Genomic DNA, 121896 nt, shown 5'->3' on the forward strand with positions numbered 1-121896 from the left:
AGAACAACTTCTTCCCTGCTGCTGTCAGACTTTTAAATGGTTTTAAGTTGATCTTTCTCTACACCCTAGCTATGACTGTAACACTGAATTCTGCACTCTCTCCTTTCCTTCTGTATGAACGGTATGTTTTGTCAGTACCGCATGCAAGAAACAATACTTTTCACTGTATGTTAATACGTGACAATAATAAATCAAATCAAATCAAATCTCTAACTTCCTGTATCCAAACTACCTTCTGAGATTAGAAACAGAATACTGCCCAGTAGGTCTGGCTGCATCTTTGCAGAGAGAGAAACAGAGTTAACATCCGCAGCTTCCATTGTCACAACATTGAAGGCTGTGCCTCCAGCTGCTTAGGCCTCAGCTCTGTAATTCTCCCTGTGAACCTCTCCGCCTCGCTATCTCTCTCTCCTCATTTCACACACAGAGAAACCTGCTTCCTAAAGCCACTGTATGTCTCTCGGTGTTAGATTTTGTTTGGGAAATACACTGGGATGATTTACTACGCAAAAGGTGCTATATAAATGCAACTTGTTGGGGGTCAGAGAAAGACCGAGAACATATTTCCAGCACACTGCCCCCATCTAGTGGTCATTCCTGGTGCAGTAGGTTTAGATGATGTGATTAGGACCCTGTTGTCCACTAGATGCTGCTGTTTAATCACAGGATAAAGAGTCTATGGTGCCATTGTTGTAGTCATGATGTGGATGTGCCGGCATTGGACTGGGGTAAACACAGTATAAAGTCTGACAACACCAGGTTTTAGTCCAACCGATTTATTTGATAGTAAACGCACAAGCTTTCGAGGTTTCCCTCTTCGTCAGGTGAATGGAGAGTTCTGGCCTCAGACAGAGCATATAAAGCACAGACAGTTTAGAGATTACTGATTAGAATGCGAATCTTTACACCTAACCTGCTGTTCAAGTCCTAAAGTGGCTGACAATGTGAGTGGAAGGAGCACTGATCACAGGTTAAAGAGATGTGTATTGTCTCCAGACAGCACAGTGAGTGAGGTTTTGCAAACCCAGGCAAGTCACGGGGGTTACAGATAGTGCGACATGAACCCAAGTTCCCTGTTGAGACCATCCTCATGTGTGTGGAACTTGGCTATCAGTCTCTGCTCAGTGACTCTGCGCTGTCGTGTGTCGTGAAGGCCGCCTTGGAGAATGCTTACCTGAAGGTCAGAGGCTGAATGCCCGTGACCACTGAAGTGTTCGCCAACAGGAAGGGAACAGTCTTGCCTGGTGATTGTTGGGCGATGTTCACACATCCGTTGTCGTAGCGTCTGCATGGTCTCCCCAGTGTACCATGCTTCGGGACATCCTTTCTTGCAACGGCCTTCACAACACACGACAGCGCAGAGTCGCTGAGCAGAGACTGATAGCCAAGTTCCGCACACATGAGGATGGTCTCAACAGGGATCTTGGGTTCATGTCGCACTATCTGTAACCCCCATGACTTGCCTGGGTTTGCAAAACCTCACTCACTGTGCTGTCTGGAGACAATACACATCTCTTTAACCTGTGATCAGTGCTCCTTCCAATCACATTGTCGGCCACTTTAAGACTTGAACAGCAGGTTAGGTGTAAAGATTTGCATTCTAATCAGTAATCTCTAAACTGTCTGTGCCGTTAGATGCTCTGTCTGAGGCCAGAACTCTCCATTCACCTGACGAAGAGGGAAACCTCGAAAGCTTGTGCGTTTACTATCAAATAGATCGGTTGGACTAAAACCTGGTGTTGTCAGACTTCTTACTGCCATTGTTGTACACAGTAAGAAGTCTCACAACACCAGGTTAGAGTCCAGCCAGTTTATTTGATAGTAATCCCACAAGCTTTCGGAAACGGTGTTCCTTTGTCAGGTGTGTGGAAGGTTCTGATCAGAGAAAGACACACACACAGTTTACAGAATACTGATTAGAATGCAAGTCTCTGCAGCTAACCTGCTATTCAAGTCTTAAAGATGCAGACAATGTGAGTGGAGATAGCATTAGCATAGGTAGCATAGCTATAGCATAGCATACCATACCATAGCATACCTATGCTAATGCTATCTCCACTCACATTGTCTGCATCTTTAAGACTTGAATAGCAGGTTAGCTGCAGAGACTTGCATTCTAATCAGTATTCTGTAAACTGTGTGTGTGTCTTTCTCTGATCAGAACCTTCCACACACCTGACGAAGGGACACCGTTTCTGAAAGCTTGTGGGATTACTATCAAATAAACTGGCTGGACTCGAACCTGGTGTTGTGAGACTTCTTACTGTGTTTACCCCAGTCCAATGCCGGCATCTCTACGCCATTGTTGTAGCCACATGCACTGATTTTTATGGAAAACACCCCACACACAATCCAGGTAAATGTGCTTCACACACGTGCATGTGCGTGAAGGATTATCTGTTGCCAATCCAGGCGGATTCACCAGGGTGCCGCCTGGGATGGGATATTTAAGTGATGAAGCGAGGATTGGTAGGCTTGGGTTGCTTTCATTGGAGCAGAGAAGACTGAGGGGTGACCTGATCGAGGTGTACAGAATTATCAGGGGCACGGACAGAGTGGACAAGGAACAGCCGTTCCCTTGAGTTAAAGGGTCAGTCACGAGGGGACACAGGTTCAAGGTGAGGGGCAGGAGGTTTAGGAGGAACGTGAGGGAAAACTGTTTTACTCAGAGGGTGGTGAGGGCCTGGAACGCGTTGCCTGGGAGGGTGGTGGAGGCGGGATGCCTCACATCCTTTAAAATGTACTTGGATGAGCACTTGACATATTATGACATTCAGGGCTATGAGCCAAGAGCTGGTAAATGGAATTAGGTGGGAGATCAGGTGTTTCTAATGTGTCGGTGCAGACTCAATGGGCCAAAGGGCCTCTCCTGCACTGTATGATTCTAAGATCCTATAGGCTCGATGGGCTGAAGGGTCTCTTCTGCACTCTATGGTTCTATGATTTGCCTCGCTAAATATTTTTAAGAAGCGGGTTGATGGGTTCTTGATAAGAGAGGGGATTAAGGGTTATGGGGAGAGGGCGGGAAAGTGGAACTGAGCCACGACAGATCAGCCATGATCTTATTGAATGGCGGGGCAGGCTCGAAGGGCTAGATGGCCTACTCCTGCTCCTATTTCTTATGTTCTTATGATTTGCTATAACCAGTTCATTCCCAAGCGGCTGGGCCCTGGTCCTTGCACCATTACTGGGGGGAGTCAGACTGTCTGTTGCCTGTGTGTAACTGGGGTTATAGTGGTCCCAATAATACATACAGGCTGCCCAGTGTAGGTGACCAATCGAGCCTTGGTGTCCCATAGGCTTAAAGGCAAGAAGTCCAAACCGAGTGATCTAATGGTTTGTTTCTGAATGACAGATACTGCGGCCCCTGTGTACATCTATATCTAGTGGCTGGCCACTTACATGGAGTTTAATCTGGGCTGGAGCTGTTTTGGGTGTGGTGATGCAATTTAGCTGCGTCGCTTCCCCATTCTCGGGCTGGTTTATTTGTGAAACCCTGTCTTGAGATGGCTTCGCCCTTTGGCCTGAGTCGTATGCATTTTGCCTCTTTCAATGCCTTGCCTGGGGTAGGCCCTATGACCACAACTGCAGCACGGATGCACTGGCTCCTCACTATATTGTGGAGAGATTCCCCATTTAGTTCTGGAATCTCGAGGCCTCTGACTCCAATCATTCTTTTTTGGCAGCAAGTGGGAGACAAGAGCATTACCAGCTGGGGACTTAGTTCTGCGGTTATGGGAGTCACCCAAGACTGCGGACAGTGCCATCTATGGACCCCTGATGCTCCTGGACCCCTTTATCCAGATTTTTGTGACAGAGGGCCAGTTCTAACCCTTTCTTGAGTTGGTTCTATCCTTGGCTTCCTTTGGGTCGCCATATTATTAATTCCACACACTAAACAATTCCTGAACATTCCCAGAAGTGCTGACCCGGGCCAATTTCCACAGCCTCATCAAGAATTCAGGGATTGGTTTCCCAGAGAATCTAATCAATATCTGTTTGGGTACTTGTGAGTCACGCAAAGTTAAGTCAAGGTCTTATATTGGACTTGAACTCTCGTATTTTCAGCAAGATAACTTATTGTTGGTTGGGTGGGTGATGATTGGTTGCATGTCTTAAATAAATATTGGTTGTACTAACAAGATGTCTACTCGCAGTTATTTGTCCACCGTATAAGGATTAAAACAGACTGTGCGGCAGACACAACAATTCCGAGTATATTCCCATTTTGAGCAAGAGGTCAGTGCGAGAGCATGTCCTCCACAGCAGAAGCCCTGGATGAACCTGTAACTGGGGTCACCATTGCAGATGTCAGAGCAGCTTTCTCGAAGGTCAACCCACAGATAGCGACTGGCCCAGATGGGGTACCCTGCAGTGCACTCAGATCCTGCACGGATCAGCTGGCAGGGGTATTTGCAGACATCTTCAACCTCTCTTCACAACAATCTAAGGTCCCCATCTGCTTCAAGAAGACGACCATCATCACAGTACCTAAGAAAAACCAAGCAGCGTGCCTTAATGACTATTGATGGCTCTGACATTCATCATTAAGAAGTCTTCGAAAGGCCAGTCATGGCACGGATCAATGCCAGCCTCCCAAACTACTTTGATCCACTACAGTTCGCCTCCTGCCACACTAGGTCCACAGCAGACACCATTTCCCTGGCCCTGCACTCAATCCTGAAACACCAGATAACGAGAACACCAATGTCAGACTTATTTATTGACTACAGCTCAGCCTTCAACACCATTATTCCCACCACACCCATCTCCAAACTCTGTGGCCTGGGCCTCGGCACCTCCCTCTGTGACTGGATCCTGAGCTTCCGAACACACAGACCACAATCAGTAAGGACAGGCAACAACACCTCCTCCACGATCATCTTCAACACTGGTGCCCCTCATGGCTGTGTTCTCAGCCCTCTACTATACTCCTTATACACCTACGACTGTGTGACCAATTCAATTTTCAGGTTTGCTGACGACACCACCGTAGTGGGTCAGATCTCAAACAATGACAAGACAGAGTACAGGAATAAGATAGAGAATCTGGTGAACTGGTGCGACAACAATAATCTCTCCCTCAATGTCATCGACTTCAGGAAGCATAAAGGAGAACGTGCCCCTGTCTACATCAATAGGGACAAAGTAAAAAGGGTTGAAAGCTTCAAGTTTTTAGGTGTCCAGATCACCAACTTCTCCTGGTTCCCCCCATGCTGAACAACATAAGCCCATCAACGCCCCTACTTTCTCAGAAGACTAAGGAAATTTGGCATGTTACCTACACCTCCCACCAACTTTTACAGATGCTCCATAGAAAGCATTCTTTTAGGTTGTATCACAGCTTGGTATGGGCTCCTGCTCTGACCAAAACCACAAGGAACTACAGAAAGTTGTGAACGTAGCCCAATTCATCATGCAAACCAGCCTCCCATACGTTGACTCTGTCTACACTTCCCACTGCCTCGGCAAAGCAGCCAGTATAATTAAGGACCCCACGCATGCCGGATATTCTCTCTTCCAGCTTCTTACTTCGGGAAAAAGATACAAAAATCTGAGGTCACATACCAACCAACTCAAGAACAGCTTCTTCCCTGCTGCTGTCAGACTTTTGAATGGACCTACCTTTCATTAAGTTGATCTTTCTCTACACCCTAGCTATGACTGTAATACTATATTCTGCACTACCTCGTTTCCTTCTCCATGAATGGTATGCTTTGTCTGTATAGTGCGCAAGAAACAATACTTTTCACTGTATGTTAATACATGTGACAATAATAAATCAAATCAAATCAAGAAATCCACCCCTTCTAAACACTTTACACAATGACTATCCCAATTAACATTGAGGAAGTTGAAATCCCTTAATGTAATTACCCTGTTGTTATATGTATACAGCTCAGTGAGTTGTCTGTAGATCCGCTCCTCTGCAAGCCAAGACTTGACATTCCCATTCAGGATGTGATAATGTTACTCCTTCTCAGGAAAAACCACTAAAAGCACAGCTCAGTGATCCATAGGAAGCAGTCAAAAGCTTTGGTACACTTAATTATTTGATTACAACCCAGGAGCAAGATTTGGTTATGACACATCAATACATTGAGCAATATTACTCTGCGGAGGAGGATAAGTAAGTACAGGTATGTCAGGTACTAAGGAGGAAGAAAGTGGAGGAAGATCAAAGAACAAAGAAAATTACAGCACAGGAACAGGCCCTTCGACCCTCCAAGCCTGCACCGACCATGCTGCCCGACTGAACTAAAACCCCCCCTACCCTTCCAGGGACCATATCCCTCTATTCCCATCCTATTCATGTATTTGTCAAGACGCTCCTTAAAATTCACTACTGTATTTGCTTCTACTAACCACCGCCCCCCCCCACCCCACCTTCTAAAGAAACTTGCCTTGTACATCTCCCCCCATCCCCCCCCACCCCCAAACCTTCTAAAGAAACTTGCCTTGTACATCTCCCCCCATCCCCCCCTACCCCACCTTCTAAAGAAACTTGCCTTGTACATCTCCCCCCATCCTCCCCACCCCCAAACCTTCTAAAGAAACTTGCCTTGTACATCTCCCCCCATCCCCCCCCACCCCACCTTCTAAAGAAACTTGCCTTGTACATCTCCCCCCATCCTCCCCACCCCCAAACCTTCTAAAGAAACTTGCCTTGTACATCTCCCCCCATCCCCCCCCACCCCACCTTCTAAAGAAACTTGCCTTGTACATCTCCCCCCATCCTCCCCACCCCCAAACCTTCTAAAGAAACTTGCCTTGTACATCTCCCCCCATCCCCCCCCACCCCACCTTCTAAAGAAACTTGCCTTGTACATCTCCCCCCATCCCCCCCACCCCCAAACCTTCTAAAGAAACTTGCCTTGTACATCTCCCCCCATCCTCCCCACCCCACCTTCTAAAGAAACTTGCCTTGTACATCTCCCCCCATCCCCCCCACCCCCAAACCTTCTAAAGAAACTTGCCTTGTACATCTCCCCCCATCCCCCCCCACCCCCAAACCTTCTAAAGAAACTTGCCTTGTACATCTCCTTTAAACCTTGCCCCTTAAACCCCGGTAATTGACCCTTCCACCCTAGGTAAAAGCTTCTGACTATCCACTCTGTCTACGCCTCTCATAACCTTGTAGACTTCTGTCAGGTTGCCCCTCAACCTTAGTTGCTCTGGTGAGGACAAACCAAGTTCCTCCAACCTCTCCTCGTAGCTAATGCCCTCCATACCAGACAACATGTTGGTAAATTTTTTCTGTACCGTGAAGGAGTACGGAAGGAGACAGTGAGGATGAGGCAAGAGGGAGGTCTTGACAATTCTCAAATTGAACCTCCTCTCCCGATTAAACCAGTTAGCTTAAAACTGAACTGTTAGAAAGATTGGGCACCTTGCCTTTATATTTAACTATTGAACAAGAACATGATCCACCAAGGCTTCTCACAACATTTAAATGAGTCTGTAAGGACAAACCAGGATGTAGCCATAATAATGCGGATGTAGGAGAATCCTCTCCTATACTTACTATCCTTACTGCTTGGGATGAGAGAAATCAGAGATCCAATACTTGTTGGACAATTGCCCCACTGAACACAGCTGTAATTCCCCAGTTGTGTCATTGCCAATAAACCAGATGTTTCGACCAGATTCTGAGTGGACTACAGGGAGGTCAATGCAGGGACAAATGCAGATTCCTATCCAATTCCTCAGTTGGAAGATTGCATTGACACAATTGGCAGTGCCATGTTTCTGACCAACATAGAATTGTTGGAGGGTTATTGGCAAGTTCCTTTTACACCTGAGCTAAAGAAATATTGGCCCCAACTTGCCTTTTCCAACATTGAGAAATTCCATTCAGGCTAAAAAAAAGTGCCACAGCGACTTTTCTGAGATTAATGAGCCCGTGGTAGCCAGCTTTCCTAACTGTGTGGTTTACCTTGATGATGTAATGATATACACCGACACTGGGAAAGACCACTTTAAAGAATTAGAAGCTCTGTTTGGAAAATTGCAATCAACTAATCTGGTTAAAAAAAACCTTGCCAAAAGTGAGTTTGCGAAAGAGCGGGTAACATAATGTGGGCATTGAGTAGGCAAAGACAAATGTTGCCAGGTACAGCAAAAATATAGGCATTGGGGGAGTTCCCTGCCCTCACTCTAATAAGAACATAAGAAATAGGAGCAGGAGTAGGCCATCTAGCCCTTCGAGCCCGCCCCGCCATTCAATAATATCATGGCTGATCTGAAGTAAATTAGTTCCACTTTCTCGCTTTCTCTCCATAACCCTTAGTTCCCCTGCCTATCAGAATTCTATCTACCCGTGACTTAAATATATTCAACGAGGTAGCCTCCACCACTTCAATGGGCAGAGAATTCCAGAGATTCACCACCCTTTGCGTGAAGAAGTTCCTCCTCAATTCTGTTCTAAACTGCCCGCCCCCCCTTATTTTGAGGCTGTGCCCTCTAGTTCTGCTATCCTTTCTAAGCAGGAAGAATCTCTCTACCTCTACCCTATCTAGCCCCTTCATTATCTTGTAAGTCTCTATAAGATCTCCCCTCAGCCTTCTAAACTCCAACGAGTACACCCAGTCTATTCAGTCTCTCCTCATAAGTTAACCCCCTCATCTCTGGTATCAGCCTGGTGAACCTTCTCTGTACTCCCTCCAAGGCCTTTTCGCAAATACGGGGACCAAAACTGCACACAGTACTCTAGTTGCGGCCTCACCAGTGCCCTGTACAGTTGCAGTAAGACCTCCCTGCTTTTACATTCTATGCCCCTCACTATAAAGGCCAATGTTCCATTCGCCTTTTTGATCACCTGCTGCACCTGCAGACTGGGTTTTTGCGATTCATGCACAAGGACCCCCAGGTCCCTCTGCACTGTAGCATGCTGCAGCTTTTCGCCCCTTAAATAATAATCCCTCCTACTATTATTTCTACCAAAGTGGATAACCTCACATTTGCCAATGTTATACTCCATCTGCCAGGTCCTCGCCCACTCACTCAGCCTATCCAAATCTCTCTACAGACTTTCCGCATCCTCCAGGCAATTCGTTTTTCCACTCATCTTCGAGTCATCAGCAAACTTCCCTCCTCCAGATCACCTGTGTATATGGTAAACAGTTGAGGCCCCAGCACCGATCCCTGCGGCACGCCACTAGTCACCAACTGCCAACCAGAAAAAGCACCCATTTAATCCAACTCTCTGCTTCCTGTTAGATAGCCAATCCTCAATCCACACTAACACTTTACCCCCAACCCTGTGTACCCTAACCTTCTGCAGCAACCTTTTGTGAGGCAACGCCTTCTCCAAATCTAAAAACATCACATCCACCAGTTCCTCTCTGCCTACTGCACTAGTCACATCTTCATAAAAATCCAGTAAATTCGTCAAACACAACTTCCCCTTCATGAATCCATGCTGCGTCTGCTTGATCGAACCGTTCTTTCCTAGGTGTCCTGCTATTTCTTCTTTGATGATGGATTCTAGCATTTTCCCAACTACAGACGATAAGCTAACCGGCCTGTAGTTACCCGCCTTTTGTCTGGTACCTTTTTTAAACAGCGGCGTAACAGTAGCTGTTTTCCAATCCTCCGGCACTTCCCCAGAGTCCAGCGAATTTTGATAAATAACTACTAACGCATCTGCTATTATTTCTGCCATTTCTTTCAGTACCCTGGGATGCATTCTATCTGGTCCCAGGGACTTGTCTACCTTCAGTGCCAGTAGTCTACCAAGCACTACCTCTTTAGTAACAGTAATTGTATTAAGGACCTCATCTCCTACCATCCCTCTATCTTTAATATTCGGTAAGCTATTTGTGTCCTCCACCATGAAGACCGACACAAAAAACTTATTTAAAGTCTCAGCCATTTCCTCATTTCCCACCATTAAATCCCCCCTCTCATCCTCCAAGGGTCCAACATTCACTCTAGCCACTCTCTTCTTCTTTATATATTTGTAAAAACTTTTACTATCTATCATTTTTTATATTTAGAGCTAGTTTAGTTTCATACCATATCTTTTCCTTCTTTATCGCTTTCTTAGTCATTCTTTGTTGTTTTTTAAATCTTTCCTAATCTTCTAATTCCCCCCTATTTTTAGCAGCTCTGTATGCATCGGCTTTTAATTTAATACTCTCCTTTATTTCCTTCGATATCCATGGCTAGTCACCCCTTTTCTTACAGTCCTTCTTTATCACCGGAATATATTTTTGCTGACTACTGAAAAAGATCTTCTTAAAAATTCTCCACTGTTCCTCAGCTGTCCGACCAACCAATCTGTGCCCCCAGTCTACATTAGTCAGTTCCGCCCTCATCTTATCATACTCCCCTCTGTTCAAGCAGAGGACACTGGTTTGGGACCCTACTTTCTCACCCTCCATCTGTATTAGAAATTCAACCATATTGTCATCACTAGTTGTCAACTAGCTATAGTTATCCTTCAGTAGTCCAAGCCTTCAGACCTCCACATGAAACATCAGACCAACAAGAGTAGCTGGAAAAAAAAACAAGAAAGGATCAATTTAAAACTCTCCAACTCACTCCGCACCCCCTTTAAAATCTCACCCAGTTTAATCCCACTCTGCCTCTCCCTCTTTCTCTCTCTCTCTCCACAGAGGCTGCCTGACCTGCTGTGTATTCAGTGTTTAGATTCCAGTGTCAGTGATTCAGGCTGAGTCAATCAGGAACATTCTGACAAACTCCAGGAAGTGGCTGTTGATGTTGTGAATTTCACTGCAGTAAAGGGAGGGCAACTTGTGTCCTACATCGACAGTGAGCTCAAGTAGACAGTGACCAATTCCTCTGATCTGGAACACACTTTATTTCAGCACCTATGAGGGCAACAGAATGTTCAGATCTTTATATCGCTGTACCTTAAAACTCCAAGCCATTTTCCTTATTGTGTTCTGCCAAGTCATCGTGCTTGCTTGGGCAATAGTTTTGATTTCAACTTACTCAATGAAAAAGACAATGGTTCAGGAAGAGAACACGCGTCTGCAAAAGATTCTACAGACATGGGAAGCTAAGGCTAAAACTCTGGACCAGCAGCACCTGGAGAGGTTCAGGGAAATGGTGAGTCACACAGCAGGGCTAGCTGCTCCACAGGGCAGTGAGACAGAGTGCCTGAGGCCACAATAGAGAGTACAGGGTGAGAAAAAAAACTGTTTCTCTCACCTCATCCTGCTTTAATCAGCAGACAAGGTAAAAAAAACCTTTCTGAATTCCCCACAGCAGTACTGAGGGAGTGCCGCGCTGTTGAGGGTCAGTGCTGGGGAGTGTCATACAGTCAGAGGGTCAGTGCTGAGGGAGTGCCACACTGTCAGAGGGTCAGTCTGATGGAGTGCCGCACTGTCAGAGGGTCAGTGCTGAGGGAGTGCCGCACTGTCAGAGGGTCAGTGCTGAGGGAGTGCCGCACTGTCAGAGGGTCAGTCTGATGGAGTGCCGCACTGTCAGAGGGTCAGTGCTGAGGGAGTGCTGCACTGTCAGAGGGTCAGTGCTGAGGGAGTGCCGCACTGTCAGAGGGTCAGTGCTGAGGGAGTGCCGCACTGTCAGAGGGTCAGTACTGAGAGAGTGCTGCACTGTCAGAGGGTCAGTACTGAGGGAGTGCCGCACTGTCAGAGGGTCAGTGCTGAGGGAGTGCTGCACTGTCAAAGGGTCAGTCTGAGGGAGTATCGCACTGTGAGAGGGTCAGTGCTGAGGGAGTGCCGCACTGTCAGAGGGTCAGTACTGAGAGTGTCGCACTGTCAGAGGGTCAATACTGAGGGAGTGCTGCATTATCAGAGGGTCAGTACTGAGGGAGTGCCGCACTGTCAGAGGGTCAGTGCTGAGGGAGTGCCGCACTGTCAAAGGGTCAGTCTGAGGGAGTATCGCACTGTGAGAGGGTCAGTACTGAGGGAGTGCCGCACTGTCAGAGGGTCAGTACTGAGAGTGTCGCACTGTCAGAGGGTCAATACTGAGGGAGTGCTGCATTATCAGAGGGTCAGTACTGAGACAGTGCTGCACTGTCAGAGGGTCAGTACTGAGAGTGTCGCACTGTCAGAGGGTCAGTACTGAGGGAGTGCTGCACTATCAGAGGGTCAGTGCTAAGGGAATGTCGCGCTATCAGAGGGTCAGTGCTGAGGGAATGCCGCACTGTCAGAGGGTCAGTACTGAGGGAGTGCTGCACTGTCAGAGGGTCAGTGCTGAGGGAGTGCCGCACTGTCAGAGGGTCAGTACTGAGGGAGTGCTGCACTTTCAGAGGATCAGTACTGAGGGAGTGCCGCACTGTCAGAGGGTCGGTACTGAGGGAGTGCCGCACTGTCAGAGGGTCAGTACTGAGGGAGCGCCGCACTATTGGAGGGTCAGGATTGAGGGAGTGCTGCAAGGTTGGAGCTCCTGTTTCTGGAGTCTTGTTCAGGCATACAGACAGTGTTCCCACACATCACAGCTGATCGAGTGTGAGAAGTGCCTCAGTTTTGGGGATTTTATCCTGGGGGAGGAACCTCACATTGTTACACCTATCCTGCCAGTGGATGGGCAGGACTTTGTGGAGGCAATGCTGGTGATATCTCCCCGAGGAGTCGCAGTGTCTGCTGTACATTGTCCATGTTTCTGCTGCTTTTCACCATAGTTTATGACTGACTTTCCCAAACTGGGTTCCGCTGAATCCTGAGGTTTCATTGGTTATGCCCAGGAGCTCTGTGATTGGCCAGGTTGATGTATAAAATTTTAAAATATGAAGCTGCTTGTCCAATCAGAGCTTGGTTTCTCATTGGCTGCCAATAAGATCATTAGTGAGAAGCCAGCCTCTAGTTGGACAAACCAGAAAGAGTGGAAAGTAAGTCTGCAAAACTCCAGGCCAGGGAGGGAGTGAGGAAGGAATAGACAGTGTGGCAAATCTAGCAGCAGCCCTGGGGCAGGAGAGGCAACGGCACTGGGGTGGGGGAGAGATAGGGAGAGACAGAGACAGAGAGAGAGACTGCCTGAGAGAGTGGGAGTGTGTGTGGGAGAGTGGGAGTGTGTCTGAGAGAGAGGGAGTGTGTGTGGGAGAGGGAGAGTGTGTCTGAGAGAGAGGGAGTTTGGGACGGATTTTCTGGCTGCGCTGACCCCAAATCGGAAAATCCTGCCCAAGGTCAACGACCCTTTGTATAGTCTGCCCCAATCCCCCCCACTCCTATCCCCGCCATCGCACAACCTGCTATACTGCCCGTAATGGGCAGGATGGAAAATTCCCCCTTGTGTGTATGTGTGAGGGAGATTATGTATGTGAGGGTGCGTGTGATTGAGTTTGTGTTTGTGAGTGAGTGAGAGAGAGCGTGTGTGACAGAGAGAATATATGTGAGAGTGTGTGTGTGTGTGTGTGTGTTTCAGTGTTTGTGGGTGTATGAGTGTGTGTCTTTATGAGTGTGAGACATGAGAGTGTAGAGACATATAAGATAATGAAGGGGATAGATAGGGTAGAGGTAGAGAGATTCTTCCGGCTTAGAAAGGATAGCAGGACTAGAGGGCACAGCCTCAAAATAAGGGGGGGGGGGGGCAGTTTAGATTGGAGTTGAGGAGGAACTTCTTCACTCAAAGGGTGGTGAATCTCTGGAATTCTCTGCCCGTTGAAGTGCTGGAGGCTACCTCGCTGAATATATTCAAGTCACGGGTAGGTAGATTTCTGATAGGCAAGGGAATTAAGAAAGTAAGGGAGAAAGCGGGAAAGTGGAACATTGTTGGAGCACTGGGCCAGAACTCCAAATCAGGAAGCCAAGCTAAACCCCAGCAATGTTTCTATTTTGGCATAAATATTAGGATAAGCTGCTTCACCTCAAGAGTAATTTCACTGACAAATTAGGGATTGTTTATAAGAAAAGCAAACTTCACTTAAAGCATTATTTAAGTATAACTCTAACAAAGTGAAGCTGTTGAAAGCCTAACATTCGAACAATAGTTACAAAATGAAAGGACACATGTTCAATTTCTAACTTATCACTGTTTCAGTTCCAAATAAGCAACATAGTCTTACAACTTAAAATACTACTTTAAGTATAGTTAAAAACCATAAATATACTTGCTACAAGGAATATGGGCAGTCTTCAAACTTTCTGAGAAGTTTTGATTTTCAGAGCAGCTTGCAGATTCCTGTTTTTAAACAAACCCAGAAACTGAAAACTGTTTCCCAGCTAGCTCCTGCTATTAACCACATTTTCACATGATCCTGTCAAACAACTGAATTAAACAGCGCCTGTACTTTTTAATGTTTAAGGGGATTGTTTTAGAATTCAGTTTCTTTCTATAAGCAGTCAGTGTGTTTGGAGGGAATACTGCTCAGATGCTGGGAGGGCAACATAATTACTCAACTTAGCTGTGTTGTGTTTACTTAGGAGAGAGCTCATGGGTTTTTGTTTATAGATGAAGATTTCCCCAGGCGCTGTTTAATTCAGTTGTTTGACAGGATCATGTGGTAATGTAGTTAATAGCAGGAGCTAGCTGGGAAACAGTTTTCAGTTTCTGGGTTTGTTTAAAAACAGAAATCTGCATGCTACTCTGAAAATCAGAATATTTCAGAAAGTTTGAAGACTGCCTATGTTCCTTATAGCAAGTATATTTATGGTTGTTAACTGTACTTAAAGTAGTATTTTAAGTTGTAAGATTATGTTGCTTATTTGGAACTGAAACAGTGATAAGTTAGAAATTGAACTTATGTCCTTTCATTTTGTAACTATTGCTCCGCTGTTAGGCGTTTGACAGCCTCACTTTGTTAGATTATACTTAAATAATGCCTTAAGTAAAGTTTGTTTTTATTATAATTTGTCAGTGAAATTACTCTTGAGCTGAAACATCTTATCCTCATATTTATGCCAAAATGGAATCATTGCTGGGGTTTAGTTTGGCTTCCTGATTTGGATTTCTGGCCCAGCACTCCAATAATATTATAGAGTTAAACCACAAATAAGACCATAAGACATAGGAGCAGGATTAGGCCACTCGGCCCATCGAGTCTGCTCAGCTGTTCTATCATGGTTGATATTTTTCTCATTCACATTCTCCTGCCTTTTCCCCATAACCCCTGATCCCTTTATTAATCAAGAACCTACCTATCTCTGTCTTAAAAAACACTCAATAGCAGCTATAAACATCACAACATAAAAAGGATGTTCTGGAGGGGTTCTGTCAGTATATTGGGAGGTTAAAAATTTCCGTGGCTGGAAAGGTTTGGGAAGTCCTGCGATTCCCTCTTCTTTCGACACCTCTCTTGGCCTTTACGATGCTCCTGAAAGCCTGCCACTCTGGCCAAGTTTCTGATCACCTGTTCTTGCGAAGACCATGAGGCGTGTTTTCCTATCCTGTCTGTCACGGGAAGCGTAGCGGGTAAGGAGTGGTGGGCGGGGGTGCGGGAGCAGACCATGCAAAGGTCCATTGACCTCAGGTGGGATTTTGGGGTGAGCGATGGAAAATCACACTCCATAAGAAATCAGAGACGGATGGTTTACCGAGTTAAAAGTGCTATATAAATGTACCTTGTTTTTGTTGCTGTATGAGTTCCACACAAAATGCATTTTCATGTTGTATGGATTTATACCCTGTCCCTCACAGTAAATGAGTTTTAAAAATCACTTCTTTGAGGAAGCTTCAGAAATGCTAAAGACTCTGAGTGGAGTCTGCACATTCTCCCTGTGTCTGTGTGGGTTTCCTCCGGGAGCTCCATTTTTCTCCCACAGTCCGAAAGATGTGCTGGTTAGATGGGTTGGCCATGCTAAATTGCCCCTTAGTGTCCCAAGGTGTGTATGTTAGGTGAATTAGCCATGGTGAATATGCGGGAATAAGGCCTTGGTTCTTGGCTCTTTCAGAGAGTCAGTGCGGACTGTCTGAGCCTAAAAGCCTCCTTCTGTACTACAAGCATTCTATGGTTCAGGGAGATGCAGAGAGGTTTAAGGAGGGAATTCACCAATGATGGAGTGGTTAAAACCTGGGGAGAGGCTTGAGGCTGGAATCAGTTAGGTGGGGAAGAGGGTTTGGGGGCCCAGAAATTTCAGAGGGTTATAAGGCTGGAGAAGGTTACAGAGAGAGGGAGGGGAAGGGTCTTTGGAGGGTGAAATGACTCAGGAAGTCCGACTGGAAAGGAACATAATTTATTACAGAATGCAAAGTAAAACCACTACTGTGGCGCACACACCCTGCCTGGGACTACAGTTCAGCAGGCCCAGTCCTGGGCCTGCCTTATAAAAGGCTTAGGAAATGAGTTCCAGCTGGGCAGACCACAGCTTGTTGCCAGGGGAACGCAGGCTCAACAAGCCGCACAGGGAAATCAATCAATGATTCCCCATGGCCCTCGTGAAAATGTCAAAATTGCCTGATTGCCAGTGAGGTCATTGGTCCCAGTCAGGGGGCTAATAGGGAAATGGGGCTTGATACAAATTAACACATGGCCAGCAGAGTTTCAAATGACCTCGTGTGGAGGGGGGAAGATGGAAAGTGGGAGAGAAGCAGGAGAGCCTCAGAATAGGTGAGTAATAGAGGCATCAATATGAGCTTCAGAAGCAGCTGATGGGAGCCAGGGGCAAATCCTGGAGATATTACAGAGGGCAATATGACATGAACAATGACATGCCTGGGGTCAGAAACTCATCTTGGGATAAGGTTGTGAACAGACTGGCTTCATCTCAGACTGGTGCCAGGGAGAGGGATGGAGTCGGGAGCTTGGAATAGAGGTCGGAGCTGGAGCCAATACAATGGTCTAAGATTTCCCAATATTTAGCTGGGGCAGCACAGTGGCACAGTGATTAGCATTGTTGCCTCACAACAGCAGGGACCCGGGTTCAATTCTGGCTTGATCACTGTCTGTGCGCAGTCTGCACATCCTCCCCATGTCTGCATGGGTTTCCTCTAGGTGCTCCGGTTTCCTCCCACAGTCCAAAGATGTGCAGGTTAGGCTGATTGGCCATACTAAATTGCCCCTTAGTGACAGGGGGATAGGGAGGGTAAATATGTGGGGTTACAGGGACAGGACCAGGGATTGTTGTCGGTGCAGGCTTGATGGGCCAAATGGCCTCCTTCTGCAAGTAGATTGTAAAGAAACTTCTGTTCAACCAATCCTGGATAAGCAGTTTGTCAATTTAGCAACAGGGGCAGAGAGAGCGGGTAGTGATGCAGAGCTGCGGGGGTCTTTGTGTACTTGTGTGGCAGCCCGTTGATGAGAAACAGGAGGGTCCAAGGGTAGATGCTTGGGGGGATCCCAGAGTTTACAGAGATACAGGGACAGAGACAGAAACTATTGAAATGATTCTCTGACCACGGGTAGACGGATAAGAATGGGAGCAGCTGGATGACAGTGGAGAGGGTCTGGGAGGAGGATGGAGAGGTCAAATCGCCAACAGGTCAAAGAGGGAAAGTTTACCTTTATAACAGTCACAGAGGAGGTCATTTGTGACTTTGATAAGAGCTGTTCTGAGAATGGGGCTGGAGCAGAAACATGGCTGGAGAGATTCTAACATGGAGTTCTGGGCAATCAGGGAACAGGTCCGCCTTGTTGTCCAACAAGGGACATACATGCGGTGGGTCGTGCGAGGGCTGCTCTTGGATGTTGCTTTGAGAGTTGCCTAGTGCTTCACGTCGTTAGTGTACGCTTAAACTGGACCATCTGACGGGCAACGTGACAGCTCAGTGACTGTCACTGGTTACTGTGCAGATACATGAATTTGGGCCAGTGTCTGTGGGAGTTTGCGCATTCTCCCTGTGCTTGCATGGGTTTTCTCCGGGTGCTCCGGTTTCCTCCCACACCCCAAAAACGTGCTATTAGGCTGATTGGTGTTAACAAATTGTCCCTAAATTAGACTTCCCTCAATCTTCCCCAATAGGCGTAGACAAAGGTCATAGGTAGAAGAGGGCACTCATAATGTTAAAATGGCGGCACAGGCTCGTTGGGCCAAAGGGCCTGTTTCCCGTGCTGTGTTGTTCTTTGTTCTTTGTTAGGTCTGGAAGATAACAACATGTCTGAGACTTTGGAGATGAAAGGGAGGATGAAGCTTGGGCGGTAGTTTCTGAGGACAATGGGGCAAGGGTTTTGTTATTTGATGGAGAGAAATGATGATGGCAGGTCTAAAAAAAGAGAGGAACAAAACCTGAATAGAAAGGGCTATCTCTGTTATCAGCTAAACTGAGGACCAAGAGGTATGATTGTTTCAGTTTATTTATTGGTCACAAGTAAGCTTATATTAACACTACAATGAAGTTACTGTGAAAATCACCTAGTCGCCACACTCCAGCGCCTGTTCAGGTACACTGAGGGAGAATTTAGCATGGCCAATGCGCCTAATCAGCACATCTTTCAGACAGTGGGAGGAAACCAGAGCACCCAGAGAAAACCCAAGCAGACACAGGATGAACACACAGACAGTGACCCAAGCCGGGAATCGAACCTGGCGCTGTGAGGAAGCAGTGTGCCTATTGGGTGGTCGATAGTGACAATTTAGAGGGAGTGGAGGGATTGAGAGAGAGATGTTGATGGGGTAAAGCTGTGTGGATGTGTGAAATCCGTGTTCTTACTGGAATTACAAACTTAAATTTAAAACTTGCTCCCTCTGTGTGGAGGAAAGAAATAATTTTGTTGTTATATCCTAAGGGTTAAGCGTTAAGGGTTAAAGATGCGCTGAAACATGCAGAGAAAATCATGAGACTAGCAAGCACCCAAGGTCCCCAGCTCCGATAACGGTGAAGCAAGCCATCTGGCCTTAAGAGAGATATGAAGCCTGACATACAATTCTATCAAGTGTTATGTTCTTAGGTAACCATAATCAGTCATTAAAAGTATAGTTAATAAGATGTCGATAGACCGAGGACACATAGATAAGTCTTGGACACACATAGCTGATTTATTGGACAATGATTAAAGAGTTAGCTGCAATTATGGGAATAATGGAATGTATTGTAGTGATTACGAAAGCTTGTTTGTTTCACTGTATAAATAAAGCGCGGGTTTGCTCGAAAAGGGAGAGTTCGGTCTTGGTGTAGACTGAGGGGGACTCTCTGCAATATCACGCAAAATAAACTCTCCTGAAGCTTGACTCTGAACATCTCTGCCTGAGTTATTTTGAGCTAGCAGTTTTCCTCGACACTCTGTCTCAGGCTGAAGCAGAGAGAAAAGATAAACAAGTCTTCCGGTTTACAATTCGCAATCTAGAATTTTCTAAACAGCTCGAACAACCGAACTGTCGCCTCCAATTATCAGAGACTGAATCACCAACAACAGAAGCTGAAATCTCTCCTGAGCCCCCGGCTTCAGTTTCAGTTTCTATTTCCTGGTGATTTCAGTTAGAATCATAGAAGTGAGTCCAAGCTTCGTTCCCTTATGTTATTTACATAAGAGACAGAGCAGGTCATCACCCCAGCAACAGTAACTGAAAAAAACCAAGAAAGGATCAGTTTAATACTCTCCCACTCACTCCGCACAAACTTTAAACTCTCACCCAGTCTAATCCCACTCTGATGATCAGAGTACCCCTGTACTAACTTACTCACCAATCCACTCCCACTGCCCTGCGGTGTTAGCACTGCTGCCTCACAGTGCCAGGGACCCGGGCTCGATGCTCGGCTCGGGTCACTGTCTGCGTGGAGTTTGCACATTCTCCTCGTGTCTGCATGGGTTTCCTCCAGTTTCTGCACACACTCAAAAGATGTGCAGGTTTGGTAGATTGGCCATGTTAAATTGATCCTTATATTAGGGGGACTAGCTAGGGTAAATCCACGGGATATGGATATTGGGGATAGGGCCTGGGTGGGATTGGTGTCAGAGCAGACTCGATGGGCTGAATGGCCTCCTTCTGCACTGCAGGGATTCTATGATCCCTGTACCCTCTACTATCGCAAATATTCAATTAGTTATCGAAAGCTTTCCTTCATTTCTTTGTCTGAGGGATGGTATTTGCGTCCACATCTACAAAACTTGTCAACAAGTCTCCCACTGGTTTTAATATTTAGATGATGTTCTGAAGGTCTCATGATAATTCCAAGGCTCTCCCTCATTTCCAAGTTCACAGCACGGACGACAAAAACATTCCATTGTCTGTAAAGCACTTTGTGACATCCGGGGAGGGGGGTTTGTGACAGTTATCAATGCAAGTCTGTATTTCTGTTTCTGTGAATGTATATAAAAATCACAGGTTCAGTCAGTTTGGATTTTCAGCGTTTGAAATATTTTAAGCAAGACATCATTCTGATCTCCACTGAAACTACACATCCCACGGCCCACCCTGCCCATCAGCTCACTGCCCATCAGCTCACTGCCCACCCTGCCCATCAGCTCACTGCCCACCCTGCCCATCAGCTCACTGCCCATCAGCTCACTGCCCACCCTGCCCATCAGTTCACTGCCCATCAGCTCACTGCCCACCCTGCCCATCAGCTCACTGCCCATCGGCTCACTGCCCACCCTGCCCATCAGCTCACTGCCCATCAGCTCACTGCCCATCGGCTCACTGCCCATCGGCTCACTGCCCATCAGCTCACTGCCCACCCTGCCCATCAGCTCACTGCCCATCGGCTCACTGCCCACCCTGCCCATCGGCTCACTGCCCACCCTGCCCATCAGTTCACTGCCCATCAGCTCACTGCCCATCGGCTCACTGCCCATCAGCTCACTGCCCATCGGCTCACTGCCCATCAGCTCACTGCCCATCAGCTCACTGCCCATCGGCTCACTGCCCATCAGCTCACTGCCCATCAGCTCACTGCCCACCCTGCCCATCAGCTCTCTGCCCATCAGCTCTCTGCCCATCAGCTCTCTGCCCATCAGCTCTCTGCCCACCCTGCCTATCAGTTCACTGCCCACTGGCTCACTGCCCACCCTGCCCATAAGCTCCTGAAACTGTCTCTGCTTCAGCATCAACTGGATCTTTTTCCCCAATAATTTCCACTTTAAACGTTCTGAAGAAATGTCATTGAGCTGAAATATTAGGTGGGGTTTTAGGGCCTCGCTCGTCCCAAAACCACAAAGTCCCGCCCGAGGTTAACGGACCTTTCCATTATCCGCTCCTCGCCCGCTCCGATTCCCGTGGTGGGCAGGACAGTAAAATTCTGGCCATTAACTCTATCTCTCTCTCCCTCTCTCGCACAGCAGCAACTACCAGAGCTGCTGAGTATTCACTGCTTCGATTCCAGTGTCAGTGATCCAGGCAGAGCCAGTCAGGGCCATTCTGGACAGCTTGTCCTTCCAGGAAACTGATGTCGATGATGTGAAACAGAAACTAGCCATTTCATTGGGGAGAGCAACTTATCTCCGACACACCCATGGGATTAACTGACCAGGGATCATTTCCTTGCTGCTCCCTGATCTGGAAAATACTTTACTTCAATCCCTTTGAGTTCCAGTTCTTGTGAGAACAGCAGAATGTTCAAATCTTTATATCACTTCACCAGAATAGGCACTGTAATAGCCATTATTTTCTGCTGCAATGTTATAATTTGGCTGATGTTTATATCTCCGACTCCGCAGCAAAACAACAGACGTCTCCATGAGCAGAACGTCCAACTACAGGATCGCCTGAAGAAAACTGAGGCAAGAATAAAAACTCTGGGCAATCAGCACCACGATCTCCTGCAGGAAAAAGAGAAAGAAGCAGTGAGTCACAGGGCAGATTGTTACAGGAAACAGTTCACAGTCAGAGGGTCAGTGCTGAGGGAGTGCCGCACTGTCACAGGGTCAGTGCTGAGGGAGTGCCGCACTGTCAGAGGGTCAGTGCTGAGGGAGTGCCGCACTGTCAGAGGGTCAGTGCTGAGGGAGTGCCGCACTGTCAGAGGGTCAGTGCTGAGGGAGTGCCGCACTGTCAGAGGGTCAGTGCTGAGGGAGTGCCGCACTGTCAGAGGGTCAGTGCTGAGGGAGTGCCGCACTGTCAGAGGGTCAGTGCTGAGGGAGTGCCACACTGTCAGAGGGTCAGTGCTGAGAGAGTGCCGCACTGTCAGAGGGTCAGTGCTGAGGGAGTGCCGCACTGTCAGAGGGTCAGTGCTGAGGGAGTGCCGCACTGTCAGAGGGTCAGTGCTGAGGGAGTGTCGCACTGTCAGAGGGTCAGTACTGAGGGAGTGCCGCACTGTCAGAGGGTCAGTACTGAGCGAGTGCTGCACTATCAGAGGGCCAGTGCTGAGGGAGTGCTGCACTGTCAGAGGGTCAGTACTGAGGGAGTGTCGCACTGTCAGAGGGTCAGTGCTGAGGGAGTGCCACACTGTCAGAGGGTCAGTGCTGAGGGAGTGCTGCACCGTCAGAGTGTCAGTGCTGAGGGAGTGCCGCACTGTCAGAGGGTTAGTGCTGAAGGAGTGCCGCACTGTCAGAAGGTCAGTACTGAGGGAGTGCTGCACTGTCAGAGGGTCAGTACTGAGGGAGTGCCACACTGTCAGAGGGTCAGTGCTGAGGGAGTGCTGCACTGTCAGAGGGTCAGTGCTGAGGGAGTGCTGCACTGTCAGAGGGTCAGTGCTGAGGGAGTGCCGCACTGTTAGAGGGTCAGTGCTGAGAGAGTGCCGCACTGTCAGAGGGTCAGTGCTGAGAGAGTGCCGCACTGTCAGAGGGTCAGTGCTGAGGGAGTGCCGCACTGTCAGAGGGTCAGTGCTGAGGGAGTGCCACACTGTCAGAGGGTCAGTGCTGAGGGAGTGCCGCACTGTCAGAGGGTCAGTGCTGACAGAGTACCGCACTGTCAGAGGGTCAGTGCTGAGGGAGTGCCGCACTGTCAGAGGGTCAGTGCTGAGGGTGTGCCGCACTGTCAGAGGGTCAGTGCTGAGGGAGTGCCGCACTGTCAGAGGGTCAGTGCTGAGGGAGTGCCGCACTGTCAGAGGGTCAGTGCTGAGGGAGTGCCGCACCGTCAGAGTGTCAGTGCTGAGGGAGTGCCGCACTGTCAGAGGGTTAGTGCTGAAGGAGTGCCGCACTGTCAGAAGGTCAGTACTGAGGGAGTGCTGCACTGTCAGAGGGTCAGTACTGAGGGAGTGCCACACTGTCAGAGGGTCAGTGCTGAGGGAGTGCCGCACTGTCAGAGGGTCAGTGCTGAGAGAGTACCGCACTGTCAGAGGGTCAGTGCTGAGGGAGTGCCGCACTGTCAGAGGGTCAGTGCTGAGGGAGTGCCGCACTGTCAGAGGGTCAGTGCTGAGGGAGTGCCGCACTGTCAGAGGGTCAGTGCTGAGGGAGTGCCACACTGTCAGAGGGTCAGTGCTGAGGGAGTGCCGCACTGTCAAAGGGTCAGTGCTGAGGGAGTGCCGCACTGTCAGAGGGTCAGTGCTGAGGGAGTGCCGCACTGTCAGAGGGTTAGTGCTGAAGGAGTGCCGCACTGTCAGAGGGTTAGTGCTGAAGGAGTGCCGCACTGTCAGAGGGTCAGTGCTGAGGGAGTGCCGCACTGTCAGAGGGTTAGTGCTGAAGGAGTGCCGCACTGTCAGAGGGTCAGTACTGAGCGCGTGCTGCACTCTCAGAGGGCCAGTGCTGAGGGAGTGCCGCACTGTCAGAGGGTCAGTACAGAGCGCGTGCTGCACTCTCAGAGGGCCAGTGCTGAGGGAGTGCCGCACTGTCAGAGGGTCAGTACTGAGCGAGTGCTGCACTCTCAGAGGGTCAGTGCTGAGGGAGTGCCGCACTGTCAGAGGGTCAGTACTGAGGGAGTGCTGCACTATCAGAGGGTCAGTGCTAAGGGAATGTCGCGCTATCAGAGGGTCAGTGCTGAGGGAATGGCGCACTGTCAGAGGGTCAGTACTGAGGGAGTGCTGCACTGTCAGAGGGTCAGTGCTGAGGGAGTGCCGCACTGTCAGAGGGTCAGTACTGAGGGAGTGCTGCACTTTCAAAGGATCAGTACTGAGGGAGTGCCGCACTGTCAGAGGGTCGGTACTGAGGGAGTGCCGCACTGTCAGAGGGTCAGTACTGAGGAGCGCCGCACTATTGGAGGGTCAGGATTGAGGGAGTGCTGCAAGGTTGGAGCTCCTGTTTCTGGAGTCTTGTTCAGGCGTGCAGACAGTGTTCCCACACATCACAGCTGGTCGAGTGTGAGAAGTGCCTCAGTTTTGGGGATTTTATCCTGGGGGAGGAACCTCACATTGTTACACCTATCCTGCCAGTGGATGGGCAGGACTTTGTGGAGGCAATGCTGGTGATATCTCCCCGAGGAGTCGCAGTGTCTGCTGTACATTGTCCATGTTTCTGCTGCTTTTCACCATAGTTTATGACTGACTTTCCCAAACTGGGTTCCGCTGAATCCTGAGGTTTCATTGGTTATGCCCAGGAGCTCTGTGGTTGGCCAGGTTGATGTATAAAATTTTAAAATATGAAGCTGCTTGCCCAATCAGAGCTTGGTTTCTCATTGGCTGCCAATAAGATCATTATTGAGAAGCCAGCCTCTAGTTGGACAAACCAGAAAGAGTGGAAAGTAAGTCTGCAAAACTCCAGGCCAGGGAGGGAGTGAGGAAGGAATAGACAGTGTGGCAAATCTAGCAGCAGCCCTGGGGCAGGAGAGGCAACGGCACTGGGGTGGGGGAGAGAGAGGGAGAGACAGAGACAGAGAGAGAGAGTGCCTGAGAGAGTGGGAGTGTGTGTGGGAGAGGGAGAGTGTGTCTGAGAGAGAGGGAGTGTGTGTGGGAGAGTGGGAGTGTGTCTGAGAGAGAGGGAGTATGGGACGGATTTTCTGGCTGCGCTGACCCCAAATCGGAAAATCCTGCCCGAGGTCAACAAACATTTGTATGGCCTGCCCCAATCCCCGCCCCCCCAACCCCCAACACCACCATCCCACAACCCGCTACACTGCCCGTGATGCTCCCTTATGTGTGTGAGAAAGATTGTGTATGTGAGTGTGCATTTGTGAGTGTGCGTGTGATTGAGTGTGTGTGTGTGTGAGTGAGAGAGAGAGTGTGTCACAGAGAGAATATGTGTGAGAGTGTGTGTGTCAGTGTGTGTGCGTGTATGAGTGTGTGTCTTTATGAGTGTCTGTGTGTGAGTGTGTATGTGTGTGAGCGAGAGAGAGAGTATGTGAGAGAAAGTGTGAGTGTGTGTGTGTGTGTGTGTGAGTTTGGCTCTGTAACTGGGCGAACGATTTGTGAGCGAAAGAAGCAACATCGCGGTTGCCATTAAAAATGACAAAAGGATAAAATGTGAGCACTGTGTTGAATAAGAGAATGATTAAATTATAATAAATTTATACATTAAAAAATAGAAAATTTATGAATTTCTTATGTGTTTGAAGCTATTGTACAATAACAATCCATTATTTGTGAGCAGTTTTGGGCCCCACATCTAAGGCAGGATGTACTGGCCTTGGAAAGGGTCCAGAGGAGGTTCGTAAGAACATAAGAACATAAGAAATAGGAGCAGGAGTAGGCCATCTAGCCCTTCGAGCCTGCCCCGCCATTCAATAAGATCATGGCTGATCTGTCGCTGCTCAGTTCCACTTTCCCACTTTCTCCCCATAACCCTTAATCCCCTCTCTTATCAAAAACCCATCAACCTGCGTCTTAAAAATATTTAGCGAGGCAGCCTCCACCACTTCAACGGGCAGAGAATTCCAGAGATTCACCACCCTTTGAGTGAAGAAGTTCCTCCTCAACTCCGTTCTAAACCGCCCCCCTTTTATCTTGAGGCTGTGCCCCCTAGTCCTACTGTCTTTTTTGAGCGGGAAGAGTCTCTCCACCTCTATCCTATCCATCCCATTCATCATCTTAAACGTCTCAATGAGATCTCCCCTCATTCTTCTAAACTCTAACGAGTACAAGCCCAGTTTATTCAGCCTCTCCTCATAGCTCAACCCCCTCAACTCCGGTATCAGCCTAGTAAACCTCCTCTGCACTCCCTCCAAGGCCAAAATATCTTTGCGCAGGTGCGGCGCCCAAAACTGCACACAGTACTCCAGCTGCGGCCTCACCAATGCCCTATACAGCTGCAGCAAGACCTCCCTACTTTTATATTCAATCCTCCTCGCTATGAAGGCCAGCATCCCATTCGCCTTCCTGACCACCTGCTGCACCTGCAAGCTGGGTTTTTGCGACTCATGCACAAGGACCCCGAGGTCCCTCTGCACCGTCGCCTGCTGCAGTTTTTCGCCCCGTAAGTAATAGTCCTTCCTACCATTCTTCCTACCAAAGTGGACCACCTCACACTTGCCAACATTAAATTCCATTTGCCATTTCCTGGCCCATTCGCCCAGCCTATCTAGATCCTTCTGCAGGTTCACAAGAATGATCCTTGGAATGAAGAGCTTGTCGTGTGAGGAATGGTTGAGGACCATTGGAGTTTAGAAGAATGAGGGGGGATCTGATTGAAACTTACAGGATACTGCAAGGCCTGGTTAGGGTGGACGTGGAGAGGATGTTTCCACTCGGAGGAAAAACTAGAACCAGAGACACAATCTCAGGCTAAAGGGATGATCCTCTAAAACAGGGATGAGCAGGAATTTCTTCAGGCAGAGAGTGGTGAATCTGCGGATCTCTTTGCTGCAGAAGGCTGGAGAGGCCAGGCCATTGAGTGTTTTTAAGACAGAGATAGACAGATTCTTGATTAATAAGGGGATCGGGGGGTCATGGGGAAAAAGCAGGAAAATGGGGAGAGGAAAATATCAGCCATGATTGAATGGTGGAGCAGACTCGATGGGCCGAATGGCCTTAACCTGCTCCTATGTCTTATGGTCTTATCATCTTATTTGTGGTTTAACTCTATAACTTTGTTGGAGCACTGGGCCAGAAATCCAAATCAGGAAGCCAAACTAAACACACAGAATGCTTATAGAAAGAAACTGAATTCTAAACCAATCCCCTTAAACATAAAAAGGTATATATATACATATAAAAGTATATATATAAGAACATAAGAACATAAGAAATAGGAGCAGGAGTAGGCCATCTAGCCCTTCGAGCCTGCCCCGCCATTCAATAAGATCATGGCTGATCTGAAGTGGCTCAGTTCCACTTTCCCGCTTTCTCCCCATAACCCTTAATCCCCTTGCCTACCAAAAACCTATCTACCCGCGTCTTAAATGTATTTAGCGAGGTAGGCTCCACCACTTCAACGGGCAGAGAATTCCAGAGATTCACCACCCTTTGAGTGAAGAAGTTCCTCCTCAACTCTGTTCTAAACTGCCCCCCCCCCCTTATCTTGAGGCTGTGCCCTCTAGTCCTGCTGTCCTTTCTGAGCGGGAAGAACCTCTCCACCTCTACCCTATCCATCCCTTTCATCATCTTATATGTCTCAATAAGATTCCCCCCTCATCCTTCTAAACTCTAACGAATACAAGCCCAGTCTATTCAGCCTCTCTTCATAGCTCAACCCCCTCAACTCCGGTATCAGCCTAGTGAACCTCCTCTGCACTCCCTCCAAGGCCAAAATATCCTTGCGCAAGTGCGGTGACCAAAACTGCACACAGTACTCCAGCTACGGCCTCACCAGTGCCCTGTACAGTTGCAGCAAGACCTCTCTACTTTTATATTCGATCCCCCTCGCTATGAAGGCCAGCATCCCATTTGCCTTCCTGACCACCTGCTGCACCTGTAGGCTGGGTTTTTGCGACTCATGCACAAGGACCCCCAGGTCCCTCTGCACCGTAGCATGCTGCAGCTTTTTGCCCTGTAAGTAGTAGTCCTTCCTACTATTATTCCTACCAAAGTGGATAACCTCACACTTGCCAACATTGTACTCCATCTGCCAGGTCCTCGCCCACTCGCCCAGCCTGTCTAGATCCCTCTGCAGACTTTCTACACCCTCCGCACAATTTGCTGTTCCACTTATCTTTGTGTCATCAGCAAATTTCGACACCTTACGCTCGCTCCCTCCTCCAGGTCATCTATAGAAATGGTAAACAGCTGAGGCCCCAGCACTGATCCCTGGGGCACTCTACTAGTCACCAACCGCCAATCCGAATAGCACCCATTGACACCCACTCTCTGCCTCCTATCTGACAGCCAATCCCCTATCCACGCTAACACCTTACCCCCAACTCAATGCCCCCTAACCTTCTGTAACAACCATTTGTGTGGCACCTTATCAAACGCCTTCTGAAAATCGAGAAACACCACATCCACCGGTTCCCCTCCATCCACCGCACTAGACGCATCCTCATAGAATTCCAATAACTTTGTCAGACACGACTTCCCCTTAACAAATTTGTGCTGCGTCTGCTCTTTCAAACAATTCTTCTCAAGATGCCGCGCTATTTCCTCTTTGATGACGGATTCAAGCATTTTTCCTACAACAGACGTTAAACTAAATGGCCTATAATTCCCTGCCTTTTGCCTGCTACCCTTTTTAAACAGCAGCGTAACATTAGCCGTTTTCCAATCTTCCGGCACTTCCCTGGAATCCAGCGAGGTTTGGAAAATAATCACTAAGGCATCCACTATCACCTCCGCCATTTCCTTCAGAACCCTGGGATGCATTCCATCCGGTCCTGGGGACTTGTCCACCATCAGTCCCACTAGTCTGTCGAGCACCACCTCACTATATATATATATATTTATATATATAAACAGGCGCTATTTAATTCAGTTGATTGACAGGTTGATTGACGACTTGTCTCCAACACGACCATGGGATTAACTGACCAGGGATCATTTCCTTGCTGCTCCCTGATCTGGAAAATACTTTACTTCAATCCCTTTGAGTTCCAGTTCTTGTGAGAACAGCAGAATGTTCAAATCTTTATATCACTTCACCAGAATAGGCACTGTAATAGCCATTATTTTCTGCTGCGGTGTTACAATTTGGCTGATGTTTATATCTCCGACTCCGCAGCAAAACAACCGACGTCTCCATGAGCAGAATGTCCAACTACAGGATCGCCTGAAGAAAACTGAGGCAAAAATAAAAACTCTGGGCAATCAGCACCACGATCTCCTGCAGGAAAAAGAGAAAGAAGCAGTGAGTTACAGGGCAGATTGTTACAGGAAACAGTTCACAGTCAGAGGGTCAGTACTGAGGGAGTGCCGCACTGTCAGAGGGTCAGTGCTGAGGGAGTGCCACACTGTCAGAGGGTCAGTGCTGAGGGAGTGCCACACTGTCAGAGGGTCAGTGCTGAGGAAGTGCCACACTGTCAGAGGGTCAGTGCTGAGGGAGTGCCACACTGTCAGAGGGTCAGTGCTGAGGGAGTGCCACACTGTCAGAGGGTCAGTGCTGAGGGAGTGCCACACTGTCAGAGGGTCAGTGCTGAGGGAGTGCCACACTGTCAGAGGGTCAGTGCTGAGGGAGTGCCGCACTGTCAGAGGGTCAGTGCTGAGGGAGTGCCGCATTGTCAGAGGGTCAGTGCTGAGGGAGTGCTGCATTCTCAGAGGGTCAGTGCTGAGGGAGTGCTGCACTGTCAGAGGGTCAGTAATGAGGGAGTGCTGCACTGTCAGAGGGTCAGTAATGAGGGAGTGCTGCACTGTCAGAGTGTCAGTACTGAGGGAGTGCTGCACTGTCAGAGGGTCAGTGCTGAGGGAGTGCTGCATTGTCAGAGGGTCAGTGCTGAGGGAGTGCTGCACTGTCAGAGAGTCAGTAATGAGGGAGTGCTGCACTGTCAGAGGGTCAGTAATGAGGGAGTGCTGCACTGTCAGAGGGTCAGTAATGAGGGAGTGCTGCACTGTCAGAGGGTCAGTACTGAGGGAGTGCCGCACTGTCAGAGGGTCAGTACTGAGGAGTGCTGCACTGTCAGAGGGTCTATATGTCCCACCATATCAAAGAGAATCCGTGGTGTTCTCCATAGTGTCCATTGCAGTATTTTGCATCAATCAACATTTCTAAGACAGATTGTTTGATTGTTATTACATTGTTGCACCTGGGAGCTTGCTATGCACACATCCACTGCCCTGCACCCTGCATTACCACAGTGACTACATTGCAAATTGAATTCAGTTGTCTGTGAATGTCCTTTGGATGGCCCAGAGGTAAAAAAAGGCACTAGCTAAATGCAAATCTTTCTTTGCTCAATCCCAGAGTTCCCTCCTCCACGGGACTGCCTGGCAGTGATTTTTACTAAAATAATATTACTGACCCCTCACCCCACCCCCGAGTCTCACATTTCTGTATGGTGCCCAAAAACGCCACTACCTTAATGGAGTTTGCTACTCACATCGCAGAGGGGCTGTTTAAATGGTGCGCGGACGATCTGCAAATTGGGTTGAGATGCAGTCAGCCACGTTTAAGTGAATGGTAGAACAGACTGAATGGCCTCCATCTGTTCCTATATTGCACAGGCTGTGTTCCTGTTAAGGGGATGTAGACAAGAACATTACTGGCCCAGTAATCCAGAGACACGGACTAATGTGACATTAATTCAGACAGTGGCACAGTGGTTAGCACTGCTGCCTCACAATGCCAGGGACCCAGGTTCAATTCCTGGCTTGGGTCACTATCTGTGTGGAGTTTGCACATTCTCACTGTGCCTGTGAGCATTTCCTCTGGGTTTCCACCCACAGTGCGAACAAAGTGCTGGTTAGGTGGATTGGCCATGCTAAAGTCTTCCTCAATGTTGCCAGAGTGTGGCGACTATGGAATTTTCACAGTAACTTCATTGCAGTGCTAATGTAAGCCTACTTGTGCCTAATAAATAAACTTTAAAATCCCCCATGCCAGTTGAAGGAATTTTAGTTCAATTCACAATAAAACAGTGCAGAATGAGGCCATTTGGCCCATCGAGACTGCACCACCCACAATCCCACCCAGGCCTTTTCCCGTAACCCCATATATTTACCCTGCAAATCCCCCTGACACTAGGATCAATAGCTAATCAACCTAACTTGCACATCTTTAGACTGTGAGAGGAAACCGGAGCGCCCGGAGGAAACCCACGCAGACACGGGGAGAATGTGTAGACTCCACACAGACAGTGAGCCAAGGCCGGATTATACCTGGGTCCCTGGTGCTGTGAGGCAGCAGTGCTCACCGCTATGTCACCGTGCCACCCCAAATCTGGAAGCCCCTCTGGACTACATGTGAGGGTGGACCCACAGTAATGCAGTTACCTCTGAAACGACCCCACAAGTTACCCAGTTCTGCCAAACCACTATGGAAAGCTCAGAACTGTGGATGTCTCTACACAGCAGTTTAAGAATGTGGCTTACCTCCCAAATGGCGGTCCTGCCAGCAATCTCCCCATCCCGAGTAAAATGAAATAAATTAACTACAACCAGAGGTTGGTCTTGGCTGAGTTGGTACTCGGTGAAGGTGTGAATTAATTGTGTTTCTTTGTCACGCTTCTCCTAACGAGCTGTGACATACTCTTGAACTTGATCTCAGCCTTACCAGCCCACGTCCACCTCACTGATGCCTGGTGACCTGACACCTGTCGGTGAACCATAACACAGAACAAAATGAAATGTCAAAGGGAAAATTGACCCATGGAGACTGGGGGACATCATCCTCTGGACTTGAACCCCAATTCCTGGAATGGGTGGCCAATAGGGAAGTGAAATGATTTATGGTGTTTAAGTCTGTTATTTGCTGGATAGTACGACACAATGGGCCAAATGGACTCTTTCTGTGCCGTGATCTATTTATGATTCCATGTATTTTCTGACCCAGGAAGTGATCTGAGTCCTTGCTCCTGTGAGTTATCCCAATGTGTAACCCAGCATTCTGAAAGGAATCATACAGCGTAGAGGGGGCCCTTCGGCCCATCGGATCCACCTGACACATTGGACACACCTGAACTCCTACCTAATCCCACTTGCCAGCACTTGGCCCAAAGCCCTGAGTGTTATGGTGTGCCAGGTGCTCACCCGGGTTTTTTTTTAAAGGATGTGAGGCATCCCGCCTCCTCCACCCTCCCAGGCAGTGCCTTCCAGACCCTCACCACCCTCTGGGTAAAACATCCCCCCGAAACCTCCTGCCCCTGGCCTTGAACCTGAGTCCCCTCAACACTGACCCTTCAACTAAGGGCAACAGCGGCTCTTTATCCACTCTGTCCATGCCCCTCATCATCATCAACGGAACACTTTCCCAATATCTCACTCTCTTTGTCCTGTTTCTTACTGTTTCAAACAGACATCTCTGCGGAAAGAGGTCGCAGGTCGCGATCAGACCATCACGGAGCTGCAGAAGAAAATCAATGACCTCACCGAGGAAAACACTAACCGGCAGGGTCAGTACAACAACAAACTGCATTCACATAGCAGCTTTACAATGCTTCACAAGACTGTACTTGGACAAAATTTAATACCAAGCCACTTCAGGAGATGGTTGTTCCAAGAGGTAGGCTTTAGGAAGAGTCTTAAAGAAAGGAGACAGGCAGACGGTCAGAGAGTTTAGGGCCCAGACAGCCCAGCTAAATTCAGAGATTCTCAAGAGGTCAGAATTAGTCACAGACAAAGATCTCAAAGGGTCTGGGACTGACGCAGGTTACAGGGAGTGAAGGGGAAGGAGGATGGGACTTGTGGAGGTTACAGGGAGTGAAGGGGGAGGAGTATGGGAGTGGTGGAGGTTACAGAGCGAAGAGGAGGAGTGTGGCACTAGCGGAGGTTACAGGGAGTGAGGGGGGGAGGGTGGGATAGGTGGAGGTTACAGAGAGTGAGGGGGGATAGAGTTTGGAGTAGGCGGAGATTACAGGGAGTGAGGGGGGAAGGAGTGTGGGGTAGGCGGAGGTTACAGGGAGTGAGGGGGAAGACGTGGGGTAGGCGGAGGTTACAGAGAGTGAGGGGGGATAGAGTTTGGAGTAGGCGGAGATTACAGGGAGTGAGGGGGGATGGAGTATGAGGCTGGCGGAGGTCACAGGGAGAGGAGTATGGGAGTGGTGGAGATTACAGGGAGGGAGGGGAGGGTGGAGTCGGCAGAGGTTACAGAGAGTGTGGGATAGGTGGAAATTAGATGGAATGAGGGGGGAAGGAGTATGAGGCTGGCAGAGGTTACAGGGAGTGAGGTGGGGGAGGGCGAGTGTGATAAAATGATGGGGAGCCATATTTGGACACTGCCCCACTGTTGTGGGAGTTTCCCAGGGATTGGGTGTGGAGGGGACCCTCTCCATCAGGCAGGAAGCTGATTTTGAGAAATAAAGGCCATTTCATGGGGCTAGCATTACTTCCTGTTGTATAACATTCGTGCCACACAAATGCCAGGCAATGACCATCACCAATAAGATACACTCTAACCACCATCCATTGACATTCAATGGTGTAACCATCACTGAATCCCCCACTGTCAACACCCTTGGGGTTACCATTGACAGAAACTTGCCACATAAGGAGGCTGCTTGCAATAAGGTTAGTGAGCTGACCCTACCAACTAGTGAGTACAAACTCAGGACCTATTTTTCACCCAGACACCGGAGTCCCATTACAATTCAGTAGAGAGGAGAAAAACTATATAGGATCCCTACATTGCAGAAGGAGGCCATTCGGCCCATCAAGCCCGCACTGACAGCACTCGTAGCCAGGCCCTATTCCCATTACCCCAAGTATTTACCTGTAATCCCCCAGACACTAGGGGTCAATTTAGCATGGACAATCCACCTAACCTGCACATCTTAGGACTGTGTGAGGAAACCCACACAGACATGAGGAGAATGTGCAAACTCCACACAGACTGTCACCCAATGTTGAAATCAAACCCGGGTCCCTGGTGCTGTGAGGCAGCAGTGCTAATCACTGTGCCACCGCAGGGCAATGGGATTGGATGGGTGAGTGGGTTATTACAGAGGTGCGGAGTGACGGGCAGAGAAGGATTAGACTGGGTGAGAGTTTAAAGTTTGTGAGGAGTGAGTGGGAGAGTCTTAAACTGATCCTTTCTTGGATTTTTTTCAGTTACTGATGATCTGCTCTGTCTCTTATGTAAATAATATAAAAAAAACAAAGCTTGGACTTGATTCTTTGATTCTAACTGAAATCACCACGAAATAGAAACTGAAACTGAAGCCAGGGGCTCAGGAGAGATTTCAGCTTCTGTTGTTGGTGATTCAGTCTCTGATAATTGGAGGCGACAGTCTCGTTGTTCGAGCTGTTCAGAAAATTCTAGATTGCAAATTGTAAACCGGAAAACTTGTTTTTCTCTTCTCTGTGAGGCAGAGGGAGCGAGTTTGAAATTTAAATCTGTAATAGAACATAGAACATAGAACATTACAGCGCAGAACAGGCCCTTCGGCCCACGATGTTGCGCCGACCAGTTACAAAAACAATGACCCACTAGCCTATACCAATCCCTTTTCGTCCATAAACCTATCCAGAGATCTCTTAAACGCCCCCAAACTAGACGCATTTACAACTGCAGCAGGCAGGGCATTCCAATCCCTCACCACCCGCTGGGTAAAGAACCTACCCCTGACATCCGTCCTGTAGCTACCCCCCCTTAATTTAAAGCCATGCCCCCTCGTGCTAGCTTTCTCCATCCGAGGAAAAAGGCTATCACTATCCACCCTATCTAAACCTCTAATCATCTTATATGTTTCAATAAGATCCCCTCTTAGCCGCCTTCTTTCCAACGAAAACAACCCTAGATCCCTCAGTCTCTCCTCATAGGACCTCCCCACCATACCAGGCAACATCCTAGTAAACCTCCTCTGCACCCTCTCCAACGCCTCCACATCCTTCTTGTAATGCGGGGACCAGAACTGCACACAGTACTCCAAGTGCGGCCGCACTAGAGTAGTGTACAGTTGCAACATTACACTGCGACTCCTAAATTCAATCCCCCTACCAATAAACGCCAAGACACCGTACGCCTTCTTGACAACCTTATCTACTTGATTCCCAACTTTCAGGGATCTATGTACACACACACCTAGATCCCTCTGTTCATCCACACTATTCAAAGTCCTCCCGTTAGCCCTATACTCGACACATCTGTTGCTCCTACCAAAGTGAATTACCTCACACTTCTCCGCATTAAATTCCATCCGCCACCTCTCGGCCCAGCTCTGCAACCTATCTAAGTCTCCCTGCAGACTATGACACCCTTCCTCACAATCTACCACACCTCCAACTTTGGTGTCATCAGCAAATTTACTAATCCACCCAACTATACCCTCATCCAGATCATTAATAAAAATTACAAACAACAGTGGCCCCAAAACAGATCCCTGAGGCACACCACTCGTAACTGCACTCCATGATGAATATTTACCATCCACCACCACCCTCTGTCTCCTATCTGATAGCCAATTCCTGATCCAACTTCCTAGATTACCCACAATCCCATACATCTGCATTTTCTGCAGAAGCCTACCATGGTGAACCTTATCGAACGCCTTACTAAAATCCATGTATACCACGTCAACTGCCTTACCCCCATCCACCTCTTTGGTCACCTTCTCAAAAAACTCAATAAGGTTAGTAAGGCACGACCTACCCGCTACAAAACCATGCTGACTATTTCTAATCAATTCATTACACTCCAAATAACTATAAATCCTATCCCTAATAATTTTTTCTAAAACCTTGCCCACAACAGAAGTAAGACTCACCGGTCTATAATTCCCGGCAAAGTCTCTGTTCCCCTTCTTAAACAATGGGACAACATTCGCTATCCTCCAATCCTCCGGGACTACACCAGAGACCAATGACGACCTGAAGATCTGAGCCAGAGGCTCTGCAATCACCTCTCTAGCCTCCCAGAGAATCCTAGGGTAGATCCCATCCGGACCAGGGGACTTATCTATTTTCAGCCCCTCAAGAATTTCCAGCACATCCTCTTTATCAACCGTAATACTGTCTATTTTACACCCCTGCAACCCAATGTCCTCCTCAGCTATATTCATGTCCCCCTGCGTGAACACCGAAGAGAAATATTGGTTCAATACTTCTCCAATCTCCTCCGGTTCCACACACAACTTCCCCCTGCTGTCTGTAACTGGCCCTAATCTTGCCCTGACCAACCTTCTGTTCTTGACATACCTATAGAACGCCTTAGGATTCTCCTTAATCCTATCAGCCAAAGTCTTCTCATGTCCTCTTTTAGCCCTTCTCAACTCACTCTTCAACTCCCTCCTAGCCAATCTAAAGCTTTCTAGTGCACTATCTGAGCCCTCCAATCTCATCCGAACATAAGCCTCCTTTTTCTTTTTAACCATCGACTCAACTCTTTTAGTGCACCACGGTTCCCTAGATCTACCAAATCCACCATGCCTGACAGGGACATACCTATCAAGGACTCGCAGTAGCTGCTCCTTGAAAAAACTCCACATTTCAGACGTTCCCAGTCCCTGTAATCCCCTAATCCAATCCATGCTTCCTAATTCACTCCTGATAGCCTCATAATCGCCCTTACCCCAGCTAAAATTGCTGACCCGAGGTTCATGCCTATCTCTTCCCATCACTAAGGTGAACGTAACCGAATTGTGGTCACTATCACCAAAATGCACACCAACTTCCAAGTCTAGCACCTGGTCTGGCTCATTTCCCAGCACCAAATCCAATATAGCCTCACCTCTAGTTGGCCTGTCTACATACTGAGACAAAAAACCTTCCTGCACGCTTTGTACAAACACTGACCCCTCTAGCGAGCTAGAACTATAGCAACTCCAATCAATATTCGTAAAGTTAAAGTCCCCCATAACAATTACCCTATTACTTTCACTCCTAACCAGGATTGTCTCCGCAATCCTTTCCTCAACCTCTCTAGAACTTTTAGGAGGTCTATAAAAGACTCCCAACAGGGTGACCTCTCCTCTCCTATTTCTAATCTCCGCCCATACTACCTCAACTGACAAGTCCTCATCAAACTTTCTCTCCGACACTGTGATACAGTCCTTGACTAGCAATGCTACCCCACCCCCCCTTCTACCTTCTTCTCTACTCCGACTAAAGCATTTGTACCCCGGAACCTGCAACATCCATTCCTGACCCTGCTCTATCCATGTCTCAGAAATGGCCACAACATCAAAGTCCCAGGTACTGATCCACGCTGCAAGTTCATCCACTTTATTGCGAATACTCCTCGCATTAAAGTACACGCATTTCAAACCCTGCTCCGCCCCACCCCCACTATGCCGTGCCTTGCATTCCCCAACTATGCCCCCCTCACTTTCACCCCCTTTCCTCACTATCCCTCCCCCCCTCCGAATCAGTTTAAACCTTCCTGCATCGCTTTTGCAAATTTACCCCCCAGGATATTGATTCCCCTCTGGTTCAGGTGTAGACCATCCCTCTTATCGAGGTCCCACCTTCCCCAGAATGAGCCCCAATTGCTCAAGTACCTGAACCCCTCCCTCCTGCACCATCCCCTCAGCCACGAGTTCAAACTTTCCCTCTCCCTATTCCTCTCTAAACTATCCCATGGCACAGGCAAGAGTCCAGATATAACTACTCTTTCTGACTTCGCCTTTAGTTTCCACCCCAACTCCATAAATCTTTGCTTAATATCCCCTTCCCTTAATCTCCCTATGTCATGTGTCCCCACATGAACTATAACTTGGGGTTGATCTCCCTCTCCCCTAAGAGTCCTGAATACTCTGTCCGATACATCCTGGACCCCAGCCCCTGGTAGGCAACACACCAGCCCAGAGTCCCTACCCTTACCTCCAACTCTCCTATCCGTCCCCATAACTGTGGAGTCCCCAATCACGAGGCCCAATCTCTTACCCCTAACCACCTGAGGCTTGCCAATAGGCTCACCCCCAGAGACCTGCTCCCTTTGGCTATCCCCAGTTGATTTCTCCTCAACTGTAGCCTCCAGGACCGAGAACCTATTTTGGAGGGGAACAGCCCCAGGGGATTGTCCCCCCAACTGCTTTTTGCCCCTCTTCCTGGCAGTGACCCAAGACTTATTCCTAGGAGTGACTATCTCCTTATAACTCCTTTCTATGTCCGCCTCCACTTCCCGAATTCCAGAAAGAACACAGATTTCACACATCCACACAGCTTCACCCCATCAACATCTCTCTCTCAATCCCTCCACTCCCTCGAAATTATCACTGTCGACCACCCAATCGGCACGCTGCTTCCTCACAGCGCCGGGGACCTGGGTTCGATTCCCGGCTTGGGTCACTGTCTGTGTGGAGTCTACACATGTGTGCCCTTAGGCAATTATGTTTTTAGTTCAGTGTGAAGCGTGCAATGAAAAGGGAAAGGACACCAGGAGCAAGTGAAGGGCTTGTGAGCAACAGGTAAAGATGCTGTTAACACATATATCTGTACACCATAGAAAAATAGCCTAAAGTCAGGTAGACTGGATATAGTCAGGCACATTGATAACCCACATTATGGGAACAACTGTGATTTTAGTCACAAACACAGGACATAAAATTCGCTGATGCTGAACAGAGCAATAGTCAGGGACAATAAAGAGACTGCCTGTGGTGTAAGAATAACACCAGATATGCTGTGTGCAGTGAGGCACATACACCACACTCTGTAGGAATGTATAAGGTCCAGGGTGTAACAACAAATGGTACGCAAGATGTGTTGTTTCTACAACTGAGCATACTCCCTAAAGGGGAAAAAGGTCGCTGAGATAGTCAGGACAGCAGTGATTAAGTTGGCAAAAGGTTGATTACCATCGATCTGAACTGGACATGTAACAGTGTTAGATAAGATGGATGAGTTTACTAATGCACTCTTGGGATAACAGGAGACATTGTTAGATGGGGAGTAGAGGGGATGGGAACTTGGCGCACCTTGAGCCAATAGGGGAATGACAACACATAGATGGGACAGGGACCACCAATTAGGGGAGAACAACACATTGCAAAGCCATTACATTGCTTGTAAAAAAAGTATAAAAGTGTGCTGCAAATCGATGTAAGGTGTGCCTATTTTTTTGGACACCTGGTCTTGCAAGAACGTTAAATAAAATATCTTGCTCCTTCAGAACTTGACTTGACCTAATTGTTTGTCTGTGAGCTGCGTTTCTCACAGGCTTTAATTCAATGGGATGGACACTCTGGCCGGAATTTTACCGGCACGCCTGCCCTGGTTCCAGGGACGGGCGAGACTCGGAGAGTGGCGTTCTCCGCTGGCCTCGGACGAGACGGTTCGAAGCACAGGCGGACGTGCTGGTAAAATTTGCCCTTTACGTCCTATTTCAGCCATTTTCCCTTTTTCTAGGTGATCATGAACTTTGCAAAAATAAACTCTCCGGGGTGGAAAATCAGCTCAGCCAGAAAACCATTGATCTGCAGCGGACGGAGAGAGAAGCTCAAGAGTTGAAGCTTCATTCGTCCTGGCTGAATTCACGAATGTAAGAGTCCTTTTCGAAATAATTCACTAAAAACTAAAGGCATGGAGACCTGCAGGTTTGGAAAAAGAAAATTTGAGAAATAAAAATTTACAGGTTGCTGGGGATAAAGCGAGAGGACTGGAGGGGGGCAGGGGTCAGGTTCCCCTTCAGGGAACCAGCACAAGCACAATGGGTCAAATGGCCACCTTCTGCGCTGTATCTCTCTGAGAGAAAGAAATTCTTGTATTGATATCATTCCTCAGGACTTCCCAAAGTGCTTTTCGACCAATGACGTGCTTTTTGAAGTGCGTTTGCTGTTGTCATGTGTGCACAGCAAGATCCCACAGGCAGAAATGTGATAATGACCCATATAATCTGCTTTCCTGATGTCACGGTAAGAAGCCTCACAACACCAGCTTAAAGTCCAACAGGTTTATTTAGTAGCACAAGTGCTAGCTTTCGGAGCGCTGCCCCGTCATCAGATGAGAGACTTTTACTATGTTTACCCCAGTCCAATGCCAGCATCTGCACATCATTCCTGATGTCAGCCCAAAGGATAAACATTGGTCATAGGGATGGGTAACCCCTCTACTTTCCTCCATCATTGTGCCACCGGATCTTGCCGAAAGATGGCAACACTCCAACAGTCCAGCGCTCCCTCAGTCCTGCACCTGGAGTGTTAGCCTGGACTGCGTGATCAAGTTGTGATATGGAACTGAACCCTCACCTTTCCGACCCGGGAGTGAGATTGTTACCCACAGGTAGCGGCGTGATGGTTAGCACTGCTGCTTCCCAGTCCCAAGGACCTGGCTTCAATTCCCAGCTTGGGTCACTGTCTGTGTGGAGTTTGTACATTCTCCCCATGTCTGCGTGGGTTTCCTTCAGGTGCTCCGGTTTCCTCCCACAGTCTAAAAGATGTGTTGGTTAAGGGCATTGGCCATGATAAATTCTCCCTCCCGAACAGACGCCAGAGAATGGCAACTAGGGGATTCTCAGAGTAAATTCACTGCAGTGTTAATGTAAGCCTTACTTGTGACAAATAAATAAACTTTAAAACTTCAAAAACTTTAGGTACCTGAAGAAATTATTGGGGAACATCAGGTCTGAGGATCAATTAATAGTCTGGAGATTCTCTCTATTACCATTAGCCAAGGGGGAGTGTTTGAACAGAGCTCTCCTAAAGTTAAAGTTTATTTATTAATCACAAGTAAGGCTTACATTAACTCTGCAATGAAGTTACTGTGAAATTCCTCTAGTCTCCACACTCTGGCACCTGTTCGGGTCAATGCATCTAACCAGCACATCTTTCAGAGGAAACCGGAGCACTGGAGGAAACCCATGCAGACACGGGGAGAATGTGCAAACTCCAAACTGACAGTGACCCAAGCTGGGAATTGAACCAGGGTCCCTGGCGCCGTGAGGCAGCAGCGCTAACCACTGTGGGTTAAAGTATGGATAAAGTCAATGATCGGGTGGGCAGTACATGGAGTATCGGGGGATTGGGTCAATGGATTAACACACTGTCTGCATTCTACACTTCACATTTCTACCATTCTTAACATTGGTATTAACTCTGACTTTACCTGAATTCATTTACAGACACGAGTGTGAGAATAAAGGCCACACCAAACGGAAAAATTACAGCTGGTTGACCATTCTGCTCTGTATTTCTGACTATTGTTTAGGGTTTGGCTCCTGCTATGAATGCAGTTAATGGAAGCTGAGTCAAGCAGCGGTATCTGTGCACTGATACTCGGTGCTGTAGTGGTATTGTGTGGTGATGGTGGTGGCTTTGAGTTCACCCCAGCGAGGGTGTGAACCAGATCAGTACAGTTTAATCTAGTTTAGATGCTGTGTGAATGGAGGCTGGGCTGAGCGCCAAGATCTCCCTTCTCACTGGCAGTGCTAGCGGGATGTGTAGCACACCAGGCAGCACGTAGGTCATTCCATTGAAGCCCCCGAGTGGCCAGGGAAATGGCTGGGTAGTGCCCTGGCGCTGCCCCTGGTACTCTGGTACCATACCATAGAACCATAGAGCCCTACAGTGCAGAAAGAGGCCCTTCGGCCCATTGAGTCTGCACCGAACACAATCCCACCCAGGCCCTACCCCCATATCCCTACATATTATGCCCACTAATCCCTCTAACCTATGCAGCCCTGGACACTAAGGGGCAATTTCTTAGCCCTTTAGTGTCCAGTAGTGCCAACTTCTGGGAGAATTCAGAATCCAAAAAAATTTCTAAGTGTGGTTGATTTGCAAGCTGAATCGTGACGACCCTCCCAGCGGGAAGCTCAGCGGTTTTCCGCTGAGGACAACACTTGGAAATGTTTTGGGCAGAATTCTGCCCGGAATGTCAAAAGGTCACCCAGTACGTCAAGCTTACCCCAAATCTGTCATAAACTCTATCCACCCATTTAATCTCCGTCTGCAACCTATGTGGTTAGCACTGCTGCCTCACAGCGCCAGGGACCCACAAATGGAAAGATGTGAGGATTAGGTTGATTGGCCATGCTAAATTAACCCTAGTGTCAGGGGCATTAGCAGGATAAATACATGGGGTTATGTGGATAGGGCCTGGGGGGGTTTGTGGTCAATGCAGACCCAATGGGCTGAATGGCCTCCTTCTCCACTGTAGATTATATCTACCTATAATTGACAAAAGGACCATACGGGAAGAGGAGAAAAATACTTGTTGCACAGCCGGTTGTGATCTGGGAGGCGCTGCCTGAATGGGTGGTGTGTGGAAGCAAATTTCAAAAGAGAATGGAATAAATATTTGAAAAAGAAAACATTGAGGAGGTAGGGAGAAAGAGGGAGGGGGATAGCATTAATTACACAGGGCTGAACGGCCTCCTTTTGGCTTGTATAATTCCATTATCGTTTATATGTTTTTTCACAGACTTTCTAATATAATATTTCCATTGTTTCTTTTGTTTTGCTTTTTCTTATGTCTGTATTTTTACTGAATCAGTTCTGTCTCGTTTTACAATAAAAACAATTTTTAAAAATTGTCTCGCGTAAACCAATGTTTCTTGCGTTCACTGAAAGTCCAAATTAATCTGCAGTCATTCTGAAAGCCAGAGGGATTGGAGCAGGGGCTATGATGCAGACACTCAGGCTGGAATTTTACTGGCACACCCATCCCCAGGCTCGTAACATCGTGCCCGAGGTCAATGGAAAATGCCGTTCTGCAAAATCCGAGGGGGTGGGTGGCGGCGGGCGGGTGGGGGGGTATGCGGGGGTGTGGTGCTGGTAAAACCAGGGCCTCAGATCTGGCTCCACACCAGAGAATATCCCAGCTTGACCCCACTGCCAGCAAGTAATGGAAACTTGCCATTTGCAATGCGTAACTCTCAGATCAATCCTTTTCCATGCCCGAGTTTCTGATTCACACCAGCTGTATTTATGAGACATAATGGACCCTCTTACATTGATCGTTGGGAACCCTTGATTCGCTTCAGAAATTAGGATTTAGGAGCTCCCGGAGAGACTTCCCGAAGAGGGGAATTTTCCCATTCTATCCGCCACGGGAATTGGAGCAGGCGAGGGCTGGACCATGGATAGGTTGATGAACTCACGTGGAAAGTTTCGGTTTTGAGGTCAGCGTGACCAGAAAATCCCTCCCAACATTTATAATTGACTAAATTCATGTACTAAATGTTTAATTATCTGGGACTGTGTAAGACTCTGTGCTCTATGGACTGTTTCCAGGGACACACACCGAGACAAGCATCAACTGCTGCTGGAGGGTCATCAACTCGGTGAAGGACGCACTTTGGTCCTCCCGAAAATTGCTGAACTTCCAGTTGAAAGAACTGTCCTCGACCGAGTGTTGCAGACTGGCACATTCCAAGGTCCAGGACTACGTGCTGAGGGGCGCGCTGAAGCTTGGGGCAGCCGCCGCAAAGGCACAATGGGGAAAGGACACATTTTAAGGCCTTTTAACAGACCGAGGGCCCGGGAACTGCAGAATACCCTCGGCCTGCGTAACTGTGTGCCAATCTGACAAATAACGGCACACAGTAAAATTTGAGGCATGTGTATAGTTTTAAGTTTTGAAATGTAATGACTGTAATTTGTATAGGGCTGTAAAAATGCTTTTATCCTGCACTGTTCGCAATTTTTAGACATGTAGGTTTGCAATAGTTTAATTGAGATTTTTATGAATAAAGTATATTTTTGAAATAAAAAAAATTTGTATCAAGGACTTTACAGGAGCGGGAGGTATAGGGTGATTGTCCCTTTAAGAGTCAAAGGGCGACACGGTAGCACTGCTGTTTCACAGCTCCAGGGACCTGGGTTCGATTCCCGGCTCGGGTCACTGTTTGTGTGGGGTTTGCACATTCTCCTCATGTCTGTCTGGGTTTCCTCCGGGTGCTCCGGTTTCCTCCCACAGTCCAAAGATATGCGGATTAGATTGATTGACCATGCTAAAAATTGCCCTTAATGTCTTGAGATGTGTAGGTTAGAGGGATTAGTGGGTAAATATGTAGGGATGTGGGGGTAGGGGCTGGGTGGGGTTGCACTCAGTGCAGACTCGATGGGCCGAATGGCCTCTTTCTGTACTGTAGGGTTTCTATGATTCAATCAGCACTGCTCCTTCATCAGATGAGTGGATAATACTCACCAGATGAAGGAGCAGCATTCCAAAAGTTCGTGATTCCAAATAAACCTGTTGGACTTTAACCTTCTGTTAGATTTCTTATGAAGGAAGATGGAACATGAGTGGGACAGTCGGCAACGGAGATTGAGGGAGATAAAGAGGAGTGGTTAATTGAACTAGGCTTGAGAGCGTCTGTTCCCCAGCATAAATTAATAACGTTTGACAAAAAAGTGGAAACTTTTACTTCTGTGGTGTCCTTCAAGCTCAAAACGATGCCAACAGTCTCTGGCCAAGTTCATCCATAAGCTATCGTGGCTGAACCAATTGGTGCAGGGCTGAGAACCATGTGATTTCCAGGAATTTGCTGGTGATGCAATGAAATTCAGTTGGTGATGTTCAGAAACAGAAACTTGTCTTTTACATTTCACTACAGGAAGAGTAGGGAAACATTCATCAGCCAGTTAGATTAGACACAACCCAGTTGTGGCTGTTTTCAAAGCGCTGTCTGATACATTAACACGTTCAGCTCCTGGGACAACAGAGCAATGCTGATGGATTTATGTGCCTGGGGCACAAGACACCCTTGCTTAATCTTCATCCTGTTCTGCCTGGTGTATGTGGCATTCTTCAGCGGGGTGACACTCTTAGGTGACTCTGGAAGGTTGACTGAGCTGGACACTGGCAGAAGTCGGCTTTGGGAACAAAACGCAGCTCTGCGTAAAGCTCTGAAGGTTTCAGAGGGAAAGTTGGTGCTCCTGGAGTCTCAGCTCTCCAAGATTCGCATGCAGGACGAGCAGAGCCATGTGGAGCTGGTAAGTCAGTCAGAGAAGGCAGTCAGTCAGAGGGGAAGCCCTGAAATGATGGAGACACACAGCAGGAGGGAGAGGTGTGCTTAACTGGAGGCGTTTGTTGGATGCAGAACGTGGAATGGGGAAGGAGAAAGAAACATTTGTAATTCTGTGCCACTATTCGCAGACCCTGGATGTTCCAAATCAGGTCACAGCCAATGAGATGCTTTTGAACTCGCTCATTGTTGTAGTGTTGGTAACATGGCAGCAGATTCCCACACACAGCAATGTGGCAACGGCAAGGTGCCCGTTTATGGTGATGTTGATTGAACAGTTTACCAGATTTCATTTAAAATGATGGAATCTGTACCTGGGAGAACAGACTGTTTAACATCATGCCCCTCTGACAGTGCGGCACTCCCTCAGCACTGACCCCTGACAGTGCAGCACTCCCTCAGTACTGACCTCTGACAGTGCAGCACTCCCTCAGTACTGACCCTCTGACAGTGCAGCACTCCCTCAGTACTGACCCTCTGTCAGGGCTATACTCCCACACAGACTCACATTCACACACACATACACACATTCTCACACAAACACATACACACACTCACACAAAGACACACACACATACTCACACTCAGCACACACTCCCACTCGTGCGCATGCACACACTCACACACACACATACACACTCACGCACTAACACACACATACATTCACTCACACATACACAAACACAAAGACACACTCACACACACACTCACAAACTTATACATTCACTCACACACTCACTCACTCAATCACACACACATACACAGTCACTCACACACACACACACTCACTCACGCACACACTCACACACACACACACACCTATATACACACACACACACACACACACACTCATACACAGACATACACTCACACACACTCATGCTGTCACACTTCAATGTCACTGGGTCAAAATCCTGAAACTCCCTCCCTAACAGCACTGTGAGTGTACCTACACCACATGGGCTGTAGCGGTTCAAGAAGACAGCTCATCGCCAACTTCTCAAGGGAAACTCGGAATGGGCAATAAATGCTAACCTCGCCAGCGATGCCCATGTCCCATGAGAGAATAAATAAAAACAATCCCATTCTTACAAACACTCAATTTGCAGGGGAAAAGGCTGAGAATGGGAATTTTTGGGTAAGTTTTGGTGAATATATCTCAAACGCAAAAGGATAATTGGTTATGGGCCAAAGTCAAGTGTATTGAGGTATGGCACAGATCAGCCATGATCTCATTGCATAGCAGGACAGGTTCAAGGGGCTGAATGTCCTCCTCCCTATCCTAAAAATTATCCTTGCCCTCACATACAAACATCCATTGCACTCACACTCTCACACAAACTTTGCTCTGTAAATTTCCTGTCCATTTTTTTAAACTGTTTCATAGATCATAGAATCCCTACAGTGCAGAAGGAGGCCATTTGGCCCATCAAGTCTGCACTGACAGCAATCCTATCCGGGTCCTATCCCCATAACCCCATGTATTTACTCTGCTAATCCCCTTGACACTAAGGGGCAATTTAGCACAGCCAATCAACATAACCCACACTTCTTTGGGCTGTGGGGGGAAAACAGGAGCACCCGGAGGAAACCCACGCAGACACGGGGAGAATGTGCACACACTCCACACAGACAGTGACCCAAGCTGGGAATCGAACCTGGGTCCCTGGCACTGTGAGATAGCAGTGCTAGCCAGTGTGCCACCCATGCCATTTCCCAACAATGTGGGGTGGAGTCAATGAGATCGCATTGGCAGCAGTTGGACCGGTAGATCCTGCCACTGCCCAATGGGGGCCAATTGTGCCACTGGGCTGGGGAGGGGTGGGAGTGGGGGTGGCAGAGAATTCCACCCCGTTTATGAATCCTCTCTGCATCAACAGATACTGTTTTCATTAATGTTGTGGAGTTGAGGGATGTGGGCAGAAGGTGGGTAGGTGCTTATTGGAATTCTGGGTAACAGAGTCAATTAACCCTTTCACCCCCTTGCTCTCAAGTTTTGAATTGATTTGACATAATGTTGCATCTTTGTGAAGGTTCTTATGTTTTATTCAGGATAAGGGAGGAGTTCTCAGTTGCACTATAGCGCAGCATCATTAGGCCCTTGTTCGATGTAACTATACCCTGGTCATGCCTCAGGGGCCCTGAGCTAGGCAATGCAACATTGAAATGTTCCATGTCACCAGTGCTCAGGTATCTCCTCTCAAACTTTCTCAGCACAGAAAAGCCAATGGAGACCGATTTAACCCTATCATTACCTCCCTATAATTTGAATGGCCTAATCACAAAAGTTGTCATTTATCCAACTGTCCACCCTAGTCTGATCAGATTCCCCTAACTTCCCGCATTCAGACTCCAATCAGATTGTAAACATCTCATTGGCCAAATTACAGAATTTTGGAATGAATACAGCACAGAGGGAGGCCATTTGGCCCATCATGTCTGTGCCACCTCTCCGAATGAGCAGTTCACCTAGTTTCATTTCCCAACTTCTCCTCATAACTCTACGCATTTTTCCTTTTATCCAATTTCCTGGTGAACGCCTCATTTGAACCTGCTTCCACCACGCTGTCAGAGAGCGCAACCCAGATCCTACCCACTCGCTGAATGAATAAGGTTCTCGTCATGTCTCCATTCTTTCTTTTGCCAATTACCTTAAATCTGTGTCCTCTCGTTCTTGATCCTTCCACCAGTGGGAACAGTTTCTCCCCATCTACTCTGCCTGGATCGCTCGCAATTTTGAATAGCTAACAATGGAATTCTTGGTGGCCTCGGCACCCAGTTATTTTAGTTCATCGGACCCTGAGGGATTGGGCTGAGGTGGTTATCGTTTGACTCTCAGACAGCAACCAGCCTGGTTTCTGCTGGATCTGTTGACGTTTATACTTTTACTATCAAGTTACCTTTGAACCATCTTTAGCCAGGATATATCATAAACAGGATTAAAAATATGGCCCAGTCATAGCACAACTAATGAAACCTGTGATTCACAACTGGTCAGGCATGCTGTTTAAGTTAGTTTTCATTAATTAGTAAAAAGAACCCATTGTACCAATTTCCAGCATCTATACATAAACCTGAGGGATATGGAGAAAAGGCGGGATTGTCATATTTGGGATGTGTTGTAGGGTGTTGGATGAAGACTTTGACATTTTAAGTAGGCTAATTGTACATTTATTAACCACATGAACTGTGCACATTGATACGATAAAGGGTTCAGGCTAGGAACTGTCTCATAGAATCCTGACAATACAGAAGGAGATCATTCGGCCCATCGAGTCTGCACTGACTCTCCGACAGAGCATCTTATCTAGGTCCTATCCATGTAACCCCGCATATTTACCCCACAAATCCACACATCTTGGGACACTAAAGGGCAATTTAGCATAGCCAATGCACCTAACCTGCATATCTTTGGAATGTGAGAGGAAACCAGAGCACCGGGAGGAAACCCACGCAGACACAGGGAGAACTTGCAAACTCCATTCAGTCACCCAAGCCAGGAGTCAAACCTGGGTCCCTGGCGTTGTGAGGCAGCTGTGCTAACCACTGTGCTACTGTGCCACACATACTTGCCTGCACACACTGCTCTGTCCAACATTAAAATGAGCCCTGGATACAGATCATGTGTTCTCTTACATCACTGTGAGGGCAATATGGTACTCATTCCCATGTTAACATTCTACGTACAGTAAGAAATTTTACAACACCAAGTTAAAGTCCAACAGGTTTATTTGGTAGCACAAGCCACAAGCTTTCACAGCACTGCCCATTCATCAGGTGAGTGGGAGTTGTGTTCACAAACAGGGCAAATAAAGACACAAACTCAATTTACAAAATAATGGTTGGAATGCAAGTCTTTACAGGTAATCAAGTCAAAGGTACAGACAATGTGAGCGGAGAGAGGGTTAAGCACAGGTTAAAGAGATGTGTATTGTCTCCAGCCAGGACAGTTAGTGAGATTTTGCAAGCCCAGGCAAGTTATGGGGGTTACAGATAGTGTGACATGAACCCAAGATCCTGGTTGAGGCCATGCTCATGTGTGCGGAACTTGGCTATCAGTCTCTGCTCAGTGATTCTGCGCTGTTGTGTGTCGTGAACATTCGCATTCCAACCGTTACCTTGTAAGTTTAGTTATATGACCTGTTTGTGTATAGAAGTCCCACTCACTTGATAAAGGGGCAGCGCTCTGAAGGCTTGTGGCTTGTGCTAACAAATAAACCTGTTGAACTTTAACCTGGTGTTGTGAGAATTCTTTCTGTGCCCACCCCAGTCCAACGCCGGCACCGCCACATCATGGCAACACCTTTATGTAATCATATTTCAAGCTTCGTTAGAATCAAATGAAAGACAAACTATGTACAGGAGGTTACAGCGCTAACTTGCCTTGGAGCAGCCTCTCCAGCTTATTGCATGGCTGTTGCAAGCTTCCAGGTATATTCCTTCCGAGAGAGGACTCCACTCACTGGGGTAATCATCCACTCTCAGCCCCTGTTGGTGCCTCAAGCCAGTGACCCTTTTCTGCTGTGCTGTTTTAAAGAGATACCACAATCATTGCTCCGAATGCTCCAGGAAAGTGGGAAGATGGCTGAGGGATAAAGGAAGGGATGATGCTCATGATTTTCAGTAGATGGGGAGGTGTAATTGGTCTATCAAAAAGGCTATTTTGTTGTTCTGGAAACTCTTAAACCCTTGAGTATGAACCTGCCAACACCTGCAGCAGAACAAGCAAAACTTCAAACTGAGCCAGAGGCTAAATCACAATGTGATGGCCTCAGGTCAAAATCAGAGTTATTTTCAAACATGTAACTTCCAGGAAATGTGTGTTGTGAAAGTGTAAGAGAGAGAGTGTGTGTGAGAGAGAGTGTGTGTGTCTGTGTGTATGAAAGTGTAAGAGAGAGAGTGTGTGTGAGAGAGAGTGTGTGTGTCTGTGTGTATGAAAGTGTAAGAGAGAGAGTGTGTGTGAGAGAGAGTGTGTGTGTCTGTGTGTATGAAAGTGTAAGAGAGAGAGTATGTGTGAGAGAGAGAGTGTGTGTGTGTGAAAGTGTAAGAGAGAGTGTGTGTGAGAGAGAGAGTGTGTGTGTGTGAAAGTGTAAGAGAGAGTGTGTGTGAGAGAGAGAGTGTGTGTGTGTGTGTGGATGTGTGCGTGGAAGTGTAAGAGAGAGAGAGTGTGTCAGAGAGAGAGAATGTATGAGTGTGTGTGTGAATGTGTGTGTGCAAAAGTGTAAGAGAGAGTGTGTGTGGGAGAGAGTGTGTGTGTGTGTGTGTGTGAAAGTGTAAGAGAGAGTGCGTGTGAGAGAGAGAGAGTGTGTGGATGTGTGTGTGTGAAAGTGTAAGAGAGAGAGTGTGTGAGGGAGAGAGAGTGTGTGAGTGTGTGTGTGTGAGAAAGTGTAAGAGAGAGAGTGTGTGTGTGTGTGTGAAAGTGTAAGAAAGAGTGTGTGTGTGAGAGAGAGTGTGTGTGTGTGAAAGTGTGAGAGAGTGTGTGTGTGTGTGTGTGTGAAAGTGTGAGAGAGAGTGTGTGTGAGAGTGTGTGTGTGTGTGTGAAAGTGTAAGAGAGAGTGTGTGTGTGAAAGTGTAAGAGAGAGTGTGTGTGAGAGAGAGTGTGTGTGTGTGTGGATGTGTGCGTGGAAGTGTAAGAGACAGAGAGTGAGTGTGTGTGTGAAAGTCTAAGAGAGTGTGTGTGAGACAAAGAGTGTGTGACTGTATGTGTGAATGTGTGTGTGTGAAAGTATAAGAGAGTGTGTGTGAGAGTGTGTGTGTGTGTGTGTGTGTGGAAGTGTAAGAGAGAGTGTGTGTGTGAGAGAGAGAGTGTGTGTGTGTGAGAGAGAGTGTGTGTGTGTGTGAAAGTGTAAGAGAGAGAGTGTGTGTGAGAGAGAGTGTGTGTGTGTGTGTGAAAGTGTAAGAGAGAGAGTGTGTGAGTGTGTGTGTGTGTGTGAAAGTGTAAGAGAGAGAGTGTGTGTGAGAGAGAGTGTGTGTGTGTGTGAAAGTGTAAGAGAGAGAGTGTGTGAGTGTGTGTGTGTGTGAAAGTGTAAGAGAGAGAGTGTGTGAGAGAGAGTGTGTGTGTGTGTGAAAGTGTAAGAGAGAGAGTGTGTGAGTGTGTGTGTGTGTGTGTGAAAGTGTAAGAGAGAGAGTGTGTGTGAGTGTGTATGTGTCTGAAAGTGTAAGAGAGAGAGTGTGTGTGAGAGAGAGAGTGTGTGTGAGTGTGTGTGTGTGTGTGAAAGTGTGAGAGAGAGGGTGTGTGTGTGAATGTGTGTGTGTGTAAGTGTAAGGGAGAGTGTGTGTGTGAGAGAGAGAGAGTGTGTGTGTGGATGTGTGTGTGTGGAAGTGTAAGAGAGAGAGTGTGTGAGAGAGAGAGTGTGTGTGAGTGCGTGTGTGTGTGAAAGTGTAAGAGAGAGAGCGTGTGTGAGAGAGAGAGTGTGTGTGTGAATGTGTGTGTGGAAGTGTAAGAGAGAGTGTATGTGAGAGAGAGAGAAAGTGTGTGTGTGGATGTGTGTGTGTGTAAGTGTAAGAGAGAGAGTGTGTGAGAGAGTGTGTGTGTGTGTGAAAGTGTAAGAGAGAGAGTGTGTCAGAGAGACAGAATGTATGAGTGTGTGTGTGAATGTGTGTGTGCAAAAGTGTAAGAGAGAGTGTGTGTGGGAGAGAGTGTGTGTGTGTGTGTGAAAGTGTAAGAGAGAGTGCGTGTGAGAGAGAGAGAGTGTGTGGATGTGTGTGTGTGAAAGTATAAGAGAGAGAGTGTTTGTGTGTGTGGATGTGTGTGTGTGGAAGTGTAAGAGAGAGTGTGTGTGTGTGTGGATGTGTGTGTGTGAAAGTGTAAGAGAGAGTGTTTGTGTGTGAGAGAGAGAGAGTGTGTGAGTGTGTGTGTGTGAAAGTGTAAGAGAGAGTGTGTGTGTGTGAGAGAGAGAGAGTGTGTGAGTGTGTGTGTGTGAAAGTGTAAGAGAGAGAGTGTTTGTGAGAGAGAGTGTGTGAGTGTGTGTGTGAATGTGTGTGTGTGAAAGTGTAAGAGAGAGTGTGTGTGTGTGTGAGAGAGAGAGTGTGTGAGTGTGTGTGTGTGTGTGAAAGTGTAAGAGAGAGTGTGTGTGTTTGTGGATGTGTGTGTGTGGAAATGTAAGGGAGAGTGTGTGTGTGTGGGAGAGAGAGTGTGTGAGTGTGTGAATGTGTGTGTGTGAAAGTATAAGAGAGAGTGTGTGTGAGAGAGAGTGTGTGTGTGAATGTGTGTGTGTCGAAGTGTAAGAGAGAGTGTTTGTGAGAGAGAGAGTGTGTGAGTGTATGTGTGTGAAAGTGTAAGAGAGAGTGTGTGTGTGTGAAAGTGTAAGAGAGAGAGTGTGTGTGAGAGTGTGTGTGTGTGTGCGTGTGAAAGTGTAAGAGTGTGTGTGTGAGAGAAGTGTGTGTATGTGTGTATGTGTGTGTGTGAAAGTGTAAGAGAGTGTGTGTGAGTGTGTGTGTGAAAGTGTAAGAGAGAGTGTGTGTGAGTGTGTGTGTGAAAGTGTAAGACAGAGTGTGTGTGAGAGTGTGTGTGAGTGTAAGAGAGAGTGTGTGTGCGAGTGTGTGTGCGAAAGTGTAAGAGAGTGTGTGTGTGTGTGTGTGTGAAAGTGTAAGAGAGAGTGTGTGTGTGAGTGTGTGTGTGAAAGTGTAAGAGAGAGTGTGTGTGTGAGTGTGTGTGTGAAAGTGTAAGAGAGAGTGTGTGTGAGAGAGTGTGTGTGTATGTGTATGAGTGGAGGAGCATAGAAGGAAGGAGGAGGGAACATTAAAATATCTGATGATGCAAATGATGCAATCAAATGCTGAGTAGAAATAGTGGAACACAAGGACAGAGGCTGAGTTGCCGGGAAGAGTTCTCACCAGTGATTTAATTCATTGTACGACAAACAGATAGAAGATGAATTCGGACAGCTTGAAGGACAGCTTGAAGGATTTCTCAGGGCGCTGCCCCTCTATTTTGAAATGGCTCCTGTTGCTGGTTTTGCTTACGGTGATATTTGTGTGTTTGGCAATCGTTGTGATGAACTCCGAACCGATGAAGCAGCTGAAAGGGTGCCAGAACCAACTGGCAAATAACACTTTACTGCTGGAAGAGTACATGGCAAAGCTAACAGAGGCAGAGTCCTCATTAAGAAACTGTCAGACTCAGTCGGTGAGTAGTAAAGTCACCAAGAGTTAGAGCATTATTAGTTACAGTAAACATAGCCAATGAAATCTTTGACATGTTTGAGAATTTGCAAGCGTTTAGCATAATGTTTTGTCACTATTTACGAAACCCAGAACCTTTGTAAAATGTCAGATCTTTTTATCATTCCGTTTAGAGTTGCGCGGTACAGCGCTGTATTAATTAATGGCTATGTTACGTGCAACCTGTAATTCAGAGACCGTGAGTTCATATCCCAATCTGGCAGTTTGGCACTTTCAGTTCTGTTTAGAAAAACGCTTCTGAAAATTAAAAAAAATCTGTTTATCAGCTAAAAGTGACCAATCAACGGCCAGGCTATCATTACCAGTTCATTAATGTCCCTGTGGGAAGGGAGACTTGTCATAGTGATCTGGATTAATCCAGAATTCCAGTCCCATTCCGAAGTTGCCTAGCACTGCTGCCTCACGGCACCCAGGTCACTGTCTGTGTTTGCACGTTCTCACTGTGTCTGTGTGGCTTCCTTTGGGTGCTCCCGGGTTCCTCCCACAGTACAAAGATGTGCAGGTTAGGTCGACTGGTCATGCTAAATTTCCTCTTAGTGTCAGGGGAATTAGGAGGGTAAGTATGTGAGTTTACAGGGTAGGGTCTGGGTGGGATTTTTGTCAGTGCAGCCTCGATGCGCCAAATGGTCTCCTTCTGCGCTGTAGATTCTATGACAAGATGATGTACAAATCAACAGTCTAGGGAATTACCGCTAACCAGTGACTTAACCAGACTGTAAACCACACTATTATTGTGGTTAAGAAAGCAGGTGAGAACTTGGAGACTCCGTGACAAGAGGCTCACTTTCGAATCTCTATGGCTGAGTCTGAATTCTGGAGCTCACTCTCTAACAGCACTGTGGCTGTACCTACATCACAGGAGTCGGCAGGAGCAGCTCCCCCTTCACACTCACAATTGAAAATACTGCCATTCTGAACAACAAATGGAAAGTCCCAAATTCATTCCCTGGTTAGTGCTTACAATACACATCTCCCTCACAACGAAGGCAACACAGTCATTCAATATCATTAGCCAGAATCTGGGAAAAGCATATTGAAAGAAAACTTTCCTACGGGTTGGAGAGTCCACGTTAGTTACTGAGTGTGCTGTGCAATCTCTAAACTCTGACTAGTATAATTAACCAGTTGGAAATCAGTTAAAACATGGGTTTTGTAAGTTGTGCAGGAATTTCTGCTATTAAATTGAAGTGTTGACCATCTAAAAGTGATCATTTGGACCTCGTTTTGCCATTGGGGTTAATTTTAGACAAGGTAACTGAGATGACAAAGTGATTGGAGAGGAGTCTGAAAGATCAGATACATTTATCTGTGTCCGTGCTTTGCTGATTCTGCAGACTCTTTCCTTCTCCACAGTTTATTGATAATATGCGTAAAACATCAAAGGTAAAAATGTGAGTGGCTGTGAGCAATTCCCTGCGTTGCAAAGCACTCACACTCCAACTGTCAGTACAGTGCGTGGAATCTGACCAAAAAATGGCACAGTTTCACTCTGGAATTTTGCCATCCCGCTCACCACGGGAATCGTAGCAGGCGGAACACAAGCCATGCATTGGGGTGTGACCTCGGACGGGACTTTCCAGTTTCAGGGCGAGCTGGTCTAATTGTAAACCGGCTTGTTTCTCTCCCCACCTTAGGGCTCTTTGTCATTAACAGACCGGCTGGGCGTGATTGACGCTGCCATATCGAGGAGCAGGGCTTAAACACATCAGTACAAGTAGCTGCACTGAGAAAAAGGGTACCCGATCAGAGGGAAAAAATAACCTCACCCCATGATCAGAGCTGGACTCTTCTCCTATCACAGGTCACCCTACTCTGCAGGTAGCTTTGGTGATTAAAAATTAAACGGCCATACTAGGCTAATATTTATAGTAGCAGTGCAGAAGGAGGCCATTCAGCCCATCAAGCCTGCGCTGACAACAATCCCACCCAGGCCCTATCCCATAATCCCCACGCATTTACCCTGTTAATTCCCCTGACAGTAAGGGACAATTTAGCACGGCCAATCCACCACGACTTTTGGACTGTGGGAGGAAACCGGAGCGCCTGGAGGAAACCCACGCAGACATGGAGAGAATGTGCAGACTCCACACAGACAGTGATCCAAGCCGGGAATCGAATCCAGGCCCCTGGGGCTGTGAGACAGCGGTGCTAACCACTGTGCCACCTACCGCCCTTATTGAAGGAGGCCAACTAGGATTTTGCAGTCAGGTTCCCGGAAGCAGCGGGAGCCACAGAGCTGCCTGGGGGCAGCCTCCTACAAGCAGACATTCCCTAGTTGCCCTTGAACTGTATGGCTTGCTAGGCCACTTCAGAGAGCAGTTAAGAGTCAATCACAACTACCCTTGTGTTGTTTACCTTCCCCAAAGGACAGTAGTGAACCAGAAGGGTTTTTCCGACAATGGACAATGGTTTCATGTTCATTTTTAATACCAGTTTTTTTTATTGAATTCAGATTCCACCATCTGCCATGGTGGGATTCGAACTCGGGTTCCCAGAACATTAGCTGTGTTTTTGGATTAATAGTCTACCACTGGGCCATCGCCTAATGGGCAGTGAGCCTACCCTCAGGCCATCCTTTGAGGGAAATCACATTGAGTTTCCCAGGCAGTGTGGCTGGGATCCCGGTTTGTCTGGGACTGTGGCATTGAGAATCCCGCAGGGAAAATCCTGTCTTGCGTTGTGACAATCTGTGTACTTTCTAATTGCTTGCTGTAGCTGCATGTAGCTGCTAATGATTCATATATAGGGGCACAGAGAGAGTTCCCTCTGAACAAAAACATTTCCTTAGGGGCCCCCTAATTTAAGCCTTGGTGATCTGAAGCGGGGGGTGGATTCAGATGGGAGCGCATCCCATTCTTCCAGAAACCACTGCCCTCCCCCTGCACCGTCTCAGCTGTCCCCACAGTGGCACAGTGGTTAGCACTGCTGCCTCACAATGCCAGGGACTGAGGTTCAATTCCTGGCTTGGGTCACTGTCTGTGTAGAGTCTGCACATTCTCCCCATGTCTGCATGGGTTTCCTCTGGGTGCTCCGATTTCTTCTCACAGTCTGAAAGACATGCTCATTAAGTGCATTGACCCGAACAGGCGCTGGAGTGTGGCGGAATTTCACAGGAACTTCATTGCAGTGTTAATATAAGCCTCCTTACGATAAAGAAATAAACTTTATTTTAAAGCTCCCTCCACACACACACGGCCAGTTCTGGCCTCAGTTGTTTACTGGATGCTGGCTGGGAGAGAAAACACTTGCTGAACTTTGAAGATATTTATTCAGAAATGTAGCAAATTGGAAAGGGCAAGATGTTTGAAGGTTACCCTGCTGGAAAATCCCAACAACTCAGACACACATTTTCAGAAAATTCCCCAAATTGAATAAGGAACTTAAACAATCCCAATCAAAAAATAAACAGGGACACGTTTTTCGAAAATGATTTTCACCGTCCCAGGTCAGCAAGCAAGTGAAATATATTGTGAAATGGAGTCGCTGTTGTGATGCAGGAAACACAGCAGCCTCGGTCTGCAAAACAAGATCCCAATGTGACATTTATGAGCAGATCAACAATTCTAGCGATTTGAGTTGAAGACGAGTTATTGTTTAACTTCAAATTTATTTATTAGTGTTACAAGTAGGCTTACATTAACACTGCATTGAAGTGACTGTGAAAATCCCTGAGTTGCCACATTAGTTATGACAATGGAGTTAAAGGCCCTTTTTATTCCTCAAAATAGTGCCAGAGAATATTTTATATTCATCTGAAGCCGACAGCTTCAGTTTAACATCCCTCTGACAGTGAACCACTCCCTCAGCACTGACCTTCTGACAGTGCACCACTCCCTCAGCACTGACCCTCTGACAGTGCACCACTCCCTCAGTACTGACCCTCTGACAGTGCACCACTCCCTCAGCACTGACCTTCTGACAGTGCACCACTCCCTCAGTACTGACCCTCTGACAGTGCAGCACTCCCTCAGCACTGACCCTCTGACAGTGCACCACTCCCTCAGCACTGACCCTGTGACAGTGCACCATTCCCTCAGTACTGACCTTCTGACAGTGCAGCACTCCCTCAGTACTGACCCTCTGACAGTGCAGCACACCCTCAGTACTGACCCTCTGACAGTGCAGCACTCTCTCAGTACTGACCCTCTGACAGAGCAACACTCCCTCAGTACTGACCCTCTGACAGTGCAGCACGCCCTCAGTACTGACCCTCTGACAGTGCAGCACTCCCTCAGTACTGACCCTCTGACAGAGCAACACTCCCTCAGTACTGACCCTCTGACAGAGCAACACTCCATCAAACACTGGGAACAGGTGGAGGTTATTTTGTATCGAGTCTGCTCTGCCGTTCATTTAGATCTCAAATTGCAAGCTCTGACAATTCTGGCTGCTCTGTCTGTTAAACGCCCTGTACAGCTTCCATTTCTATTGTAAAAAAAATTCAGCCACAGTCACGATGCTGTGGTTTCACAACAACGTAAACAGGTTTCCTGGGTAAGTCTGGATCAGACTGGTTACTATCTCGGGAACATGGATTCTTTGCAAAGCCAGTCCAGCTCATTTTTTCATCAGGGTGTAGTGAGCATTTCCAGAGTGCAGTAAGAATCAGCTTGCGTGCATTGTACAACTCTCTCCCCTCTGAGTCAGGAGGTTTACAGGTTTAAGATCCATTTCAGAGACTTGAACACAAAGTTTAGGTTGGCAACACCACTCCCCACCGCAGCACTGAGGGAGTGCCACACTGTTCGAGAATTAGTGCTAAGGGAGTGCCGACTGTCAGAGGTTCAGTGCTGAGAGAGTGCTGCACTGTCAGAGGGTCAGTACTGAGGGAGTGCTGCACTGTCAGAGGGTCAGTAATGAGGGAGTGCTGCACTGTCAGAGGGTCAGTGCTGAGGGAGTGCTGCACTGTCAAAGGGTCAGTGCTGAGAGAGTGCTGCACTATCAGAGGGTCAGTAATGAGGGAGTGCTGCACTGTCAGAGGGTCAGTAATGAGGGAGTGCTGCACTGTCAGAGGGTCAGTGCTGAGAGAGTGCTGCACTGACAGAGGGTCAGTACTGAAGGAGTGCTGCACTGTCAGAGGGTCAGTACTGAGAGAGTGCTGCACTGTCAGAGGGTCAGTACTGAGACAGTGAGGGTCAGTACTGAGAGAGTGCTGCACTGTCAGAGGGTCAGTACTGTGGGAGTGCCGCACTGTCAGAGGGTCAGTACTGAGAGAGTGCTGCACTGTCAGAGGGTCAGTACTGAGAGAGTGCTGCACTGTCAGAGGGTCAGTACTGAGGGAGTGCTGCACTGTCAGAGGGTCAGTGCTGAGGGAGTGCCGCACTGTCTGAGGGTCAGTGCTGAGGGAGTGCTGCACTGTCAGAGGTTCAGTACTGAGGGAGTGCCGCACTGTCAGAGGGTCAGTGCTGAAGGAGTGGCACATTGTCAGAGGGTCAGTACTGAGGGAGTGCCACACTGTCAGAGGGTCGGTATGGAGGGAGTGCTGCGCTGTCAGATGGTCAGTAGTGAGGGAGTGCCTCACTGTCAGAGGGTCAGTATTGAGGGAGTGCTGCACTGTCAGAGGATCAGTACTGAGGGAGTGCTGCACTGTCAGAGGGTCAGTACTGAGGGAGTGTTGCACTGTCAGAGGGTCAGTACTGAGGAAGTGCTGCACTGTCAGAGGGTCAGTACTGAGGGAGTGCTGCACTGTCAGAGGGTCATTACTGAGGGAGTGCTGCACTGTCAGAGGGTCAGTATTGAGGGAGTGCTGCACTGTCAGAGGATCAGTACTGAGGGAGTGCCGCACTGTCAGAGGATCAGTACTGAGGGCGTGCCGCACTGTCAGAGGATCAGTACTGAGGGAGTGCCGCACTGTCAGAGGATCAGTACTGAGGGAGTGCCGCACTGTCAGAGGATCAGTACTGAGGGAGTGCCGCACTGTCAGAGGGTCAGTATTGAGGGAGTGCTGCACTGTCTGAAGTGCTGTCTTCCTGAATGGAATGTTAAGCCAAGGCCTGTCTGCTGTTTCTGGTGGCGATGAATCTGATGCTACCTGTCTGAAGCAGAGCAGGGTAGAAGGAGATATATTTCGTACCCAATCCATGATGTATCTAACATGACATTTGTGTGTTTTATTCCAGGCCCGTCAGACTGAGAATATTCTGGAACTGAAGAACAAAGTGAAGGAGCTCGAACAGATGAACAGGAATTTCAGCATCCAACAAGAAGTTCTGGAGGGTGAGACGCCTTCAATATTTCAGAATTGTGTTGTTGACGGGAGTGGGGTGGGTGAGATTCTGCCTGAGGTCATTTGCTGGAAAATGATTAGGAAAGACAATCTCTGTGACGCAGAAATAACGAAGCCTCCTGTTGGAGAATTAGCTCCTCACTGCCTCCCCATATCTCATTCACACTCCTCATTGCTAGTCATCGACTCCACTGCAGCTACAGCCGGCACAGTGGTTAGCACTGCTGCCTTGCAGTGCCAGGGACCTGGGTTCAATTCCAACTTCAGGTCACTGTCTGTGTGGAGTTTGCATGCTCTCCCTGTGTCTGCGTGGGTTTGCTCTGGGTGCTCCTGTTTCCTCCCACCCTCCAAAGATGTACAGGTTAGTTTCATTGGCCATGCCAGATTGACTGTAGTGTCAAGGGGATTAGCAGGTTAAGTGTGTGGAGTTATGGGAATAGGGCTTGGGTGGGAATGTGGTCAGTACAGATGCAATGGGCCAAATGGCCTCCTTTTGCATGTAGGGATTCTAGGACATGTACATACTCAGTGATGTCGCTCAGTGGATAGAATCTGCATCTTTGAGGAAGAAAGTCATAGGGTTGAAGTTCCAGTTCAATGGTGTAAGGAGACAATGAAAGCTGACAGTCCCAGTGCGGTGCTGTTGGAGGTGCTGCAGTGTTGGAGGTGCAGTATTTTGAACGAGACATTAGCACAATGTCCTGTCTACTCTTTGGTCAACACAAAGGATGTCATGACACTACCTTGGACAAGAGGCAGGAGCTGTTTCAGGTAAACGGCCAATGTTTATCAACTATGCAGATTATCCAACCCTTACCTCATTGCTGTTTGTGCGCAGTTAAACTTTAAATAGTATTTATTGCAAAGCGATTTGGAAGATGCTGAGGTCAATGAAGCTTCTGAAACATAAGTCCTTTCAATCCTCTGAAAGTTTCTTCTTTAATTTGGAAACTTTGGAACTCAGGAAATGCCCGTGTCCCGGGATCGCCACACAATAAACCCACCCAGTTAGAACTTGCTGAATTTCTCGAGCTCCCAGATTCACCAATGGCCATGCTCTTGTCTGCTTTCCTTTGCTGGCATTCTCTCCAACAACACATTGTTGCCTTGACCACCATTACCCCTCAGCACCAAGCTCCCATCTAGCTAGCTTCCATTTCAGTCTTGTCGTTTGCACAAGAATTGGAATTTGAATCGATGGAGGTTTTTTTCCATTTTTATAGCTGTCAACAACATTTGGCCATTTCTCTAACTTCTTAAGTGTAGGAAAAAAAGACTTCATAAAATAAAACACTCCCAGGACAGCTACGGCACAGGGTTAGATACAGAGTAAAGCTCCCTCTACACTGTCCCCATCAAACACTCCCAGGACAGGTACGGCACAAGGTTAGATGCAGAGCAAAGCTCCATCTACAGTGTCCTGTAAAAATGCTTCAATCCCCTCAATGTTAAGTGTGCTCATCGTTGCACCAGTCTAGAATTGTAATTTGTGTAAGTGCTAGCCTGATCAGCAGCCTGAGAGAATGTGTCACTTTAAGAGCTGTTACATCTGATGTGATCAAAGCTACCAAGAGCCGAAATGGGCCAGACAAACTGGTTTCATATAATTTCCTTCAGAGTCCATTCATTGCCTGCTTTGGATCCGATTCCCTGTCTAAGTGAAATGGACAGCAGTTTCTTTCTTCTCATCTTTCTGAATGGGAATGTTTTTCGTTGATTAGGTGAGGCACAGAAGTGGAAGACGCAATCCGACCAATGTGAAACAAGTATGGCCAAAACCAATGATCAGCTGAAAAGGACAAAGGAAGAGTTAAAATCGTGTCAACAGGACAGGTGAGTAACAGCGACAGAAAGTTACATTTCGCGCCGTTAATGCAGGGAATCATCCCCAGGACCTTCACTGGGACATTATCAAATAACATTTCACACCGAGCCTCAAATTAGCTGGTGGGACAGCTGATTAAAGCTTAGTGAAAGTGGACCGTTTTTATAAAGGAGAGGAAAGAGTTTTGAGAGGCCAAGTGGCTGAGGGAGGGAATTCCAGAGCTTAGGGCTGGTAAATATTCCTTTTGTGAGCCCTGCTGGCCGGTTAATTGATGTTGTCTTTTACAATCGACAAACTGTATTCAGCACAAGCGCAGGGATATGTCACAGTGTCTGAGCATTTGTTTTCAATGTGTAAATGTTATGTTACTCCCTGGCCTTGGGTGAAAGTACAGTAAGAAGTCTCACAACACCAGGTTAAAGTCCAACAGGTTTATTTGGTAGCAAAAGCCACTAGCTTTTGGAGCACTACTCATTCATCAGGTGAGTGGGAGTCGTGTTCACAACCAGGGCATATAAAGACATAAGCTCAATTTACAAGATAATAGTTGGAATGTGAGTCTTTACGGATAATCAAGTGTTAAAGGTACAGACAATGTGAGTGGAGAGAGGGTTAAGCACAGGTTAAAGAGTCTCCAGCCAGGACAGTTAGTGAGATTTTGCAAGCCCAGGCAAGTCGTGGGGATTACAGATAGTGTGACATGAACCCAAGATCCCGGTTGAGGCCGTCCCCTTGTGTGCGGAACTTGGCTATCAGTCTCTGCTCAGCGACTGTGCGTTGTCGTGTGTCATGAAGGCCGCCTTGGAGGCTGAATGCCCGTGACTGCTGAAGTGTTCCCCAATAGGAAGAGGACACTCTTGCCTGGTGATTGTCGAGCAGTGTTCATTCATCCATTGTTGTAACGTCTGCATGGTCTCCCCAATGCCTCGGGATATCCTTTCCTGCAGCGTATCTGGTAGACACACCGTGTTGCAAGAATGTGTGCCATGTACCTGGTGGATGGTGTTCTCATGTGAGATGATGGCATCTGTATCATTGATTCAGCACATCTTGCAAAGGTTGCTGTGGCAGGGTTGTGTGTTGTTGTGGTCACTGTTCTCCTGAAGGCTGGGTAGTTTGCTGTGGATAATGGTCTGTTTGAGGTTATGCGATTATTTGAAGGCAAGAAGTAGGGGTGTGGGGACGGCCTTGGCGAGACATTCGTCTTCATCGATGACATGTTGAAGACTCCGGAGAATACATCATAGTTTCTTTGCTTCGAGGAAGTTCTGTCCGCCATGTCCCATGTTTGTCTTCTGAGGAGGTCAGTGCAGTTTTTCGCTGTGGCGCATCGATCGATAAGTCGATCACCATATCATGTTCTTATGAGGGCATCTTTCAGCGTCAGGAGGTGTCTGTTGCGATCCTCCTCATCTGAGCAGATCCTGTGTATACGGAGGGCTTGTCCATAGGGGATGGCTTCTTTAACATGTTTAGGGTGGAAGCTGGAGAAGTGGAGCATCGTGAGGTTATCTGTGGGCTTGCAGTACGGTGAAGTGCTGAGGTGACCGTCCTTGATGGGGATGCGTGTGTCCAAGAACGCAACCAACTCCAGAGAGTAGTCCATGGTGAGTCTGATGGTGGGATGGAACTTGTTGATGTTTCAGTGATTGTTCACCATGAGTCCAAAGAGAAAATGTCATTGATGTATCTAGTGTTTAGCATCCTGTGTTTAGAATGTCCTGTGTGGTAAAGAGATCTTGTTCAAACCTGTGCATCAAGATGTTGGCATATTGAGGTGCAAATTTGGTTCCTATGGCTGTTCCATGTATCTGGATGAAGAACTGGTTGTTGAAGGTGAACACAGTAAGAAGACTCACAACACCAGGTTAAAGTCCAACCAGTTTATTTGATAGTAAACCCACAAGCTTTCGGAAATAAGCGATAAACGCTTATTTATCAAATAAACTGATTGGAGTTTAACCTGGTGTTGTGAGACTTCTTATTATGTTTACCCCAGTCCAACGCTGGCATCTCCACTTCATGTTGAAGTTGAAGACATTGTAGACCAGGATGAAGTTGGTGAGTTATGAAATTGCATCTGGAGACTGGCAGTTGTTGGCATTGAGTACTGAGGCAGTTACAGCAATGCCATCGTCATGGGGGATGCTGGTGTAGAGAGCTGAGGCATCCTTTTGTGACAAGGAGTGCTTCTGGTTCAACTGCTCCATGTGTGCTGCGTTTCAGCAGGAAGTCTGTAGTGTTGTGACAAAAGCTGGGAGTTCTTCGTACAGTGGGTTTCAGGATGCCCTCGACGTAGCTGGAGAGATTCTCACACAGGGTCCCATTGCCCGATACGATGGGACAGCTGGGTGTGTTGGCCTTTTGTATCTTTGGGAGTAACTTGGCTGAAAGTCACAGTGAGAAATGTCTTAACCACACGTCCTCTCCCCTTTCCCCCCACACCCTGTGGCTTTTCCTCTGATTGGCTCTTGAAGTCTTTTCCCCCAAATGTCCATTTAGAACCACCCACATCCCCATTCATTAACTTGCAACCATCGCCCTATCATCCAATTTTCAAGATGGTACCTCCATGGGGGCCTGTCTTTGCTCAGTTTTCAATGTAATAATCTGCAACGTCTCTTGTTTTCCTCTTGCTGAAGTTCCAATCAGTGCAGGGAATGCAAAGAGACACCTTTCACACTGGAAATATGCATTGTATCCTTGATGGTTCAGCAGCTTAGGCCAGAGACACTCCCCATTCTGTCTCGAATGGGGACATCAATCTTCCCTTATCCCTTATCACATTCCACTTCAGGCTTCTTCATTCCTGTGGGAACAAAGCTGGCTCTGCTTGCAACACTGTTATTTCTGTTTAATTTATCAGGCAAATTACCCACTCCCTCTTTTTTAAGGGTCCTATTTCTCATGCTCGAATTCCTTCTTAATGTTAACTATCCTAGTGAGTTTTAACTCCCCCAGGTTAATAAAAAGGTAAAATTAAACATACATAAGAACATAAGAAATAGGAGCAGGAGTAGGCCAACTAGCCCTTCAAGCCTGCCCTGCCATTCAATAAGATCATGGCTGATCTGTCTTGGCTCAGTTCCACATTCCCGCCCTCTCCCCATAACCCTTAATCCCCTCTCTTATCAAAAACCCATCAACCCGCTTCTTAAAAATATATAGCGAGGTAGCCTCCACCACTTCAACGGGCAGAGAATTCCAGAGATTCACCACCCTTTGAGTGAAGAAGTTCCTCCTCAACTCCGTTCTAAACCGCCCCCCCTTTATCTTGAGGCTGTGCCCCCTAGTCCTACTATCCTTTCTGAGCGGGAAGAGTCTCTCCACCTCTATCCTATCCATCCCATTCATCATCTTATACGTCTCAATGAGATCTCCCCTCATTCTTCTAAACTCTAACGAGTACAAGCCTAATTTATTCAGCCTCTCCTCATAGCTCAACCCCCTCAACTCCGGCATCAGCCTAGTAAACCTCCTCTGCACTCCCTCCAAGGCCAAAATATCCTTGTGTAAGTACGGCGACCAAAACTGCACACAGTACTCCAGCTGCGGCCTCACCAATGCCTTATACAGCCACAGCAAGACCTCCCTACTTTTATATTCAATCCCCCTCGCTATGAAGGCCAGCATCCCATTCGCCTTCCTGACCACCTGCTGCACCTGCAAGCTGGGTTTTTGCGACTCATGCACAAGGACCCCGAGGTCCCTCTGCACCGTCGCCTGCTGCAATTTTTCTCCACGTAAGTAATAATCCTTCCTACCATTATTCCTACCAAAGTGGACCACCTCGCACTTGCCAACATTAAATTCCATCTGCCATTTCCTGGCCCATTCGCCCAGCCTATCTAGATCCTTCTGTAGACTCTCACCACCCTCCGCACAATTTGCCTTTCCACCAATTTTGGTGTCATCAGCAAATTTCGACACCCTACACTCGGTTCCCTCCTCCAGATCATCTATATAAATGGTAAATAGCTGAGGCCCCAGCACCGACCCCTGGGGCACTCCACTAGTCACTATCCGCCAATCCGAATAGCACCCATTGACCCCCACTCTCTGCCTCCTATTTGACAACCAGTCCTCTATCCATGCTAACACCCTACCCCCAACTCCATGCCCCCTTACCTTCTGCAATAACCTCTTGTGAGGTACCTTGTCAAACGCCTTCTGAAAATCAAGAAAGACCACATCCACCGGCTCTCCTCTATCCACCGCCCTAGACACATCCGCATAGAACTCCAGTAAATTTGTCAGATACGACTTCCCTTTAACGAAACCGTGCTGCGTCTGCTCTATCAAGCAGTTTCCCTCAAGATGCCTCGCTATTTCCTCCTTGATGACGGATTCTAACATTTTACCTAGAACAGACGTTAAACTAACAGGCCTATAATTCCCCGCCTTTTGCCTGGCACCCTTCTTAAACAACGGCGTAACATTAGCCGTTTTCCAATCTTCCGGCACTTCCCCGGAATCCAGCGACGTCTGGAAAATAACCACCAAGGCATCCACTATCACCTCCGCCATTTCTTTCAGGATCCTCGGATGCATTCCATCCGGTCCTGGGGACTTGTCCACAATCAGCCCCTCCAGTCTGTCGAGCACCACCTCTCTAGTAACAGTAATGTCATCGAGACATCATCGATACGCATGTGGTAGTCTTGGGATTACATGTTAGCAGTATAATAACAGAAACTTTTGCTAATTACACACTTGTCCTGATAAACAGTGAACGATTATTCTGGGAGATACTCAAATGTCTCAACAAAATCCAGGAAGCTGAAAGCACAGTTGCCATTGGCACAGCCAGAAAAAGTGAAGGAGTGTGGAGAACTTGGAGGCTGGAGGAGATTACAAAGTCGGAATGATTGGAAAACAAGGATGAGAATTTTAAAAAGCAAGGCACTGGTGGGATGGGCACTGGGGTCTATACTCGAAGGAGTTTAGAAAGGTGAGGGGGGATCTAATTGAAACTTATACAATTCTGAGAGGCCTGGATAGAGTGGACATGGAGAGGATGTTTCCACTAGTAGGAGAGACTAGAACTCAGGAGCACAACCTCAGAGTGAAGGGACGCTCCTTTAAAATTGAGATGAGGAGGAAGTTCTTCAGAAGGTGGTGAATCTGTGGGAGTCTTTGCCACAGAAGGCTGTGGTGGTCAGATTATTGAGTGTCTTTAAGACAGAGATAGGTTCTTGATTAGTAAGGGGATCGGAATTATGGGATGAAGGCAGGAGAATGGGGATGAGAATCATATCAGCCATGATTGAATGGCGGAGCAGACTCAATGGGCCAAATGGCCCAATCCTGCTCCTATGTCTTATGGTCTTGTGGTGTAGGTCAGCGAGCACAGGGGTAACGGCTGAACCAGAGTCAGAGTAAGTTAGGACAGGGACAGCAGAATTCTGAATAGGTTTAATGTGTGTGGAAGGGGGTAGAATACTGAAACAGTCGATTGATCATATAAGACTGAATAGTTTAAATGTCAAAGAGGGAAGATAAAAGAGAATTTTGATTGAACTCCTTTACTGAAAGAGTTGTGTTTGTGCAGAATGGACAAATCATCTGAATGGAATAGCAACACTTTGAGAAAGACAGAGACAGACAGACAGAGCGGCCTTCCTGAAAGATTCAACAGTAACTTTAAAAAGGGAGTTGGATAAATATTTGAAGGGGAAATATTTGCAGAGCTATGTGGAAGAGCAGGGGTGTCAGGCTGACTGAGCTAGCATAGGCACAGTGGGCTGAATGGCCTCCTGTGTGCTGAGATTTTATCCTGGTGTACAATTAGACCGGACTGTTATGAGGTACTTCGTTGTGCTGCCACTGGTTGGATAAATCCCTAGTCCTGTCAGATATCTAGCCAATTCCTTTGGATCAAATCAATGGACATCCAAGGGAAAGGGTGTCCCCTAATCTCGCTCCAGATTCTTTATATTTAGAATTTCATTTTCTTCCAACAGTCGCAAACAGAGTTAAATTATCTGCTCACACCTTGCCAAACGTGTTGAAAATAATTTTGTTTCCTGCAGAGATGCATGTCGAACCCAGCAGCCAAGTGGCCAAGCGAACACTGCACATGTGTCCTACATTGTCCTGGTTGCTCTCTCTGCCATGTCTCTTCAAATACTGTATGGTTAGAGGTAAGTCCTACTATCAGTTGTCCATTCAGATAATAACAGTGGGAGAATGTTGAGTGTCCATCTCAACCAGACTTTGGGTACCATATTGATGTTTGTTTTTGTTTTAGTTTTCCCATTTTATTTTGCAACTACTGTACATAAAGGCACAGTACCACAACAGATCAATGTACAAGATCTTCTCATGACCAGCATCCGAGGTGCCTCTAAACCAATGGTCTTAGAAAAAGATGTATAAACAGAAGTGTCAGAGTCCATTTGCCATGTAAGATTTGACAAAGCCTGGTCAGTGCTGTATCTTGAAGTGTAAACATTCCTACAGATCTGCAAACTTTCCCTAATTATGCAGCAGTTAAACTCTGATTGACCTCAGAGTTTACTGCAATTAGACTCTGAATGAACAGCTGATTTTCCTCAACAGGGATTTACGTCAGGGATTTTCTGTAATTATTTTAGATTAATCTCAGTATCATTGCATTAATCTCTGCTTCTCAGATAGTGTGAGATTTTATGATCTTAAAGGATCTGTGCACTCTGAATATAGATCACCCGAGCAGTCAGAAGCTGGGAATTCTGCAGTGAGCAATTCACCTCCTGAATCCCAAAGCTTGTCCACAAAGCTCAATTCAGGAATGTGATGGAATACTCTCCACTTACTTGGATAAGTGCCTGGATTTTGACCAGCGACAGTGAAGGAACGGCGATATATTTCCAAGTTAGGCTGATCGATGATGTAGAGAGGAAACTGCCATGGTGTTTCCATGTGTTTTCTGCCCCTTTCTTTGTGGATGGTGGAAGTCATGGGTTTAGATGATGCTGTTGAAGAAGCCATCTGAGTTACTGCTGTGCAACACACACAAATTGCACATTCTGCCCTTGTCTGCGCAGGTTCCCTGTGGGTGCTCCGGTTTCTTCCCACAGTCCAAAGATGTGTAAGTTAGGTGGATTGGCCATGCTAGATTTCCCCTTAGTGTCCAAAGATGCGTAGGTTAGGTGGATTGGCCATGCTAAATTGCCCCTTAGTGTCCAAGGATGCATAGGTTAGGTGGATTGGCCATGCTAAATTGCCCCTTAGTGTCCAAGGATGCGTAGGTTAGGTGGATTGGCCATGCTAAATTGCCCCTTAGTGTCCAAGGATGCATAGGTTAAGTGGATTGGCCATGCTAAATTGCCCCTTAGTGTCCAAGGATGCGTAGGTTAGGTGGATTGGCCATGCTAAATTGCCCCTTAGTGTCCAAGGATGCGTAGGTTAGGTAGATTGGCCATGCTAAATTGCCCCTTAGTGTCCAAGGATGCATAGGTTAAGTGGATTGGCCATGCTAAATTGCCCCTTAGTGTCCAAGGATGCGTAGGTTAGGTGGATTGGCCATGCTAAATTGCCCCTTAGTGTCCAAGGATGCATAGGCTAGGTGGATTGGCCATGCTAAATTGCCCCTTAGTGTTCAAGGATGCGTAGGTTAGGTGGATTGGCCATGCTAAATTGCCCCTTAGTGTCCAAGGATGCGTAGGTTAGGTGGATTGGCCATGCTAAATTGCCCCTTAGTGTCCAAAGATGCGCAAGTTAGGTGGATTGGTAGTGCTAAATACATAGGGTTGAGGGGATTGAGCAGGGGTGGGCCTGGTTAGGATGCTCTTTCAGAGAGTCAGTGCAGACTCGTTGGGCCAAATGACCTTTTTCTGCACTGTCGGGATGCTATGGATTTTTAAAAGCAAAGTGGGTTAGGCATTAACCTGAACAGGAGTGTAGGAGGTTTCACAGTAACTTCACTAATGTAAGCCTTACTTGTGAAACTAATAAACTGTTTTTTAAAAAATACTGCAGATGCTAGAGATCTGAAATGAAACAGAAAATGCTGGATAAACTCAGCAGGTCTGGGAGCATCTGTGGAGAGAGAGAAACAGTTAATGTTTCTCGTGTGTATGACCTTTTCAGAGCTTTCTTAAAGCCTATGCAACCTGTCCTTTAACTCTTTCCGAGCAGATTAGTTTTGTAGGGTTAATATCATTCTGACCACGCTGGCTAACACACAAACCCATGAAGAGTGAGCCCCTCGTGTGGTCTGCTTTGGTCATGGGTAGATTAGATGGGTTTACTGGATAAAGAAACCTTGAGTCATCAAATGCAGGCCAGCCCCTGTTCCGAATGCTAGACCCCAATCATATTTGGAGGTTGTTCTACTTGTTCAGTCTGTGCTATGATGGTACAGTGGTAGTGGCCCTGACTCCAAACTAGAAGGTCCAGGTTCATGTTGGCCATGAAAGGGGCCTACATGTCCTCATTCACCAGGCTGGTAATCAGCACGTGAATCCTTCCACCACTCCCCTGAAAGGGAAAAAGCGTGAGAAGTTTGCTTTCATTCGTCCTGCTTATTCTACCATTATGGGATGCTCTGATTGGAAAGACGGTGGAAATAGATTCAATTACAATGCTCGACAGGAAACTTGGCAAAGAGGTGAAAAGGAAAAGAAAAATCAGGACAATGGGGGAAGAGCGGGGGTCAGTGGGATGAATTGGATAGCTCTTACAAAGGGCCAGAACAGATATTAAGGGCTGAATGGCCTCTTTCTGTATGATCCTATGACTTAAATGTACTCTGATTTTCTTTTAGGATCGATACAAGGATCGGATTACAAGACCCAAAAACCAGCTGCACTGTCACCAGCTTTCTATGAGATAAAGAATCTATTTTGTAATTCTGCCTGAGTTGAATGTGGAATAAACTCCGAACATAATAATCAGTATTTTCCTTTTAATTTCTGAACAAACGCTGCAAAAAAAGCAAGGGGCAGTTGACCATGGGAAGGTGCAGAGTGACACATGTCAAACCAATAACAATACAATTGGCAAATCCATATGCATCAGGTTCTTGCAATCTTATACAAAAATCAGTGTCTCTCACCGTAACCCAGTGTCTCTCACTGTAATCCAGTGTCTCTTACTGTATCCCAGTGTCTCTCACCGTAACCCAGTGTCTCTCACTGTAATCCAGTGTCTCTCACTGTATCCCAGTGTCTCTCACCGTAACCCAGTGTCTCTCACTGTAATCCAGTGTCTCTCACTGTCTCCCAGTGACTGTCATTGTATCCCAGTGACTCTCACTGTCTCCCAGTGACTCTCACTGTAATCCAGTGTCTCTCACTGTATCCCAGTGTCTCTCACTGTCTCCCAGTGACTCTCACTGTCTCCCAGTGACTCTCACTGTATCCCAGCGTCTCTCACTGTATCCCAGCGTCTCTCACTGTATCCCAGTGTCTCTCACTGTATCCCAGTGTCTCCCATTGTCTCCCAGTGATTCTCACTGTATCCCAGTGACTCTCACTGTCTCCCAGCGACTCTCACTGTATCCCAGCGTCTCTCACTGTATCCCAGCGTCTCTCACTGTATCCCAGTGTCTCCCAGTGATTCTCACTGTATCCCAGTGTCTCTCACTGTCTCCCAGTGTCTCTCACTGTCTCAGTGTCTCTCACTGTATGCCAGTGTCTCTCACTGTCTACCAGTGTCTCTCACTGTAATCCAGTGTCTCTCACTGTCTCCTAGTGTCTCTCACTGTATCCCAGTGTCTCTCACTGTCTCCCAGTGTCTCTCACTGTCTCAGTGTCTCTCACTGTATGCCAGTGTCTCTCACTGTCTACCAGTGTCTCTCACTGTAATCCAGTGTCTCTCACTGTCTCCTAGTGTCTCTCACTGTATCCCAGTGTCTCTCACTTTATCCCAGTGTCTCTCACTGTCTCCCAGTGACTCACTGTATCCCAGTGACTCTCACTGTCTCCCAGTGTCTCTCACTGTAACCCGGTGTTTCTCACTGTAATCCAGTGTCTCTACTGTAACCCAGTGTCTCTCACTGTATCCCAGTGACTCACTGTAACCCGGTGTCTCTCACTGTAACCCGGTGTCTCTCAGATACCATGGTTAATTTTGCCCTTTCATTGCAGAGTGACGTACACCAGAGATAAAACCTCTGCTTTGAATGTCAGTGTTTTAATTACCGTTCACAGCTGCTATGACCAGGTTATTTTGAATTTAGTATTGGCAATTCTGGAATTTGAACTTTCACAGCCTTCCCCTTAACAATCCCTGGAAATTCCAATGAAAGCCTTGTGTGTTGAGACAGCAAACTGTTCAGATGCTGTGCCTGAGCCCCCGGAGCTGGAGCCCAATCGGCACCTGCTCCTTGTCAGAAACACTCACGGAACTCTTCGATTGCTCTATCCCAATCCCTGGGTTTGAGGGAATCCTGGGGTTTAATGGAATCCCGGATTTGAGGAAATCCCGGGGTTTCAGGGATGGAGTTGGGATTGATATCAAAGATTCTCCAAAGCATGCCCATGTTTTGCAAATTTAGCCATTTAATCTTTCAGCGACATTGCCAATATTTGTTTACACGGACTCCAACGTAATTAAAGAATAACATCCAATACCAGGGAGCCAGGGCTGCCCACCCTCCGGGATTATCCTGGAGTCTCCAGGAATGAAATCCTTGCACATTGTAGCAAGTTAAACATTGGGTGGGAAAATCATACAGGCATTAAAAAGAGCTAACATGCTCTTATTGAACACTTCAGTTTGTCAGTTAGTTACAAAAATATTGGAGTTGTGGGGAGAAGCTAAAAGGGAGGCGTGACCACTTGGAGGCCACTGAATGAAATCTCCAGGAATAGCTGCATCCAAAGTTAGCAACTCACAGGAAGCTTTGGTTCTCTGCTGGCAGAATGGTTTCAATGTCACACTGCCATCAGAGGCCTCACCATGCAAGAAAAATGCATTGTTTGTAGAAATAGTTTGTCTCACATATTCAAAAAGTGAACTGGAGAACCACAATGTAGTCAAGTATTTTGTATGTATTACATTTTGGAATAAAAAGTCTCTTTCTTATTGGTAACCGTCTTTCTCCATGTTGTATTTGTTCTTGTTATCTGAAACCACGGACAGAATATTATCTACTGATCATCACTTGTTGAGATTTCCAGCTCCCTTCACTTTCCCTGAGTTTGGTTGAGGTTCTGGAGGCTCAGAGATGGGTATTCAGTCAGAAAGTTCTAGATTTAAGTTCCCTTCGAGAGAACTGATCAAGTAAATTAAACTATGACTCCTAGTGTCACTGCATTGGAGTGCCGCGCTGTCGGAGGGTCGGTGCTGAGGGAGTGCCGCGCTGTCGGAGGGTCGGTGCTGAGGGAGTGCCGCGCTGTCGGAGGGTCGGTGCTGAGGGAGTGCCGCGCTGTCGGAGGGTCGGTGCTGAGGGAGTGCCGCGCTGTCGGAGGGTCGGTGCTGAGGGAGTGCCGCGCTGTCGGAGGGTCGGTGCTGAGGGAGTGCCGCGCTGTCGGAGGGTCGGTGCTGAGGGAGTGCCGCGCTGTCGGAGGGTCGGTGCTGAGGGAGTGCCGCACCGTCGGAGGGTCGGTGCTGAGGGTGTGCTGCACTGTCAGAGGGTCAGGTCTGAGTGAGTGCTCCTTCCATGAGTATTAAGCAGAGGCTGTCTCCTATGGATGTGGGAGTTCCCATGACCAGTATATGTGAGCAGGACAGGCAAACTTTCCCCAGAGTTGTGCTAATATTTATCCCTCAACCAATATCACAAACTATTGTTCAGGTTCACAGTTAGCACACTGGCTCGAAACCTTTCTTTATCTCCCTTTCCTTCCTCTTTCATTTGCTTCTAACATTCTGATGAAATCTGCAGGTAGGTGGTTCTGGCAAATCTCAGCCTGAACATCAGTGACCAAGAAAGAATGAACTTGCATTGATATAGCACCTGTGATGAGTTCAGCCTGTCCCAATGTATTTTACAGACAATTAGATATTTGACATGTAGTCAGTGTTGTTATTGGGGTCGATGTCAGTGTTGTAGCTACACCAGCACTGCCTTGCTCAAAGGGCAAAGGTTCTAATGAAATGTCTTCCATCGCTACTTTGGTTGCCAACCCTCCAGGATTGCCAGGAAGTCACCAGGAATTAAAGATTAGCCTTTGGGGCACTGATCAGAGTCCTGCTCACAGTCAAAGTTATACTTCATTCTCTTTCTTTGAACACTAATTCATCTGGTTGCAGAAATATTAGACATGGGAATAAATGGTCACTTGCTTAAAGGTCAAGAATTACCCAATTGGATAAAACAGTCACTCTCTCCGATGGTGGGAAGTGGGACATTGAGGATGGACAATTTTGGGCGGGGGGGGGGTGAATTGCACGTGTGGGGGTGGGACACTGCCAGGGTAAACATACTAAATGACCAATAAGGTAGGACAGCAAATGCTGAAATCTCTTGGAAAATACGTGGTCAGTGTTGGCAACCTTATTCAGGGTGGCTGGGGTGTTTTTAGGAGGTGGCAGTAATCAGCTTGTGAAGTGAATGCTGCATCGATGATGAGTCTTCAGAAACAGAGACATCCCATTGACCACTTTACTGCATCTATCACCACTTGCTTTGCCTGCTGTACGTTGATCTCTTGTGTTATTGAACTCTCTGCCCTCCTTTCCCCCATCCCTACTTCTCCTGCCAGCTTATAAACTCTTTCACTCCAACCTTTTTCCACAACTAATGAAGGATCGCCTGACCCAAAGTGTTAACATTCATTTCTCTCTCCCACAGTGCTGCTGACTTGCTGCTATTTTCATTTCACTCAGATTTTTTTTTACCTAAAAACATCTCAAGAATTTGCTTTAGAAAGAAAAACTGGCAGATTTCACACCCCACACACCCCCCCCAACCCCAGATCTCTCAATTCACAACAAATACACACAGGTGAAGAAAAACAGCTGCAACACCTCAGGTCAAATGTTTAAAGTTTTTAATTTATTAATCACAAGTAGGCTTACATTAACAATGCAATGAAGTGACTCTGAAATTCCCCTTGTTGCCACACTCTGGTGCCTGTTCGGGTACACCGAGTGAGAACTTAGCATGGCCAATGTACCTAACCAGCACATCTTTCAGACTGCAGGAGGAAACCCACGCAAACACAGGGAGAATGTTCAGACTTCACACAGACAGCGACCCAAGCCGAGAATCGAACCCAGGTCCCTGGTGCTTCAAGACAGCAATGCTAACCACTGTGCCACCATCCTGCCCATTGGAACACAGTTAACATTAGGTGACAACTGTTGTTGACAGCTCTTTATTTGTTCCAAACCCACTGCTTCCTCTCAGTCCTCCCAAGCTGTTGTTCAGGTTCGCACAGTTAGTACACTGGCTCGAAAACCTTCTGCTCTAGATTCCTTCCACTGACATTCACTTCTACTAATCTCCCTGATGAAATCTGCAGGTAGGTGGTTCTGGCAAACCCCAGCCTGAACACCAGTGAACAAGAAAGAATGAACTTGCATTGATATAGTACCTGTGATGAGTTCAGCGTGCCCCAAAGCATTTTACAAAAAATTAGATATTTACGTGTAGTCAGTGGGTTCGACATCAGTGTTGTAGATACACCAGCACTACTGTGCTCAGGGGGCAAAGGTTCTGACGAAATGTCTTCATTCACTACTTTGGTCTCCAGAATGTTACAGAAAAGGACAGTCTGTTGTAAGGATCCTTGGTGTGTTTTCAGACGCAGGAACTTTTCAAATTTTTCACAGGCATTTAGAGATACAAGGACTGATTAGGGACAGTCAGCATGGCTTTGAGAGTGGAAAATTATGTCTCTCAAATTTGATTTGAGTTTTTTGAAGGGGTAAGAAGGTGGTAGATGAGGGCAGTGCAGTTGATGTTGTCTACGCAGACTTTAGCAAGGCCTTTGACAAGGTACTGCGTGGAAGGTTGTTGCACAAGGTTAAATCTCACGGGATCTAAGGTGAGGTATCTAAATGGATACAAAATTGGCTTCTTGACAGATGCCAGAGAGTGGTTGCAGAGGTTTGTTTTTCAAGCTGGAGGCCTGTGACCAGTGGTGTGCCTCAGGGATCAGTGCTGGGTCCACTGTTAGTTGTCATTTATATTAATGATTTGGATGAGAATATAGGAGGCATGGTTAGTAAGTTTGAGGATGACACCAAGCTTGGTGGTGAAGTGAACAGTGAAGAAAGTTATCTCTAATTGCAATAGGGTCAATTGGGCCAGTGGGCTGACAAATGGCAGATGGAGTTTAATTTAGATAAATGCGAGGTGATGCATTTTGATAGATTGAACCAGGGCAAAACTACTCAGTTAATGGTAGGACGTTGGGGAGAGTTATAGAACAAAGAGATTGCGGGGTATAGGTTCGTAACTCCTTGAAAGTGAAGTCACAGGTGAAGAGTGGTGAAGAAGGCATTCAGTATGCTTGGTTTCATTGGTCAGAATATTGAATACAGGAGTTGGGAAATCTTTTGAAGTTGTACAAGACATTGGTAAGGCCACACTTGGAATACTGTGTACAGTTCTGGTCACACTATTATAGAAAGGATATTGTTAAACTAGAAAGAGTGCAGAAAAGATTTATTTGGATGCTACCAGGACCTGATGGCTTGAGTTATAAGGAGAGGCTGGAAAGGCTGGGACTTTTTCCTCTGGAGCGTAGGAGGCTGAGGAGTGATCTTATAGAGGTCTATAAAATAATGAGGGGCATAGATCATCTAGATAGTCAATATCTTTTTCCAAAGGTAGGAGAGTCTAAAACTAGAGGGTATAGGTTTAAGGTGAGAGATACAAAAGTGTGCAGAGGAGCAATTTTTATACACAGCGGGTGGAGAGTGCCTGGAACAAGCTGCTGGAGGTAGTGTTTGGCGGAGGGGGGCGGGGGGGGGGGGGGGGGGTAGTACAATTTTGTCTTTTAAAAAGCATTTAGGTAGTTGCATGAGTAAGATGGGTGTAGAGGGATATGGGTCAAATGCGGGCAATTGGGATTAGTTTAAGAGTTAAAAATAACGTCATGGACAAGTTTGGCCAAAGGGCCTATTTATATGCTGTAAACCTCTACAATTCTAAATGTCTTTGCGGCTTCCCCCCCCTCCCCGCTCTCTGTAATCTTCACCAGACAATTCCCCCCCTCACCACCACCCCACCTGCTCTCTGTAATCTCCTCCAGATCAAACCCTTCCTAATCTCTGCTCCAACCAAATTTGGGCCTGTTGCACATCCCCAATTTTCATTAGCAGCTATCTCTTTATTTATTGGGATCCTCAATTCTGGAATTTCCTCCCTAAACCCCTCTCTCTTCTCCCAATCTTTCAGACACTCTTAAAACCCACCTCTGATTTAAGATTTTGGACACCCAATCAAATACCTTTTCACGTAAAAACACAAAAGTGCTGGATAATCTCAGCACATCTGGCAGCATCTGTGGAGAGAAAAATAGAGTTAATGCTTTGAGTCCAAGAACATGCACACATGTGTGTGTGTGTGTGGTGTCAAATGTTTTGTCACTGAAGCATTGGAATGTTTCTCTACATTAAAAGTACTAAATAAATGCAGGTCACTATTTGGCTATGTCATGTGTGTGCTGGAGATCAGAGGTAATGATAGAAATGCTGGACTCTAATCAGAATATCTGGCGAAGACAAGTCAATGTTTCCAGTGAAGGCTCTAGCACCATCTAGTGTCTGCTGGCTGAACAGCTTCCCTTCCAAACATTGCCTTTTCTTCAAAGATAGTGCAACATCTTTCTCACCAACACCCCACAGTGGCAGCAGTGTGTACCATCCATACGATTCACTGCAGTAACTCACCAAGGCCCACTTGACAGCACCTTTCAAGTGGTGGGGGATGGCAGGCAAGGCTTTGAATCAAATTCTCATCCAAAGGATGCAGCTGATAGGAAAGCCCTCCTTCACCATTGACACCCTGGAGTGACCAGAATTGGGCTTCAACCCTCAACACTGACTCTGTTGAGCGCTGCCTAATGGCTGCAGCTAAATCATATTTAGATTTTAATCTCGCTTAGAAAGGATAGCAGAACTAGAGGGCACAGCCTCAAAATAAGCGGGGGGGAGCAGTTTAGATCAAAGTTGAGGAGGAACTTCTTCACTCAAAGGGTGGTGAGTCTCTGGAATTCACTGCCCATTGAAGTGGTGGAGGCTACCTCGCTGAATATATTTAAGACACGGGTAGATAGATTTCTGATAGACAAGGGAATTAAGGGTTATGGGGAGAAAGCGGGAAAGTGGAACTGATCCACTTCAGATCAGCCATGATCTTGTTGAATGGCAGGGCAGGCTCGAAGGGCTGGATGGCCTACTCCTGCTCCTATTTCTTGTTATGTTCTTATCTCTCAAAAGGGCGGGCAAAGCTCACTCCAGCTGCACCTTAACAGCAGAATAATGTTGTGCAGAGTGATGCAAACCATTATGAAACAGTGTGCAATCCAACGCAACATGAACATCAGCACCAGGAAGATTCACAAGCTAATGAAAATAAAAGACTTACAAATGTTTGATTAGTTGTATTCAAAAATTGATTTTTATTTTCTGAACAGTCTTCACATTTCTCTCTCAAACTAACACATTAGTATTTTTATCAGTGTTTTCCTCAAAACTACTTCCTCTTCTCCTTCCTCCACCCCCCCCACAACCCTCGGGTAAAAGAAGATAGTCCCCAACATTTTCAGAATACACATTTTATTAGGAATCACAGAAGTCCCAAGTTGGAGAATTGGATTACAGAGTGACAGACAGACCATTTCCAGATCCTCTTGGGATCAGTTTGTTTTCTAGACTAATGGTGATGTTGCAATTTAGACTTTGCACAGGGAATTCCTGTCAACGCTACACACGGCAACACTCAAGCTTATAACTTATGCAGTTCACTATTCCCGAAAATACATTTTATTTCTGAGAAAATGTTTTGAAACACAATCACAGCAGCTATTCTGTGTCCAGCAAGGTCCCAGGAACTGCTTCACATTGCGCCACGGGATCAGAGCTGATGGTGGGACCTTTACCAATGCAGCATGCCCCTGGCATCGCATTAAAAGCGCCAGCTTGGACTGCGAGCCCCTGGATCAGGACATACACACACACACAAAGCCTGCCTCAGGAGGCAAGACTGCCAATATGCCAAACTAATCCACAAAAGTCTCCACACCTTTGAATGGAATGCTCTCACAATTTTGCCAGAATTGTCAGAGGAAGTCTTCACAAATGCTCACTAGATGTTGCTACACATAGCACAGCAGTTTACAGTCCATTCAGCCCATTGCAATAATGCTAGAACAGTCCAAAACTAAAATCTGAAGATCTGCTCTTGCACCATTCTGCCTCCACCCCCATTTCAATCATTTATCTGGGTTTTATCTCACCTGTCCCAATGATTCCCTGCGGTAAAACATTCTGTCCCTCTCTGTAGAGGAAGTGTTCCATTCCCGTCCACTCATTCTCCATCACAATTTTAAGTTGACTATCCCTCATCACTGATTCCTGCAGAAAACAGCTGCTCCCAACAAAACTTTCATCAATAATTTTAAAAGTGCTTCAACTCTCCTGCACTTCCTGTGCTCTGAGTTTCTCAGTGCCCATCTCTGAAGCAGCCAAAGGGTTAGTCTTCAATCTAAACACACCCCATATTCATTACCTAGTAATCTGGTGATAAATATCTGAAAACCATCACATCACAATGACTTAGTCTGGGTAACAATTTCACTCATTAACTATAGGTGAACCTATTACTAAACCAGACAGTAGCACAAAACAAGACTGAAGCATACATTACCAAAATATATAAAATTGATTTCTGATCCCAGCAAGTCAGACATCAACAATCAAATGTTAAAGTTCTGCTGCTGCAGGTTCTCCAGGCAGGATTTCTACCTCTTTCCCAAATGAAGAAAAACCTTTTGAACAGGCTCAAGCAGATGCTGTCAGATCTGCTGAGATTTTCCAGCATTCTCTGTGTGCCTCCTGGATAGCTTAGATAATATTACCTTTATTCACTCTCCACATTCACCCAAGTGAACTCAAAACAGGGGGTGGGGGGGGGGGGGGGATATTGCCAGACAACACATTGCCAATTTGGAAATTCAGCAAGGGGTTAGATACGGAGCAAAGCTCCCTCTACACTCCCATCAAACATTCCCAGGACAGGTACAACACGGGGTTTGATACAGAGGAAAGATCCCTCTACACTGTCCCCATCAAACACTCCCAGAACAGAGGCAGAGGGTTAGACGGCCCAGAACTTTATTTTCCAGGAACATGTACTCTGGAGGTTCCCCAAATGATGTATTGGAGGCTTCCCAGAAATGCCCAGACAAGGACTGCACAGCAATTGACCAGGAAGTTTAAACTTCAGACAGGCAATTATCCCGTAACTCGAAACATCTGATACTCCAATCTGTATTAGAGGCATTGGATGGTTCTGACTCTCTTAGCAGAACATTTACCCAGGAAAAGTTAAAAGGATTAAAACCACTTCTAACATCTGGGTAACTATGGTGCTATACCTGCCCCCTCCTCACCCCACCCGCCCTGTCCCCTCTCCCGCTTAGCTTCTTCCCGACTTCTCAAAGAGGTTAGGGCTTTCAGACTTTCTTGGTTTCCAGTAGCTGGAAAAAGATGTTCCTCTCAGCAAGCAATGTGGGGCTGCTGTCCTGCATATTTCTCACCAGACCCAGGTCGGTACATCGAACGAGAAATGTGTAGTTCCCCTACCTGAAGCAGAGTGGCAACCGAGGTGAGATCACCACTCCACAGAAACACTGGCCCAGAGTAAACATCCCATTGCCCTGTACCAGTGTGACATTCTTACTTCCTGCACCAATGTACGACTAGAGATTGCCACATTACAGTCAAGCTATGACAGTTTCATCTCTCCAAGAACCACAGGTACTGGACTAAGACTGCCATAGATACCCAATCCTTACATGCAGAGAATGAGTTTCTTTTTTTTAAAATTGGATTTGTCCAGTGTGGAAAGTACAATGTCAAGCCCACTGCACTGCCCAATCCTCTAATCATTTGTATAGATAGAGGGATGTTACTTATTTAAGGCAGCTGATTTGTCATCAAACTGAAAGGTAATGTTGCCGAGGTTAGTGACAGTTTCTATACAGGATCAGCGCAAGCTTCGCCCATCTCAACAAACACGTTCAGATCAAGATTCAACATTTGCAAAGACTCATTCATCTGTTTGGATCAGTTTGGTTCGTCCAAAAGGAAATACTAGCCAAACACTAAAAACCAATTTAATCAAGGTCAATTCTACCTGCTCTACCCTTCCATCAACTTACTTCTTTCTCTCCTATAGGCCAGACTTTCACATGACAAGCTTCACCCTGACTGAGTGCTAACAGGTGGGAGGTAAGCAACACTTCTAGGCCTCATCCAACAGATGGACTCACCTTTTCTCACAATGTCCATGCCTCTATAATGTTCAAGTCACCCCTCAAGACTTGAATGTCCCTGCAATATCTAGACCCTGGCATCAAGACCAGGACACCTTTCCTCACCCACTGGTTGATCTCTGTCTCAATTCTGACATAACCTACAAAGCTCACTCACTCTTACCACTTTTTGCCTATTTTATCAATGTCACTGTGGGCAGTGCATCCATGGACCTTCATTTAGTCCGTAGCTCCAAATACCTCCTCTGTCCTGTGCATGCTCATGCCTCCATTATTGTGTTGCAACCAACTCCTCATTACTCCAGTGCTAATCACTGTGCCACCACTTCAAGGTCAGAAGGGGCAGCTCACAAGAGTGCTGCAGTTCCTTGGGGAATGGGCCTGCAGCGCAAGCCCCCTTATGAGGAGATCCCATTCTCAATCAAACAGATGGCCAATTGTCAAATTTCCCCTGGAATCGTCAGAGAGCTGTTCCCACCGAGGAGGCTACCAAAATAGGGCACAGCGGGAGTGAAGCCCCATAATCACGCACCATTGACATGGACACCTGCGGAGACCCAGGAGAGGGGACGCAGGACTGTATTAGGGAGGGAGGGAGCGAGGGTTTAGGAGTTTGACATCAGGCTTAAAACTCACAGCCATCAAAACAACAAAGGTCTCAAAACAGCTAAAAACATTTCTATTAACTAATATTTCCTGTATTCTTTTAACCTAGTTAAAACCATCTAAGCTCTGGTTAGTTTAACCCAAACTTTATTAAAGGGATACAAAATCTAGTCAAAACTGACTGAAGTACAAAGCAAACATTGCATACGTATGCTGTGAGCATGTGTTCTCTTTGAGTAATGAAAATATCTAAGTGCCTAAGTGCAACCAGCCTCAGGGGCTGCGGCTCTTTAGCCTCTGGGGTGAAGTTTAGCAGAGTGATCAAAGTTCAGTTTCTGTGACCATCTGTCTTTTTCCTCCACGCATACCTAAACATCGTCTTTCTGAAACAGAACTTTAAAAGAGAAAACAGAACAGACACAAGAGAGAAGACAGCAAAGAAACGAGAGACAATCAAGAGTATACAAGAAAAATTGAGGAACAGTGAGATGTAACAGGGCCAGCATCAATGAGATTAAAAAGCACAGGTGAAATATAGTGTGTGCAAGTGACAGAACTGCACAGTCCATGAACAGAGTGAATGAGACAGACTTCAAGAAAACAAAAGTGACAGGTTTAGCAAAGAATCTAAAAAGATCAAAATACAGTCACAATACCAGGCTCAGATTAAAACAATTTAACCAGAAAAGCCTCAATCAGAAAACATATTATAAAAGTTGGACGGACACAGAATTAAATGTATCACAGTGTGTACGTGCACGCATTATACCAGCCCAGGGGGTGGAGCTCTGGAATTTGCACTCTCTCAGCATCTTGGGGATCCAATATGGTGCACGCACTTGCTCCAAGGAAATTCAATTCAGTTACCAAGATACAGGTTCCGGTCCCACTCAATTGCCCCTCCCACACCGGAACAGGTGAATTTTACAATGGCAGCTACGATCAGGGTTGCACCCCACAACAGTTTAGAAAGAAGAAAATCACTGATGTCAGATCTTCTCACCCTAGTGCCCAATCCAGAGAGCTCAATGCCTCATCTGGCAGTTCATCTTGGCATTGCTATGTTCCAACATGCCCAGCATTGCTCCAATAATGGTTTGGAGAGCCCGTCCTAGCTGTTCGGCAGTGTACGGCTTCCCCAGAGGAGGAACGTGAATGAAGGCTGATCTTCCATGGCTCAGGTGGAGAGAGGTATAGTACGTAAAATCACAGAGGTATCTGGATGGAGAGAGAGAGGGCAAAATTTATCCACAAATTATTCAGTGTAGGAGGCCCTTTGGCCCACTGTGTCAACACTGGCTCTTTTGTCAAGCTATCTCATCAATCCCATTTCCCTTCCTGATTCAAAACGTTGGTTTTATTCTTTCTCCACAGATACTGTCAGGACTGTCCTAACACTTCCTGTAGAAATCCCAAGGCTCAAGCTAATGCTCTGGGGTCCACATCCAACAACAGTAGTTGGCGGAATCTAAATTCAATTAATAAAATGTGGAATTAAGAGCTAGTCTCAGTAATAGTGACCGTGAAACCACTACCAATTGTCATGAAAAATCCATTTGGTTCAGGAATGTATTTTAAGAAAAGGAAATCTGCCACTCTTATCTGGTCTGGGGAGAGAAATTTGAACTTTAAGAACTGGCCTGCTCCGGTCTACATGCTACTCCAAAGCTACAGCAATGTGGGTGACTCTTAACTGCCATCTGAAGTGGTGCAGCAAGCCACTCCAATCAAGGACAGTCAGGGATGGTCAACAGGTGGTGACCTTGCCAGCGACACCCACGTCCCATGAAATAATAAAACAAACTTTACCCGAAACCTTCATGATCTTGAGTCCCGCTATTGGGATACTATTAAAATGTGATTTCTTTCGGCTCTTTTCAAAGGGATAAGTGCCTCTTGACAAGATTGCTGTAAAGCTCCACTGCCCATTAAAAGACAGCAACGTTGAACTCTTACATTGCAAGACAATTACAGCTGATGAAGGCAAGTTCTCAAGATTCCCTCTCCACATCCCAGTGTCTAAGTGATTCGTAAAGGATTACACAAATGGCAATAGGATTATTACCTTCGCTAAAGACAGGGAGACCCTTTCGCATGTTGAGTACTTGACAGCATTGTGAAGGAAAACCATCTTAAACCTGCATTTAACCAGGGAGAACCCTCTTGGCTCCACATGTAATTTAACATGAAGCAATTCTGTGCATTAATCTTCTCCAATTATATACATCAGAACAATGATGTACAATCACTCAGGCAATCTTATATGGCCGAAATGTAGGGGAGGTGATGCCCAAGCGGCATCAGGAGACTATGAATCCAGAAATTCAGCCAACGTTCTGGGGATCTGAGTTCAAATCCTGCCACAGCAGATGAATTTGAAATCAGTAAAAAAAAAATCTGGAATTAAAAGTCACGAAGCCATGAAACCATTGTCGATTGTCGGAAAAACTCATCTGGTTTACTAATGTCCTTTAGGGAAGGAACTCTGCCATCCTTACCTGATCTGGCCTACATGTGACTCCAGAGACACAGCATGTGGTTGCTGCAACTGTCCTCGGGCATCTAGGGATGGGCAACAAATGCTGGCCAGCCAGCAATGTCCATGTCCCATGAATGAATAATAAATCCCAATTTAATCTCCAGGTCATAACTCCAATCTCCAGCATCAGAGAATGGGTTTTGCACCGACTCCTCTCATTTCTTAAACCACTTCATTGTTGAGACCAGAGTGAGTAACAGAGCTCAAAGTGCAGCCAGAGTATTTTGTGCCATCATGACTCCCTTCGATTTGTATTTTTTTTTGACTATTGCAGTTCAACTTTATGTTGGTTTTGATTGCCATTCCATATTGGTTAGAAACTTAGGACAAAAAGGAGGCCATTCAGCTGTTGTTCCTACTGCCATTGAATTGGATCATGGTTGGTCTGTCTCTCAACAATAAGCGTCAGGTCAACCAAAACTCACAGGTGTTTCCTAACGCTTTCCAATCCTCCCAAATGCACCCTCAAGTCCCTGAAACAAAAACAGAATATGCTGGAAAATCTCAGCAGGTCTGACAACATCTGTGGTGAGAATAGAGCCAATGCTTCCTGTCTGGATGACCCTTTGTCAAAGCCAAGCAGATTCCGGCATCCGCAGTGTTTTGCCTTTACATCAGACTTTGAATACGGACTCTAAATTCTGGTTCGCTGTTTTGTCATCACATTCAGACATCATGGGCCCAATTTTACCTAAGTGGATGGTTTTCCAGTCAATTAAAATTTGGCCTCACTGCCCTGCACTCAAACTCTCTCCACAAATTCTAACCATCCCCCCAGCACCCTGCGTTACGCTTTCAAAATGCTCAAAAACCACCTTCAAACTCAACTCTTCAAAAGCCTGTGATCATTTCCTATAATTTAAGCACAGGAGGCAAAAGGTCACTTCAATCCATCCACCCGTTCCATAAACTCTTCTGCGTAACTGCAGGGGCAGCATGGTGGCACAGTGGTTAGCACTGCTGCCTCACAGTGCCAGGGACTTGGGTTCAATTCCCAGCCTTGGGTCAGTGTGTGTGGAGTTTGCACATTCTCCTGCGCAGGTTTCCTCCCAGTCTGAAAGATGTGCTGGTTAAGTATAGTGACCCAACAGGCATGGGAGCCTGGCGATTAAGGAAATTTCATAATAACTTCATTGCAGTGTCAATGTAAGCCTTATTTGTGACTAATAACGAATAAATAAACTTTGTATCCTGCTTTTCAATACTGTGTTCCTTAGTTCCCTCTCTATTTTGCTTCCTGAACCCAATTCCTAATTCACCCTATTTCTGTTTCTTATTTCTGTGTTTCTATCCGGGAAACCAGGTAGGACAAGTTGCTAACAACCATCTTCAGGAAATCCCCCACTATTGCCATGCTGTGGCTTCCTCACCTTCCTGCGTCCTTTGAGACAGAGATGACCACGTCCAGTTGTGGGTCAGTGATTTTATTACACACAACATCCATGTCAATAATGGACTCAAGGCAGTCGGGTCCTCCCTGGACGCAGCAGTGATTGTTCGGGCAGTAGCATCGATTATCCAGTCCTTTGTAACCCTGGTTGTGCCCATATTTTTCCAGTGTCACAGTGGTGGCCATTCCTGAAACTCCAACATGGATGAACAACTGAAAAAAAATTACAAACATTGATAAGAAGCCAACAGGCATGAAAGGGCCACAAGATCAATTTATCCTGGCCCATATATCAACTGAAACCACCACCTCCCTATCCTCCCTCACCTTTTCACCCCATTCTATCCCAACTCTTTCCCAACACTCATCCCCATCACACTCCTCCCTATCAGGGTAGCGCAAAGGGAGCTTCCCACTGTACATCAAGCTCTATCGTACCTGCCCTGAGCATATCTGATGGGACAGCGTCACGGTATTTTTACCCCCCTCTTACATAACTCCACTCTTCCATATGTCTCATTCTCACCTTTGCTCCTTGCTTGTGGTGAAAGGGAATTGGGGCCCACATCACTGTTACCTTTGTACAAGGGCAGTATGAGGGTCAAGGCCTCAGGGAGGTACTGGGAGTCTGGGCTACACAGAAATTCAGGGGTTTAATTCCTGGGATTCAGATTCTGAATCAGAGGTTTGATCGGAAAGTACAGACTTGGAAACAGTAACAAAACAATGGACGGGATCTTGATCAATTGGGCCAATGGGCTGACGAACGGCAGATGGAGTTTAATTTAGATAAATGTGAGCTGATGCATTTTGATAGATTGAACCAAGGCAGGACTTACTCAGTTAATGTTGGGAGAGTTACAGGACAAAGAGATCATGTTTAGTTTCATTGGTCAGAACATTGAATACAGGAGTTGGGATGTCTTGTTGAAGTTGTACAAGACATTGGTAAGGCCACGCTTGGAATACTGTGTACAATTCTGGTCACCCTATTATACAAAGGATATTACTAAAGTAGAAAGAGTGCAGAAGAGATTTACTAGGATGCTACCGAGGCTTAATGGTTTGAGTTATAAGGAGAGGCTGGATAGACTGGGGCTTTTTTCTCTGGAGCATAGAAGGCTGAGGGTGACCTTTTAGAGGTCTATAAAGTAACGAGGGGCATAGATCAGCTAGATAGTCAATATCTGTCCCCAAAGGTGGGGGACTCTAGAACTAGTGGGCATAGGTTTAAGGTGAGAGGGGAGAGATACAAAAGTGTGCAGAGGGGCAATTTTTTCCACACAGAGGGTGGTGAGTGTCTGGAATAAGCTGCCAGAGGTAGTAGTAGAGGCAGGTACAATTTTGTTTTTTAAAAAGCATTTAAATAGTTATATGGGTAAGATGGGTATAGTGGGATATGGGCCAAATGCAGGCAATTGGGACTAGCTTAGGGGTTTAAAAAAAGGGTGACACTAGTTGGGCCGAAGGGCCTGTTTCCATGCTGTAAACCTCTATGGCTCTATGATGGAAAAGTGATCCTGATTAAAAGCTGCACGGACCAATTAGATCTGTGCACCTGATGAGTAACTGTTGAAAATGAGGTTAGCTTCATCATTATGAATTATAAATTAATTATTTCACTGTACTTACTGAAACATACAAAAATCAGAGAAGGCTAGTTGTCTAGGATAGAGAAAATAAGAGCAGGAAAGAACTAATGATAGCCAATCACATTGTCATAAGTTTCTAAACTTCCAATCAGATGATACCAGGGACCAATCAGATGCAGACATTTGTCCATCCTCATGTTGAAACTGCACAGGCCAATCAGAATGGTGGAGTTCAGAAGTCCTAAAACCAAACAAAACTTCAAAGCCAAACTGGAGGTGGAGAATCAGGACAATATAACGAGAAAGAATGATTTTAAGGTGGGGCAGGATTTTTGGTGGGACTTACAGCAGAGTCTATTTTAATTACAGCAAACTGAAATCACGATCCAAACTGCAGGAAAGTCTCCCAATAAAAGCAGGGTGAATCCTCTAGCAAACTGCAGTGCGAGGAGGAGAGGAACAGAATGCAAGTTATGCATCTATAATCAATCCAGTCATCTGTAGCGCAATCTCAAAGTGTAATCGATAGGAAAATTACACAATCACTTCCATTCTGGCCTCAGCTTGTTTGGTTACTACAGGCCAGTGGGTCAAATGATGAGAAGGTGATTATTAATGTACCTAACCTGAGGATTATGACGTTTCCAGAGAGAAGGAATCATATCCAGGACCTTCTGGTACTCTACTGGAATCTCGTACACATACAGATCCACTCCATCTCCTAGCCCCAGCTTCTGCAACTCCTGAAATACAAGGTAAATGATTGGGTCGGAAGAACGTTATAGAAACCACTGGCTTTGAAATCTGAGGTGATAAAAGCATCCTGTGCATTGATCAGCAGAAAACCAGCTGATCTCACAAGCCACCCTTGTTTCAAAATGATGTCAGAGCATGGAAACTTCTTGCAAGCTGTGCCCAGCATAGCTTCTAATTCTATCTTTTACTCTTGTTCTATGCTTCTAAAACTCTATTCTCTATGACTGTAACACTATATTCTGCACTCTCCCCTTTCCTTCCCGATGCTTTGTCTGTATAATGTGCAAGAAACGATGCTTTTCACTGTATATGAAAACATGTGGCAATAAATCTCAAGTCTAGACAACTGGGTCCCATTTCCCATTCACTGGTTTGCTCTGATCAAATTGTGGTCCTGGAAGTTGTAAAGGAATGTTCATGCTGCTATCATCCTCGTTCTCCAATTCCTCTATGGTGTCACCCCTCCCAATGTCTGTAGCCTCCTCCGGCCCAACAACATCCTGAGATCTACGTGCTCCTCCAATTCTGGCCCACCCGATTTTCACTGTTTTCCCTCACTGGTCACGTATCTGACTTTGTACCTGAGACATTCGGCAGAACATGATTTGATGCCCAGAATGTTCAAACACTTATGGATGTTAGGGAACTGGGGGAAATAAATAGTGATGTCTTGAAGAGTGTACATGTTACAGAGAAAGAGGTGCTGAAAGCCTTAAAGCCCATCAAGGTAGATAAATCCCCAGTACCTGATGAAGTGTACCCCAGGACATTGCGGAAGGCTAGGAAGGAAATTGCAAGTTCCCAACAGAAATATTTGAATCATCAATAGCCATGGATGAGGTGTCTGAAGATTGGAGGGTGGCAAATATTGTGCCTTCATTTAAAAAGGGCTGCAGGGAAAAGCTTGGGAACTACAGGCCAGTTAGTCTCACGTCAGTGGTGGGTAATTTGTTGGAAGGTATTTTGAGAGATAGGATCTACAGGCATTTAGAGATGCAAGGACTGATTAAGGACAGTCAGCATGGCTTTGAGAGTGGAAAATCATGTCTTACAAATTTGACTGAGCTTTTTGAAGGGGTGCCAAGAAGGTAGATGAGGACAGTGGAGTTGAAGGTGTCTACACGGACATTAGCAAGGCCTTTGACAAGATACCGCATGGTGGGTTGTTGCATAAGGTTAAAACTCATAGGATCCAAGATAAGATATCTAAATGGATACAAAATTGGCTCCTTGACAGAAACCAGAGGGTAGTTGGGGAGGGTTGTTTTTCAAATTGGAGGCCTGTGCCGAGTGGTGTGCCTCAGGGATCAATGCTGGGTCCACTGTTATTTATCACTTATACTAATGATTTAGATGAGAATATAGGAGACATGGTTAGCAAGTTTGCAGATGACACTAAGATTGATTGCATAGCGGACAGTGAAAAAAGTTATCTCCGATTGCAATGGGATCTTGATCAATTGGACCAGTGGGCTGACAAATGGCAGATGGAGTTTAATTTAGACAAATGCAAGGTGATTTACTCAGTTAATGGTAGGGCATTGGGGAGAGTTACAGAACAAAGAGATCTAGGGGGTACACATTCATAGCTCCTTGAAAATGGAGTCACAGGTGGACAGAGTGGTGAAGAAGGTATTCAGCAAGCTTGGTTTCATTAGTCAGAACATTGAATACAGGAGTTTGGACATCTTGTTGAAGTTGTACAAGACATTGGTAAGACCACACTTGGAATAACATAAGAACATAACATAAGAACAAAAGAAATAGGAGCAGGAGTAGGCCATCCAGCCCCTCGAGCCTGCCCCGCCATTCAATAAGATCATGGCTGATCTGTCGCTGCTCAGTTCCACTTTCCCGCTTTCTCCCCATAACCCTTAATCCCCTCTCTTATCAAAAACCCATCAACCCGCGTCTTAAAAATATTTAGCGAGGCAGCCTCCACCACTTCAACGGGCAGAGAATTCCAGAGATTCACCACCCTTTGAGTGAAGAAGTTCCTCCTCAACTCCGTTCTAAACCGCCCCCCTTTTATCTTGAGGCTGTGCCCCCTAGTCCTACTGTCTTTTTTGAGCGGGAAGAGTCTCTCCACCTCTATCCTGTCCATCCCATTCATCATCTTATACGTCTCAATGAGATCTCCCCTCATTCTTCTAAATTCTAACGAGTACAAGCCCAGTTTATTCAGCCTCTCCTCATAGCTCAACCCCCTCAACTCCGGTATCAGCCTAGTAAACCTCCTCTGCACTCCCTCCAAGGCCAAAATATCTTTGCGCAGGTGCGGCGCCCAAAACTGCACACAGCACTCCAGCTGCGGCCTCACCAATGCCCTATACAGCTGCAGCAAGACCTCCCTACTTTTATATTCAATCCCCCTCGCTATGAAGGCCAGCATCCCATTTGCCTTCCTGACCACCTGCTGCACCTGCAAGCTGGGTTTTTGCGACTCATGCACAAGGACCCCGAGGTCCCTCTGCACCGTCGCCTGCTGCAGTTTTTCGCCCCGTAAGTAATAGTCCTTCCTACCATTCTTCCTACCAAAGTGGAATACTGTGTACAGTTCTGGCCACCCTATTATAGAAAATATTATTAAACTAGAAAGAGTGCAGAAAAGATTTACTAGAATGCTGCCGGGAATTAATGATTTGAGTTATAAGGAGAAGCTGGAACCCTTTTTCTCTACAGCGTAAAAGGCTTAGAGATATCTTAAAGAGGTCTATAAAATAATGAGGGGCACAGATCAGCTCAATAGTCAATATCTTTTCCCAAAGGTAGGAGAGTCTAAAACTAGAGGGCATAGGTTTAAGGTGAGAGATACAGAAGTGTCCAGAGAGGCGATTTTTTCACAGAGGGTGGTGATGTCTGGAACAAGCTGCCAGAGGTAGTAATAGAAGCAGGTACAATTTTTGTCTTTTAAAAAGCAGTTAGACAGTTACATGGGTAAGTTGGGTCTAGTTCCCCCATGGTCGGCTCATGAAGAAAGTAAGGAGCGTGGGATAGAGGGAAATTTGGCCAATTGGATAAGTAACTGGCTATCACATAGAAGGCAGATGGTGGTGGTGGATGGAAAATTTTCAGACTGAGGCCAGTTACCAGCGGTATACCGCAGGGATCAGTGCTGGGTCCTCTGCTATTTGTGAATTTATCAATGACTTGGAGGAGGAGGCTGAAGGGTGGGTCAGTAAATTTGCTGATGACAGCAAGATTGGTGGAGTAGTGGATGAGGTAGAGAGAGGGCTGTTGTAGGCTGCAAAGAGACATTGATAGGATGCAGAGCTGGGCCAAATAAGGGAAGATGGAGTTTAACCCTGATAAGTACCAGGTGATTCATTTTGATAGGACAAATTTGAATGTGGATTACAGGGTCAACGGAAGTGTTCTGAGGAATGTGGAGAAACAGAGATTTTGGGTTCATATCCAAAGATCTCTGAAGGTTGCCACTCAAGTGGCTAGAGCGGTGAAGAAGGCTTATAGTGTGTTAGCGTTTATTAACAGGGGTCTGAGTTTAAGAGCTGTGGAGTTGTGCTGCAACTGTACAGGACCTTGGTGAAACCGCATTGGAATATTGTGTGCAGTTCTGCTCACCTCACTATAAGGAGGATGTGGAAGCACTGGAGAGGGTGCAGAAGAGATTTACAAAGAAGCTGCCTGTTTTGAAGGGTAGGTCTTATGAGGAAGGGCTTTTCTATTTAGAGCGGAGGAGGATGAGAGGCGACTCAATAGAGGTTTATAAGATGATGAGGGGGATAGATTGTTTCTGAACATCCATTCTATTTCCTCAGGTGCATGTGGCTGTTACTAGGAGGCATAACTATAAGGTTCATGGTGGGAGATATAGGAGGGATGTCCAAAGTAGGTCCTTTACTCAGAGTGGTTGGGGGTGGAATGGACTGCCTGCTGTGACAGTGGAGTCGGACACTTTAGGAACTTTCAAGCGGTTATTGGGTAGGCACACGGAGCACACCAGAATGATAGGGAGTGGGATAGCTTGATCTTGGTTTCAGACAAAGCTCGGCACAACATCGAGGGCCGAAGGGCCTGTACTGTGCTGTACTGTTCTATGTTCTAGAGGGGTATGGGCCAAACGCAGGCAATTGGGATTAGTTAGGGGTTTTAAAAAAGGCAGCATGGACAAGTTGGGTTGAAAGGTCTGTTTCCATGCTGTAAATTTCTATGACTTGTCTGCTAAACTCCACCTTCACTGCTGATTGGAAACCATGTTGTACATAAACAAAATGTTGTCATTATTTGTAAATTGTATGCTAGAGTTTGTGCAAAGATTAAGTGGCACATCAAAAAAGAAATCAGCAGATTAACAAAATTACAAAGGAATGAAGTGGCAAGATTCTATACTTTTGTAAGCCTTCTGAATCAAAGATTTGTATAGTTTCACCCCAACTGTGCTTCATGTAAACTAGTGGAGATTGATGCGCTGAGGGCTTGCTGAGTAAAAATCTAAAGGATAGCTATCACGTGTAACCCCAGGCCAACTTAAAACAGTTCATGTGTACATCAACATCTCACTTCAAAGACGTACAGAAAAGGGCAGTCTCCATGACAGCCCTTAGACAGAACAGTCTGTGTGTCTTGCCCACTTGAAATCAGCCTGCATAAAAAGTCCTTAAGTGCAAATAAGGGAATGACTCGCATTTCGGGACAACGAAAGCCTTTGTAGTTTCTCAAAAAGCAGCAATTAGTCTGACCATGATGGACTTGATTTGTGCCATTTTCTGTCAAAACAATCAGAATATTTTCCCATCTCCTTCTCCCAAGCCATGCTGAGCATGGGCCCAGTCAGGTGGGGAATTCTCTATGTGGACTGGTCTCTGTCCACAAGTTATTCAACAAGAGCAGTGCAACAGGTCATTATTAAAGGCAATAGAAAGTACAAGCACAAAACATAGTACAGTAATACACCCTAGCCCTTTGAAAAGAAATGACCATGTAAAAGGATGGAATCTCAAAGTAAACATAGTTACAAAAAACAGAAAATGCTGGAAAATCTCAGGTCTGACAGCATCTGTGGGAAAGAAGAGAGCCAATATTGAGACTAGACAACCTTCGTCATTGTTACATTGAGCAAGTATAATTTTTGATTTGTTATTGTCACATGTATTAATACAGTGAAAAGTATTGTTTCTTGCACACCATACAGACAAAACACACTGTTCATAGAGAAGGAAAGGACAGAGTGCAGAATTACAGTCATAGCTAGGGTGTAGAGAAAGATCAACTTAATGCAAGTTAAGTCCATTCAAAAGTCTGACAGCAGCAGGGAAGAAGCCGTTCTCGAGTCAGTTGGCCTCAGACTTTTGTAGCTTTTCCCGAAGTAAGAAGGTGGAAGAGAGGATGTCCAGGGGCCTTAATTATGCCGGCTGCTTTGCTGAGGCAACAGGAAGTGTAGACAGAGTCAATGGTTGGCAGGCTGGTTTGCGTGATGGCTTGGAATAAAAAGTTTTGAATTTCTATAATGCCTAAGTACAGTAAAAATGTCCTGATATGCTTTATAGGAGCCTTAAAACAATCAAAATTTGACACCAAGCCTCAGAAGGAAATATTAGGATATAGGGGCACCTTAAAGGAGGAGAGGTAGGGATGCTTAGCAAGGGAATCCCAGAGTTTGAGAACTTGGCAGGTAAAGGCATGGTTGCCAATGGTGGAGTGAAATCAAGGATGAACAAAAGGCCGGAGCTAGGAGAATCTCGGAACATTGTAAGGCCAGAAGAGGTCAGAGACACAAAGGGCTGTTTCATTTTAAATCTGTTCTTGAGGTGCTGCAGTTGCTAGCAGGGCTGCTAATTTTATCGACTATCCCCAGTTGCCTTGAATTTGAAACAGCTGAGTGGCTGATTGATTGGCAAGGGTCACAGAGTCTCTAAAAAGGACATTAGTAAACAAGCTGGGTTTTGCCCAAGCATCAACAGTCTCATGGTCGTTTTTACTGATTACAGTTTCTGCGGAGGAATGAACCAGATATGCAGAGTGAGCTTGCTCCTTGGTACTTTGTAACGGGAGTTCAGGATTCTTTATGCTGAGTCACTTCATAGTGTGCAATAGCTTTGGGCATTTTGCAACTCCATTATAAAGCATAAGGTCAGATCGAGCAGCTGTGCAGGGACATAGTATTGACGCTTTTCAGCCGCCCCTGTGATTTCTCCACCGACAAACTGAACTAACTGTGGAGCAGGCAGTCAGTCATCGGGATGGCTCCACACCTGGGAACAGAGGGGAGGAGCTGTTTACAATATACTGTCTCCGACTCAATAATCACCCGATAAACATGACTGACAGCTTAGAAATGGTTCAGCCATGTCTCTGTTTCAGCATGCAGTACTGAAAGCTCTGTGGGATTTGGGGAAAGAATTTTATAGGCTGACGATGACAAAATAAATTAAGCTGTACAAGTGAATGCCTAATGGAGGTGCTGTCTTTCTGGTGAAATGTTAAGCCAAAGTCCCATCTGGTCTCTTAAGGGAGTGGAAAAGATCCCAAGGGACTATTACAAAGAAAAACAAAAGGAACTCTAGCCATTTCCTTCACCATTATAAATCCATCAACCAAAATGACAACATTAGACCATCTAATGATCATCACTGCGCTGTTTGTGGGAGCTTGCTGTGCACAAATTGACTAATGGTGCTTCCTACATTCCAAAAGTCACAGAAGGCATTGTATAAAATTCAAGTTCTTCCTGTCTCACTGAACGTAGCCAATGTGCTTTTCTGTCAATGTGATTGGTATCAATCTATATGTAACAGTTTATCCAATTGCAAGACCAGAGTCTGAATTCTGAACCGAGTAGCTGTGATGATGGCAAATGAAGTTTGCAGCACTGTTGGTTCATTTGTGACCTAATTATGAAAAATATTGAACAGAAACATACAAACATGAATCATCCACACTGATTGAAGGACGAAGAGTGGTGCTGGTCATTTTTTGTTCAATCAATTTTTTTCCCCCCATGATACAGGCTGCTCCATCTAGCCAGGCTGGAAGTCTTATTACCCTCGAGTTTGATACAATCAAGTGGTTTACTGTAACTCAGCCACAATGGTGTAGGACTGGAGTCACAGAGACCAGACTGGGTGATGGCAACAGGACTTCTTTCAGCACAGTGGCACAACGGTTAGCACTGCTACCTCTCAGCGCCAGGGACCCAGGTTCAATTCTGGCCTTGGGTTACTGTCTGTGTGGAGTTTGCATGTTCTTCCTGTGTCTGCATGGGTTTCTTCTGGGTGCTCCGGTTTCCTCCCACAGTCTAAAGATGTGCAGGTTAGGTTGATTGTCCGTTCTAAATTGTCTCTTACTGTCAAGGAGATTAGCAGGGTAAATGTGGGATTACGGGGATAGAGCCTGGGTGGGATTGTTGTTGGTGCAGGTTGAGGAGCTGAATGGCCTCTTTCTGCACTGCAGGGATTCTATGGAGCAGTTTAACAGTTTATAAAACTGGACAAGAACTTTACAGAGCAAAGTATGTATGTGTGTGTGTGCATGTGTGCGCGTGCGAGAGAGAGTGAGTATTTACGTCTGTGTGCATATATATGTGCATGTGTGTGAATACACTGTAGGGATTCTATGATTCTTCCCCAAAAGTGAACTTATTGGGTTTTTGAAACAATTGTGGGCATTTTTAACAGTCAAATTTTATTTATTAACATCTGAGATTTGAACCAGTGTTCTCCAGATCACATGTCCAGGATTCTGGATTACAAATCCAGCAAATTAAGTGCTGCACTGATATACTTAGATGTTAAACAGAAGCTCTCCTTGTGTTGAATGTTAGACATATTGTGTCATTATCCAGTACAACGGCCAACATTAATTCCTCAACTAATACTGCCCCGCCCCACCAAAATTCAAATTAAGAGGTTGTTCATCTTGTAGAAGTTATTTGTATTTCAATCGGAAGTGTTACATTTCACCCAACAATTCACTTCAAATGTAATTACTGTTATCAGCCAGAGAAACAAACCACTGGTCCATGTCAATGTTCATGTTCCCCATGACTTCTGCACATATTTCACCTACACATTAGTATTTCCTTCTACTTTTTTTCTCCAGCTTCCCCTGAAATGCACCAATTCTATTCTCCTCAATCACTCCCTGTGCTCGCAAGTTCCACTTTCTCATAACTCTCTGGGTAAAGAACATAAGAACATAAGAAATAGGAGCAGGAGTAGGCCATCTAGCCCTTCGAACCTGCCCCGCCATTCAATAAGATCATGGCTGATCTGTCGTGGCTCAGTTCCACATTCCCGCCCTCTCCCCATAACCCTTAATCCCCTCTCTCATCAAAAACCCATCAACCCGCGTCTTAAAAATGTTTAGCGAGGCAGTCTCCACCACGTCAAAGGGCAGAGAATTCCAGAGATTCACCACCCCTTGAGTGAAGAAGTTCTTCCTCAACTCCGTTCTAAACCGCCCCCCCCTTTATCCTGAGGCTGTGCCCTCTAGTCCTACTGTCCTTTCTGAGCAGGAAGAGCCTCTCCACCCCTATCCTATCCATCCCATTCATCATCTTATACGTCTCAATGAGATCTCCCCTCATTCTTCTAAACTCTAACGAGTACAAGCCTAGTTTATTCAGCCTCTCCTCATAGCTCAACCCCCTCAACTCTGGTATCAGCCTAGTAAACCTCCTCTGCACTCCCTCCAAGGCCAAAATATCCTTGCGTAAGTACGGCGCCCAAAACTGCACACAGTACTCCAGCTGCGGCCTCACCAATGCCCTATACAGCCGCAGCAAGACCTCCCTACTTTTATATTCAATCCCCCTCGCTATGAAGGCCAAGCTGCTCTTGAATTCCCTGAGTTTGAGTGACTCCTTCATACTTACGGCCATCAGTGCAGGTGTGCCTCCCAAGTCGAAAGTTTCACATGGAATCTACAACACTGAAACAGGCCGTTTGGCCCAACTAATCTGGGCAGGAGCTTATGTTCCATATGAACTTTGCCCTAGTCCTCTTCATCTCTCCCCGTCAGCATATTCTTGTTTCCTTCACTCCCTCACGTTTATCCAGCTTCCCTTAAATGCATCTGCACTATTCATCTCAATCACATCCATCAGCAGCAAGTTTCACTTTCTCACTGCTGAGTAATCAATAGTTAGCTATTTAATATTCTGTACTTGTCTCTCAGTTTCATTTCATTTGACAAGTAATTTCACTTACAAACTATGATCAAACAACGCAAATGTTTACATTGCCTTATCAGGCATGAAAAATGTTTGACATTTCCTATATTTCAACTGTGAATACATTTGTAAATAATATACTATTAGACTGCAAAGTGCTTTGGGACATCCTGATTCAGTGGAAGCTGTTACAGAAATACAAACTCTTTCTCTTCATAGAATCTTACAAGATGGTTTTTTTTTTGTGAATCGGCTCCCTCTGCCCTTTCAACCCTTAGGCGTTCTTTTTTTCTGAAGAATAGAAACCAATATCTTCAGTTTTACCCTGGTAGTTACAATCTCTTAGTTTAGCAGCACGATAGCACAGTGGTTAGCACTACTGCCTCACAGCGCCAGGGACCTGGGTTCGATTCCTAGCTTGGATCACTGTGTGGAGTTTGTGTGTTCTCCCCGTGTCTGCTTCGGTATCCTCTGGGTGCTCTGGTTTCCTCCCACCATCTGAAAGATGTGCTGGTTAGGTTCATTGGCCATGCTAAACTCTCCTTCAGTATATAGAACAGGCTCCAGACTGTGGCAATTAGGGAATTTTCACAGTATCTTCATTGCAGTGTTAATGTAAGCCTACTTGTGATGAATGAATAAACTTTATAGTTGTGGTATTATCCTAGTCACTTTGTTTTTTCACCTTGTCTGGTGCCTCTGCATCCTACAGTATATGGAGACCAGAACTATGCATATTATACTATGTATGGTCCATCCAAGTGTCTATATGACACTTTTCAGATCTAACCTTTGAGAAATTAATTGAACGCTTGGCTTATTTCATCTTTAAATTGCCTTATGACCTGCATCCCTACTTTTAGTGATTATGGTACAGATAGACATTAATGCCTCTGCTCCTTCATTCTATTTGAACATTTTACCTCCAAACAGACTCCTTATTCTTCTGGCTCAAGGTGTACCACCGTACATTTATCTATATTGAAACTTACTTGTCACTGTACAGGATGAAAAACTTTGAAACGTTTGAGTTGTGATAAAAGCATTACATGACTGAGAATCTGCTTTTTAACAACTCTCCTGTAACCTTGATCAGTTAATCACCAAAAACAGAAAACACACTTTCAAAGGAATGCCTTTGAAACTACTCAGATTTGAAGATGGAATACATGCCAGAATTTTTCCATTTCAATCAAATGGGACTTTGGGAGTTTGACGAGTTGAACAGAAGAAACTATATCCAGTGGTAGGTGAGACAGTAAGCAGGTGGTTTAGGGTAATCAACAAAAGAATCACAGGAGAAGAGATTTACTTCCTTTTTAAATAATAAAATACAGCTAATTATGATTTGGAGTGCGCTGCCTGAAAAGATACGGAAAGCAAATTGAATAGTAATTTGAGAGCGATGAATATTTGAGATGGGAAAATTGCAGGGCTATGGGGAAAACAGGAGCAGGGCAAACTGGATAGCTCTTTCACAGAGCTGGCATAGGCATGACGGGCTGAATGACCTCTTTGCGCTATGAGATTTTTTGGACCAATGAAAAGGTTTGTATTCATTCAACATATCGACACAACAAAAACATCCCAAAAGATGTTCAGAAGCAAGTGAATTCCTCCAAAGTGAAATTCTAAAGTGCTAAAGTGCTAAATTCTAAAGTGGGTGTTCCATGCACAAATTCAGCAATTGTTTAGGAGCTTAGAGACAGATGAATAGCAGAGTAACCTTTTTTAAATAGTTACTTGGTCAAGGGAGGCATGTGGATCAGGGCATTGGGAACTTCAACATCTATCTGAATCACACAGCTGAATGCTCTCACCCATAAAGAATACTGGCCCTAGTCTTTGGGCGTGTGTTACCTACAGTACATGATGTGGAGATGCCTAGTTGGACTAGGGTGGGCACTGTAAAAAGTCTCACAACACCAGCTTAAAGTCCAACAGGTTTATTTGGAATCACGAGCTTTCAGAGCGCTGCTCCTTCATCAAGTGAGTGGAAAGATGGGTTCATAAACACGGCATATATAAAAAATACTCAATTGCAAGATATTGGTTGGAATGCAAGTCTTTACAAGTAATCAAGTCTTTATAAGTACAGACAATGTGAGTGAAGAAAGGGATAACAGGTTAAAGAGGTGTGAATTGTCACAAACCAGGACCAAGCTGAAACTGATAGACAAGTTCCACATGCATGAGGATGGCCTCAACTGGGATCTTGGATTCATGTTACACTACCTGTAACCCCCACTGTTTGGCCTGGGCTTGCAAAATCTTAACTGTCCTGGCTTCAGTCAATTCACACTCGTTTAACCTATTATCCCTCTCTCCACTCACACTGTCTGTACTTATAAAGACTTGATTACCTGTAAAGACTCTCATTCCAACCATTATCTTGCAACTGGGTCTGTGTCTACGTGTGCCATGCATGTGAACCCAACTTTTCATTTACCTGATGAAGGAGCAGCGCTTCACTACTGTACCCCAGTTATACAGTGAACGATATGTCCCCATCAGTACTGTATCCCAGTGTTATAGTGTCACACCTGTCCCCACCAGTACTGTACCCCAGTATTGTACAATGACAGACCCGTCCCCACGAGTAATGTACCCCAGTATTGTACAATGACAGACCCATCCCTACCAGTACTGTACCCCAGTGTTATACAGTGACAGACTCATCCGCACCAGTACGGTACGCTATTGTCAAGCTCAGTGTTTTCTCCAAAGACAGTTCAGGTTTGGAAGAATGGGCTAGTTTTTAATGGTTGAGTATTTTCCAACAGTTCTCTTGAATTCAGCATCAAAGTTCCACAATCCTATTTTCATACAATACAGGACTGTAAGTTTGGAATTATTTCTCAGTTATAACATCGTTCCGATGAAGGATCACTACCAGAAATGTTTACCCGCCTGTTCTCTGTTCAAAGGCTGATGGCCCTGTTTTATCATTTACTCTTTATATCTGACCAAAGTTCACGATCGTGCACATTACTGAAATCCTTTTTTGAGAGTCTACCCACACTTCTTCCACATGTAGGTGCCAAAGATCCCCTCGCATACAGGACCAATCGGGTACACCCACTCACACAGAAACAGTCACAAATACAACTGCTTCAGCTTTTCGGTTTTGTGAAGGGAAGACCAGTTCTCTTGGGTCAAGAAAGAAAGTTGCGAAACAAACTCAATGGCACAGAGACAGCACTCTCCAGCCTTCCATTGTCAAGGTCAAAGACCATGGCTTTTATTGCATTCTCGGAGCTTCTATTTCCTCACTGTCCCACACATGATGTCACTGCTCACAGGGTTACCATTAACCCTTTCCATACTTGGAACCCTACAGGTTAAATCTTTGGGGTCAGGATTAGCAGCATTTTGCTGTATAGGCAAAAGCATATGATTAATGTTACTGGAATGCAGTCAATCCCTTCTCATGAATGGTATTGATTCACGAGAGAAGGAAGGAAAAAAATGAGGTTGAGAAATTCTTTAACAAATCCAAGCCACATCCACCATTGTTTATATACAAGTGGCTTTAACTGAGTGTTAATTGTGTTGACGTACAAGCATATACACCAAGTGTACAGAAAATTCCATATTTATGTCCTGCAAGTCCATTACTAATGATGCCAATGCTCATGGCATTAAATCACCTCCAAGTCAGAAGGGCATTTAGAGATAAGCCACTTGTCGGTGTAGTGGAAAATTGGTCGCCACTTGACACACAATCTCAAACCGCAACAAGGTAAAAGATCAGTGAGTCAATTAATTAGTCCAGTCCTCAGCTGCTACTCAAGTGCCCATAGCAAATCTGATGCCTTGACAATGTTTGACTCATGAAAAGCCAAAAGAACCTTTACGTTTACATAGCAACTTTTTAAACATCAAGATGTCCAAAAGTGCTTTACAGCCAATTCAATACGTTGAGAATGCAGTCACTGTTATAATACAGGAAACAAACTTCTGCATAGTGAGGTCCAACAAACAATGATCAAATAATTTGTTCTTTTGGCATGCTGCGAGTAACTGCCCTTCTCTTTTGAAGTGAATCCTGGGATCTTTTATAATTATCCAAGTGGACAGACAGCCTCAGTTTAATGAGTCACCCGAAGACTGCATCTCCAACAGCTCAGCACTGCACTGGGACAGCTATCTTGGATTACTCTGAGGTGTCTAGAGGCGTGGCATTCGAGCCAAAGTATGCCGAGGTGATGATAACCAGGTGCTCTTAAACCTAAATCCGTGCAAGTGCAGAGTTCGAGTTGTCATAAAGTGCAATGACATTCACATTTTCCCCCAACATTAAGACACACTTTGACATGTTTCAGTTCAGTAATGAGAACATTAGAAACATTTCAATATTTTCATTACCGGGAGAGCAATTCTGTTCAAATTATCTACATCAGTCATGTTGCACTTGGAGGTGCTCAATACAGTTTCAAACAGTTAAAACTAAATGCAGTCTGAAGAGTTTTACTTGGTTACCAACCCCTCGATCTACATCGGCTGAAAGTGGCCTTTTCTGATTGCACCCTGGAAGAGTCGCACACCTTGTGGAAGGTACTCTCGAATTGTGATTTACTCTCCAAGGAATGCAGCGAAGGTTTACCAGGCTGATTCTGGGGATGTTGGGACTGATGTATGAGAAGAGATTGACTAGGTTAGGATTGTTTTTGCTGGAGTTCAGATGAATGAGGGAAGGATCTCAGAGACTTATAAAATTCTTACAGGACTAGACAAGGTAGATGCAGGAAAGATGTTCTTGATGTCAGGGGAGTCCAGAACCAGGGGTCACAGTCTGAAGATTTGGGTCTGAAGCAAGGACATATTTCTTCACCAAGAGTGGTGAGCCTGTGAAATTCGTTATCACAGGAAGTAGTTGATGCCAAAACTTTGAATGTATTGAAGAGGCGGCTGGATATAGCACCTGAGGCAATCAGGATCAAACGTTATAAGGAGAATGTAGGAATAGGCTATCGAGTTGGATGATTAACCATGATTGTGATGAATGGGGAGCAGCTCAAAGGGCCAAATGGCCTCCTCCTGCTCCTATCTTCTTCATTTCTACGTGCCTTTACAAAGAGGTTCTGGACAGAGATGCAGTGCTATCTGCGGCCTGCAGCGGGGGGGGGAAGGGTGGGGGGCACTGCCCACTCCCCTGGGGGACCTGCAGCCTGCTCCCAGGATAAACATTAGCAACTGCTGCAACTCAGTGAAAAATGTACTTTGGTCCATTCGAAAAACTTGATCTTCCAGTGCAAAGAATTGTTCTCAACCGAGTGTTGCAGACTGGCGCACAGTAAAGCCCAGGACTATGTGCTGAGGGAGGCACTCAAGCTTGGGGCAGCTGCTGGCACTGCGCAATGGGAAAGGCCACTGTGAAAGGCCTCTCAGCCAATATAGACTGAGGGATTGGTAACCGTGTTTAATCGAACTGTATCGAGCACCTCCGAATGCAACACGACTGATGTGGATAACTTGAATAGAATTGCACTCCCTGTAATGAAAATATTGAAATGCTTGTGGTGTTCTCATTATTGAACTGAAGCACCTCAAAGTGCATCTTAATATTGGGGGAAAATGTGAATATTTTGCACCTTATGACAATTCAAAATCTTTTGTCACATCACTTTCAGATATTTTATCAATAATGTATATTTTTGCAAAACAAAATTTGTAGAGCAGGCTAAAACTTACAACCACCAGACTCAAAGATAAACTGCTACTGACTAATCCAGGGCTGACATGGTGCAGTGCCACTATGCAAGAGACCCAGGCTGCCAGTGGTCAGTTCCAATCCTCTAGTGTAAAACCACCACACAAAGCAGTAAAGAGACACAATTAGCACAAAAGAGAGCTGATTGGGTTGCTAACTCTGGTTGGACATATTGCTGGAGGTTGCCATTTCCCAGTCCAACTCCCTTCACCTGGTCAAGCAGCCCCTACCCCACACTTTCCATAATTAAACAAAACGTTTGGAAAAAACATTTAAAATATCTAACACCTCTATCATTTTTCTCTGATTGCCCATAACCATGTCCAGGAGATGAATTTCACAATTTCTGGAGACTGCAGGACAAATTTGGAGGGTTGGCAAACTTAACAAATGACAATATGATTTAAGTATTTTTGTGATGAAATGTTTTAGGAGCTTTCTATCCTTCAAATAAGGAGCTAATTTTTTTTGAAAAATGATCTAGTTCAGCTCGGACACAAGTGATTCAGAACAAGTTAAAGTTTGACTGGTGCAATCTGGGAGTCAGTCGAGAAACACAAAATTGCAGTCTGCAGTCATCCTGGAACCAACTGCCCAACGTTAAACATTGCAACTTTCTGATTGATGCTCCTCTGATTAAAATGCAGATCTCGTTGCCCTGGGAACAGACGTCTGGTCGCTTGCCTTTGTGTCGGCTCATTCCCACTGCCTGCTGTCTGGATCAGTGCTAATAGTACAAAGCCCCCAAGTGTGTGTTTAGGGTTGACGTTGGGGGCGCAGGGTGGGGGCAGGGTAGTAGGCGAGGAAAGGAACACAACTCAAAGTCGATATCAAGCTCACATATGAAGCAAAATTATAGCCAGGAAGTGACCAAAGCATCGCCCTCCACCTGGTCTGTAAATCAGGTTTATCACTTAATTGCTGCAGTGTCTCAGAAAGACTGGCTTTCCTCACCCTGTGATCTCCATCATGGCCCCAGTGTCGGTGTTAAAAATACTCTGTACACCTTGCTAATGGAGAGATCCCAAACACCGAGTGTTCCAGTTTCCAAATGACACGACACTAATTTTAATAAGTTAGAGAGCATTTCTTCACACAAAAGATTGTGAAAGTAGGAATGGTTTCTCCTTCAAAACCTCGAGGCTGGAGTTCAACTGAAAATTTCAAAACTCAGATTGGCATATTTTGTTTGGCACAGATGCTAAGGGTTGTGGAATCAGGATGGGTAGATAGTGATACAATGCAGATCAGTTAAATTCTAATTGAATATTAGAGCTACAGGGATGAATGGTCAATTCCTGTTCCTAGATATTCGCTGCCTAAAATGTCCACTAACTGGACATTAATTTGTCAGCTTGGTAATGCTCACAAGATGTGAAGCTGTGGGTTCAAATCTCAACTCCAGGAGCTCAGCATCATCCAAGGTACCACCCTTTCCACGGGAACTTAAAGCAATTTCCTGCGTGTCAAAGATCCCTTGACATAAAGAAACAAAATATATATTTTTTAAACTCATTCATGGGTCATAGGCATCACTGGCTGGCCACCATTCATTACGCATCCCTCATTGCCCTTGGAGGGCAGTCAAGAGTCAACCACATTGCTGTGGCTCTGGAGTCACATGTGGGCCAGACCAGGTAAAGACAGCAGATTTCCTTCCCTAAAGAGACATTAGTGAACCAGATGGGCTTTTCTGACATTTGACAATGGTTTCATGGTCATTGGTAGATTCTTAATTCCAGACATATTTTATCTAATTCAAATTCCACCATCTGCTGTGGTGGGATTCGACCCAGGTCCCCAGAACATGAGCTGAGATTCTGAATTAATAGTCTACCGATATTACTACTGAGCCATCATCTCCCCAGGTCTTCCTCCAAGTCCTTGTCTTTCTACCAATACGGCTCAGATCCTCCTGGTGAGGAGGTAATGATGAGCTGCCTTCTTGAATCACTGCAACTTTTATTCTTTGTGGAGGGCAAGCAGTTGTTTTTGTTCTATTTTCTTGATAATCCAACAGGTCATTTAAATACTGATAGCAGTATTCTATTGCCAGGTTTTATAAACAAAGTTCAAATTCTCAAACTATCTGTGGTGGGATTTGAACACCATCTCTGTATTTTTATTCTGGATTCCAGTCAACAATTTGAATTTATATAGTGCTTGTAATGTAATTAAGTGCCTCACAGCACTTTAAAAAAGTATTATACAACAAAATTGGACACTGAACCACCACATTAGGGAATACTGAACCAATGACCATAAGGTTAGTCAAATATGTGGGTTATCAGGAATGGCATGGAAAAAAAGTGACGTGATAAGATAGGAAAGAAGATTGGAGAAATAGGGAATGGCAAGGACAGTAACCTAATCACTGCACTAACATTTCTATTTATAATGGCTAAAAATCAAAAAAGTCGTCTTACCTGCACAGCAACCCAGCTTGCATTGGTAGTGTGTTCTCCAAAGGGACCAAACCCTAAAAATCAAAGCATTTCAATATTACGAAATTTAGTGCAAAAACCTGATGCTCTTCAAGTGTTAGTAACAAACAGGCATGTAGGAAAACCCTTTGCTTGTTATTTTGAGTGAAGTGTTAACCCACTTCAGGTGTTAGCTTTAGTTCAAAGACTTTGACTTCCAGTTCCATCCCCAGGTTCTGAACACGCAATTCAGGCCAACCATCACAATGCAGTACTGAGGGAGTGGAGTGCTGCACTGCACCATCAGGGCAGTACTGAGGGAGTGGAGTGCTGCACTATCAGATCACTTGGATGTGGCATTAAGCTGAGGCTGTGCACTGTCAGACCTGAAAGATCCCATGACACTATTTCAAGAAGAGCACAAGAGTTCTTGAATCTTGGACCATTATTTCTCCCTCAGCCCCATCACTAAAATACATTGAATGGAGTTTTCCAACTGTGGTCTTTGTAAGGTTTGTGTTGATTCACCACTACATTTCCATTTTTATGTTCTAGCCCAAGAATAATGAAGAACCGGGAGGATTTGCACACAAGAAAGGGTGAATAAGTTGGGGCTCTTGTCTCTAGAAAGGAAAAGGTTGACGGGTAGCCTCATAAAGGTCTTTAAAATTATGAAAAGGCTTAATAGGGTAGACGTGGTGAAGATGCTTAATAAGTAGTAACTTCAGGAGAAACTTGTGTAACCAGAGACTGGGGAGAATGTAGACTTTGCTACCACTGGGAATGGTTTGAATTGAATAGTATAGATATTTTTAAAGGGGCAACTGGATAACCAAGAGGGAGAAAAAAAAATAAAGAAGCGTTGATGAAGGGGAGTGGGAGGAAGTCATGAGGAGCATAAACACCAGCACAGACCACCTGGGCCTGTTGCTCTGTTCAAAATTCTCATGTATTTAACTCCTGTTACAAGGTTGAGTGTTACATTGCTTGTATCATAGAGAAGTCTTGGTCATAAAGGAATTTTGATTTGAGAACAGAGTCAAGCACCTTCAGGACAGGCAAGCACAGTGCAAAGCCAATGTCTCTGTCCATCCCACCAAGAATGACTTCATGTGTGTTTTGATTATGCAAATTGAGACTTGTCCTAATATCACGAGACACCAATCTAGACAAGAAATCGTTTTTCTTTGGCTGAACACTAACCTATCCAAATGACAGGAGAATCCATCTTAAAACCCAATATTTCATCTTTTAATTTGAAACATGTTTTTATCTTGAGGTGTTGATTTTAAACAATGAAATTGACATCTTGCTGCTCTTTTACACCCTTCAACTCTGCCCATTTTGGGGTTGCCCATCTGGAAAATCTAAAACAGTGCAGGAAGACCGTTGCAACCTCCCCTACAGCGCCATGCAACATCAACTTCAATAAACTTACAGGAATTAAATGTATACCTAAAATTTGGGCTGACTATGTACAACAGGTATGGGGGAACAGGGAAGGTGAAAATAGATCAATGACCCTAAGATGTCTGACCTTGTGTTCAAACAAATTTCAGTTTGAGAGTGTTCTTAATTTCCTTCTCCACCCATGTTGCTCCACTCCCCCCACCCCATAGGAAAGAAACTTTGTGTTGCCCATTTAACTTTCTGCCAACAACAAACTTCCACTGGCATCACAGAACTATGATCCAAATGTTTAGATAACTAAGTGATGGAAGTTACATTGTAGTTTATAAAGTTCTGCTTAGACCACATATACAATGTTCTACTCAGTTCTGAGCACTGCACCCCAGAGAAAATGTGCGCTCGTTAGGTGCATTGGCCATGCTAAATTCTCCCTTGGTGTACCTGAACAGGTACCAGAGTGTGGTAACTCAGGGATTTTCACAGTAACTTCATTGCAATGTTAATGTAAGCCTACTTGTGAGACTAATAAATAAACTTTAAATATGAGACACTAAGAGAGGATCCAGGTTAGATTCACCAGAATAATATCCAGGGTTGAAAGGGTTAAAAATCACAAGAACAAGTTGCCAGCAGACAGCTTGCAATTCCTTGAGTTTGGAAGTTAAGAGATGATCTAAAATCATAGAATCCCTACAGTGCAGGAGGAGGCCATTTTGCCCATTGAGTCCGCACTGACAACATTCCACCCAAGCCCTACTGCCATAATCCTATATATTTACCCTGCTAATCCCTCTGGCATTAAGGGCCAACCCACCTAACCCACACATCTTTGGACTATGGGAGGAACCCCATGCAGGTGTGGAGAGAACTTGCAAACTGCACACAGTCACCCGAGGTTGGAATTGAACCCGCGTCTAATTGAGGGGTATTAAGATGATTAAAGGATTTTAATAGGGTAGAAAGAAACTTTTTTCCCTAGTGAAGTCTCTCAGGAATTATTTCTTCACAGGAAAGAGTAAGATAATTTTGCAACTTTTCTCCTCACAAACCTGAGAGCCTGGGATCAATTGAAAATTCCAAGAGAGAGACTGACTGGTTTTTATTGGACAAGGGTATCAAGTGCTACAGAATCAAGGAAGATAGATAGCACCATGATCTAACTGAATTGTTGAACAAGGTCAAGGGGCTGAACGGCCTCTTGTCTCAAAAAACTGTGCTTGATTAGAACACTGGAGAATTTTTTTTACCTGAAGTCATGCTATCTTTCTCAGTGCAAGGGCTATGCTGACATAAAGCATCTTTGCCACCCACCTCCAGTTCCCTCAAGGTGGGGTTGGTTCACTTTTCAGGAGCAGTTGGTTTTGTGACTGTGTGCCCTGCTCGGTCAAAGGACGGATTTTACGTCAATCGGGTTCCATCCTCACTTTTCGGGTTCCCAGAACTGACTGACTTATTGAACTCATCCAAGTTTACCAGGGTGGGATTTAAACCCACAACAGTACTAAAGACACTGTATAAATACAAGCTTAGTCAAACATCCCAACTCATTTTGTAGCAGCATTACAAAACAAAATTTGACACCAGGCAGCATAGAGTGATCCTGGGACTAAAGTTTGGTTTAAAATACTCTTAGCAAGAAGATTTTAGAAACTGCAGAGGTTAGAGCTCAGGGAGTCTAACATGCAAGAGGAAGTGTTCAGAGACCTCGGAGGGTTTTTAAGACCAGACAAGGTTGCATTGATGCTAAATATATTTAAGTCACGGGTAGATAGGTTTTTGGTAGGCAAGGGAATTAAGGGTTATGGGGAGAAAGTGGGAAAGTGGAACTGAGCCACTTCAGATCAGCCATGATCTTACTGAATGGCAGGGCAGGCTCGAAGGGCTAGATGGCCTACTCCTGCTCCTACTTCTTATGCTCTTATGGGAGGGGCAGGGCAACGGAAGGATTTGACCACAAGGATCAGAATTTTTAATGCAAGAGGTACAGGATAATGTTGTACGGGTGGGTGGATGGGTCATGGTGAAATGGAGGATAGAAGCAGTGGACTTTTGAAAGAGCTTAAGTTTGGAGATGACTGGGGTCAAAAAGATGATTGAAATTATCACAGGTTTCAGCAGCAGATGGGGTAAGGGACAGGTGATGTCACGGAGGTGGAAATAGATGACCTCTGGGAACTAATCTAATGTCAGAACCAATAAGTTCAATGCCAAGAATTTCACTTGACAGCTGACATCTCAACAACAAAAGGAACGATCAGGTTGCACATAGTTTGGGACATGGGCTACACAGTAGCTGAAATGACAGGTTAGCATGTCCCAGAGCTAGCAAAAATCTGAATCCAAAATGTTAACTTGTTCTGTTGACTCGCATGATGTGGTCAGTCTCACAATAAAATTCCAGCATGCATTTCAGATTCTCATTGCCTGATGTGTTTTTTCAACTCTGCTTTAGTACCTATCCAAGAAAGCCTGCAATTGAAGGCAGGGCAGAGTTTTGCTAAAAATGTCACTTTCAGGATGTAGGCATTACTGGCAAGGCTGACATTGGGTACTCGAAGTGACATGGTGGGGCATCTGTGGACTGCTTCAGTCTGTGTGGTGAAGGTGTTCCCACAGTGTTCTAGGAAAGCAGCACCAGGATTTTGACCCAGTGACAATGAACCACTGTGCATGTCTTAGAGGGGAACTTGCCGTTCTCATGCGTTAGCTGTCTTTGTCCTTCTCAGCATGGAGACCATAGGAGTTACTGCAAAGGTAGCAATAGTGAGTTGCAGCAGTTTGCCCACTGGCATGCACAGATGGCGGAGGGGTCAGATTTTTAGGCCAGTGACATTCAGACGCTAGAGTTTAGCAGTGTTTACATAGGCTTGCCTCCTTTAAGGACAATGATCTGGTTTAAAATGGGTAAGATGAGGTTCTCCAGAGAACATTCACTATATTGGCAGTTGTTTGAGAGAATCAGTCTCCTGCCCTTGGTGAGGCGACATTTATCAAGGTCAGAATAAAAAATAGTATTTATTTATTTTTAAAAAGAAAAAACTTTTTGATATGAATGGCTGGCAGATGTAAACGCTGGCATACCCACATCAGATGTAAAGTAGACAAGATTTTCATTCACAAAAATTATAGGAGCTGGCAGATCTAAGTACTGAGGATACGGCAGAGTGCAAAAATGAAATTTGCTGGAAAAACTCAATGGCTAAGTTCTGATGAAAACCTGCAACATTAATTTGGATTCTCTCTCCAAAGATGCTGCCTGACCCACTGTTTCCAGCATTCTCTGCTTTTATTTCAGCTTTCCAACTTCTGCAATATTTTATTTTTAAGACAAAGAATAAGCAGGAATGTTACACCATGCAGTAGACAACGTATTATTCAGCTGCAAAAGTGGAAGCTGGTCCCTTCATGGCCACAATCAGAACCCAAGGTTTTCTCTGCAAGAGTGTCACAGATCAGGAGATACTTGGCAATTTCAGACTCAAGGTCAATGATTGGCCTTTCTTTTTTTAAAAAAAAAGACAAACTTTTTTTAAGTTTGTTTTGGGCTGAAAGATAAACGGCAGGCTTAATTCTATCTACTTACATGGGTTAATATCTCTGTGGAAATAACACTCAACGCAACACATTAGCACTTCACTGCTAATACCTCCCTCCACTAGTCTGAGGCACACGATCCCTCATTTTATGTACGCTTCAGGAAGACATTAGGATAGGTGAACAAAAGCTTGGTCAAAGAGACAGCTTTAAGAAATGAATTACAGGAGAAGGACTTAGGGAGAGGTACAGAATTCCTGGGTTTAGGGGCTTGGCAGCTGAAGTCACATCCACCAATGTCAAGAGCGATGAAAATCGGATATGTACAAGAAGCCAAAATCAGAGGAGTGCAGACACCTCAGGGAGTTTGCAGGGATGGAGAAAGTTCCAAAGATAGGGAACTAACAGAAAATTCACTCAAGCTTCACAGGAAAGAACAGCAGATACCAACAACGGATAAACAGGAAAACTGGAGAATGTTAGACAGCAATCAATATTTCCGAAAGTTTTTTTAAAATGACGGAAAGAATTTGCCTCTCACAACCTCAGGATCTCCCAAAACACTTCACGGTCATCCAGGCTTTTACTGTGCATCAGCACTGCTTTCATGCAAGAAGTTTGGCAGTCAGTTTGTGCACATTCAGCTCCCACAAACAATAATGGGGTAAATGACTCGATAATCTGTTCTAGTGAGTTTGATCTAAAAAAAGGACTAAGAATCACATAAACAATGTTGGATTTACTGCAGCATCGCATGCAATGAATTAGAGGACAGAGTGTTGGTGTTTGAGCTGTGGTTATCCATGGCTAAGCAATGAATAAAACACTTAACCAGATTTGCTCCTGGTACAAATCAGTCAATCATAAAACACTTTAGCACTGTCCTGGATTTTTGGACCGAGTTGTAAATCTGTGATATCTTAACTTTTATATGTTGTGACACACCTCAATACAACTTAAAAAATCCTGAGGCACATTTCCGATTTTCTCTGTTCTCTTCACTTGCTTTCAAAAGTAGATCCAGAGTAAAGATCAGGTTCAGAAAGATATTACCCCCACTTCAGGGGGATATGACCCCTTTTCAGAACAGCCAGTCCAGGTATTAGCAGTGAAGTGCTAATGTGTTGCGTTGAGTGTAATTTCCACAGAGATATTAACCCATGTAAGTAGATAGAATTAAGCCTGCCGTTTATCTTTCAGCCCAAAACAAACTTAAAAAAAGTTTGTCTTTTCTTTTAAAAAAAAGGCCAATCATTGACCTTGAAACAATTAATCACCACTGTCGTACAGATTATAATACTTCACACAAACGTGGGGAAGGGGCAGAGCCATCAAAACAGAATGTAGAGCGTAGAAACGGTCATTCAGACTGACATTTATTATCCATATGAGCTTTCTCCAACTTTCATCTCAAGTTAGCACCTCCAAAATGGTACAGTAATATCAGATATACTCATTCTGCAGTTTAAAGTCCAACAAATGATCAACCCACTCAACTTCAATGATACAGAACTCACTCAGCCAGTATGCATGTGGGCAATGCTAAAATTAACATTAGTGCCTCTTAGACTATTGAAAGATTGGAAATAAAATCAGGGGTTCTGTTCTAATATTCTCCCCATTGAATAGGCAGCTAAAAAAATGCACTGGCATTCTGATCACACATTTGACACTGAGGGTCCTGTACTCTGAGTACTGATCTGGTACATGAAGTAAAAGTGATTTAAAAAGAGAACTAATGAACATGAGAACAGGAGTGGGGTAATTAGATCCTCAAGTCTGTTCCACTGACTTCAGTAAAAAGTCTGACAACACCAGGTTTTAGTCCAACCAATTTATTTGATAGTAAACTCACAAGTTCTCCATTCACCTGACAAAGAGGGAATCCCCTCGAAAGCTCGTGAGTTTACTATCAAATAAATCGGTTGGACTAAAACCTGGTGTTGTCAGACTCTTTACTGTGTTTACCCCAGTCCAACACCGGCACATCCACATCATGACCACTGACTTCAACCACGTCATTATTATTCCTCCTCCTTACAGCCCCTCACTGTGGTGCAGTGGCTAGCACACAACATAGCACTTCAGACTCAAAGCACGGGTTCAAGTCCAATCCAGAAATTTGAGCACATAATCCAAGCTGGCACTCCCAGTGCAGTACTGTGGGAATGCCGAACTCTCCTGAGGGACAGGCAAAAACTGAAGATTTGGCTGTCCTCTTGGGTGGACATAAAGAAAGAAATCATATAGTACTATCTGGAAGAAGAGCAAGGGGCTTCTCCCTGGTATCCCATCAATATCTAACTCTTGTGATTAGCAGACGCTGTTTGTGGGATCATGCTATGTAGAAATAGTCTGCTGCTTTTCCAAAATTACATCTCACACACACACACACACACACACACACGAGTAAAGGACACAGAGTGTGTCAAAAAGGAATGTCAGAATCAAAAAGCACAGAAAGAGATCCTTCGGCCCATCATGTCTGCACCAGCCATCAAGTACCAATCTATGCTAATCTCATTTTCCAGCGCTTGGTCCATAGCTTTGTGTGAAGTAGTTTTACAAACGTTCATCTAAATGCTTTTTAAATGTTGAGAGGTTCCTTCTCTACCATCCTTTCAGGCAACGAGTTCCAGATTCCTACCATCCTCTGGGCGAGAACATTTCCCACTCCTCAAGTCCCATCGTTCTCCTGCCCCTTACCTTAAGTCTATGCCCAAAAGGTATCTACGTCCTTCATAATTTTGTACAGATGGATCATGTTCCTGTCAGCCTCTCTTTAAGGAAAGCAACCTCAGTCTAACCAGCCTCTCCACATCGATGAAAGCTCCAGCCCAGGCAACATCCTGGTGAATCTCTTCTGCATCCTCTCGAGCGCAATCACATTCTTCCTATAATGTGGCAACCAGAACTGCACACAGTACTGTACTTGTACTGAGTGATTTATACAGCTCCATCACAACCTCCCTGCTTTTATAGTCTATGCCTTTTTTTTGGGCCCTGGTACCATTCCAAGCTTTTAAATTAAAATACCATGCACGTGGCCACAGGTACATCAAACATACATGCTAACATGTGAAGTGGAAAAAGAGAATGGGGGGAGGGGGAGGAGGGAGAGAGGCAATTGCTCTATAAACAGAAAGGATGGATATGACATTTAGCTTATGGTGCAGCTTCTACCCCCAATCCAGATAGGTCATATTCCTTTCAGTGACATCCACAAATGCACTGTACCATTCTGTGGTCACAAAGAGCTCAGTGACATCAGGGAACAATTACTCCATACTTTGCACAAAGTGACCCAGCTCCATGTGTGGATAGTTTGAACCTGGTGGCATAGACAGTTTACAGAAGGGAAAAAGCTCCTGCTGGAACACCAGGCTACATCAAATCCACAGAATCAATTAGAAACAGAACTTTGTAACTAAGTTACTCATTAAGTATTTATTTGGAGCACGTGAATAAGATTTGGTTACACTCACTAGTTACAGTTTTAGTTTCTCACACTCTTATCTTCCTCATCACCAACTATATGTTTATTTTGTCTTAAATTGTTATTAAGTAAGATTAGATACAAATCAGATGAATAGCTACACACATCCCTGAAGCCCAATAATAACTGATATTAAGCCACTTTGTTTCATTAAGTTTGTGGTTTTTCTTTGCTGAAAGTGATGGGGAACAGAACACTTCATTTCAAGCACCCAAATTCATCCTCAGGCACTGTCAGGTCAGACGCAGCACAGGGTGGTAAATTTCCCCTCCTGTCATATCCTAACTTGCACCAAGTTCCTCTCACCTATCACCTCTTTGCCCTCTGACCTACATTGGCTCCTGAGTAGTGCTTGGATTTTATGATGATCAGTCTTTTTTCAAAAAGCTTCTTAGCCTCACTCTCACCCATCTCCAATTCTGCATCCCACTGACCAAGATCTCTGTATCCCTCCAACTCTGGCCTCCTGCCCGTCTCCCATTTAAATTGCTCCAACATTGGTGCCCATACCTCCAATTCCCAAGCCCTGGTACTCCCTTCATAAACTTCTGCCCCTCTACCTCACCCTCAGATACTCTTTTAAACCTACCTCTTTGAGCAGGTTTTGATCATCAGTCCCAATATCTCATTACATGGCTGTATCAAATTTTGCTTGCTCATACTCCTGTCAAGTACTCTGGGACATTTTACTCTATTAAAGATGCTATATAAATGGAAGTTGTTGTTGACAATTTTCAGCTAAAGAATGTACCAATTGAAATTTGGTGAGGGGGTGGGGATTATAAATATCATTTTCAACACTCATGTTTCATGACATTGTCAACCAGGGTCATATCAAGGACAGTTGGGAGTTATTTTTTCCCTTGCAATCTCCTAAAAGTGTCTGCACAACTGGAGTCCATCTGTGCAAGCGTTCTGCTCACAAGGAACAAGGATATTGAGTGTTACAGCCAAGGTGGGTCCATAGGAGTATTGAAAGAAATCAGTTGTGAAACTGAGAAGCAGAACAAAGCCAAGGTGTTGAATGACACCCCCCCCCTCCCCACAACCTTGCTGCTAAAGGCTGAAGCTCCTCAAGTGGAAACATCAGTAAGTTCAGCAGTTCCCTGGTACCCACTGGCACATGCTCTTGCAGATGGATAGCAATTAAGTGCAGCAAGCTTGACTGATTCCCTTCTACCTACTTCATGGGTTCTTAACCTAATTATAACACTGAACAACTATCATATCAAGTCCAACTTACTCAACAGAAACAATGGAGTATAACACAGGGCAGTGCACGGAGGTTGCTTTATTGGTCTTTCAATTGATCTTGTGCTCTCAGTCTGTTCACTTGCTCTGTTTACACCAGGCTGGGGAGAGATGGGCATCAGCAAGGCTTCAGTCGGCAGCTAAATCAGAGGATCATGAGTTCAAACCCCAAACCTGAGATTTGACCAGAACGTCCAGGCTGACACTCCCAATGCTGTACTGAGGGAATGCGACGCTCATTTTGGATGAGATGTTAAAACCAAAGCCCCACCTATCCTCTCAGGTGATGTGAATGATCACTTGTCAGGGGAGCAGGGGAATTCTTCTAAGATGTCCTGTGCCAATATTTATCTCTCAACTGCTGAAGCTGAGAAATTGATCTGATTGGTATCATATTGCTGTGTGTGGGAGCTTGCCGTGCAAACTGATTGTCATATTTTCTACATTGGAACAGGTGACTCACTTCAAAAGAAACTTCATTGGCTGTAAAATATTTTGAGTCATTCAGAGGTCACGAAAGGCACTGTGTGAATCTAGAGTCTTTATTACTGTTAACTGGCAGTGCAAAGACAATGCTACCAAACTACTATTATTTCCACAAAAAAAATAGAAGTCACGTTACAAATATAGTGATCACCTCTCCTTTTCACTTTTCAGCACTTTCCACCAACTCCCATTGCTCTCTTTTCCTTATAATACAGAACTGTACAAAACCAAGAAACTGTGATACCAGTATTCTTCAAACACCACCCAGCCTCATAGACTTTCAGTTTTGGCAGAAATACTGAACTTGAAAAATGCCTGCCAATATGCAGATGTGTGCTATTTAAATAATTTTTGAAGCTACTTGTGATCACCCATTTTAAACTTAATAGATATTAATCTCTGCTTTGTTTCTGATTCTTATCTTCCCTGATACCTCATTCTACTTTAACTAGTTAAAGACTTCAAGTATTTGCTGTCAAGCAAGTCATCACAACACTCCAAGTCATGTCACTCCTTCTGCAGACAGACACTCAACAATCCCAAGCCTTTCATGCTTGGTCTCCTTTGCCTAATTTTACTGTCTGGCCCAGTCTCTGCCCCTGTCTGATCAACTCCCTTGTCCCTTTCTTTGTCTAGTGCAGCTCTGTATCACATGCAGCACAGCAGAGTTAACATAATGGCTCCCCTACTGTGCCCAACACAAGCAAAAAAAACTAAACAGTCTCCTCTTTAGCTTGCCTCAGTCTTTTTTTTATCTGGGTCCCTTTCAGACTAGTCCAATTCTGCCTTATACAGGAATCCATAATAACAGGAACGTCCATTGGAACAATGTCTCACTTTCAAACTTTGCTATTATTGGCAAAATCTACTACATGTTTATTTTGTAATCGAACACCATTTTCTGCAACTTGCTTAATTATCAACAGGTGTTTACACTATCATAAAGTGCTAGAATTTAAAAGTTATACTTCATGAAAACTTTGCACAGATAACAACATTTAAGAAACGTTCTGAAGTTTACAGAAAAAAATACAGAGAAACATAAAGACAATCCAAACATTCTTGGAACACAACAACAAGTACACAAAGGAGTGTGCAGGGAGGGGAGGGGAGCTTGGGGAATCTCCCCTACTCAGTAAAGTTAGTACGTTGTGAGCACAGCAGTTGGGAGTTCCCTCAGGCTGCTTTATAAAGGATGTCGGAGCCTCTGAGTGTATCCAGTGGCGAGTTACTGTAACAAAGTGCAGTGGATACAATCTAGCCACCCGCCCCATCGCACTTTACCTGTGACCACCACAGTCCTGTTGCTGTTTCTCTCCATCTCCCTCAGCTGACTGCAGCCTCTTGTCTTTCCTCTCCTCCGGCTGCCTGTTCCCCTCTCTCTCTCTCTCTCTCTCTCCTCTCCCCTCCCCTCTCACTTTCTCTCCCTCCTCCAGACTCTCTGCTCAACTACACCGACCCACCTTGGCGTCACCTCGTCGCGCACGCACGCACGCCGGTGTCTGACGTCAGCGCGCCACCGTCTGACGCCAGACGCTTTGCCCCGCCCCCTGGCCTGTATCCTTTCCCAGTGGCGGCAAAGCTAGCGGTCGCATGTGCTGGCAGCTGATTCACACCTAGACACCCATTGGCCACTTCTTCCTCTTGGTATAAGTTAGCATGATTTGCGGCATTAATGGGCCACTAAATTAATTTCATAGCGTCTTTACAGTGCAGAAGGAGGCCATTCGGCCCATTAAGACTAAACTGATTACAGTTGCACCCAGGCCCTATTCCCGTAACCCTACATACTTTGCTAATCCCCCTGACACTAGGATCAACTTAGCATGGCCAGTTGTTCAGAGTGTGCCTGGGTAATAGCTAGGATGATTTGCAGCATTAATTAGCCAGTAAATTAATTTAATAGAATTCTTACAGTCCAGAAGGAGGCCATTCGGCCCATTGAGACTACACCGACCACAATCCCACCCAGACCCTATTCCCATAACTCCACATACTTACACTGCTAATCCCCCTAATACTAGGATCAACTTAGCATGGCCAGTTGTTTAGAGCATGTCTGGGTAATAGCTAGGATGATTTGTGGCATTAATTAGCCACTAAATTAATTTCATAGAATTCTTACAGTGCAGAAGGAGGCCATTCAACCCATCGAGACTACACCGACGACAATCCCACCCAGGCCCTTTTCCCATAACCCCACGTACTTACACTGCTAATCCCCCTGATACTAGGGTCAATTTACCATGCTCAATCAACCTAACCCGCATATCTTTGGACTGTGGGAAAAAACCGGAGCACCCAGAAGAAACCCATGCAGACACGGGGAGAATATCCACACAGACAGTCACCTGAGGCTGGAATTGAACCTGGGTTTCCAGCATGTGAGGCAGCAATGCCAACAACTGTGCCACCGTGCCATTTTTAAAATACCAACTTCACAGTTTTAAATCAGGATGATAAACTGGTGATAGGAAAGTTATAAAAGTTTAAACCCTTTGTTTCTGTCTGGGCAACTCACTGCAGTAACTTTGGTGCCCATTTGTTGGGGAATGTTTCCAGTGCACCTGCGGATGTCTCCTGTTGTGTGGTTGGCATCTAGATGGGGGATTTGGGGACTGTCTATTCACTGAATACTGCTTGAGTCTACAGTTTCTTAACACCTTTACTTTTTATTTAAAGCAAGTATTTACACATCTGGACCTGTACACTACATTGGGACATCCCCTTCTATCAACCTCTCTTACTTCTGTCATGTGATCTGACATCATTATTATATTAGCATCGTGTATGCTTCTGACATTAACTCTTTATTCTATATCAGTGGCTCCCAATCAGTGGAGCTGTGAAGACTTGCCCCCCCCTCCCCGTCCACCATGTGTGCCACAAAAACAATTTAGCTCGGTGGCTGGCATCTCCAGGACGCGATGAATCTTGGGCCTCTCGCGCATGTGCTGGCTGGAAAAGAGCCACACATGAATGGTTTAGAATTTATATGTTGCTCAGGCCCCACGCATGTGGATGACCAACAAGATTTGGAGCTGAAGACACAGGCCTCATGCACCTGCACAAAAAGTGAAAACTCAAAAAGAGCGCAACAACCCTGGAGAAGCAAGAGACAGGGAGACATTAAAACAAAACAGACGAGGAGAAGTTAACAATGAAGTCTCCAGTTAAGGACAAAGACACAGAAAATAGGAGGCATGCCTCAGTTTTTTTATAGGATAAAGTTGTGCAGTGACATATAAAAAGTTGGGAACCACTGCTCAATATCTCCCTCCAAGTCACTAATCTTGTCATATATTACATTCTCCTACATCTCCCCCCCCACCGCCCCCCACACACACAAAGTCTTCACAGGATCTTCACTATAGAAAGCATTCTTTTGGGTTGTATCTCAGCTTGGCATGGCTCCTGCTCTGCCCATGACCACACGGAACTACAAAAGGCCCTGAGTGAAGCCCAATCCATCATGCAAACGGGCCTCCCATCCATTAACTCTGTTTACACCTCCCAATACCTCGGAAAAGCAGCCAGCATAATTAAGAACCTCATGCACACTGGACATTGTCTCTTCCACTTTCTTCCTTCGGAAAAAGATACAAAGTCTGTGGTCACGTACCAACTTCCCTGCTGCTGTCAGACTATTGAATGCACTTACCTTGCATTAAGTTATTCTTTCTCTACATCCTAGCTATAACTGTAACACTACATTCTGCACTCTCTCATTTCCTTCTCTGTGAATGGTATTCTTTGTCTTTATAACGTGCAAGAAACAATACTTTTCACTGTATGTTAACACATGTGACAATAATAAATCAAATCAAATCAAATCAAAGGGGTTAGTTCCTAAAGTGCCCTGACCAATATCCCCGATTTCATTCTGGTCTCCTTTTGAGGGCATGGATATTCCATACTCTCCCTGTCAGTGTGAGTGATCATTTCCTATACAGCTGTAGAGCTTGTAGTAAGTTTTTTAAGTAAGTAAGCACAAGTTTCCCTCCAAGGATATTAAAGCACTACAATTTCTGCTTATGATACTCTGGTCTGTCCCAATCCTGCGCAATTTTGGTTCTGGAGTTTTTTCAATGATCATGCCTTCCATCTGTTGGTCTTGAACTCATGCTCACTCCCCTGCTTCAGCGCTAATAACTCACAAGGTCTATGCCTGTGCATTAAGTTCCAAGTCTGATTTCTTCTCTGTTCTTCCTCACACTGTTTTACCCTCCCATGGTCATTCACAGTGATAGTGGATTTCAGTTTTTGTTCTCAAGCTGGAAGCTGTGTTCTTAATCTTCTACCCATTAGTAACTCTAATGGTGAGAAACTATTTTGTAGGGGTAAGGTTTGATAACTCAGAAGAGTTGGATTAAGCTGTTAATTTTTCTTCAATAAATCATAGAATCCCCGCGGTGCAGAAGGGGGCCATTCAGCCCATTGAGTCTGTACCAACAACAATCGACCCAGACCCTATCCGCATAAACCCCATGTATTAACCCTGCTAATCCATTGACACCAGGATCAATTTAGCATGGCCAATCAACCTAAAATACACATTTTTAGACTGTGGGAGGAAACTGAAGCACCCAGAGGAAACCCATGCAGACACAGGGGGAATGTGCAAACCCGACACAGACAATGACCTAATGATAGAATCATAGAAACTCAACAGTACAGAAAGAGGCCATACAGGCCATTGAGTCTGTACCGACCACAATCCCACCCAGGCCCTATTCTCGTAACCCCACACATTGTCCTGCTAATCTTCCTGACACTAGGGTCAATTTAGCATGTCCAATGAACCTAACTTGCACATCTTTGGACTGTGGGAGGAAACTGGAGCATCCGGAGGAAACCCAAGCAGACACAGGGAGAATGTGCAAACTCTACACAGTGACCTTTTGATAGTTCATACCCCTCTCTCATCTTCACATGAGGATAGTGAGCTGAACTGGTTACATGAGCAAAGTGTGGAAGTTTTACCAGAAAGTAAAATTAAAGTTTATTTATTTAAAGGAAAGTTTATTTGTTCGTCACAAGTAAGGCTTACATTAACACTGCAATGAAGTTTCTGTGAAAATCCCCTCGTTGCCACACTTGATGCCTGTTTGGCGACACTGAGGGAGAATTTAGCACGGCCAATGCACCTAACCAGCATGTCTTTGGACTGTGGGAGGAAACCGGAGCATCCAGAGGAAACCTAGGAAGATACCGGGAGAAAGTGCAAGCTCTGCACAGACAGTGACCCGAGGCCAGGAATCGAACCCGGGTCCCTGGCGCTGTACAGAGCTCACCACTGTGCCACCATGCTGCCCTGTGCCGAACAAGAGAGTTGTGGCACGAATTATTAGTTTGAAAGCTGAAGAGGAATTCTGAATTAATAGTTTGTCGAGAATATAGCTGTCTTCGACATGGAAGTACACAAAATTTATGGCACAGAAACAGACCATTCACTGGTTTCTGCTCCATATCAACCTCCTCCAGGGATATGTAGATTAGTGGGTATAATATGTGGCGATATTGGGGTAGGGCCTGGTTGGGATTGTGTTTGGTGCAGTCTCGATGGGCCGAAGGGCCTCTTTCTGCACTGTAGGGTTCTATGATTCCTCCCACCCGAATCTACCTGTACATTGAACAACATTTCAATTCGAAACAAGAGCTCTGTTTTTGGGAGAAACAAAATTACTTTTGGCTTGTAACTGCTACATGGGATACACATACTGAGCAATTCTTATTGACATAACAACACTCAGTACAATGTAACAGCAATAGTTATCTGTATTTCTCTCTGAAGTTGAGAATGTTAATGCATTTTCTTTCTCTCATGTAATGAGGTGTCCAGTCAGAAACTAACCCTTATCTGAAATATGGAAGAAACTCAGGCCAATTCAATTTGATTGTTATGTAATTCACATGTAAATGTATTGGCAAAAGTTTTAAACATATCCCAGCTATCAGACTTGCCTGAAGAGTTAAAGCAGTTGCAGGCATCGATGCATTCACTTAGCCAGCCACCAGGAGACCCCATTCCCCATTTATCACGACAGGGTGAGGGATTACCAGCTTGGATGTCCTGCAGCAATACGTTTGTGCCTCAAATTGAATATAGCTTGCTACTTATTTAATATTGGTGAAAGCAATGTGCAAAGTGGAATCTAAATCAAGCCAGGAATCAGACAAGTGCTGGGAAGTGCAATCATAGATTCTTGTCAGTATTTACAGGAGATCAGACCCTCCAGAATATGTTAGTGCTTACAGAGGATCCCCGGGGAGTGTGTCAGTATTTCCAGGAGGTCCCCAGTGTGTGTGTCATTATTTGCAGGGTTCCCTGTGAGTATTGCCCGATATACAGGGGAGCTCCAGGAGTGTGTCAGCATTTATGGGGGGGTCCCCAGGGAGTTTGTCAATATTTAAAGGGAGTACAAGTGGGTCAGCATTTACAGGGAGCCTCTGGTAATGTGTCAGTATTTATTGAGATTCCCAGGAGTGTGGCATCATTTACAGGGGGTCTCTAGGAGTCTGTCAGCATTGTGTTAGGGAGCTTTTGTGCACAACTGTAAATATGTATGTTAGTGTGTGTGTGTGTGTTTGTAATTTGTGTGTGAGTATATGTATGTTTGTATGATTATATGGTGTGTGACAGTGAGCGAATGCATGTGTGTATGTATGTGTGGATGAGTGTACGTGTGTGTGGGTGAGTGAATGTGTGTGTGTGTATATGTGGGTGAGTTCATATATATGTGTATGTGACTGTAAAAGTATATGTGTGTGTGTGTGTGTGATTAGCTGTGTGCATGTGGGGTGCATATGTGTGTGTGAGTGTATTTGTCAGAGAGTTGATGGGCGGCACAGTAGCACAGTGGCTAGCACTGCTGCTTCACAGCTCCAGGGTCCTGGGTTCGATTCCTGGCTTGGGTCACTATCTGTGTGGAGTTTGCACATTCTTCTCGTGTCTGCATGGGTTTCCTCCAGGTGCTCCGGTTTCCTCCCACAGTCCAAAGGTGTGCGGGTTAGGTTGATTAGCCATGCTAAGAAATTGCCCCTTAGAGTCTGGGGATGTGTAGGTTAGAGGGATTAGTGGGTATAATATATGGGGGTAGGGCCTGGGTGGGATTGTGTTCAGTGCAGACTCAATGGGCCAAAGGGCCTCTTTCTGTACTGTAGGGTTCTAGGATTCTATGTCTGTGTGTGTGGGTGAGTGAATTTGTGAGAGTGTGTATGGGTGAGTGAATATGTATGTGAAGTGTGTGCACGTGTGTGTATGAGATTGTGTGTGCATCTGTATGTAGGTGAATGTAGTTGTGTGTGCCTATGTAAGTATATGTGTGGATCAGCCTGTTTGTGTGGGAGTGTGTGTGTATATATGTATGTATGTGGGTGGGTGGGGTGAATGTATATCTGTGTGCATGGCCACCCTCTGGTGGCTAACTACAGGATGACAATAGCAGTGTTCTGAGAAGAGAAATAAGCATCAGAAATAAAAACAGGA

At 45.7% G+C, this 121896-nt stretch overlaps 3 protein-coding genes across 4 annotated transcripts; 2 read left to right on the forward strand and 1 right to left on the reverse strand.

Moving 5' to 3' along the window:
• Positions 1-28542: 28542 nt before the first annotated feature.
• On the forward strand, positions 28543-41984 carry LOC145358726 (uncharacterized). Its single transcript, XM_080212977.1, has 4 exons — positions 28543-28819; positions 31919-32015; positions 38905-39037; positions 40616-41984. The coding sequence occupies exons 1-4, from the start codon at positions 28589-28591 to the stop codon at positions 40728-40730; spliced, it is 576 nt and encodes a 191-aa protein (XP_080069103.1). The 5' UTR covers positions 28543-28588; the 3' UTR covers positions 40731-41984.
• Positions 41985-52249: 10265 nt separating this feature from the next.
• LOC145358787 (uncharacterized) lies at positions 52250-69593 on the forward strand. The gene is made up of 5 exons (XM_080213074.1): positions 52250-52592; positions 58768-58864; positions 60596-60707; positions 66732-66842; positions 69449-69593. Exons 1-4 carry the CDS (start codon positions 52338-52340, stop codon positions 66838-66840), a joined length of 573 nt encoding a protein of 190 aa, XP_080069200.1. The 5' UTR covers positions 52250-52337; the 3' UTR covers positions 66841-66842; positions 69449-69593.
• Positions 69594-78709: 9116 nt separating this feature from the next.
• pgpep1 (pyroglutamyl-peptidase I) lies at positions 78710-115826 on the reverse strand. 2 transcript variants are annotated; one of them, XM_080212765.1, is made up of 5 exons: positions 115692-115824; positions 104234-104286; positions 86835-86951; positions 84597-84829; positions 78710-81905 (listed from the first exon to the last, which is right to left on the reverse strand). In XM_080212765.1, exons 1-5 carry the CDS (start codon positions 115726-115728, stop codon positions 81713-81715), a joined length of 633 nt encoding a protein of 210 aa, XP_080068891.1. In that variant the 5' UTR covers positions 115729-115824; the 3' UTR covers positions 78710-81712. The 2 variants fall into 2 exon arrangements, with proteins under 2 accessions (XP_080068891.1, XP_080068892.1); XM_080212766.1 differs by lacking the exon at positions 86835-86951 and having other exon boundaries at positions 115692-115826.
• Between the last annotated feature and the right edge of the window lie 6070 nt (positions 115827-121896).

This window comes from Carcharhinus amblyrhynchos, chromosome 26 (genome assembly GCF_965287045.1).
Source record: "Carcharhinus amblyrhynchos chromosome 26, sCarAmb.v2.hapA, whole genome shotgun sequence".
NCBI classification, from domain to species: Eukaryota; Metazoa; Chordata; class Chondrichthyes; order Carcharhiniformes; family Carcharhinidae; genus Carcharhinus; species Carcharhinus amblyrhynchos.

Coding starts and splice junctions, on each gene's coding strand:
- LOC145358726 (XM_080212977.1), top strand. CDS start 28,589: ATGTTCAAATCTTTATATCACTTCACCAGAATAGGCACTGTAATAGCC. Junction 28,820..31,918: donor AGGAAAAAGAGAAAGAAGCA/GTGAGTTACAGG, acceptor TGTTTCAAACAG/ACATCTCTGCGGAAAGAGGT. Junction 32,016..38,904: donor GGAAAACACTAACCGGCAGG/GTCAGTACAACA, acceptor CCCTTTTTCTAG/GTGATCATGAACTTTGCAAA.
- LOC145358787 (XM_080213074.1), top strand. CDS start 52,338: ATGAATTCGGACAGCTTGAAGGACAGCTTGAAGGATTTCTCAGGGCGC. Junction 58,865..60,595: donor CCAACAAGAAGTTCTGGAGG/GTGAGACGCCTT, acceptor TTCGTTGATTAG/GTGAGGCACAGAAGTGGAAG. Junction 60,708..66,731: donor AAATCGTGTCAACAGGACAG/GTGAGTAACAGC, acceptor TGTTTCCTGCAG/AGATGCATGTCGAACCCAGC.
- pgpep1 (XM_080212765.1), bottom strand. CDS start 115,728: ATGGAGAGAAACAGCAACAGGACTGTGGTGGTCACAG. Junction 84,830..86,834: donor GGAAACGTCATAATCCTCAG/GTTAGGTACATT, acceptor ATTTTTTTTCAG/TTGTTCATCCATGTTGGAGT. Junction 81,906..84,596: donor GTCTCAAAGGACGCAGGAAG/GTGAGGAAGCCA, acceptor CTCTCCATCCAG/ATACCTCTGTGATTTTACGT.